The sequence below is a fragment of the Trichogramma pretiosum genome, unplaced genomic scaffold (assembly GCF_000599845.2).
Source record: "Trichogramma pretiosum strain Unisexual culture from Peru unplaced genomic scaffold, Tpre_2.0 scaffold4, whole genome shotgun sequence".
Taxonomy (NCBI): domain Eukaryota; kingdom Metazoa; phylum Arthropoda; class Insecta; order Hymenoptera; family Trichogrammatidae; genus Trichogramma; species Trichogramma pretiosum.
The window spans coordinates 2921416-3024888 of record NW_019641688.1 but is presented as its reverse complement, the minus strand read 5'-3'; the positions used below and the strand labels follow the sequence as shown (position 1 = coordinate 3024888).

The following is a 103473-nucleotide window of genomic DNA, read 5'->3' as shown; positions in this document are numbered from 1 at the left end:
GCGCTCTTAATTATCCATATGATCAACGCTTAGGCTATTTATCAAGACCATTTTTGAAAATAATTTAATCATCATAGTTCGAGTCTGATTACTGATAATGTATTCATCGAATCTCAAGTATTTTCCGTCTAACACTATTGAATGACCAACTGCCATTACATTTAGATATAGGCACTGTAGCTGTACGCTGCAACAGCTCAATGATCTCTCAGCGAAATACGAAGCAAACATTAATTAGCTCGATAAGCTAATATGAATAACATTGAATTTTTGTGAGAAGTTAACGCGTCGAGGAGTGATACTCTCGACGTGCCAACTGTAAGGTCGAGCATTTATCGCGCAAAGCCCTGCGACGACGTTGCTGAAAATCATCCTTGCAGATTTGATGCTGCTGAGGTGAATTCGGAGGCTGCTGTTGTTGCTGCTGCTGCTGCTGATGTTGTTGTTGAGTTTGTAACAACCAGCATCGCAAACGCGTCGGTGTACCATGACCAACGATCTCGCAGGCCTCTTCTAGGTCGTCACCAAGATCCATTCCTGGACCAGGTCGCTTTAGCCCCTATCAAACCTACGTTACAACATTATCGTTGTGAATCAAACGTATTCCCAACCAAATTTCTAAAATTTTTAAACACCTTCCAGAGCAGAAGATGATTGGTGGAGTCCTCGCGGCCCGCCTGCAGTTCCGCAGATGCCTGAGGTCCTCGGAAATCTTCGTAGCCATCGCCACCCGAGATGACCAGCAGCTTGCCGCGTTCGGTCGTGCTGCTGTTGCTGTTCGTTGCCGAGGCGTTGCTGTGCTGCGACGTCAGCGATTTGCTGCCCTTCAACGAGTAGCGATTTGCCTTGGGTCGAGGCTCGCTCTTAGGTGGACTGGGCATTTCCACGCAGGTCAAAAATCGCACGATTCCGGTGTGTCCGTGTGGAATGCCTGCAACATCGAGGGTGAAATGTGAAAAATAATTCCATCGCAAGTAGTGCGCGAACGACATCGGCATCGAGAATTCCTTCTTTACCTGTGACTACGGGTGCTTGAGACATTCTTTGAGTATTATCTTTGATGAGAGGAATCGGCAGCGTTAAAACTACGCCCGCGCTGGTGCCGATCCACAGGAGATCGTTACAGGCCAAAAGAGACGTTACCCTCAAACAAGCGGCCTTGTGTTGCCTAATTATGTCATCGCAATCTGCAACAAGAGGAATGTCATCGTTAAAATAAATCTCTAAGAACGATTGGGAGTAAGCTGGCGCCTCGCGTCCAATGCATACAAGTTTCTCGCCCGAGTCGATACTTACTAACTAACATACTAGTCACGGCCGGGGCGATATTGACGTCGGCCAGGCACTCGTGGCTCGTGGCGTGATACAGCTTGAGCGAGGCGCTGTTGTGCAGGGCTATCCAGACGCCGAGACTGCCGGAACTCGACATGCACGAGACGGTGCGGCTCGGGTCGTTGGACACGTTGAACGCGTGCTCGATCTCGAGGCTGTACGTATTCAGGATCTTGATGCTGACGTGAGTGGCGCACCACAGCTTGCCGGAGACCGGAAGCATCTTCGTGACGGGTGCGGCGACGCTGCCCACCGTCAGACTCACCGAGTCTGTCGTGTTCCAGCCACCCTCTGATCGTTCGTCATGAAAATTATAATCAAAATTTACAATTGCTTCCCACGTGATGCTCGTTAAGGAGTGGCCGAAGTCAGGTTAAAATGATCATTTTCCAATAAATTAGAAAAAATAAATAAAAAAATAAAAGAAAAAATCTCAGAAAATTTGTTTGAATATTTTAATTTTGGCCAGGCTTCGGTACTACTTCAATCAATGCAACTTACGTTGGTCTCTTGAATACACAATTATGTTACCGTTGGCTAACGAAACGAATACTTTGTTGTCCAAATAACTGAAACGAGATGAATCGAATTAAAATATTGATCAAAAGTTTAGATTGTAAGAATTAAAATGTCACCAACATTATGCAGTAAACGCTGCTGCCATGCTGCAGTTTGATTTTGTTTTTCTTAATTCGTATATTATCGCTGCAATTGTAAACATGAATGCAACCATCTTCGGTGCCGAGCCACATGGTTGGCTGGTTGAATTCTTCGTCGTTCGCTGCGGACGATGAATTTGAGGCATCGCGAGATGCGCTAGGATTGTCGGTGCTTGGAATGTCTTCCGAATCGGAGTCGTCACTACTGGAACTGATAGAAAAGTAAAATACAATTTCAACCAATAGCTTTTGTTTCGTGAAAAATGTTAGATACAAATGTTAATGATTTATTCGAAAATTAAAAAGTTATTACTATAGATTACATAACTAGAAGTTATTAGTATAGGACAAAATGTTAATCCACACACTTGGGTCGCTTTTTTTACATTTTATTCATATACCTGTCAATTTGAATATTTCCACTATTTGTTTTTCTAATAGATTTGCCACCACCACGTCTAATTTTTTTATTTAATAAGCCGCGATTCGTCGGAGCTTTGCGTTGCGATCTACAAATAATACATAAATCTCACAAATAGACCCTTTTTAGAAACTTTAGATCGAAGCTTTATAGAGTTGGCCAGATTCTTGTAGCGAATCGCGATAAAGTAGAGCGAGAAAACTTACACTGAGGTGCAGGCAGGGATACCGGCGACGCAGAGAATACGCGCGCTGCAGACGCCGTTGCACGAGGTCACTTGCGGTGGCTCCGGATTGAGACTCAGCACGCAAACTTGACCGACCAGGCCGTCGCTGTTGCAAACCCATACGTCACGAACACCTTGAGGATTAGCTAGAGTCGGAGCTGCACAAGTGAACTGTAAGCCGGCTCGAGTTTTTCTGATCGGCACTGGACCCACAAATTCTGGAACAGGTCGACGGTCTGTGGAAGCAGCTGCAAAACAATCACATACGTTTTAGGTGAGAAAAGATTACCAAACTTTTTTTTGTTTTTTGTTTTTTCTAATGATCTTACCCAATTTTTGTTTAGCTTCATTAAAGCTCTCTTCCCAGCTCGCTCGCTTATCTGGCCTGGCAAACACTACGGATATGTTTTCCATGCCGTTTCTAAACAAACAATTTTTCTCATTAATGAATAATTTTCGTTTTATTCAACGCGATGATAACTATTAATCGTAGTCGTTAAAATTGTTATACTCACTGCGTGTTGAGTGTTAACTCGAGACAAGCTAATTGCGAATGCGCTGCGTTACGCTCGGCCAATAGCTTTTGCGTCTGTGTCTGCATGTCTTTGATTAACTCCTCCAGTTGTGCTTTGGTACCGTGCAAGGTTGTCGCCAACTCTTGCAGTTGATTGAGCGTTGCACAATCGTCTCGCAAATGATCCACCTCTTGAGCCATGCGTCTCAAATTTTCATCCTTGGCTGCAGAGGGAAAACCGGAGCAAAATAAAAAACGAAGAAGAAAAAAGAAGGTGCGAAGCAAAACTCGAAAATTAATTAAATGAAATTCCGATAGCGCCGGCGATCGAAGGGCGAAGGGCGTTTATTTATACGCACATACCTTTCATAACTTCCAAGTCATCTAATGAAATTCTCATGAGCATCTTGTACTTGTTCGCCTCGAGCAATCCGACTATACTGTTTGGACAAGAGCTCCTATATCGAACGAAGATTAATCAATGTAATTCCATTAGAACGAAAGAAAAAAACGGCGATCGATCTCTATTTACAAGTTGATTAAAATAAAAGAGCATTTCACTTACGTAGATGGCTTTCGAATTGTTCCGCTTCTGCGCTTGATGCTCGTAATGACGAGGAAATCCGAAAAGAGAAAGAGACCCCGCTCCTTGCGCGTCCCTTGGTTCGAAGCGATGCTCACCAAGTCGTGGCGGATGAACGATCTGTCGAATATTTTTAAATATAAAACATACGAGCGATTGCGCGTCGAAGAGAGGAAACGAGTCAGTTACCTATCATTGGTAACGATACCGGCGAGACCCTCGACGAGCGCCTGAACGTCTCTGAGGGTCGACTGCTGCTGCTCCCACTCGAGGGACTCGCGCTCGGTGCAATTGATCTTGACGACGAGCTCGTGCACCTCCTTGAAGGCCGCCGTGAGCAGGTCGTGATCCGGATGCTGGGGCTCGGTGTGCTTCAGCAGGCGCTGTATCAGCAGCTCGTAGCGCGGAATCTTCTGCACGGGCTTGATGAGCAACTGGTCCAGGCCGAGTTTTCCTTTGTGCTCGCGCTCCATCGTCTGCCACCGAGGCGTTATAAATTTCATGATTTGTGTTTACATAATTGCATAGAGCCAAGCGCGGTGCACACATATAACGCGCGTGTGCGGTGGCGTGCGCGCTTGCAAAAACAAAAGCCGAACGGAAATCGGAAACTAAAAATAAAGTCAACTATCGCATAGAAATGATGTTACCTCGAGAAAGCGTTGAAAGCCAGACTTTGCCTGGCTGGCGGCTTTGATGGCCTTCTTAGCCGTCTTCCAATTGTCGAGGAACAGAGTATAAGTCTCGAGTACCTCTGGCTTGGTGAACTGCAACAACAAAGATAAGTTCGATTCATCGGGCGTCGCGGTGCAAAACAAAACGCGCGGCGGCCGTCGCGCTGCTGCAAGGCTCTCTTTACTCTATACGCGACATCGATCTTTCGACGGACTCGGCGAGAAACTTTTCAGCGCTTTGCGAGCAGAGGAAGCGGCAGCGCGAGATGCAGCTCTCGACTAATCGCGAAAGAGGCAAGGCAAAAAAGTTGGCGCGATATGTCTTACCACCTCGAGGAAAATGTCTCCGATTGTTTGCCGCAATTCCCAAGTCTCCAGACGCTTGCGTAATTCCTCCAGAAATACTTCATGGTGACTGAGTATCGCCGGTACCTACGTAGAATAGATAAAAGCAACTTTATATTTATAAATCCTGTACAGTTGCTTATGCAGCTCACGGTACTCTCGCTTCTGCGTTTTCTTTTTTTTTTTTTTCGTTTGTTTTTCGATTCCCTCTCGCGCACACAGCTGCTTTAAATTCGCGCGTTTATCCAAACTACCAAAACAGTCCAAGGGTATATATATCCCCAATCTTTTTCGCGTGTAAGTCGCACGTGTAAAATTTGTAAAAATAAAAACAAAATCGCGTCGTGGGTGGATTTAGTAGCGTAGCGCTCGCATCTTTTACAAATTATACCTCGCTTAAATAAACGGTTACCCCTCGAGCGAAGTTCATCTTGTCCGAATCCACGCAAATAATGTACAAAATCATAATAAACTTAGATGTTTTTGTTTTTATTTTTGTTTTAAATCTGTTAGTTACATGGACAGAATGAAAAAATTTCAACAATTTCACAAGACTCGCGAAATAAAATAAAAGTTTGACACATAAAAATATTATACCTGATAAAATATTTCGTCTACTGTGTTAGAATCCACCAAATTCGCATACTCTGGACTCTTGAGTGGCTGAAGGTATTTCTGAAACACACAATTAGAGCATCAGCGAGTGTATAATGCGCGCCTTTTGTAGTCGATCTATATGCACACAGACGCACCCGTACTTAACGCGTATTGAAGATAAGGAATTTCAAGTATATAGGAGGTGTATAGGCATTGGCCTAATCGCTGCACGTGCGAAGCAACTCAATGAATAGACCCCCGCAATAAGCTCGCGTATCTATTGTATACATATATAATGTATGCCCGCTAAATCATTTGAGAGTGAGAGAGAGAGAGAGAGAGAGATGGCAAAATCGGTGATGCGCTCGTTGGCAGCCTGCCGCATTATAAGAGTATATACAAACGAGCGAATGCCGATGTCAATTTATTTTCATCATCGTCTCGCGTGGACCTGCGCGAGTATACACAAACTTCTAGCGTGTTATAGATCTATATTCAAACGCTCGCGCTACACACTGGAAGCAGTTTATTCTCAAAAAATTACTTCAAGGTTACAACATTTTTTTGTGCATATTCTAGTGTTGAACCGATAAAGAATATATAATAATTAGACGTAAAAATTTTCAAAAATTGCATAAATCAAAACAAACTGGACAAAAGGAACTTTGCAAACACCAAGTGCGACAAAGGACCGAAAGCACAAAGACGCCGTTGGCTCGATACAGTTTCCACTACGTATATGTATACATAATGTACGATCCGCGGTGCATCGTGAGAGCTCAGGGAGCGTGAACGCGCGGGGATTTTTCAATGATTCATTCCCCAGCTATTTTTATACTTCGAATTTCTTCAATTCGATTATAAACGTATTATTGTTTTAGGGGTTAGACGCGATTTTATTTTATTTTTCAAGTCGCGCGATATTTAGCAAAAACATACGAGAAGTTTAGTACTGTTTGTGCTTTCAGATGGATGATCGCATATCTCAGAGAGAAATGCGAAAAACGAATAACTTTCATTGCATTAATGGCCCGGGTGTAAATTTCGGTCATATATCCATCGTAAATTAAGGGAGTCTAACGATGTTGTTATTTCAGTATAACGTTGCTGTTTGACTTTTAATGCTTGAAAAATGTTCCCGCAAATCAAGCTTACAGCTTTCAGTTTTAGCTAAGGTTTCGTTTGATTACAATAAAATAAAATAATATATGAAACATGGAAAAACTTTTCGAGGTGGAAGATTTTTGGTTTTTGAGTTGAAATTATAGACTCCAATCTGCTAAAATTAAAATTTCTTAAAGGGCATGGAACTGAGAGAGGAAAATTCAACGTTTCATCCAAAATCATAAGAAAACTGCTGCACAATTGGTCCAACTCCCTTTCATGCTATTCTTGAATTCGTTTGGCGCACTTGAATCTGACATCGTAAGATGAACGAACGATAAATACTTCGTTGATTCTGTTACATTTGCGTGAATTTATATTTTCCGCTTGCCGATCGGCTCAACTTTTGCTCTCTGGCTTCCCTTGTTGTCGAAAACATATAAAAGCCACAAAATCGTATGGACATAAAATTTATTCAGTTTTTTTTTTTGTTCACTCACGGTCGTTACAAATATGACATATTTGCGATATAAATAAAAAATATATGTACGAATCGGTTCAACTTTCTAACTCTCTGGTGCTTATAAATGCGAAATACCAAAAATCATGAGCTGATCGTGCATCAAATTGGAACACCGTGACCTCGAAATATTTTCTCGTGCACAATGTGTGTAGCGTACGTGTGAGCAATATGTGCAAAACGCGATTACCATCGCAACGTGCAAGGCACTGCTCTTATGCATCTTGAGCGATATAGAATTGTTAGCCATCCAAGTTTGCTTGTCGTCGAAAATCTAGTTTAAAAATCTCAACTCTCTTGTGTCGCAGACGGTAATGTCCGGTGTATCGTCGCCTTGATAAAAATAGAAAGAATCGTCTTTGATTAATCGAAAATACCCGAGACGCATTCTTTATTGCATTTCGCACGAGCCGTTATATACGTATATCCGTACATTTGCAAGCTCCGTGAGAAAGAGAGCAAAACTTTCACGGACTACAAATACAAAAAAAAGTTTTAAAAAATTATTTTCCGCAAGGATGGAGTATTTTCTGGAAGTTACTACTACCGCTATTGCAGCAACCTCGTAATTCGATACGGGCTTTTTTTACACATTACAGACAAACGCAGCAGCAACAGAGGCAAAAGCGTGCTATGCAGAACTGCATAGCCGAAGAGAAGCTGCGAACTTTCAATCGAGGTCTGGGCCACCACGCCTCAAGGCTAAACACGGCTAACGAAGTTTACGAATTTTTCTTCTTTTATTTTCTCATTGCTCTCTCGCTTAAATTAATCCTTTGCGTATTTGCTTGGTTTTTTTACGGACGGGCAAAAGCTTTTACTTTCATTATCTCAGCTATTGCATACACGGATCTCACTTGAAAAAAAACTCACGATCAATTTGGATAATGCAAAACTCGAAAAGTCGAGCAATTTCCACTTGCGAGTCGTGCACACTCGAGCCTGTTTACAAATAAAGGCGTGAGTGCTTATCTATGTACACAATTTGAATTACAGCAAGTATACACGTGTGTGTCGAAGAGACTCGCGCAGGGACATTATTCATAAAACGGTAATAACGTTTCATCGAACGGGTAAAGCGTTCAGCTGGAATCATTAAATTGCAGCTACAGTGTCATCACGTGCGCAGTAATGGATAAACAAGTCTCTCTCTCTCTCTCTTTCGCTTCTGCGTTCGAAAATCTTATTTACTTCACTCGCGTGATGCCTCCACTGCTACAACGCAGTTTTCCACAGTCGCGTATGTATAGGCAAGAGCTTGCTGTTAACCTGTGACGACGTAAAATTTCCGTTTGTTGATTCCAAGCGATACGCGCCGCGCAAATGTCATCTATTTCCTGATAAATAATTCATTTAAAGATACATCTGAAAGCTTTCACGATCATTCCTCGAGCTTATCGAAAATAATGAGGTATCGAACGAACGCACTTCAACTCGAAACTTACAGAGTATACTCTGCAAAGATCGAGTTACAGAGGAGCACAAATGTACTTGATATTTCTTCTTAAGTTTCCTTTTGAGCATATAAGTCAGCTATGATTTCTCCTTTACGTGGAAAATAATTGGCTAAAAAAAGCTCTCTCAAATCTGCCGTACGTAGATCTACAAGATCGTTGACTTTTATTTCTTTTGTCTCGTTTCAATTAAAGTATCCAATCTTAGTGCAATGAAACGTCGTCGAATCATTAATCAATTTTTGCAAATAACGGCTGCAGCGTTGTTTCGGCAGCATATCGTTTCGCAGCCAGCTTTATTCGAGTCTTTTATATATTTCAGCCGAGCCACGCGATAGCGTGTTGGCCGACGTTCAGTAAATCATGGGAATATTGTCGCTCGAGAAGAGCTCTTATTCGGCTGAATTGGGTTTTTAGTTTTAAACTGACTTTCATTGGTGCATGCATCCATTGTTTCTACGCGCGTGCCTCGAAATTTAACAATAAACTTCTTCTTTTCGTAACGTACAAAGTTTGAACTTTTACGAGCTTGCAGCTCTGGCAGAATCATTTTAATGGCCATTTCAAACCTTGTGTGTTGATAAGCAATGGAAAATTTGCTTGGATTACTTACATGGACCAATGTTTGTAGCGCTTCGACGTACGAACGTTCCGTTTCGTAAAGCTCAACGACGACGTGAGTTCGTGTATCCTGCAATGAAAAAAATCATGACATAAATCTAGAACTTAAAGCGCTATTTGATAGAAATAAAAATAATTTGGAAATTTTGGAGTTTTATATGATGTGTGAATATTAAACGTAATTTCATTAAATAATAATGGATAGTAGGAGCAACAATTAGTTGGTGGCATTACGTGTTGGACAAATAATAACCAAGTATGAACCAGCTATATACGCAAAAGAAAGTTTATGAAAAAAAGCATCGCCAATACATACACAGAGTCACAAAATACAATTGACGAAAATTTCTCATTCGAAAATTAACGATTTTCGTTGTCGTCGTCAACGTAGTTGTCGTAGACAGCCGCACGTTTGTATCGAATCCGCACGTTGTAGGCACGTAAATACGCTGTATACGCGAATAACGAGGGGAAGAGAGAAAGAGAGACGGACTGAGACACGTCAAGCCACGAGACACACGTGCACGCGCCACTACACACTTGCAAAATGAAGTGAGCTAGACGATTTTAACATGTAGCTGTGTGTATACGACGGAGAGGAAAACGTGACCACTCCACGTGCCTCAAAGTGCAGTACTACATTTTGTCGAGCGTCTCTCTCTCTCTCTCTCTCTCTCTCTATTTTACTATACTATTTCAGTCTGTGTTTGTGTGATTGTGCGTGAGCAGTTCTTGTCTGTATGTAATTTTGAAATTATTCCATGACGTTTTGCAGTTATTTAAAATAATGATTACAGTCAAATTACATAATTAAAAGTTCACGTTAACTTCAAAATATATAATATACAATAATTAATTGCAAAAAAGAATCGTGGATTCAAACGGAAACTGTGACCGACAGGTCCTAATGAATTCAAATGAATAAAAATAAACGTGATGTATACACGACATCGAAAAAAGAAACGGTGAATTAAAAGCAAATCAGTGATGTTTTTTTTACTACCCACCGAATCCTTCGACGACTGTCTGCCATCTTCGCTGTCTACGGATAGCTGACTCGTAAAAAATCGGTGCTCAACACTCATCATCTTTTCTATTTATTGCAGGGCTTTTGTATAGGTCTCAGAAAAGCCACTGAACTCACAATTCAACGAGTACTAAGTTTTACACACTTTGTTGATTAACTTGTTATGTTTAAAATCGCATTTTTATAATGTTCATGAGATATTTTAGAATTGATGATTTTTGTTTTAACTGATCAGTTATTTAGCTTGATCTGTAAAAGCAATCTCCGACTTCATAGTGCCCAAGTATATACATGTTTTCTGTCAAATCAAAATTTCAAATAACTTTCAATGAGTTTGATATCGTATTTGCTTTCATTATATAAGTAGCATAATAATTTTGAAAATTCAAGGAAAGAAATTTTTTGAAGTAAAATTTATTTGATTTAAATGAATAAATTTAAAACTATCCAATGTATGCACAATGCATGCAAATAAACGATTTTATAACGACATTCACAACATAATTAAAAAGATTCTACTAGAATTTTATTGTTAATTTTCGATCTTCTTATTGTATAAAAACGTTTGTACACAAGAAATATTGTTGTGTTTGTTATGTTTGTTACAGTAACAAATATTTTTGGTTAACGGTAAAATGAAAAGTAGATCCTACTTGAAAATGTTGATCCGAATGTCATGCCACATTTCGCAGTTGCATATTGATTGATTTCAACGGCATATAAATTATGCAAGTGTCGCATACGCATGATGATCTGAAAGACGTGCGTATGGCTTGTATAATCATATGCGAATCAAACCTTTTGTTCAATCGCACATAACAACAAGAGCACAACTTTTTCATCTCTCGCGGTCCGTGCAATATAAGAAAAAATGGCGAGATCCGCTTCATCGTCGCGCCGCGCGCTTTTATACATGAAACTCGCGTTATGCCACAAATTGCGCGTCGCGTAATAAATAAAAGTTTACGCGCTTATAGTATAGCACAGAAACTGTATACGCGGTATGCGGAAGCTCCCCCGTAAACACGAGGCTCGACCCCTGGCGCCTGCTTCCTCCTTCTCCTCCTCCTCCTTCCTCTTGCGCACTTTTCAAGTTCAAGACAAGGATATGCGAGCGAAAGATGCAGCGTGCGCTGCCACCGTACTAGTGCTGATGTACCATACTATCACCATCGAGTCTGTTCAGCAAGAAAATTACAACAAGCGCACGTGGAATGAAAGTTCGATTATTGTACACCCGAGTCAGCGAGACGTCGATAATATTTGTTGTGCAGCTTTCTCTCTTCTAATGCAAACGCAATGCTTTTATTTTATACAGAACGTGCAGTTTATCGAACAAAGACAAAAAAGCCCGCAAGACGGTGTTGATCGCACGAGGGCGAAAGAAAACTTTGTCACGGGCAGCTTGTAATGCGCGCGTGGAAGACAATTTCTCCACTCAAATAATATGTGCATATTTTTATTATGCATATCCAGAAATTGATTGAAAGGTACGTGCTCGTGATTGCTCATCATTGATACGGATAGCTGTAGCCTTTCGGACTTTTTTCGCCGGTCCGCGCTAAAATTTTTCGATATGCAAGCACTACACAATGAACTTTAAATGGAACTATAGATTCTGAAGGATGCAACGTGTATCTGACTCAAGGTCGATTAATGTCACTCTCGGTTAGCCAAAGCACTTAATGTTATATTTATGTCAACTCGATACATCGATCAACTATATAGATGTCTGTAATATATGACCGATTAGCGCATTTGTCGAGGAGAACGTCAAAATATAATTGTAATCTCGAAAATTCACGCAATTTAAATAAAAAAAATGTCGTTACTTTGATAGAGTATGACGACCAATCTCTCAAGCTCTGAAAAATGAGCTGTATACTTACAGTCATGCTTCTCTAATAGATTAATTCAGATTAAATGGGCTTAATCATATGACAAGTTTGAAAAGTTTAAAAAATATATATACTAATGTAGGTGTTCGTATTGTATTTTCAATTTTATCAAAATTGTTGTAAAACACCTTAAGTTTGGTTTACGTTTTCTCGTTAACATACTTTCTTAGTCTTCCTTTTTCACAAAGTCGTTTTAAATTTAGTCTCGTAAAGATTTAGCGTTAGGTCCAGCAATGTAAGGGAGCTTTTCCTCGCTTAGTATTTGGCGCTGATTACAAAGCCTCTGGCAAATTTTTCACCAACGCTATTTGCAGATCATTGTTAAATAAGATTATTGTTAATCCATATGTCTCGAAATATTACATAGTATAGACTTTTTGATGCTATTGCCTAAGTCATTTCTAAATTAAAACTCCACAAGGCAAAGATTATGTTGTACTTTTAATGTTAGATGAAAATAAACCACTGTTTACTTTTGGATAATGCAAAAAAATCTTGTCAGCTTTATTCAGTACAAAAGACAGAGAAACTCGCTGTTCGGTTGTCAATAAGCAAAAAGTTCTCGCACATTGTGTGAATTGATTTTCGCTCGAAGCCCATTGAATTTTCTCTCCAGGAAGCATATAAATACATCGTAACAGAGCGTAGGAGATTACTGAAAATCTGTAATGCTTATGCAACTTTTATTGAAATTCAAAGTGACTACTAGGCTCGCTCGCATCGCGCTTATATTATGAATAGTCATTACGTTCCGATCGTCCATTGCTAAGTTCATCGAGTTATAAATATAAGGCAGTTTATTCCCGATGAATATGTTTCTATCGTCGCTCTGCGTAAGTAAAATCGTCTGCGTTCGGGTTGCAACTACTACCCTATATATGTGTAGTGCATTTTATTACCATAATTAAAAATTATATAAATACATTACGCGAGCGCGCTCGACGCCTGGGCTTCGTTTGCTCGTTAGCAATAAAAATGCAAAGATGAATGTATAAAAAAGGAAAAATCCAAAGAGAAAACGCATCCTTGGATCGAGAGAGAGAGAGAGAGAGAAAATTATTCCAAACATGATCACGCTGCTCTTATAGCATCGTCTGCCGTCTGGTATGCATTACTCATACGTGTAAGTACGCACACGCGCTCTCACGTAAAAGCACAGGAAAGCAGCAGCTTCCTTCCGAGCTTCGACCTCGCGCGCGCTAGCTCGCTGCCTGGCTGCATATGTATCTTTGGACTTTTCTCCACTCTCTCTCTCTCTCTCTCTTTCTCTCTCATTCAGACTGTCCGTGAAAAAAAAATCAAGGAATCGTCCTTGGATTACGGATTAAGGGGCAAGGCTCTGCAAGGCCATTTCGCATTATTGCTGCGGTTTGTCTTCCGCATCTTCTCCTCGTTATATCGCACGCAAAGTCTAATAATTATCAAGGATTAAAAATATTGTGACTATTATCATGTAATTTTAGGAGACATCGTTATCGAAAAAAATTACATAAGTATATGGAAGTCAATTGATGAGCTGTCATGCAATGATCATTATAATATAATCCTATTTACTAAACACTGATCGACGAATTTTGTTATAATATTCTCAAGGCTGAATGAGAGAGTACAAAGAAAAATATAGCTTTTAATGTTTTTGAGTATCACGTGCTTATTCTGAATATGAAAATCATATATCTCGTAAAAAAATGCTTCTCAAGTTTACTGTAAAAATGTTTCAATCATCAGTTCCGTATGTACAACGCATTGTCGATTCAAAAATAAAAGCGCTTCGTGTTTATTGACACGGATTTCTTTATTGTAAAGCTATAATATCTATTTTCCTTCAAGCTCTACATATTGAGTTTTTTTTTTATACTTACAAGGCATAATGAAAAAACTATTCAAAAAGCCACACGACGAGATTACACGTCGGGTTCGCTTGACTATTAATAGATTACGCTAACTCTGCATTATACGATTTAGTGCAAAGTCTATCGGATTCGTTGACATGTGCGAGGTCTGAGCACTTTTATCATTATTTTCTCCCATTATACAAGTGAACAATCGGTGTTCAAGGCTATCATAATTGTACGCATTCAAAAGTAAATTAGCCCCAAAAAACGTAACGCTGCCCGAGTTATTTCGTAAAAAAAACCAACTCATGGCTGCAATAAGTGAAACCAAACAAAGTGAGAGATCTACTTATTTGAAACTCGCTTTCACTACATTTTATAATGCAGCGCTCGATATTTTGGTGCGTTAGCCAGGCAGATGTGCACTTCGCTGCTTTCAACGCTTGGAATAAACTCGTATTTTTCTTATAAATAAACATTTGATAAATAAGGATAACAAGTTTTCCGAGCCGCTTTTAATTTTATATCGGAAAATTCCTAGTTTAAGTGATTTTTTTATGTTTAACATTGTTTCGAAATTGAAGAAACTTGCATGAGAGTAAGTGATTTGGATAAAAATTTCGGAATGATTAATTACGAATGCACGATTCACCTTGTAGTAAAAACGTTTTTAATTTACTAAAAATAAATAATGAAAATTCACTGGAGCTTTGAAATAGGGAAAAATTCTTATAAAAGACAGAATAATGTTTTATAAAATACTCTTCACAAAAAACTCTAGAGATCAACATCATTTTGACGAAGTAAATCTAATTTAACAGAATTTTATATCAACAAGTGTCACGAATGAGGGTTTTTCTTGATAGTCATACCAACGTTTTAAAACGCAAACTAACAGATATGTTCCATTACTTTTTTTGAATTATTTACGCAAATGTACTTGTAACATGTAATTTTATACTTTCAATAATTGAAATACTAAAACTGTACAAAAATGAATAAAAAATTAATATCTAGAGGTCATTGCTCGATCAGAGTGAATTTTCTATATCCAATTCAAAGTCTAGTCAAATTCGTTTATTTTTAATTTAGAATAATTCACGAAACTTGATCGCTGCAAAAACACGAAACATCGAAACTGTTACATCTATTTTTTATGCAATAATTTGGTATGCGTTTGTAATCGTCTAACGGTTAATGACAGATAGAGCTTGTTTAAATTACTGAGATGAATTAATCATTTTCTTTCGTCTACCATGAGTAAACTCAACATTCAGAAGTCAAGCTTCGCTAATTACAGAACATTTTGACTTTTATTGAAAGGCAAAAGCAGAAAGAATTTGGATAATTGCTTCATCAACGAATACTTAACATTTTACGTTATAAAATAAGCTAAATATTTGATGATGACTAATCTCTTTTTTCGCATGAAAGAAAACTAAATAACCAGCTGATTTATGCATGATAAAACTCCATAGTAATTCGTAAAAAAGTTAACAATTAATCAAAAATGAAATCTTCTTTCTTTTACCCTTCAGATGAGTTCAGGCTTTGTTTTGCAACTATATCCTATTGCATGCTTACTATACAAGTGAGTTGATATTTTTTCCACTTGTAACTTTAATTAAAAATATTTTATGATGTTTGGAGGAAATGTTTTAGAATTTGTCTAGACCAAATTTTTTCGATTCTTAAAATATCGTCGATATCGGTAATTTTATAGAATAAGTATAATACGATCAAACTTACTGAAAGTCTTCCAAGACAAACAAACTTAACGCACGCATTATTTTTTTCTTCTTTCTCAAGCGAGATCTAGCCACGAGAAAATAACTTTCCCCTCTCGGCAATAATCACACAACGAAGAACAAAGCGTCGGAGGACTATGAAAAAAATAAAATAAAATTACAGGATTTGCACTGGAGCAACGTGTACGAACACTAAGGCGAGCTCGGCATCACTGGCACCGGCTGATAGGCGGCTGCGGCTGCTCCGGCTGCGGCGCCGCGAGCCGAGGCGAGGGTGGAAACAGCTCGGGCGCGCAGCAGAAAAGGAGGCAGGCTTGCGGCGGTGGCGGCGCGCGGGAGTCTCTCGTGTACGCGTGCACAGTACATACGCATATAATGTACAGATATACAATACAGGAGCTGGCGCAGAGCAGCATCAATCGTACGTTACAGCGGCGGCCGCGTCTCTCGCGCTGCTGGTGGCACAGTGATCGATTTCGCCTATATTACGCCGGCGCGCAATTTTCCACACGTAGATGCTGTGCGTATACATGTATACGCTCGTGCACCGGCGCCGCGCGATGAACTTACCCCGCCGCAGCAGCTGCTTTTGAAAATCAGCAACTGCAGCAGCAGCAGCAGCCTCCACCCCATCGGCAGCAGCAAGACCACCCGTCGCCACTGCTATTACGTGCGTGTATAGCAGATAACGATGTCGCGGCGCCTTATGTTTGTTTATGTGCTCGCGCAATATTCGGTATTTCATAATTGAAAATAACGCGCGATGCTTTTATATAAGTAAACTCTTGCCACCTTCGATTCGCGCATTAAAGTTTATTTAGAAAAATAAGATGTTTAGGATTCTTAATGAATACTTAGATAGAGCACGCGCAATTCCACTTATTTATCGAATTCGCGCAGCCTAACTGCTCCTGCCGCAAGGACAATAGACGACAATTGATTTTTCCCCCGTCTACGTACGTATGCGTACCCTTCGCTTGATATTCGGTCAATTAAACAAAATACGTGCTCCGAGATACGTACGTATGTTGCCCGCGGAACACATGTACACCGTGATTGTCGGAAGTCAGCTGTTGGCCAACTTTTTATTAAATAGGATAAAAATAATAGTCGCAAAATTTTTCGGGTACTCGAAGTTTTTCGAGTACTCGCAATATATTTAAGTTTTAAGTAAATAAATGATGAATTAACAGTCTCTAGACCGCTCCTTTTGTGTGTACGTGCTTATAAGCACAGCCCTAATATGCATACGGGAGTGATTTTATTCACGGAAGCTACCCGAGAGAAATACGTGTCGATGTACATGTCAGCGATACTATATATGGGTTCGAGGCTCTCACGCATCTTCGAGATCAGCCGGTTAATCAAGAAGCCGACGTATTATATCACACTTACGCTACGTGCGTAGATGCATATAATACACCGTAAGCCCCGCGTTGCGTCACATTTGCGAGGATCCATTCAATTATTCCGATTGCCGGCTCATGAGCTTATTTTTTGGCGGCGGCGGTGTAATCGACGACGCTACTCCCGATGACGCAGGAATAGATATTAATGATCGAGCCCCGAGCTTTGCGTGACTTTCACGTATTTCTCTTAAAGATCTCGGCGTCGTCCAACCATTTCAACGATGAATCTAATAGGGTTATTAATGTCACAAGTTCGATTGTTCTTTTCAAACGGATACACGGAGTAGCATCGAACATTACACTGACCTATTATATTTCACGAAGAAGATGCGGCTGGTATGATAACAACGAAAAGATGCCCATCTCGAAGGAATCTAAGCCGTAAACCGTTTCAAAGAGAGAACACGCAACGCACTCGTGTATACGGAACTTCTTACCCAGAATACAGAGCTGATTCCGCTTCATTTCTTCAATTTTTTTCTTCTTTTTTTCTTTCTTTTTTTTATTCTTTTCTTCTCGTTGCAGCAGAATGACGAGGATGCAATGCTTTTCTCAAACGCGCACCCACACCGGGTCAAAAGCCATAGCCATGCCCCCGAGATCACATACACTTCGACAATGGAATTTTTTTTCCTTTTCCGAGTACATGGAGATAAAGAAGCAAGGACGCTCGCGGAATTTTTTATGCGTACTTGCATATCAGAGTGTATGCGCGCGTGTGCGTGTGGGTTCACAAGCGAGGGTCCACGCGCAACGTGCATATAAAAACTTCTATCATTAGTTCAACGAGAAATCAAAGAAGCGAACGCGATAAAAGCTATGGACAAGGTTATGAAAAGATATCATCTTTTGCGCAAACCAAATAAGAAGAAGCGAGCGGAGGAGAGTTCAAAATCTGATTTTTCGTTCAAGAGCAAGTCAATTATAACTACATCCTATTGGTATACACGTAGTATAAGGTAAAAATAGATTTGCGATTATTGAATGAATATACGTATACATCGAAAAAATGAATCGGCGTTAAGAATACTTGAAGAAATGAGCGAGAGAAATTCGAAAGGATATGGCGAAGACACGTACATGAGTATATGTGAAGATAGCTTGGAGACCTATATAGCGCGTGACGCGTGTCGGAGCCGATGCAAACTATATGTGCGGGAGAGACGCCGAGCGTAGAGTAATTGTACATACACGCGTATATCGATTCCCATCCCTGAAAGCCGAGAATCTCTCTGTGTATATGAAAGATCCCGCCTGGGTGTCATCTGGCGCGCACGCAAATGTTTTACCATCGTCGCCCATGCAGTGCAACTTTTTTTTTTATTCATATAACGCGTAGTACGTACGCGTCAGAGATATGACGTACTTAGTTATGTTTTACGTGCTTCGAATTATTTTCCCCCGAGTTCATTGATTCGATGTAGTTTTTGTAATTCTATAAAATCCTTTGGATGACGTTGATTACGCCTAGCCACGCGATGAATTTCGCTCGCAAGATCTTTATGATTTCGATCGCGTCCCGTGTTCCGTCGCGATCGCCTCGGGTAAGGCAAAGCCACTGCCAAAATCTCGGCAACGCTTAGCGCGCGTCGATTTTCGGAAGTTCGAGCGCGCGGCCTAGCGGCCGAAGATTGCGTCGCGCGCTATTGAGAGCCGCTCGCGTTATACATACCGCACAGCAGCAGCAGCAGCAGCAGCACGATCTGCGTCAATGTGCACCGATTCTATTTCCGGATGTAAATTCAAGACTCTACGATTCGCGCGCGCATCTCTTATGTGCGGCTTTGCGAGCTATGTGTATGTTCTTTTTTTTTCATCTTTCTTACGTCCCGAGTCAGATACTCGTAGCAACCCGTGCGTGTAATAATTTTTTTCTCTCTCGTGACACGCATATATTTATGGCTCTATCGTCGATGCTGCGCGTATATTAAAATTCAATCGATCGATACATTTTCGCTTTTTTTGCTTGAGAAGGAAAAACGTGCACAAAAAAACTGCACATTACTTACAATTAAAATGTAAAGAAATATTTCTCTAATCCTAATTTTTGATGTAACAATTAAATAAAGTTCATAAAAGTGTAGAAATGAATAATAATATTTAACTGTACGTCGATATTATTTGCTTAAATAATTGATAGTATATGTTCAATTTTTTCTTTATCACTTTTATAAAAAGAATGTGAATTTATTGTGTATCCTTTTTTGATTTTTACCATTTATTTCTGCTGCACACTGTATTAAACTTTATATTATAAGATTTAATAATGTTTTATTAATGCTGGATGGAATTCAACACAATCGGAAAGCGAATAATCTCAAAATCATAAAATTTTCATCAGTTTACTTGAATGGTATACGATGAGAATGCTAATAATAGATCAAATGCATGAGAGTTATTGTACGAGTAAAATTTCTCGTCGATTTTTCCATTTTTTCTAAACGTCTCAATTCGTTTGGGTTAGAAACTACTGACTACTTGAGTATTTTTTTTTTTTTTTTATCGAACTTTACGAATAATTTACTAAAAATGCAGGATCGAGAAAAAAAGCATGTAAGGCTCGTAAGGAATTGTTGGGTATCGAGTGCAGTAATATGAAAAATAAAAGTAAAACTCACACTGGCATTGTGAAACACCGGCATTGGGGGAGCACGAGCCACGCGTTCCGAGGATCCCTTGAGGAGCTCGGCCAAGAGTTCCGGGCTGGGCCCAGGCAAGCCCTCGAGTTTGCTCGGACTCGAGGTCGTGCGGTGATGGCACGGGACGGGCGGCTGGTCCGCGCCGAAGCCCGCCGAGCTGCTGGCATTGAAGGACAGATTGGTCGAGACTTTGCGTCGCTGGCGCATCACACCGTTGCTGGCGTCCAACGAGACGAGGTCGGTCGCGCGTGGCTTGGCCATCTCGGCCTCGAGCATTTGGCCGTAAGGACCGCGCAATGGCCGTTTGCTGTATCTAAGGTTGGAGCGATTATGCGCTGAGCACCCAGTGGGGGAGAGAGATGATAAAAATTACTCACCTCCTGGGCGTCTGGCCCTCGCAGTCTGACAAGTCGCTCGGGGTCGCGGACGGTGGCAGCTCGTCCCTCTCATCGCTGCTCTGAGTCGAGAGCTTGTTCTTGAGTTCGTAAGATTCGTTGGTCGAGGCGGCGTTGGCTGCACTGGCCGCGTTGGTCGGCCACTGGGTTATGTAGACGCCTTTGCGGCGTTTGCTCGTGTCGCCGCGATAGCGACGCGGTAACTTGCCGGTCGGACCGGACGCCGCCTGAGCGGCCGCGGCTGTGACTGTCGTCGCTTCCTGACTAGCCGCAGCGCCGGAGCTCGCCGCCGACTCGCTCGGGGCTTCGCTCGCTTCGCTTGCCTGACTCAAGCGTCTGATGAATAGTTGAGGCTGCTGCTGCTGCTGCTGCTGTACTAGATTGTTAGAGTCGTGTTTCGCGCCGCTTAGCGACGTCGCGTCTTCTTGCGGGGGAGTGATTATCACCTCGTGCGGACAATCTGATGAGACACAAAGTCAGCTTATAAACTCATTTCTTTTGAAAACCTTCGGATTCCATCCCTAATTTTTGCGTGATATATTTCAAATTTACTCGTTACAAAAAAGCTTCGATGCGATTAACGATGAACGATGAATGAATAACAAACTATAAGCATATTAATAGAACACGTATATCTAAAGTTTATTTATGCGAATGAAAATATTAATTGAAGCCTTTTTTTTCTCACCAACATCAGTGCGAATGAAGAATAAATTTGGCCATAATATTGTTTGATATGGCAGCTGTTTTATTAACTTTATTATACGTGATTTGATTTATATACGCTGATTTATATATGTTACTATTAATAGACACTGCTACTGAATTTAGAACAGTTTCATAATTCTTATCAATTAATACTTAATCTCTTTAATATCATACACTTCATTCAAATGTTGAATATCATTTAGTAATAATTAAATATTAGTCTTACAATTCTCTGGCAAGATAAGTAAAACTGTGAGTGACTTTTGAGGGGAGCTACTAGTTTTAATTGAACCTCAATGTAGATTTATGCAAGTCACACAAAGACTGATCTTGCGAAAAGTAGGACGTTTTTGATGTTTAAATGGAAAATTACATTATAAAAGTTTAAACGTCTCACATTTCTTAAGCCAAGTCGATATGTACTACTGCGGTTACAGGAAGAAAATCTTCAAATGAATAAAGAAGTGACTCTTGCAAAAGTTCGGAAAAATGAATTTTATGACTGTAAACCTAAGAATATCTTTGAAATCGGATAATTTGCAAACTATTCGTTTTCGCTACCCAAAAAAGCTATCGTTCGTTGACACTGCTGACACTGTGCTGACGTGTTTGTTTATAACATAACTCTACACATGGACTTACATATATAGGGGCACTCGAACGTCATCACAGACGCTCGTTTTTATGACGTGCTCATTGCTCCGAACGAATTTAAAGTAAATCTCACTTTGTCCTGAAAATATCAATGTCGAAAACGCGGATATTTCACCTCTGCTTCGTCGCTTTGGTCTTTTTTTATTCTTTTCATCATTTCGGCAAGATTACTGATGTCAAATAAAATCTAATATGGTACGTTTAATCTGCCGATGGATACTTTAACCCATGAAACATAATATATTATCTAGTCACAAATCGAATAAATCCGATTTTTCGACATTTTATATAGTTTCGGTTAATTTGTCATCTCATATTGCGATGATATATTTACTTATAATTTATGTTGCTTTAGGCGCAAAATAGAATTTTCAACGAATCTTCTTTAATGGCTCAAAGTCACGTGACGATCTCGCATCCGCGTGAAACAATATTGCCACGATATATATTTCGGAACATATCGCAATGAATAATATATGTCACTATGAAATAATATGCATCACCATAGTGACTGGCATTATTTTGAATGCATTTCTTTGAAACGCAATCAGTGGTATGAGGTACCTATACTAACGAAAAAAAAAAAGATAAACAATAGTGGGGCCGGTTGCAAGTGACAATTTCGCAAGCCCGACATGTCCCAGCTCGTCGATCGATGAACTGCACAGCTGCTCATACCGATCGCGTTTTATTTATACATGGCGTAAAAGTTTGATAAAAATAAAATATCAGTTAGAATTGGAATTTGGGATGAATGAAAATAACGAATGTACTTCGATAAAGTGTTCAGCTATTAATAGAAATTAAAAAGCCAAATTGATCCAGGTCTGATGCTGCAGCCGTGTAAGGTCGCATGTGCACATTAGTTGGTAAACACTCGATAGAAATGGAGATATTAAAGAGATTCGTACGAATTGCGTATCGATAGATATTTTTGGAAATATTATTTAAGAAAATATTTGATCGCGCGCAAAATCAATACAAAACTGATCATAAAATCATCGTTCACAACGAACCTTTGCGCGCATCGCCGTTGGCCTTCGTCTCTGGCGTCTCCGTCGAGTCTCTGGGCTGTTGTTGCACCTGCTGCTGTTGCTGACGATCGACGAGCTCGGGACCCACGACTGCTGAGCTCGACGCGGTCATGGAGTCCGAGGCATCGCTTCTCGGGCGGAAAAGCAGGGCCTCGTCGATACTGCTGGAGGCAACCTCGGCCGACGAGCCAACGGCGCTGTCTACGAAACTCGGCGAGGTGGCGCGACGAGGCGACGGCGAACGACGCGCCGATCGCGGCAACGTCGAGGCTTTGTTGTGGCCGCTGCTGGCGACGTTACACAAGCCGGCCCCATTGCCACCCATGGCAGCGTAAACGGCTCGGCGATAATCCACCGATTGCGCCGCGACTTGGCGGTCGAGCTCTGCAAGGTCGAAGCGTGCAACTATGGCTAATTCAATTTTTGACTGATCCCGATTCACCCAACGAGCTATTTTTACATCGTAGGAGCAGAGAAAAATTCTCGCGAGAACCGTTTGTTAGATATTCGTCAATTGATATTTTCATATACTTTATTGAAAAAATGTGAAGGTTTTGCTCTCGTCGTTGGACAAACTAAAAAAAGTCTCGAGACACGCTGTTATGCAACGTCATCGATGGCTCGCTATTTCTATCGAAAAATACCTCGCAATATACACGACCCGAGCACGCCGCTTCATTTATACGGTATTCCGTCATTTGAGATAAGGTATTTGTCACCGTCATCGACACCGTAAAAATCAATTTTTTTCACACTGGAATTCGAATAATCCGAATTTTCGTAATTCAAACAAAAGTCCCTCAAAATAGTATCCCTCGCGAGCTTTAGCAACAGTTAAGCGTATCGATCAAGTGTACAACATTCGCGGTAATATATCAAAAATTTGCCATTCGTTGTTGGAATAAACGCAATGTTTATTTTGGCTTTAGACAGGAAAAGAAAGAAGGAGAAAAATCGAGCACTCTTGACCCGAGAATCTCGTTCGTCTCATATGCGCTCGTGTGTATACAGGTACTATATAGTATAGGTATAATATAGCCAATCTCGTAGAGTCCGCGGTGGGCAGGAAAACGTGCGAGCTTGGCTCGGGTCGCGAATTACGTTGGTTCGCGGATCGAGCGCCGCCCCGCGCGTTCATTTCGGCTGCAACTTTGGCTATATACTTCTATACACATGCCTCGAGTCGCACGGGCCACGCTTTATGCTTACTTTGCGCGAATCTGACGCAGGCGTAACGTTGGCAACATCATCGCCAATTTCTCGAGAAACTAAAAGCTCGAGCTGATTATATATACATAAACACTTATTTATGTCTGTATATGTTATAACGCTGGCAACTCGCATTAGTAATTTCAATTTTCTTCTGCACCGAACAGTTCCATTTTTTTGCGAGCAACGGCATCGAAATAAAAAATCGAAATAATTTTAAAAAGAACCGATTATCTGGGTGAGATCGATCGTCCTCGCAATATAACTCACCACAATTCGTATCGGCTTGTCCAAACGAAGCGCTGCGAAACTTGCCACCTGTCGGCACGTTTCCGAGCCACGGCGTCGAGGATCTCGTTGGCTGCGGCTCGCCGTCGCACGAGACGCTCTTCGCGTGATCGGTGCAGGCATCCTCGAAGCTGCTGCCCGCGGCCGAGTCGCTGTACTGGCGAGAATGACGAGGACTCTTGGCGCCGCCGGCGAGCACGTTCGTTTGAGGATCGAGCACGAAATAGTCGCGCTCCTCGTCGATGCTCGCGCTGCGGCACAATTGGCGTGGATGCGAGGAAGGAGTCGTCGTCGTGCTCGTCGGTGTCGTCGCCGACGATGGCCTGGAGCCTTGGGCGAGCGTCGGCACCGAGTTCGGACTGCCCTCGCTGAAGGTGTGGCTGCGGCTCGAAAAGCGACCCTCGTTCGGTGCCGGAGATTGTTGGGACTGAAATCGCAAAAAGTAATTATCAATCGATCATGTCCTCGCTGATTTTTCAAATCTTCTTTTTTTCTCTTTTCTTTTCGACTGCTCGGCGAGCCCTTAAAACGCTCGAAAGATTTATAATTCGAGTCTCGAGCCAACTGGCCGGTCGGGAGCTTGCAACGTTGCAAGCTCTTTGAGCGAGCGATACGCGTCAACGCAAATATGCTCGTTATAAATGCACGCGCGCGCGGCAACAGCATCGCGCGAGCTTATGTAATGATTTTCGACGAATATGTTTCGCGTATGGTCGAACGAGAATTTTCCGGAAAATCTACCCACGCTATGTATTGATTTCGAATAGTGTATAATATAGCAGGCAGTTTGGCAAGACCGGAAGGTACAGCGCGCGAGTTCGTGATTTCGTCCGGTTTGTAATTTTTCGTGCTCCGTCGGAAATAAACCGCATATGATTAACGACAGAAAAAATGGATTCCGATTCGTTCACCGCGAGCCATGACTGCGCGCGGCTGTTTCATTCAAGTATTCGAGCGCGTGCACGCAGAAGCATCGAAAAGTCGAGCGCGTGGCGCGCGCGCATGCAGGCAAGCAAGCAGCATCGATTGCTTTTGCAGTTTTAATGGATTTTCTAATTTCGACGCGTTGCTAAAAACATCGGACGCGTAGCAGAGCAAAATAAAATAACAGCGGATGCGTGTACAGCACATCCAAATGATTGGCTGATTTTAGATTATGTGCTTCGATGCGTGTGTTCCAGCATGTAACTACCTTATACACGCGGTATTACTCAGCAGACGCAAATTGCTCGCGAGCAAAGTATCGTTCAAAGAGATCGTTTAACTTAATATATACATATGTATTTACACGCGTGTGTGTCTGTGTGTGTATAGGCTCGATACGAAACGATGTTTGCGCGCGCCAAATTTTCGCTTAATGACTCGCTTAATGCAGCTCTTTTATTATTTTTTCGCTCTCTGCTTGCGCGACCGAGTCATGGACAGTCGTTGAATTTTGGCACGCGCATACGCATCTGCACTAGGAAATGAAAGTTATGATTTCTTTCGCGGCGGCGCGAGGGCGAGAACAGTTGACGGAAATGGCCGGATCATCCGGCGTTATATTTAAAAAGCTAATGATACGACAAATTGAGCCGATTGTTGTTCGAGTCGATGATCGAGTACAAGTGCACATAAAACTCCAAAAGAAAGAAGACCGAGCGACGAGAGTTGGACGATTTTAATACTGTCCCAAGCGACACCAAGGTCAACGGTTGATCGCGCGCGAAATTTGTCGACAAGACAATGTTATTTTCTGGAGAAAAAAAAACGATTCGATGATTGATGATTTGTACATAAACGTCTAAAAATAAAGCCACTGACGATCTGTTTCACACCCTTTTGTGAGGCAGACAATCTGTGTGTGTACACAAAAATATCATTCGCTACACGTGTATTATAGCGATCAGAAGTGTCGAAAAGTGAAAACTCAATGTTCAACAACCTCGAGGCAACCAGTGCAGTTGCGTTACGGTTAATAGCCTCCGGTAAAGTTAAAAGATTTCTTTGGTCGCGATCGACCAATAATAATTCCAAAAGAGATCGTAATTGGTATACCTGTTGCGAGCTAATACTGAAGGACGACGAGGATGAGTCCGGCGACGAGACGTAGCATCTCGATGGTCTTCGGGGAGGCGGTACAGGAGCCGAGGCAGGGGCCGATCCTTTCAGCTTCTCCGTCAGCTCGCGCAGCTTCACGGCTTTGGTGCCGGAATTATTTGATTTTTTTGCGTTTGCGCCACTGCCGTTGTTTCCACCGCTCCATCGGAACCGTTGAATGCGGTCCACCGCTACCGCCGCCGGTTCCTGTAAACAGCGTATGAAAAGAACCAATTTCATTGGCTATGAATTACGATCGCGATTGGAAGGATTGGTTGTTTTAATCGGTGCAAAGCATTGCGGCGTAAATCAATTAGTGACGATTATGCTGGCTTTGAACGATTGGGCCAAAATTGCTTATCTCTAGATATCGCAACGTTCGAGTCTATTGTAATAACTAAAATAATGAAACTGAACAGATTAAAAGATATGAAATGTATGATTCTCACGTTATTTTTAAAAATTAATTCAAACTATAGTTCTGGATAAATGATTGAAAAAAAAAGTGTAAGTTGTCGAGTATCGAATGAGAGAAGCTTGAAGCGCACACGGACACACTCGTTAATCGATCTCAGTCTTACAGTCCTTACAAAGAAGTTTGTAACAAAATCCATAGACACTCCGCTACGGAATTTCGCGCGCAACTCTGCCCAGCGGTTGTCCACGATGATCAACTAAACATAATTCTTCGGTCACGAATTTATCACAATGAACTCTCTTTATAGTCGAGCAGTCGATGTCACACTCGCACTCGGATCACGTATCACTTGTTATAACATCATGACTTTTGCAGCGTGCAGGGAAAATTTAACCGGAGGAAAATACGATGCGAGTCGCGCGAGAGTCGATCGGAGGAGGAGGAGGGGAGACAGGACGGGACTCGGACAGCAACAGACCTGCAGTCTCAAACTATGATGTTTGGTCCACTGAGCGATCTGCAGACGCGGCAGGGTGTGATGCTGCTGCGACGAGGCGGATATTATCGTCGGTTGCAGCGGCGAGCACGAGGAGGACGAGGAGCAGGACGAGTTTAACGGGGAATTGGCAGCGTTGTGATTTGCACAGGTAGTCGGGACGACGGAGACGGAGCTATTGGTGGTCGCGCCGTGCAGACCGCCCTGGCTGCCACTACTGACTGCTGCCTGCTCGATGCAGCCACCGCCGCCGCCGCCGCTGTTGCTGCTGCTGCTGCTGCTGCTATTCGGCCAACATCGGACGCTATTATTAGAATTCGGAGCTACAACCGTATGATAATGATGATGATGATGATGATGTTGACGCGATACCGCCGGTTGCTGCTGTGGCTGCTGCGGCTGCTTCGTCGCTTGAGCTCCAGAGGCGCTACAAGTGCTGCTGCTATTGCTGCTATTATTGCCGCTGGACCAAGACAGAGGAATACGAGAGTTCAGCGTCGTCAGCGAGCCGCGGGACGGCGAAGATCTCGGCCCGATGCAGCTCAGGCAGCAGTCCGTCGCGGCGAAGTCTAAGATTAGCGGCTTGCCGTTGTTGCTGGCGAGCTTGCCGTCGCTCAGGCGCTCGCGCGGCTCGCTCTCGTGCGAATTTCGTCGGTACTGCAGCTTACGATACAGCTGATTGTGCGGCGGCTCTTCCATGCTCTGCTGATGCAGCGGCTGCTGGTCGCTTTTCCCAACTTTTGCCGCTTGCACGATGCTGTCCTGAGGAATAATGATATTTTAATATTTTTCAGACTGTAGAAACATAATCCATTGAGCTCAAAGGCTTTCTTTCAAATCGATCAGAAAATATAGAGATCAACTAAGCGTAATTGCACGTAAAATGAAGATGAGCAATACTTTTGGCCAAACTAATGTCTTTTTTCAACTAGATTGAACTACTATTATAGTTTTTTGCCGAAGCTCATTTTTCAGGTAGGCCAAGTATGGTTAAATGTTAAAAAAAACACTACTGCGGATGAATGAGTGAATCGAACTGTCTATGAATGACCGGCAAACTAAAGAAGACCAAAATATACGTCACCGTGTCATTTCAAAAACGTACGAGCTGTAACGAGTGACGCGGTTGATAATATCACCGGTCACTTTGAAAAGAAACTAAAAAACAAAAAATTGTAAATTACCGTCGAAACGTACGCATACACTCACGCAACTTCATTCAATGTCGATGTCAAGTCATGTAGACAGTTTGGACTCATGACTCTCTTTCGGTTTCTCTCTCCCTCTCTCCCTCTCGCGTAAATATATCTTACATACGCGTCGCGCATGCACATGCCCGATTCGTAACGGAACACGCACACACGGGCCAGCGTATAGCCCGGAAGAAAGGAAGTCAGCGCAACAATCGCATGACGCAAGAGCAATCGCATACTATGCGTTTTCTCTATACGACTGCTGCTGCTGCACGTCTTCTACGAGTCCATCAGAAGCTTATTTTATTAAGCCACTGTAGATGGACGTATAGGCTGCGAGGCTATAGAAGGACGCTGACATTGAACGAGCGCTCTGAATGCGAGATGGAATTTTTCTATTACGCATGCTGGAGCGTTTGCAAGGAAATGGCCTGGCGCGTCGAATATGGTTCCTCATATCTTTGAGCTTGACACTGGACAATCGATCGACTCTTCGAAATTACTGAAATTTTCAAAAGATGAGGAGCACAGTCGTTCTGCACTCGAAGCGAAAAACGCATGCGATTTCGTGCGAAAGTCACTAATGAAAATCTCTTGTTATTTCGGGCGTTACTGTAATAAACCCAAAAATAAATTGTGAATCCAAAGCGAAGTTGTACGTGCACAAATTCACGGCAGCATATGGATCGAAGAATTAAGCGGACGCGGGAAAATGACTTCAATTTTCTACGCACTCTTTAAATCCACCTGTCGTTGTAAATACGAGTAAATATCGACGCGATAAAGGACAATTTAAGCTCGAGCACGCGAGCGCATCTCGCGGAAATAGATTCTCATTTCGTCATCGCGCGCGAAAAATCACTAAATTATCTCCTTCGCTATTCGTCACGTGTCGATGCGTGAAAAAAAGTGTAAACAAAATATGAACGTCAAAAAGAAAGTCTGTCACATTCAAAAGACTATAAGAAAAATATTTTTTACATCGACAACTTAGGTGGAGGTAAAAAAAATGAGCTATTCAAAAAAATCTAAAAATTTTAACCACCAAAGTAAGAACTTTAATTATTTCAGTTTAAATGTCAGAATAAGCTCACAATCGTATATGAAAAATGTAATCATCAACCTCAGCAGAGAACTGAAAAATGTGATACAATCTTTTTTTTTATCCTTCAGAACTTTTGTATAGTTTTATAGGAAAATAGAAACAGTAAAAGACTCAATCACGAAGTGACCTTTAATTTTTTATGAACGCGTATTTCCTTCATATATGAGTTCCCACAAGATCTTGATAATTTTCAAATAATTAGTGTGCAGTTATCGTAGCTTAAGTTCAATTTAATTTTTGATTCGCGTACATTTCTGGTTACGACTCTATTGTACGATAGAAAAAAATAAAGTACAAACCTATGTACCGTAAATTTAATCAGGCGACGAAATTAATAAACAGCTGATTGAGCGGAGCTGCGCGATTAAACGTAATCGCTTATCTTTGTTTTACGCACAAACGAGACACACTACATTATGCAAGGAGCAACAAACTTCTCGGAATTCATCTCCTGCCTCTCACGTACCGCACGTTCGTATATGAATTGTTACGGGGTGAATGTGCACCATGTCGTATCTCATCAGTTTAAATGAGTATACGTATTATAATACAGGCCTACGTGCATATTATACATATACACTCGGCAACAAAATTATCGCAACAAAAAAATTCATCGAAATTTTGTCGATTTTCAAATGCTTCTATCTTGGGCTAGATTTATCGTATCGACACGCTTTTTTTTTTAATTTCTTGGAAATTTTGTCCTCTTTAAATCCATATAAATTAAGATAAGATTTGAGTTAATGTTGAGTTACCAGTAGTATTTGAGCGTGACCCTAAAAATTACTGAAAAAAAATGACTGTTTGAACGTGTACCAGTACCACAGTGATTTTTTTATCGAAATCTAACATACACCATCGCAAAGTGCTCTTTTCAACGAGTAATTTAAAAAAAAAAAGACCTCTCTACGATTTTTTTAACGCCCTGTAGGTCGATTTGAAGATACCATTTAAAGTACGTAAAATTCCCCGTTTACCTGAAATCAAGACGATTTTCTGGGCATTATGCGTACATAAACCGTACCTTCAAATCGACCTACAGGGCGTTAAAAAAATCGTAGAGAGGTCTTTTTTTTTTTAAATTACTCGTTGAAAAGAGCACTTTGCGATGGTGTATGTTAGATTTCGATAAAAAAATCACTGTGGTACTGGTACACGTTCAAACAGTCATTTTTTTTCAGTAATTTTTAGGGTCACGCTCAAATACTACTGGTAACTCAACATTAACTCAAATCTTATCTTAATTTATATGGATTTAAAGAGGACAAAATTTCCAAGAAATTAAAAAAAAAAGCGTGTCGATACGATAAATCTAGCCCAAGATAGAAGCATTTGAAAATCGACAAAATTTCGATGAATTTTTTTGTTGCGATAATTTTGTTGCCGAGTGTAGTTGTGTCTTTCGCACGTCTCCCGCGCGGCGCAACTTTATATACGGCGGCTCGGCATCTTTATCCGGCGACTCAAACGTTCGAATGTCTAACTACGCGAGGCAGACGTTTGTGAGACAATAGCAAGTAAACTGCAGTCGTACAATATATATAGCACCCTAGCCTTGGCTTCTAGGAGAGATAGAGAGAGAAAGAAAGAGAGATATTACGGGCATTTTGGCGACGAAAAGAGAGTTAAATGTGCATTTAAGTGCTGTGGCGGCTTACTTGCGATAGTCGCAGTCCGTATCTGGTGCCGCCGAGAACAACGTAATTGTTGCCGGAACTGCTGGTAACGGGTCTCGCTGCTCCCATTGCCAACCAACCAGTGCCATATGCTGTTTTCTGTTGCTGCTGCTGCTGTCGTTGATGATCCGGCTGCAACGTTGCTGCTGCCGACGCTCTTGTACTTTCTGAATGTGCGAGACCTCCTCCAACGCCACCCGCGCCGTCTATTCCGACGTGGGGCATCCTTCATCCTTCTTTAACTAGCTCTGCAATCAGTTCGTCGACGTCATTTTAATATCGATCAAAATTCGAGAATATACGATCGTTGACAATGTATTTTCCGACGCAAAAATTGAATTCCCTCGAAAAAAAAAAATGCGATTCCGAGTCGAAACATTAATTTACAATATACGTATGTAGTATGCATTTGCGAACCGGCAATGTTTGCTGCGAACGCCGCGATGTGCATACGAAGCTTAAAAAGCTGTTGCTGCTGCTGACCGCACACGTGCAAGCTACGCAATCGCGCCGTCGTCGTCGGTAATACGATACGTTGCCAATGACCATTGAGAGAACGAGAGAGAGAGAGAGAGAGAGAAAAAGAGAGCGGATAACAAGATATTTTTACGCTTCGCTTTTATAACAATTCATTAACCAACTCAGAAATATCTGCTTTCGAATGATTTTTTTTGGCTTTTTATGTTTTCGACAAAAAGTTTTTCGCGCTCGACACGTGTACGGTTATATGGAATCGGAGCTCACGCGCGTGCAGTACATTTTCCATCCCCCGCGCGCGTCCGCGTGTGGTAAATATATTGCATCGTCGATACAACGGAGCTTACACGCGCGTACGAGGATACGTAACGCGTGTATCGGAGTAAAATCAATCCGCACATCGACACAATTAATTACGCTTTTTCAATGCTGCGCGCGTTGGGTGCGAATCGAGCCCACACTCGATCGGATTCGCGCGGTACATGTAACGGCGTTAGCTGTATCTACGCGAGGCGAACTTATGCGGCCGAGTTATGTCATTCTAATTCGGGGAACCAACTCGAAAGACGCATTATAATTGCACTCGCGCTGGGTGAAGTAGTGTTCAACTTGGCTCATTACGATTGTTGTTTCATTACGAGCTCTTCAAACTTTGTCACATTTGCAATTCCTCATAGTCCCGATGAACTTTTCAAACTATTTCTTAAATACAAGTTGCGTTAAATTTTTTCTTCCGTATTAGCCGTAATCGATGAGCATTGGCATTCTCGCAATGAATAAAATAGAGAAGAAGTTTTCTTTTATCGCTCACGCACCCCAAAAAATGAAATCGATCGGTTCATGGAAATTGAGCGACCGCAGTTCACTGTGTGCATCAACGACACATACTTGCTCTAATAAGAGCGAGAACTCGGAATAGCGCGTGGCGATCGCCAACGTCCAAAGCAACGAACTGCCCGTGCTGCACACGGGTCGTCGTCGTCGTCGTCGTCGTCGTCAGCATTGCAGTTGCAGCAAATAACGTCGGCTAAATACGCGACGGCGATTCTAGCTGCAGTTTCAAGAAGTGCAATAAGAAGAAGAAGAAGAAGAAGAAGGAAGAGTATGAGAACGAAAGAGGTAAAAACAGTGTGTGCGAAAGAGAGAGAGAGAAGGAGAGAGAGGGAAAATCAAGAATCTCTCGGTGTGCGAGGCATAAAATAAAAACAAAACGAATAATAGAAATGAGCAATAAAGACCGGCAGGGGCGAACAGTGCCGACGCTGTTTAGTTTTAGTATCAAGTGTAAGTAGGTGTGCGCTGTGTATATTTACACGCGCTGCAGCAACACCACAGACGAGACGCGGCAAAGCTCTGCTGCCGCCCGCCGAGAACTGCCAAGTGGCGATCGCTGCGAATCCTCTAAAACTACTGTGGATTTAATGCGATCCGCGCGTACACCTGGTCAGATCAAAGCTCGCCTAGCTACACTGCGGAGCTGGAAATTAACGCAACGTTAGCGCTGCGGTTATTACGTGACAGACGCGATGAGCACTCGAGGCTCCAACTGCTCGTAACACCATTTTCCCTTTTACATGTACATTCCGCAAGATATATACACCAATGTATAGATGTGTACAAATGCTCATAAAAGACGTGCCGCTCGCAGAGGATTTCGAACTTATTAATTGAAAAAATTGAAAAAAAAGTGTACCCACAAACGAATCCCATCCGTTCGAGAATTCGCCGTTTCACAAGCACTGCGCACTGTCGAATATTGAAGCAGCATCGGGTATTATTATCGCCCGAATAAGTGTCGCTGAATCGTCAAAACATTTTTGTTTTGAAGCGCTCGTTCGTCTTTTGACTTTTTTTGCATTTCAACAATCTGCATCGTTTGTAACGCGACGTTTCAAAATCAATGGCGATGCGGCATTATGCAGCAGTCATTTGACGTGCGATCGTGCATATTTTTATACATACAAGCGTCTTTATTTCTCGAATCGATCGGAGATCGAGGCCCTGCTTATTTATAACTACACAGACGAGAATAATGCCGCCCACGTGAAAGATGGTTATTGACAATTTATTCGCTCGCTCGATCAGTCCCCTCATCAATTTTTTTTTTTTCGATCAATCAACTTTTCACCAACAAGTGCCGTGAAGCAGCTTCACGGTGTAAAGAGAAAACGTCTTCGCCAAAATTACCTATGCATATGTACGCGTTGAAAGCTAAAATGTCTTGAAACTCGGGATTTTTTAACAAGGCGATGCCGATTTATTGCGATTATTTCCTCGATCTAGTCTGCCCCGTGTTTTCCATCCTCGATGAACGTAAAGTAACGAGTTAATCAAGTTTATGTTTTATGTCCACTTCACGAGTCAAAGCTTGAAAAATTGTGTCGAAAAAGTTCCCATCTCAAATCGAGCGTTCATTACGACAAAATGAGTTTGACTGCGCTGCATCACGGACTCGAGTAAGCGCTTCTATGATAATGCATATTACGAGCAAACGGTACAGACGAATTCACGATCCTCTAATTGTAAACTCGTGAGCCCACAGCAGTGTTACACACATGCCGTGAACATCGCGCGAGCTTTGATGCGTTTAACGGACGAGCTCGTTTTAGCATATAGTCGATCAATAACTGTATTGGTGAAAAGCTCCAAAAATGTATGAAAACATTTATCATTGTAAAAATTTTTTTTAAATTACTCACACTTGGGTTTTTCCTAATTATATTTTTAAGGGTAAAAAGTCAAACTCGTCTTTTTCATTTCAAGCGTTTGTCTTGTTTTCGGAACATTCGTGCACTCGGAAGTCGAATTACTCGCAGAGCGGTGCTCGACTGCCGCTGACTAATTTTATCCGAAGGTGTCTCTCGGCGCGGTCGAGTTCAAGGTTTGACGTGACAGTTTCTCTCGCTCATTTTCCGCCACAATTTTCAATATTACTCGTATTGAAACTTTACCTGTGAAATTTTACACTCTCGAGCGAAGCCCCATCGTAGGCATTCTACTTTGTCAAAATTCACAATACGATGAGCTATCGATAAGTCGAGCGAGTGACAATTTCATCAACAAAAGGTGGTCATACTTAGTGTAAAATATCCGAGATCTGCGTCGACTGCCCAGCGAATAAAAGTTGACGCGCAAGAGCGCGTAAGCCGCGCACGTATGCCGTGGAGTATGATGTAAATTTGGGTTCGAGCACGCTCGGCGCATGCAGACGCCTCACGATTGTACGGCGAATCCCAGTGCAAGGAAAAACCGGTTCTCTCGATCCGCTGCAAGTCGATTCCAACACACATGCACACACGACACACACGCGAGCGCGCGCGCCTATCCATATATACACGGTACACACACACTAATAGCCGTCGGAGAATAAATCATTTCGTTTTCAAGCGTTACGATTCACTGAAACTTTGGAAGCGAAGCAAAACAGACGTAGGCGCCCTAGCCAGCAAATGCGAGCGGCTCCAACCGTTCACGAGATGCCAGTGATTCTTCTCCGTAAATGTGTAGGATTCTGTCAGCTGTCAAAAAATGCCAATGTGCCGCCTCGAAAATAACGTCAGTTGGCGCTTGAATAAATGCAGATACGACAGCGAGTTCGATCGGCACGCCGAAATTATGCGACAAGCTCTCCATATAGGCTCGGAGCTCGCCGAGTCTCGTTTGATTTTCCTCCCACAAATTATTAGTATGAAATGGCACTTACATATATTTGTACTTTAACGCACAATAGACGAGCAGGCTAAGATCCATTGGGGCCAGAGATCGCGTACGTACGTACATATGCGGGCGCACAAGGAGCCAGATTCTTGGTGAGCCTCGCGACTCCGACAGCCGCAACACTGCACGAGAGTCGGCCTGTGGCAGCGCGCGCGAATACGTCGACTATGTTTGTGTACACATGTCGTATGTGTGTGTGTACAAGTGTGCAGGCTAAAAAATCAAGCTGACTCGGGAATGGCCTGGACTCTGGCAGCTTCAGCGCCGCCTGTGTCAGCTTGGGACCTACATAAAAGGCCGCAGGTACAACACATGCACGCGTCTCGCGCCGTACGAGCTTCACCCCTCTCCTTCGCACTTGTAAAGATTGTGTCTGTGAATAAATGAATACGGTTCCGCTATAGGCCAGTACCTACAAGTATCCAATTGCAATGTTGACGGCTGACAAAGTGCTTCAAAATAGCTGCACGCATGATACAAACAGCTTATAGTGTAGTGCACTATGCACTAGACCTTAACAAATACATGATTATATTTCATAGGGTAATTCGATAATTTATTATAATGATTATTACAGTTATTTTATCATTTTCGATGTTCGTAACTACTTCATTGACTCATTGTTCCTACCACTGCGGCTATGCTTTCATTTGCAACCAAAACATTAATAGATGAAAACTAGCAAACCGTTTATTTTTATCCTTTCAAAACAAAAGTATGTCTCCACCAGATCAATAAGTATAATAATTTGTTTATAAAAATTTTTTTAATAAACTGACGTTATAAATTTTTTTAATCCATCAACACTCTTACAACATAACTAAACCATTTTAAACAAAAAGGGTGGCGTGAAATTTTTCTTTTACGTCAAAAAATATTGTTTTCGAAATTAACCACTTTCGAGTTTGGAGACTGGAGAAAAAAATTCTAATAATTAATCAATTAATTAGTTAGTTGTATAATTAACTGTCCATCACCAGTCTATTGATTTTAGATTTTATTAAGGGGAGGTAGATCGCTTCACTGGGCTACCTGAAAAAGTAGTTCAGGCTGCCACAGGACGACCTGTTCCTCTTCAAAAATAGGTTCGCTTATAATTTAAACATTGCTAAGCGTTACCAAAGCCTCATATTTTCCTTACTCATTAGTTTAAGGCACGAATAGTCAGTGCGAGGTACGCTCTATTTATGTGAGAATTTTACTTTTTCTCTTGTGAATAACCAAAAGTATGCTGGAAGCCATCTAGAGGGTCCTTTTAGTACTACTTCCCTGTTTTCATTGACAAATATGAATTGCGCAATTTTCAAAACTATTTCTGTGGACTTGAACAATTATCCGTTAGCGCTTATCCTCTTGTAGGGGTTTATAATTTATGATGTGGAGAAAACTTTGATCTCGCTGTAATTTTTATTTTATTTCACAACAAATGTTTCGTCGATCAAGTCAATAACATCCTATCCACTCGAGTTCATATAATACATTATGTTTTGTATTTCAACTTTCTTATAATTTCGTGGAGCTGTTACAGTTAAAATTAACTATGGAAATGTATACGATTATTTTCGAAATTAACCGTACATACATATGTAAATACTAACGGTCTGCATCGGTCAACTTTAGCGCACTCCGTTGGGACTTGGGTTGGGAGACTGTCTTTTTCATTCTCGTGAGTCTCGTGTCACAGTCATAATAAACACATACACACGTATGTATACACCTGTTGGTTTTGGCGTCTGGTTGTGTGTTATTAAACTTCAGCCGCGCTTGATTCACTGGACGACGCCCAGTATTTATAACCTCGCAACTGCAAAACTAACATTGACCTGGCGCGCCCAGTAAAATATATTCACATGCATGGAATTTTGCTGCGTTTATTAATTAAAAAGTAATCAGTGCATAATTGTCAATCCATCAATATGAAAGTCGTCGATTCGTGCTGGTCGCCATGCATATGGACCAACAACATAAACACAGCTTGTAAAGCTATTGCTTTCTACACAGTGGTCAGTGTTAATTTTTTCTACAGAGCAATTATATTTTTATATTTTTCAAACTTTTTTTAAAATGTTTCACTTGATTCATATGATTAGTCGGCCAGCATTGTACTGATTACATTGATTGCATACCAAATGAATGGTGGCGACTCAACACAACTGTACAATCCTTTATTTGAAGCTGATGTCAGGGGTTGTAAGTAACATCATTAATTTAAATAAAATTTAAAGAAAAGCAGAGGCAAAGTTAGTCCAAAAATAACATTTTTAAACCTATTTTCTGAAACTCCATTTTTGGAAAAGACTTTATAGTAGGATTCAATTGTAAAAAGTTATTAGTAGGAGTTTTAGAAAAAAAAACAGAATACTTTATTTTTTGTCTAGCTATATGATTCCTTTCATAATAATACACTCATTATTAATTAAAATTTTATCACAGCGATGCAATACGTCGGAGGTTTCTTAATCTACTACTTCATATGTCTTATTATATTTGCAATCATGATGATACATGGCCTTCGTAGGGGAGTAAGAGGCTGGCTCTTACCCTGGCTAGTAGCTTGGTTTATCGTCTGTTTATTCCAGCTAGTTTTTGGATTATGGCTAATCGGTGGCTATTACATTTATGTAAGTTGATAATCACTCTCTGAAAAATATTTTTATCTATTTATAATTATCAAACTTTCATTTTTTATTTTAGCTGCAGTTAGTATATTCAACATTGATCAACTGGATTTGGATGGGATACAATGTAAGCATATGAAACTTGAAAAAATTTTTCTTTTAATTAATTGTTTCGAAATTAAATTGCAGATTTATTGTTGGCTTGTTGTACTCTCAATGTATAAGGTGCTTGAAGAATTACAGTCACCAAACATTGAACTTCTTTGGCCTTAAACGCTTGGTTTTTTGCATTAAAATAGCCAACAAGAATAACAATAAGAAATGTATGTTATCATTTAAGATAAAGTCAATTGAAATTGTTACTCATACAAAGCACAAATTCAACGAAAAATGTTTTAATGAGCTTTGACTCCAGTAGAGTAAAAACTATTGTATAGAATTTTCATTTAATTTGAAAAAAATCCAATTAGTATTGTTATTTTCTATAAATAACAATTTGGTTTAATGACTAAGACTGAAAATAACCTGCATTGAATCAGGATCTATCCGTCCAATATCAGCCTTGCAATATTATTATATTAAATGAAAAGTAAATTGCAAATACTATAATATTTAAGCTTTGCACATACTAATGAGTATTTTAGTTTATACATGTATGCAGGTGAAGATATTTGTTAGTGTTTTATTGCAAAAATCAAAACATAAGCTTTTTTATATATTCTGTACAAAAATATAATTAAACCTGTTGAATGTTTAGTATTTACAGAAATAATGTAAAATATTCAACATTATTCAAATGCTTTGAAGTTGCTTTTAACCAGTAATCTTTTATTTGAATAGAATGAACTATTAGATAAATTTTTGCACAATTTTTAATAAAATTAAAAATTTTGAAATATTGTCATATATATAATTTTATTACTTTACCAATGTTTTTTCTGTTTTTGTTATAGCATTCTCTCCTTGACAATAACATGAATAAAAACTAGAGTCAAATAACTATTTAACACTAAACATTATGGTTCAATTGAAAATGATTGACTTGAAACTATTGATGAAAAGAAACCATTTAATTATACCAAATTGAAATCATAAATAATAAAAGTTCATTGCTATAATTAAGTTTATTAGTAAATCAGTTTATCATTTGCACACAATGATAACAAGGTTTTATTGAAAATAAACTTATGCATAAAAATATTCAGGGCAAATTAGTTGACTACAGTTTCATATTTAATTAAACATTAAAACTATTAGGTAGATACACAAGTTAGAATATTCATATTTCAAACAGAATAGATTGAAAACTTAAATAATGATTTAAAATTTATTTACTGACAAGTAATTCAAACATTTTTTGTGCCTCATTTTAGTGCAGTATTAAGTTTTCATGCCTTTTATTTGGTTCAAAAAATTATCAAGGCTGCTTCAATCATGAACTTCAAAATTCATCCAACAGTGACTTTTAAAAAAGTACATGATACTTGTCAATAGATAAAAGATATTCAATTCTATTCTGTGGACCAAGATCTTGTTTTTATATAGGAAATTTGCTAAGATATTTTACGTTTACCTGTCTTGACTCACTTTAATGAGGTACAACTGATAAAAATATTAAAAAGTTGGCTTGACTATGCATTGAAGAGTTCTTAAACTATATGAAAATGCCCTTAGTTGAAACAACGATTGAAATAGATTTCAATTTTAAATTTTGTTTTTATGTCTTCACTATCAATTATTCGAATGAAAAAAAGCATTGAAATGAATAAAGAGTAGATCTCAATTACTCTAAAATTCAATTTCGCAATGAAAAGATAGATTTTAGATTGTCAAAAAATTCGGGCAACGATGCAGCTCAGTTGATTAGCAAGTTAATCAAACACAAAATAAAGGCAACAGCAAAAAACATTTGTAGAAGAAAAATCAATGCATTAGTCAATTTTTGATCAAATATGTTGAAAATTTCATAGAGCCCCAGTTGAAAAAAATTACGTAGATTTCTACGTGAATTATCCACGCAGATTCCGCGTGGGAAATACGTGGATTCTACAAGGAAAGTGTATTGATTCCATGTGGAATCTGCGTGGATCATTTATATTGTAAAAATCTGCAAAGATTTTTCGGTTATCACTTGAAAATTTAAATCCACGCTCGTATCATTCTTCAAGGAATAACCGAAAAATCTTGGCAGATTTTTACAAAGATGATCCACGCAGATTCTACATGGAATCAATGTACTTTCCACACGGAATCTGCGTGGATAATCCACGTAGAAATCCACGCAATTTTTTTCAACTGGAGCCTATATGTTGTACGTTCCCCGTAAAAGTTAGGCCACAAAATGGCAGATAAGTGAGCTAAGGCAAATATATCTTGGCTTCTGTATCCATGAGGAAATTAAAAAAACCATAGAATATTTTGCCCCAAAGGAGTAAAAAACTGGAAAGTCATAGAGTACGTAGAATTCGTCAGCCAAGGCGAAACCAGGTTTTTCATACCTGCAATCTGCATACATAGACAAAGAAAATTGAAAAAAAATTGTCGATAAAGCAGAAATTTTATGACGCTTTGATGGGTCTATTATTATGCGTTATTGATTGATTGGGGGTCCGGAACTGTGAATCTGGCAGTGAATTGTGTGCAGTGGAATTACACTACTTTTTTATATACCGCTGGATAGAGAACAAAAATCTCATTAAGAACAGATAAATTAAAAATTTGCTCGACTTTCTCTTTATTAGTTGTTTGAAAAACCGTCGAAAGCTACTTGGAACTTTAACATTAAATATCTAAGTTCTCATTGCTGTTAGCGCTTTAAAATATTCTTATAAAAACCTCATTAAATGTTCGACCGTGAGATACATGTGAGCATTTTGTAAAACAAATACATCGGTTAAAATAAATAACAGGTAATATTCATGTAATCGCAACGGTGGTTCGACACTTTAAATCGCTTATGCTGCGCGCGCATGTTGTAATATGACCAGTCACCGGTGGGCAGTGGCACTAGCAACAAGCAGACAATGTTTACAAAGTTAGTAAGCGGGTGTTTATTTTTAATTTTAAGGATTCAATTCAGGGCCACTATGTGGAAATTCATGACATTCATTTTCCAGTTTTGCAGCCTGCAGCAGTTCTCTTGGTTGTGCGCCATCTTGACCCCTAATTTGTGCTCCTCCATTCAAGCATCATCATATGTAAAATACAGTGGAGACCGTTTATAGCGAGGCCGGTTATAGCGAGAAACCGACTATAACGAGCAGATTTTGGTTGTTCAGTTGATTTCTGTGTAATAAATATAGGAAATTGTACCGATATAACGAGTACGATATAGCGAGTAGTCCGGGTATAACGAGGTATAATTTTGAAAATTTTTGAAAAAATTGACGTTTATAACGAGAAATTGGGTGTCAACATTCTGCTATTTTTGTATTATTAAATTTTATTTATATTAAACAAAGCAATTAACACAGGAATAACAACATATATATGTAAACAAAGCTTGTAACTGAGCACGTTCAATGATCAGTCGTACAGTTGCCTTTGCGAAGAGTATTATTAATTTAAAATAAAAATTATTTTGAAAATGGAAATTGCAATTTTGAAGAAACGAAAAACCTTATCAATAAATGATAAATTCTTGATAATCCAAGATCTGCAAAATCAAAAATCGCATACACAAGTTTGTAATGCTTATCAACTATCATCCTCAACTGTATCGACGATTTGGAAAAATCGCGAAAGTATCATCAAATCCTTTGAGGAATGTAGAGGATCTATCAAAAAAAGGCGCACTTGTAAAAACCCGGACATCGATAAGGCTCTCTACAAATGGTTTCTCCAGAAAAGAAACCAGAATGTGCCCATCAATGGACCAATTTTACAAGTGCAAGCTGATAAATTTGCAGCGATTATCGGTGATACCGACTTTAGTTGTAACCATAGTTGGATTTCAAGATTTATCAAGAGGCATGATATTTCTTTTGGTAAAATATGCGGAGAAGCAAATAGTGTCGATTTTTCCAAAATAGATACGTGGAAAACAGAGCGGTGGGATAAAATTAAAGATCAATACGCGGAGGATGATATTTTTAACGTCGATGAAGCAGGTTTGTTACGTAGTAATTGTACAATTATTTTTAAATTGTAAATTAATTTAAATATTAAATTCAGGAGTTTTTTACAACCTCATGCCGGATAAAACTTTCCGCACAAAAGGAGAAACTTGTGCTGGTGGAAAGTTATCGAAATTGAGGGTAACAGTTCTGATCGGAGCAAATATGACAGGAAAAGAAAAAAGAAAATTGTTCGTCATTGGAAAGTCAAAAAATCCTCTGTGCTTTAGAGGTGTCAAGCAATTGCCAGTAAAGTATAACGCAAATACTAAATCATGTATGACTGCCGAGCTTTTCGCCTCAGTATTAGCCGAATGGGATACCGAATTGAGAAAAAAAAATAATAGAAAAATATTACTTGTTGTTGACAATTGTGCGGCACATAACAAGATACCGAGTTTTCCAAATATAAGTTTAATTTATTTTCCTCCGAACGTAACGTCGGTGTTACAACCAATGGACCAAGGCGTTATAAAATGTTTTAAGGGCATCTACAGAAGAAAACTAGTATTAGAGTACATCGACAACTTAAATCGAGGAATTACAAACTGTAATGTTTCTCTGCTACAAGCAATTCGTTTCATGGCTGAAGCGTGGAATGAAGTAACAGAGAAGACAATTCGAAATTGCTTCATAAAATCTGGTTTATGTAGGGGAAACTTAGTAGAAAAAGACGATGACAATGAAATGAGATTATCTGATTGGCTGAGCTGTAATCAAATACATCACAGTATACCTACAGAATTCATCGACAACTACGATGAGGATGACATGGAACTTCCAGTAGAGGCTTCTTATTCTGATGCGGAAATTTTGAATGATGTGCTCGCACAAGAGAATATAAATGACGAAGCAGAAATTGAAAATGAAGAACATACTGAAGAAATCGAGTTCGCATCAAGTTCTGAAGCTTTATCAGCATTAAAAGTACTATCGAGGTTTCATGAGACTAATGAACTTAACAACGATAATTTTTTTACGTATTGGTCTAAAATGAAAACAATTGTCACTAATTTCCATTTGAAAAAAAAAGCTCCAAAGCAAATACAACCCACAATTTTATGTTAGATGAAGGAAAAAATTGGAAAAATATTGTATGATATTATTTTATCATTATTATTCATGTAAAGGAAATGAATAATGCATATAATAGTGATCCGATCAATAAATAATCGTTTTTTCTGCGTAAATGCCAAAAAAATCGTTTCATTAACCTATGTCGGATATAGCGAGGTCCGGATATAACGAGAGCTTTTCAGTACCCTTATGAAAATTTTCTATAGGATCCCGCAAAATTCCTACAGGTGTCCTATAGGATTCCAGTAGGAATTTTGCGGGATCCTACAGAAAATTTTTATAAGGGTGGTTTTTTGAATCTCGTTATAAACGGTCTCCACTGTACAAAGTTAACAATAGTCTAGTATTTATATTTAATAAAAATTGTCTCTTAATGTTCAAAATTATGCGTATGGGGCAAGCCGTAACTTCAACATAGTCATAAGGACTGAGTTGAGGACTGATTTGAGTTTTTGAACAAGATTCTGAATATTTCTGAATCCATTATATCAAACCTTAGTAAATCTTTTTCCAGAGTAGCTTCTTGAAAATCTGGATTTCTAAGTGGCTTGAGCTCTAATTTAGCATTTGTTAAATGGAATAAATTATTTGCAGCATATTCAAATATGAAATTTGCATATCCTCTTGAATTAGAGCCGTTATGACCCAATAAAATAGTATTATTTTCTTGATCCTGTTCTTGGAAAGGTTTATCTTTTTCAGCTACATCAAAATCGTTTAATTCTTTTCTTTGTTGAGTCAACATTTGCTCAATTTCAACTACAATAAATCATTATAAATTAATTTTTTATTTCTCAATAAATATTTTTTTACTTTGATCAACCAAGCTGCAGTTATAACGCAGTCTACATCTCTGGTTTCCTTCAAACTATTATAAAAATCCTGTCTTGAAGCTTCTAGCTTTTTGTCATAACAAGGCATGAGAGTAATACGATACAATTGCTCAGGAGACAATCCTTTTAAATCAGCAAAGTGATATTTTACCAGTGATCTCATAATCTGTTGAGATGATTTCGTAACACCAATGTATGGAAGTATAAAATTTTCATGAGTTTTTTCAGCATGGCAAACCAATCCTGAGATTAAGAGTAACTAGCTGCTAACTTGGGGCATTTTTTAGTATTGATTCACGATGTTGCTGTGTTAGCATCTGCTGTCAACAGTAGCTGCTGTAATGTTGAATAATTTTTAGTATAAATAATAAATTAAATTAAATGTAATCAATAGTTTAACACACAATTAGTCTGTAATGACAATAAACTTACTCCAATGAATACCTGAATAGATGTGTTTTGTAGAGTGTAGCTGTTGTGGAGTAAATGTGATTTGTAGCTTAACGAGCTGATGCAGCGTACCTTGGAACAAGAACGCAGCATATTGGTTCCTTCCAGTTCATAATTTCAGGACAATAGTAACAGAGTTTACCCATGTTCAAACGGCCCTTTTAGAGAGTTGGTACTGGATGAGGTGCCTATACACACCTGGAAGTAATATTTTTAATAAATATAAACAATTTATAAAGAAATTTATTGTAATTAACCTTCATGTCAACTTACTTGTTTGCAAAGAAACATGGTTATTTTGCAGCCTTTAAGACAGCGATTGACGGTTCTCATAAAAATTTTTGAAAGTCTTTACTAACTTTGTAAACATTGTCTGGTCGTTGCCAGTGCCACTGCCCACCGGTGACCGGCCATATTACAACATGCGCGCGCAGCATAAGCGATTTAAAGTGTCGAACCACCGTTGCGATTACATGAATATTACCTGTTATTTATTTTAACCGATGTATTTGTTTTACAAAATTCTCACGTGTATCTCACGGTTAAACATTTAATGAGGTTTTTATAAGAATTTTTTTAAAGCGCTAACAGCAATGAGAACTTAGATGTTTAATGTTAAAGTTCCAAGTAGCTTTCGACAGTTTTTCAAACAACTAATAAAGAGAAAGTCGAGCAAATTTTTACTTTATCTATTCTTAATGAGATTTTTGTTCTCTATCCAGCGGTATATATAAAAGTAGTGTGCTTTCAATTCCACCGCAAGCTTCACAAAGCTTGCGTTGCCCTCTGCATACCTGCCATTTTGGCCGTTCGTTTTTTAGTGCTAGTTTACCGAGCGCGCACTAACAACGTCAACGCACAGTCAAGCACACTGGCCTTGAGCCTGGAAAAAAATGATTTTTGATCGTTTTTAATGGTTCTTTGTCGATTTATGATTTTTTTTAACTCTATGTGCCTATTGATTTACTGCGTGAGCATTTGAACTTATTTTTCCTATAAGAATCATAGAAAATTTTCACAAATCATCGTTTTGTGTTCTGAGGTCGAGAATAAATTTTTTTTTATTCTTTATGTTGTTTCGACTTTTTGAATAATTTTCATTTTCACTTGACTGTTTAGCTAAAGCACCAGAAGGTTTTTGATTTTATCAAGAAAAAAACTAAGAGAAAAAGATTGGAAAAAAAATTGTCGATAGAGCAGAAATTTTATGCCGTTTTGATGGACGGTTTATTATTGTGCTTCATTGATCGATTGAGCGAATAGCCGCTACCCTCTTTAAAGCTGCCATCTCTAGACTTGTTAAGTTAGCAAAACTTTTTCTAAATGTTAATATTTTCGATCGGAGGTGGGCTTAAAAAATTTCTCTTCACTTGCAGATTATGTCTCCACTCTTATTTTTACTTTTGGAGGTAGCGTTAATTAGTTATAAACAATTAAAAATCAGAGATTTTTTCGCTGCGTTGGATTCACTAAGAGTATTAAAAATTTCTCCATACTTGCGAATTATGAACGAAAAAGAAAATGTATAATAAATTCATTAATAATAAGACGCAAGTATATAAAATATCCATAAAAGTACAGGTTTTGACAGGTCTTGGGCCTTGATGCGAGCGCAGCTTTGAGACCGTTGTCAGTAGTAGTTGTATACGATTATAGACTGTTGCCAATTTATTGGCAGAAAGCGTTCTCGTAAAAAGTTATATGAAGAAAAGGGTTTGGTTATTAAAAGAAAAATTCATATTTCATTGTTCGATTTTGAATTCCGGTTCATATTTGTATACGAAACTCCAAAAATAATTACAGATTTCTTTAATTTCGTGTAAGATTCCCTTGTTTCTATGTTAGCCAACATGCATAGAAGGCAAATATACATACAGAGACATTTGTAATCTCTCCCATCTTTGCCAGTACACAGACGAGCCGACGATCTGAGCCTTTGAGATACTTTCATCTTAGCCAGTACCCAGACAGGAGAATGATCTAATCATTTGACATACTCCCATCTTAGCCAGTGCACTAACAGGACGATGATCTGAACCTTTGACACAGTATCGTTATATAATATTTGCGATCATTTGCGAATTCCATATGTGCATTGTACATTGTACATGTAAATGTGAAACATAGTTTGAGTAAGTAAGAGGGAGAGTAATGAGATAGAATAAGCTATATAAAAAGAAAGTAGGTAATTTCAATGTTTTTACTCCGTGGAATCAATATAATATTGAATAGTTTAATTTAATTTTTTTTACACGATTATAAAATTGGAAAATTTTTTAATTTTAGTTGGAAGGAAATTTTAGATGGCGTGTACTCACTTTTACGCATTAGATGAACGCATGCATTTATTGAAAATGAAAATTTAACTTTGCATGCGAATGATAAGTTTCTTAGCCTAATGACATATAATCATACATCGTAACATGTAGGTTGTTTATCTATGTCATTGGTTCAAACCGGGTGTTATAGAGTACGGATCGTCTGCTGGAAATGATGATATTGGACTTACATAGCTGGAAAGGACATTGTATTCTATCGTACAAATCACGATGCAAATTCAGAAAAATTATTTTTGATAGATATCGGAAGAAATATCACGAGTGCGAGGGACAAAAAATGCAACTTTTAATAACACGCAGCATCCATGGTTTTATCTTGATTTATTCGCACTCGCACACAGTCACAGAAATACAATGGTTTAATTAAAATTGCGACGTGATTGCACGCATGGTGCAATTATCATTGAAAAGCGCACCTCGGACAAAAAATAAGTATTCTTCGATTCGACGTTAAGGTCAAGCCGCGCTATGTAACGAATTCCAGTTGAATAACTTACAGGCTTTTTATATGAACAGAGACGCACTGTTTGTATTGTCAGGCACGCGGAGGCAACACAGCTGGACTCGACCTTCTATGCTCCAAGCGGAGGCTCGACGCATGTAATTATTTCGGATCATCGACTACCTGTTATACGCATCGAAGAAATGAATTTTCACTTCCGACACCGACTCTTGAGGATATAAATCATTGTCAATGATATAATATCAATCTAAAAATAGAAACACAATATTATAACTTATCGTGAAACGGCGATCGCTTTATAAATATTTATCATCACATGTCTTTTTTGTTTTTCACACATTTATTATCTATCGTAGTCGAATAACACATTGACTTCATCGAGACGCATTAAAACTCGTCACGTATAGATGCGAATGACGTAGACGTAATCTTTGTTAATTACCGATTTACTCGTAGCACCAAAGCAAAATAAAAAAAAAATATTCGCAACTAATTGCTGGAGGGGGATCGAGAGATGTAATGTGACAATTTTTATGTTACATGCACATTGTACATTGTTTGTAAAGCATTATTGCGTCGACACGAATTAATTCTTGTACAAGTAGAAATTTGTTTATTAAAAGTGACGCGTTGCAAGTGAGCAGCAGAGTCACGTTATGAGTGATGGCGAACGTCGGATCGCTCACGTGCCATACATATCGTCGGCCGTCTGCATTTCGTCGTGATAATTAATTTCTTAAAATTTTCTATATTAATTCTACGAAATTATTACCATAATAGTTGCTACTATTATAAACTCGTTGGATTGGTACAGTTTCGCACGAGTTAATGACGACTTATCTGATTGATTAATCAGATGCTAAACCACTTTGATTTTTTTTAAATTATTTAAAAAGAAATACCTGTTCGCTTAATTGCTTAATTAAATATCTCAGATGTCGTTTACGAAAACCAGTATAAAATAATCTGGTATCTAGTTAATTTCATTCATTTTCATAAATTCTTTATGTAAATTAACACATTGGGTCATCGACGAAAATTACATTAAACCGACTCGCGATGCAGTTGTTTGCTCAGTGCACTTCTATCTGCGGATAGCAGGGTGAGCATACCATCGATAAATAAATTTTCTTGGCACACCGATAGATAAGAATTTATGTGTGGAAACAAAGATTAAGCGCTATTAGTGCGAGAATAAAAAAGGGGTTGGGCCGTGTACGACGCGTACAAGTGGCGAGGCTTGATTCACCGTTATTGACTTCGTTTTGCGCTTGTATAATATATCTCTTTGTCACTCGAGCGCGGAATATTACCCAGCATAAAACGACACCGCGATCGGTAAATGTTTTTTTTTACTTTTATTTTCGTCCCTTTCTCATACGTGTGTAAATTCATTCAAGATATATCAAAGGCTTAGCGGTATTTTGTCAATCGAAATACTCAAGCTAAAAATAGATCGCCCCCTTCGCTAGCACAGGCGAATAATAAAGACAATAATGCGATATTATTGTATTGAGTGCGGAGTCGGTGGTGATTCAGGTCATTTCACCGCTTGACAAAACTATATACACGCCGAGTGGCCACGAAGAATTGCTAAATTATGCCTATTTCATGAATCTGTCCCCCTCTTTTTTTGCTCTAATATGCCACACTGAAAATAGCCGAGCCGCTTTCGAGTTAAAGATTTTACATATCGAATGCAGAAACACAGCACATGTGCAGAATATGATTTTTTTTTATTATTTTTTCCTCCAAATATTAAGGGCTAAATTATTGCCGGCATCATCCGTTACATACGTCAATAAGTGATGTTTCCCGCACCGCATATATTACACAGATGATCTACTCTATATACAGCGAATTATCTACAAGTATTTCAGACCTCGTCATAAGTATGCAATATAGAATAGGCAGGCGACGCTGAGAGAAGAGGGAGGAAAATAGAATGAACGTTAGACCAGCAGCAGCAGCAGCGTGTGCCAAATCCCAAATATTTTATGCATGGGCTTTTGATAATCCAAGGGGAGAAAGAGAGAGAGTATAAGAGCAAGCCACGAAACGAGCTATATTCATTATGTTTCTTGCGCGAGTTGTATATTATAACCACACACCGCATAAAATTGCCACCTAATTATTTCAGTGACTCGTTGCGATCGTGAAATTATAATAATACGATGCATACGGGTTGTTCTATATGGAGTACAAACAATTTTTAACATTTAGCGACTTTTACATACAATCTCCACTTTGATACAAGACGTGTGCCGAACATTATTTTCCGTTGTTTTTTTATGAAAAAGTAGCACGTAAACTAGGTTTGTTACGGTACTCCATCATGTGATTAATGACTTGTTAAATTGCTTGATACCGAAACAAATGAAATTACAGTTTTCGTACATCGGTATCTTTCTACACAACAGACCCTTCATCATACTTCAACCCTGATTTAGGGTCAATTATGAAGTAGCCGCATGGCTCGTCGTTATTGAAAATGGCGTAAAATATAGGGTCAAGATTTTTTTTCTAATAGAAAAATTATATCTTTTTTTTCAATGTACAGCTCCTCCTTCATTGAACTTTTATGTTGGCTATAAATTACATACGCTCGTTATCCGAAACAACGAGTCAACTTTATAAGAAGAACAGTGTGCCGTCGAACACCTTTGTCAGCGCGTTCAACTCAAATACTTTTATTTATATCGCAAACAAAAGAAGCTAAAGTTTAAAACTGGCAATTAGATCGATACCGCAAGAAATAACGCCAAGGCTCGATAGTTCCGCGCGTATGTAGAGCTTAACGAACTTCATCATCATCATCATCATCATTATCAGAGGGCTTGCATGAAAATCCATCAACGCCAAAAGTCCACCTGCGGCGCAGCCATTGTGCTCCACTTTCAGCGGTATAACGCAGACCTGCACACATACGTATATATACGAGCTCTACAAAGTTTTACAAACGACTCGCAGGGCTCAACTCTCGTAAGTGAAAACTAACGAAAAAAAAAATCTCCCCACAGGTCGTAAGTCATAGAGACGTATATTTCATAGCATATAGAAAAGAGGAAAGAAAAAGTATCGTATATAAATAAGAAAAACAATATTTTTGTCATCGCGAACTCAGGTGGCCAAAAACAAGAGACAAAACAAAAACAAAACAACAACAACAACGAGAATATGAGTCGCAGGAGATCGAGGAGTCGTGCGCGGCAAGCATCGCCACTGCCATAAATATCCGCGTTAATAGCCATCGAGCATGCGAACGCCTACATTCATACATATATATATATCGCGTATAATACGCGCGGGAATTTACTTCGCTTGGATAAACGCAAAAGGGAGCAACAGTAGGCATTATACCCGATGATGGCTGGCAAACGTAGCAGGTGTATCTCACCTGAATTCGAATCTATACGAGTGTGTGTAATATACGTGTGTATGAGTTAGCGAAGGGTGCACGTCGTGTCGTGCAACACACGAAGGTTATCATCGCACGAGCACGTGTATCGGTGTACGTGTGTCTGTGCATCAGGTCGCGTAGTAGCATTAGTCGCTGCTGCTGCTGCTCTGTTGCATCGCAAGTTTTTGCCTAGGCTCGGCTCTCTCGCATTCATACCGATCGATGATCCGGTGTTCTTGACCCGACTCCAGCCTACGTGTACGATAAATATTACACATGCATGCGAGCACCCACAACCATCGTACCATGGGTGGTTGTGCAGCAGTAGCAGCTCCAGCCCCCGACACACATACGGACAAACACATCACGTGTTTGTTATATGTATGCCACGATATATGTAGGGTAATATAGAAAAGGCGCGCGACGTATATACGAGAGAATATCGATCGATCTCGCGGGAGCATATAAGGCCGCCAACAAGTGCTCGCTCGCGAGTACACAACTATTTTGCTCGTGCGATCGAGAAAAATCGTTTTCGCTTGCCAAGCCCTCCTTCCAAACCCTCGCGCGGATGCACGAGGATAACTGTTATACATGTACCTCTCGCCCTCTTTCCTCTTATATGAGAAAGTGTATCATACCGCTTGCATCGCGAGCCAAAGTTCGTATTATATACGTTGGAGCTTGCAATATGCCATAAAGAAGCTTCTGTGTTTAAGGTTCAGGTGTATTTACCTCGAAAGGACGAACAATCCGATCAATTTTTTCTTCTTTTCTTGCTCGTTTGCTTCCGAGGGCTAGTATTGTCTTATTACGAGAATGAACGGCATTTTTCTTACTCCTAGTTCGAGCTTTTCTGCAGCATTATTATATTCAATTATTTAACGTGGCAAATGAATCTTTTCCACCAGGGGGTGGAGCGTGCAGCAGTATAGTTTCCATACGGTATAATAATGCACGCGAGCGAGCGCGCGATGAAAAAGTTTCGCATAGACAGCTTTTTACTCTCGCTACATCCTTCTTCTTTTTCTCTCTCTTGAGAATCCCGGCGAGCCAAACTATTTTTGCCCTTATGTATTATTATACATATCTTGCAAAAGAAAGGGGATAAACGGAGATCTTGAGGGAAAAAAAACTTCCTCTCTCTCTCTCTCTCTCTCTCTCTCTCTCTCTCTCTCTCTTCTTTTCTTCCCCCGTCTTTAGTTAGATTATAAAAAACGACGACGTTGAAATAAAAACGAGCCTCCCGTTATTATTACTTTATTTCTCTTTTTTTATGTATGTATTGTATACTACCCCATGCACTGATGGAAATTGAAAGTTTCGCGATGGAGTTTCGTCGCAGCATCGAACGCGACACAGTCTCTCATTCTGTATAGTATATATACGACTCTTGACTTACAGCGCGCTGCAAGTCGTAAAAAAAAGAAAAAAGAAAGAGAGCAAGAAAAAAATGAGAGAGGTACCGGCTTTTCACCGAGTCAGCCAGCTGTAATGGGATTAAAGTTTACGATATGTAAATTTTCTTAATTTTTTACGAGCTTATTACGTGCTCTGTGCGAGTATAACGAAACGAGCCATTTTTCTTTTCTTCGCCAATAGTCGGGCTACATTGTTCAACGCGAAATTTTCTGCAGCGCTATTTACGTAACAATAATCATAATACTGAGTCGATCTCGCGCAAATCGAAAACGAAAAATTTTGCAATCTGATTAATGCAAATACGATGGAGAATTGATGGCACGTTTGTTTGTGCATTTATGTCGGCGCGCATTACGCGTCATCCATTAACGCGCCTGATTAGTGCTTTGCCGCTGCCCGCACTATTGCATTGTTGACTTATCTTGCTAACAGCACGAGAGCAACAGCAGAAGCTCGTAAAAGTCATTATAACAATTGTAATAGCTGCTGCTTATGCTACTATACTATACTCCGACTGTTCTCCCTCTTGTTTCCGCATGTCTGCGTTCGTTCACGTAGTTGAGCTTATATAGCCGCATGTGTGTGTATGGCGATATGGCTTGAAGTTGCGTGTCGACACGCAGATATTAGCAACCATATTTTCGCATCGATCCTTTATGGAATTTAGATTTCTTCTTCACATTCCTTCACGTGTGTGTCCGATTCTTTCAGAAATTCATATAAATGAAGACTAAAATCGCGATTGAAATTTTAGTTGCTTGATATGGGTAATGGACGTTAATTATTGTTCATTGAGGGCTCAGAAACATGTCGAAATGCGTAAATAATGGAAACTTTAACTTTTTTACTAGTTGTTTTTGTACTTCAAATGGACTTCAGTAGTAGTGCTCATCTCGTGTTTGACATTGCCAAAAAATTTGATACTGTTTTCTTGCTATTTTATTTTACAACGGGTGGGTTTTTGAATTCTTTACAGCACTTGCCTTCAGCTCGTGCTATAATCTCTCGTTTTGCTAAGAAACCATACTTGTACTCGTTCAAAATACTCCTTTCTCACGAAAGCCGAAAATTAGCTTCAAAATTGTGTTTGCTGGCTTAGAGTGAGAAGAAAACAATTCATGAGAAAAAGTAAACACAAAGAAAAATACGTATTTGACCTAGCAGGACACTTTAATTGTTTCAAAAATTTAGATCAGTTATAGACCACTTTGGATACGATAATATTATTTCAAGTTTCCACCACCAGATTGCGAAAGCCTGTATCTGTAAATCCGCAAGTAGCAAAGTCCAAGTAATTGTATAATACATTCAATGTATAATACATTTAATTATGAATGGTTCTCGAGGGCTTTTCTAACGTAATACCAAGTCAGATCCCACACTTTTACTGTTTACTATACGAATTTGTGCCAAATGTGTAACCGTAGCTTTCTGTTCATGAGCTAATTGAAGCGCCATCGCTATAAAGCACGAAGAAAAATAAAATATAGAAATTGACGCTGAGCTTCAAACAGTATTAAAACTCAAATAACAGTGTCATGTCAAATCTCTGAAACTGCTAGCAATTTTTTAGTCGGAGCTTACATCGACATAAAACCCATGATTACAGCTTGAGTGTGTAGAACCATATTTTGTCATTGATTCAATAGATAATACAGCCAGACAGATTTATAATATATTGAAGTAGAACGGGTAAGGGCAGCCGCACGCTCGCTTGCTCGCTCACAAAATGCCATCCGCGAGTTTATGCATACATGATAGTTTATCGTTGCACATCGCGTATCCAATGATTATAATGTATTGACAGTAATACAATTTCTATATTCGCGCGCGTGTCGGGAAATCCTTCGATTTCGAGGTCTCGCAGGGTCGCGAGCGGTCGATGGAAAAATCTAGACGTGATATATATTTCTCTCCGCCTCCGTCTCTTCCACCTATGCTCGAGTAACCCAATTCAAAGAGGGAGAAAGAGAGAGAGAGACTGATAGCGACGTGACGATTGATTACCGACTGCATGAGCGGCAAATGTAGGCTTTGCATAGTTGTAGGCAAATAAGCAAGTTGCTGCATTAGATTCAGCCGATTCGTTGACGCTTGACTAATATCTACTCACATAAGGGTGATTCTATTTTAGAAAATATCTGAGAAACGTTTTATCAAGCAGATTCGTGTTTCGCTAAAAGCTCAAGAGTAAAATTTGATTTTCTAAAAATTCAAAAAATTTACTGAATCGTATGTTTTTCCACGGTTCCGTGTTAATTTTTATTCAAAAAGTATTTTTTAATTATATGGGAAAAGACTTGACAAATAAATAATAAAAATAATCCTAGAATTTGTTCGTTTACGCCTCGGTTAAATACTAAAATACATTTTTTCAAAAATCTAAATTTTCGAATTTATATAGCCAAACCGATAAACTACTTATTTACTAAAAACAGGCACTGATTTTTGAGCGTTGAAGAAAAACTTCAATACTTAGTAGACTGATCGTGTTCCAATCGCTTTTTCATCTTTTTAAACGTACAGTTCACTTACGAACCTCACCTACGCTTTAGCAGTACCACCAGAAGCTACAAAGTCGATCAAACTTCATGAATTTTCTGGGCAAAAGGTGAAAAATTGGTCATATTGTCAGAGTCACTCAATATAGCTACAAAACAAACATGTAATTTAATCAATATTGTAGATTTTCATATCCTTCCATTACTAATATTGAAATAAAAAATTATGTTTTCATTCGGGAAATTTTGGCGTCGACTGTTAGTTTTACAATAAATAATATAACAATTGAAATCATCCAAAGAAAATAAAAATTAGGACCTGCGGTTGAAAATTATGAAATCCATTTAAGCTGGAAAAAGCTTGCTCTTGAAAGCGAATTTTAAGCCGAATATTAAATAACCAAAGAAAGCAAAGATACAATTCAAGACATCGGTAATCTTTGCTTAGAAAAAAAAGCAATAATTTTCCACTTCGACGTTGTTACTCGCACGCGTTGAAAGATGAGATGTCAACTCGGATTTACTCTCTTCTTATCCTGGAATGTAAAATAAGTAAGCACTCATGTATTTACAATAACATCATTTAAAAATACGATGAAGCTATCAGGAGCAGAACCACTTGAGATGTGCCGAATACACAATAGAAAATCGTATCGTTTGTTCTAATTGATTCTCACGATTGAGCATTTGTTTACGAAATCAAGCAGACGATGGAAGACACTCGATTTTTCAACTCAGTTGTTGTCGTCGCGCGGGCAAGCACAGTACGAGTACACCGTCAATCGAAAATTGTCAATAAGCATTTTTACGAGTCGATTCTTGCGTTCGCCGTAGTGAAGGAAAAAAATGAAAAAGTCCAAGACAGGTTCTTCGGCAAGGTTTCCATTTTGGAACGATCAGATTCATCGATTCGAGTCGGATTACGCGAAACTGCCGAAGGTGGTTCGCGATGAAATGAACTCGGCGATGGAGCTGATGGAACGGATAACGGAGAAGAGCACCGAGGTTACGATGATCTGCCGGGGCTTCGTCAAGATGAAGAATCCCCTGTACCAGGAGGTGGTTCACGACTCCATGTTCCACGGCATCTGCTTCGCATGGGCGGGCCGCTGTCTGGCATACGCCCAGCCCCGCTCGCTCGAGTACGTCCAGGGCCTGCAGGCGCGCGCCAATCTGCACTATCACGTCGGCAACTGGGACGAGTGTCTGCTGGACGCTCGCGAGGCCTTGGACCAGATGAAGCGCTACAAGCTCACCGACCTGCTGGGCACGGCCAAGAGGCTGGGCGAGCTGCTGGCCAAGGCCGAGGCCAAAGCCATCGAACACCGCCCGGGGCCACACCCGAGCATGAATAATTACGAGCCCCTGGACCTCGAGAACCAGAAGCCTCCGAATGATGGATGTCTGTTCGACGGGGTCGAGCCGGCCTACAACGAGGAGTGGGGTCGTCACCTGGTGGCCAAGCGCGACATCAAAGTAGGCGAGATGATTCTCGTCGAGGACATGGACTGCTGCGTCCTGACCGAAGAAAAGATCCACACGAATTGCTCGCACTGCGCGGCCCAAGCCTGGTGCGGAGTGGCCTGCGAAAAGTGCGTGTACGCCCTCTACTGCTCTGTGGAGTGCAAAGACGCGGCCTGGAGCGAGTATCACGAGATCGAGTGTCAGATCTTCGAGGAGGTGAATCGGCGAAAGAATCGGATGGAGTGTCAGGCCGCCCTGAGGCTGCTTATAAAGTTCATCAAGATGGAGGGATTGGAACAAGTCATCAGAAACACCAACATTTATGACATTTATGCAGGTTTGCGTTCTATTCGTCAGCTTCAAACTTACGAGTTGATTTTCACATTTTTTTTTCTCGATACTCGTATGCACTCAATACAGAACTGTTTCGCAAGTGTTCTTTGGACAACTTGAACATCTTAATTTCCTCCACATACCGTTGGTATTACAGTTTGCTGGATCGAGCCGGCAACGACAAGGACACAGAAATGATCCGCGAGGCGCGTATCATCGACGAGTACGCGGACGCCGAAGAATCCTCTGATAACGATGTCGAGGCTGACGACGCCGTACTCAGCGTCGTGTTGGGGCATTTAAAGCCCGACGATGTCGACGAAGACAACTGCGACTACTGGATGCGGACGGTCAGGAAGATTTTCAAAAGGCTTCAGAGGATTTTCCGAGTCAATTCTCATTGGGTACGAGTGCGCGAGCGAGGTGCATTCTCTGCGTACAATTCAATTATTTTCCATTTACAGTTCGGGTTGTTGCCCCGAAGAAATTCGCCCATCCCTTATACCGCAGAGGTCAAATGTTTCGCTTTCTCTTTTTATTCCTCCTTGATCAATCACGATTGCTTCAATAATTCTGCCCTGGCCATTGGAAAAGGCGGAAAATTGATGGCTTATGCGGTGGCTCCGATAAAGAAAAACGAGCAGGTACTCTACCATGACCATGATTTCTTTCTTATTTCTCGGACCTGCAGTTGAGTACACGCGCATCGATCGATCGTGGCATTTTTTGTTCGTAATTTTTAGGTAACAATTAGCTACTCGCACATGGTACACTTCAAGCTGGATGCGATTACGAGGAGGCTCAACTTAGTTCAGGAGAGAAAGTTTATCTGCAACTGCCGGGGTTGCGTCGACGAGTGGGTGCCAAGGCCACCAAGGGTGAGTTTCAATTCGACGTGGTTTTAGAAGGCGTGGTTCTGCGCCGCTAATTTTTTTTTTTTTTACAATGATTCGACTCGTGATTTTGATTTTTATGCATTTAACCCGTGACAGACTCCTACCAAAACATTGAAGACCAACATTTTTCATACCGCCTTGATGCACCACACGTCAAGCAACAACAATTGGTACTTGACCATGCAGCAAATAATCAGTAATAAAGTCATTGTCGAATTCATCTACAAACAGATATATGAATCCTCGCCAGCGGCGGCCTTCCGCGATACAGGTCATTATCGGCGGTTTATAAATCTGGCTTACCATATGATGTATGGAGTCGAATGGAAAGTACCAGAGCAGTGTCATTTCGATTGAGCTTGAACTGTACAAAACTTCTTACAAAAAAAATATAATTTTGGTAACAATATTTACAAGAAATTTTAAATTTATGACACGTTTTTAATTTGTATACAACGTCTGTACTTTTTTAATCATTACAAATATCATTTTGTAAACTTTTAAGAACTGTATTTTTATTGTACTTGTTTGTGGGATCCAAACTTTTTCATATTTATCATTGTGATCCGTTTTCAATTCTTGCAACATAGATCGACAGTAGCGCAGACTCTGCAGAAAAATCAACTAGCTCGACTGGATGCTGAGTTGAAAAAGTATAAAGATTAAATGGACAAGCCAAAAATCTTGTAAACTCCGATGCTCTTCGCGTGCTCAAACAGAGAAAAATTTATGAAAAGTCACACCAGTTACAGTTGTTGCTATGAAAGATGATGTAAAAGAGATGAAAAAAAATTTTACACAACATAGACATCTTCTACGAGAGTACAATATTCAGATCGTGCACTATTTTTTGACCAATCGCACTTCGCGCACGATGCAACCCGCGTACGTTCGCAATACGTCGCGCACGTGGTCGTAATATTTTGTCGCGCGCCTGAAAAAGTTTCCTATTGGCACGCGTCGAATTTCATATTGCAAGAGTTAGGCGATTTATCGCGATAGTTTTTAATCTTTTTTCTTGTCCTCTCGCTCATGCGAACGAGGATGCAGAAGCGATCGTTCGGTAAATGCGCGCGCGAGGGCGATATCGATCGAAATTGGCGTGTATAAATCAGTCGAAACGTTATCATTACCCGAATAGTTTTCCGAGGCTGCTGCACGGCAGCAGCGCAACTCGCGCGCAAACGTGTATATAGAAAACCGCTTATACGCGAGAGATAGAGAAAGGCAATACGATCCGTTTTTGAACTCGAAACGAAGAAAATATTTCATATCGTTCCTGCGTTATAGCGATCGTAAATCGAGGACGATTCCGGATGAACAAAAAGTATTTATTTACTGCCGCTTTATATCCCGACACATATGTATTTGTATTATCATATACCTTAAAATCTTATGACAAAATCCGCAATAACTTGGTACTTAAACGACGAAGCTCGCGTGTACGTCGTTAAATCTATGAATGCGTTCGTGGGCCTTTGTTACTACACATATAAACGCGGCGACATATCGTATCGGCCGGGAGGCGCGAATATTATCGCTTTATGGAGCGAGACCTGAAGGCTCGCGGATTGTCGATATACGTACGTGGTTATGTAGCATAAACACAATCGACACGCTGCCCGATTATATAGACGACGTGTCATCAAAAATACATTATACGTCCGATCGGTGAATTCGTTCGGATAATTTATACGTAATACGTACGCGTATACTTCCGTCGAAATCCGTTCGTCCGCTGGGCTATTAATCTCGACGAATCAATATTTAAGCTCGATATTCTTTCTGGCAATCTCTGCTGTCGGATGTGAGCGATCCTTCTTTTTCCATCGCGTACTCCCACGACACTTGTACCAGAGGTCATAAATATACATTCGACCTTTGATCTAGATTAATATAACGTATGTAGACTGGAGCACGTTTGATACTCGAGGCTGTCCTAAAATTAATTTTTCTTTTCTTTTTTTTTCATTTTCTTCGGCAAGATCGTTTAATTGTATCGGAAATGAGGACGCACGTCAACAAAAATTTTAATCTTGCGCTAAACGGACCGCTCTAGCTTATTGAAAATTAGTGAAAATGATGTGTATTTCAATTTTATCGTTTCTTCTTATGATGTAAAATGATAGGAATTCAAAATTGTTTTTCTCGAGCAGAATGAACTTTTGAAAATGTTGGTAAAAATAAAAGGTTCAGGATTGCGGAAACAGAAGATTTTCTCAATTATTTCGCATCGAAAGATTTGTGGGTAGGATCAGATAACTGCGCTCGGTGTGTAAGTGAGAAGAATGAAAAATTTCACTTCAACGGTGACGGAAAATAGAAGAATGTGAATCGAACGTGTATTGAATCAGCCAAAGACAACTGCAGACATGAAAATCAAGAATACTTCCCATTCAAGATACTTTCTATATTTTTGTACGCGTTGTTGTGGATAATTATGATAATAAAGGAAAGGTTTTTACTTTCATACTCTAAAGGACGAACTGAATACAAAATATTGTTAATATTTCAGTTTATGTATAAAATATAAGTGAAAGGTTTTCAAAATTACATATCTTATGTGATTTTAGAAGTCTTTATTGCGTACAAATTTCTCCAGACGAGTCTCACGCTCCTAGAATCTGCTAAAATCATGTACTGTATTTTTATGAACTTTGAGAGTATCCTTGCGACTATATGATTTGTGACAAATCTCACACTCGAACCGTTTACTCCGACCATGTAATGTATTTATGTACTTTTTGAGGCTTGTATCCAAATGACTTGTGACAAATATTGCATTCGGAGGGTTTACTACGATCATCTACTCCATTTATGTGTTTTTTGAGGTCGCCTTTGTATCCAAATGATTTGTAACAAATCCCACATTCAAAAGGTTTGCTCCGATTATGTACTGTATTTACGTGAGATCCAAGATGGTGTTTTAGTCCAAACAACTTTTGACAAATCTCACATTCGAAGGGTTTGCTACCATCGTGTACTACACTTATGTGATTCTTGAGGGTACTGTTGTATCCAAATGATTTGTGACATATATCACATTCGTAAGGTTTGAGAAGATTATGTACCGCATTTATGTGTAAGCTGAGGTTACCTTTCCGTCCAAATGATTTGTGACAAATATCGCACTCGAATGCTTTGCTACGATCATGTACTAACATAAGGTGACTTTTGAGTAGAATCTGGTATCCAAATGATTTGTGGCAAATGTCACACTCGAAGGGTTTGATTCGACGATGTACTGCGTTCACATGACGTTCAAGGTTTGGTTTGCGACCAAATGATTTGTGACATATATCACATTCGAAGGGTTTGATACGATTGTGTACTAAACGTATGTGTACATTGAGATCAGTTTTTAATCTAAATGATTTATGACAGATTTTACATTCTAAAAGATTGCTGCAAATATGCACTACTTTTAAGTGTTTTTTGAGGCTACCCTCGTAGCTATATGACTTATGACATATAACACATTCTAAGCGTTGGCTAATATCATGTTCTTCTTGCATGTGAGATTTAAGGTGAATTTTTCGGGCGTATGATTTTAGGCAAATTTTACATTCGAAGGGTTTTATTTGATTATGTACTGCTAAATCAATCAATGAATTTTCAATCATATTACTGTTCTGGTGTCCGTTTTCTAATTTCTTAACTGGTAGATAGTTGTGATACTCAGATTTGCAAATAGTGGCCGATAGAGACTTCAACTTAGGCTTAACCTCACTGCATTCAAAATCTATGAATATTTGTTTATGCTTGTCGTCTGCCTCGTTTTCGTTTTCTATTTTTATAATTGGTGCATAACTTTGATACTCAGATTTGCATGTGTTTATCGCTACAGACTTCAGTTCAAGTTTAACATCTTTGCTCTCGAAATCTGCGGCTACACTTTCATCTACCATTTCCTGGAATGGCAATACCTTATTCATATGATTTGCCTAAAATTAAAACTGTGAAATAGTTTTTGATAGTGCAAAAACAAAGCATGATTAAAAGTCTTAAACTCACTGGTGATTGATAAAAATTAAAGTTTTTCGCTTCGCAAGAGTTTTTTGAATCAAAAATATTAGCATCTGTCCAAGAATCGTCCAATTCTTCCTTTACCCTAAAGAACGATAATGTTTGATCAAGCGATTTCTTTAAACATCATCATGGCATGCAAAAAATGTTATACCTAACGTTGTTCTGTCTACTTTCCATTATTCGCTTGATTATATGTATGCTCACTGTGAATTTTCACTGAGAAAATATTTGAGGTTATATTGCCTCGAGTAGCCAACACTGTATACAATTGTAGCCACTGCAGATAGACTTATGCTCTGTTACTGATGTATATTGATTGAAAATACTTTCCTACCGTGGAATTCAGCTCTTCGCTATCGACTGAACGTACTATATACTCTTAAGTATAAGCAATCGTATACACTTCTGTGAAATTAGATTTATTTGTCAGGCGGAGGCTAGTATTGTGATCGTCGCTCGCGCGCCTCAAAAATATAAACGTAGCGAAAACGGGGCTCTGCCTGTGCTAGACTATGTAATAGTATCATTACTGCCGCATACACATACACATGAGCTAATTAGCTATGTTCAAATTTTTTCCGCATATCAGATTGTCACACAAGTTTTACATAGTATATTTACTTACTTTAATACACAGAGGTGTTCGTATGTCATTAAAACTAAACCTAAATTGACCGAAACTAAACATGAAGTGCTTCGCGCAAATTTACAATTGCGGTACTTAACTTCAAGTTCGAGTATAATTTGCATTTTTCATGAAAAAATCTATTAGGTCTACAATGTTAATTTCCGAATATCACTAGACACTTTTTTTATTGTTTTTTAATCAACCAATTATTTACGAAGGTACGACATTTTAAAATGAGCTTGACATCAAGCTCCTTGTTTAAATATCACTGTCATGGATATGAGGTTCAGGCGAACGATATGTTCGAAGCTTATTTCGCAATTGTCGAAAGAAAATTTCTTTGCATGCAAGTATATCGTAGATGAATATATCATTTGACCTCTCTCTCTTTCTTGGAAAAAAGAAGGCCTAGTATATATAAGCATCTTCATATTTATATTGCCTTCTTTATGTGTGCCAGTGGATACACTCGTCCTGTAACGAAAAAAAGGGAAATATGTTTAGCAATGAGGAGTCTTTATCCCTGAAAAGCATCGAAATATTAAATTCTCGAGGGCTCCGACAAATAAATCAATACGTCACGAGACTATTCATAGGTTTTTTAAACTTTGCGAGAAAAAAACTTCATTCATTGTGGCTATATTTCTGTATTTATTAAAAAAAGCCGAGAAGTAAATTTTTGTATGATGAGCTTTTTTTCCGTTTGCAGCTATATCCTTACAATATAATGTACAGACAAACTCATTCAGTCTCATTAAGGCATATCGAATTTTATGCGCCTCAAAGTCAATTAGCGCAGACGTGCGCGCAAATAATTAGACTTGGCCGTAAAATTTCTAATGGTGATAATTTTCAACAGTCACGTATTCCCATGAGTTGCGCAAACACGATGGTAGTGCCGCTTTTGATATACGTAATGCAATGTACATTTCTGGACGAAATAGATCGATACGTATTATGCTGTTCAATGCGATTTGAGGCGCGCAAGGAATAAGCCGATTGATTAAAATTATACGTCTGTACGGGTGGTGCTTGCACAGAAACAGCAAACAGTATACACAGCTGAAGTTTTTCCTTGATTTCGTTCAAGGATTCGTAGACTCATGACGAATATTCGAATGTAATTTTATTTCTGAAAATTAACGTCGACGTGGCAACTTCGTACGTGTCAATTATATTAATGTATCGTAGAGTCATTTAAAAAATATATATTTTCAAAACGCTCTACAGAAATTATCACAATTATCACAGCACAGAATGCCGTAAACCCGAATAAAACTTTATACAAACTGTAAAAGTAGTTATGGAACTTTATAATTTTCGATCTCTGTCGCCTTAACTATTTATGCAGGATTCTTCATACTCATTTTTCGAGTTTTTTCTTTAAACTGTCCCTTGACCAGCGCCTTGGTGATACATCCTTTCAAATAAATTCCAATGTAAGGAAAATTCGTCTTAAAGTTATCGTAATCTTCGAGCACGGACTCATAGTTGGAAATTTTCAACTTCTCGTAAGCTGCCTCGGAACTGTGCCGACAAACGTCGAGAAGCGTCGCTGTTTCGCTGATCTGCGTCACCTCGGCTCTCCTCAGCTCTTCGTCGATGCTCCTCTGCTCGATCACGTACGAGCGAAACTCGTCATCGGTCGTCGCGTCGATGTAACTCAAATTATACTTGTTTATCAATTCGCGCCCGGTGTGCTCGAGAACGCTGATCATTTTGGCGCTTACGGGTAGCCTGAGTTCATTAAAAACGTTGAGATAATTGTCGATCTCTATGATGGCGATCATTGCGTGTCGCACTTTCTCGCTTCTCCGGGTATACTCCTCGTCGAGCTCCTCGTTGTCTTCTATTATATTGGGAATATAATCGAAATATTTGCGGATCCTCTCGGGATCTTCGACTGCGGATGAAAAGTTACGATGGAGCGTGAATATTTTTGTCGCGCTACGATTCGCTGCGTGCATCGTTTCTTACCGTAGGCCAGCACGTATCTTGCTTCGTAGTATTTCTGGCTGGGCAGGAATCCCATCAAAAAGTGGAGCCACGTCATCGTGCTCGATATTCGAATCGTGAAGCCTCTGCTCTCGAGCAGCTTCAGGATCGCGATCGCGTTCTGGGTCATCTCGAGATTGCGCAGGAAGCCGTTGGACGGCTCCATGTAGCCGCCGGAGAAGTTGACACCCCCGAGGTTGGCACCGTGCCCCAGCAGCAGCTCGACCGCGTCCAGATTGCAGTAGACCACGGCGATTAGCAGGGGTGTCTGGCCGTCGTGGTTTCGCGCGTTGATAACGGCGCCACGCTCGAGCAGCAGCTTGAGCACCCTGAGGCACGGCTCGTTCCTGCGGCGCGGATCGTGGCTCGGGCCGTGGTACTCCTCGAGGTGCCAGACGCGCAGCACCACGTGCAGTATCGTCTCGCCGTTTTCATCGCATCGATTGACTTCGGCCCCGTTGTCCAGCAGAAGTCGCGCGATATCTAGCTGCTTGTCGACCTCGGTGATGCCCGAGTTAAACAGCACCATCAGGGGCGTTCGACCGTTGGCGTCCGTACTATTGACGTTGGCGCCGTACTGGACGAGCAGCCGAATCGCTGCCACGTCGTCACCGGGTTCAGGCGTCGTGCCGTAGTAGTATCGGTGCTCGGAGATGCGGCGGCAAAGATGACTCAGCGGCGTCCTTCGTTTTTCGTTGACGTACTCGTCCGATTTGAAGCCCGTTTGCAGCAAAACTTCCAGAGTCTCACGGCCGTCGTACTTGATCAAATAGCTGAAATTCTTCTTGAATTCCTCGAAGGCAATCTCACTCGTCTCCCACTTCAATAGATTGGCCACCGCAGCGGCGCATTTTTCCTTCACGGCCACGTGCAGATGACTGATCGTGCAGCCCTCTTCGTCCAAGGCCGAGTAATTCACGTGGCCGTAGATTTTCGACAGAGCATCGATCGGTGGTTGGACTTTGGCTTTCAACGAGTCGTGCAGCGCAGTTCTTATGTTATATGTAACGAGAAGGCGAATTGTGATGTCGATGTTCGCGATGCACTCGATGATCTTGGTCGATCCTATGTTCACCAATTTTTTGAGCAGTTCGTTCATTCTTTCAGGCGTGACGCGTTCCAGGCGGTCACGTAAAAACAGACTCATTTCTTGCTCCCGGTCTTCGCGCAAGTTTCCACTTCCGTCACTGCATTCGGAGAACTTCTGCAGTATCGAATTCAAGAGGTTTTCCATTTGTACATCTCTTTGAGCCATGATAACGTCAATCCACGCACTTCAAGCCCAATAATTGCGTTGACTGCGAGATACGATTTTGATCGGCATGTCTCATTGAGAAAAATAAAAATATTTGCGTGTGTGCTTCGTTCCCCAGCCGCTTCGTCAAGAGGCGCGCGCTTTTGTACAATTTCTCTCTGATCACTCAACGGGATACGGAAAATTTAAATACCAATTCCTTCGACTTCGAATAACAACAAAATTTAACCATCAGCATAAATTTAACCATGATAGCAAGAAAGTATACTGTTGTTGATTCAGCTAACATAATTAATAGGAACAATTTGTTTTTAAATATGTTTTCGTAAAGATATTATGTAATAAGTTCTGATTTAGCTTAATTACTACATATGATAAATCTAAAATGTTTTTCGAACTGGCTTTTAAAGATAAAAAAAACTTCAGAGTTCAACAGTGATATCCTTGCAAATGCCGCGTGCTGGCAAGAATGAACTTTTCAAATTTATATTTCTTTCTTACCCTCCCACACACGCGCGTGTTTTCTTTAATTACTCCAAATGCACTTGGGTCGGAGCGACTTTTTCATATCGAACAAAAGTCTGGCTAGTATACATCCTCTCACTGTGTACGAGTGACCAATGAAATCCTTGGGCAAGATTATATTGACCCCCGAGCCTTAATTGACGTTATATACTTTGAGTTACTTTTTCGCCGCCCTTTTCCAACTTGGCCTTTTTCATTCGGTTGAAAAACTTTGCCTTTTTTCTCTGCGTCTGACCGACGAAATGACTCGCTTGCATCCTGCGCGCGAGTTCCTTCCAATTACATACCAGCTGCACGCTGAAAAAAGAATGATTTTTCAAGCGAGAGCTTTCAACGAAGAAAGTTAAGTTTCTGATACGCACAAACAAATCGTGGAAATAGCTCGAACAGTCCTAAATAAGCGTATGCGAGTGTCGAGATGGAAGAACCACTTTAAATTTATTCGCTTTTGCAGGATACATATTAATAACGCTAGACAGAGTAATTTAATTCGATATAAATAAAAATAATTAGCTCGCTCACTATACGCATAATTTAATATCCCGCCTATCTAAAGATGCTTAAATGCACGTATATAATAAGCGCTGACGTACACACACACCTACGCACCCACACATGCGAGTAATTAATGAAATTATCGTTACATCTCGTTATCGCGAGGCGCCCTTTTAGAGGTAGCGTGATGATCAATTACAGCTCCAGTATAGAATAACGTGTATGCTTGCGCTCGCAGTATCATGTGCTTCGTATGTGTGCAAGTAATACCTCGTCGCTCACACACATATGATGCAGCCCACAGACATATCATAACGCTTTGTCAGTATCCTCGTTCAATGGGGGGATTGGCGCGCGCGATGGAACTTCGCGTGCGGCTGGCCTTATTTCGAATCCATATTATCTACCTCGGAGCGGTGCGATATTATTTCGATCGTTGGGCGAGCGGGTATAAAAAAGCTCGCAGGGTGTGTGTGTGGAAGATTGTAAAAGCAGCAGGCGCGCGTGGAGGGATTGATTTTGGGCTGCGCTATCCTACATTCATGCACCATACGAAACGAGTTCGGTGTAGTGGAAATTCCTATTTTGTTTTCTTCCAGTTCTCGACGATCCAACTTTATGGAATTAAATCGAACCGTATGTGCAGCGGCACGATCGTATTGTAACTCGGTGTAATGCACAAAAATCCAACCCATCTCGCGTTCGCTATATAAATCGATTTACCCGTGAACTGCCTTCATAAACCCAGGCACATAACAAACGATCGTTACATCGAGTGAAATTCTCGATAAATTGACGATAAAACGTGGATAAACAGATCGTGAACGATACAAAACATAAAAAATCGAAAGCTTGAAAAATAATGTTGCTGTGGAGAACGAAAAAAAATGAAGCCAAACTGTCGAGTGAAATATCGATGCATCGTTCGTCTCGCGCACTCTGCTCTCGTTATATTTGTAATGCGAAAGAGATCGTGAGGCGCATGTTAATATACGCCAGAGCGAAGCTCGATCCACGCGGCCAACGTTTTATACCTCGAAGTTGCGGTGTTACAGTAGTCGTAGTGGTAGTAGTAGTAAACTTATAAGCGATTCTGCGCAGCTCGACGTGGTGGAGGTGGATAGCAATCCTTAAAATTGAAAACGATCGGCGAAGTATAATCAACGGTGGAGCGCGTGCTGTATAAGAAAAATCATGCCGATGCAATGCATTCTGCTCTCTCACTCTGTATACTCCACGCGAGCAGCAGCAGAAGCAGAGGGGCATATAGCGCCGAAACGTACGTGCGTTGAAAGCTCGATTCGTAGCTCAAGTTCGCCCAACTTTTTCGGATTTACTTTCTTTTTTTTTTTTTTTTTTCATTCCTTCGTTGGACAATTCGATATTTCCGTACATTGCACCAACAGATTGACTAAAAAATTAACACTAATCGTATACATTACACGATAATATCTGTCAATGTGACAGTATAAGCGACAGATTTGATTAAGTATAAGCTATGCAAATGCAGCGATGCTATTCATACGAGTATATAATACATCGTAGCTGTAATGTTTAGACTGAAAAGGACACGTGTGCAATCTGCATAAATGACAACAGGGACTGGATTATCGAATTGCGAGGGATTACAACGTCGAAGGGATGAGAGAATCATGTCAAGGAGAATATGCATTATACACGATTTACTAATCCAATCCAAAGTTCTTATTATGCTCGATGCATAATTAAGCCATCGCGAGCTTTATTATAATACGTAATCGCAGATTTAGGCGATGATCGTAGCAATCCACGCTTCAAATTCATCGTACAAGCTCATTCGCGTATAAAAAAGAAAAAGGGTACACGAAACGTAGGGTATATACACGATATATCGTTGTTGGAACAACATATAGTTTTAGAAAGCAGTCGAGGCGGAATCGATCAATCCTCACGGACGTTTTACTCCGCTTTCGTGCATAAATGCCACGAGCATAAAAGTGCGCGCATACAGGGCTCGCGCACCCGAGCTTTTCGGCCTACATAAAACTGCCCGAGACGAGACGAAAGAGAGAAAGAGAGAGAGAGAGACCCGGTAAGCGACGTGTGCACGTATAACACGTAAAGCATTGCACACTTGTAATACCCACGTAGCACACATGCACACATACACACAGACGAACGAGGACGTCATGATTCAAGCGTACAAGCGTAGATCGGACGAAAGAAAGAATGAAAGAATGAAAAAGGAAGAGAAATAAAAAGAAGGAGGGAATAAAAATTTCGACACTCTGCACTGAGCCCTCTTGGATGTACTCGTGTGTGTATGTATGAACTAGGAACACTGCATGCGCAGCTTTACGTCACTGACCGTGACTCTCGCACTGCGGACTTTTATCCTCGCCTGCGCGCGAATAGTATACATGTATACAGCGAGCAACATTATATACATGTATTCGCACGCGGTTGGTGTTGATCTCGTCGCGCGTACTGCACTTAGATATCTTTACTTAGGCGCTGAAATGTACTCGCTCGAGCTTATATTGTAAGACGTAAAATCGATAAGAAGCGATCCATGACGAGCCCGACGCGTTGAATGACAATTGCACGAGCTGCTGCTAAGTGATATCCTGTCCCCAGCGGCCACAGAAAAAGAAAAAAGATTTTCTTCGTCATTCGTGCATATAGGATAATAATATCGTTTATGCTCGGCCGTTCAAACGAGGAATTTTCATTTGGGGCCTCGTTCGATCTCTTCATTATCGAGGACGAGATTTTTTTATCGCGTTAGAGAAAATATATAATAGAATTTTCGTCGATCCTCGAGGCATCGTCGCGTCGTATAAGTATATAGTCACCGCCACCACGCGCGTCTATGTTTAACGAGTTTAGAATTTAACCAAGGCATATCCTTGGCCGAAGAAATTATTCATCGCGTCGAGGCAAGGAAAAGAGCGAGAGAAAAAGAGAGAGAAAGATAGAGGACTCAAGTATATTATACAGCTGGAAAGGAAGACATCAAATTTTCAAAGGAACGTCACTCCTTTGAGAGAGAGAGAGAAAGAGCAGAGATCGTTCCGTCCTGCTCTCTTCGTGCGCGCACACCGCTTTGCTGATGACCTCAGTCTCTGTTTAGGCCAGTAAACCGCAAAGCACTCGTGATTAATGCATGGATGCGAGGAGGCGCGCGAACATCTTCTGCAAAATTTAAACAGAAAGCCAGAGTTGCTCTCTCGGAGACTTCGGCATTACGTATTCCCATTGATTTTTCACGCGCGGTCGGACGTACTTATCAAATTTACTTCTCTCTTTTTTTCAATTTGTTTTTTCTTCAAAAATTCGATTTTATTGTCGAAGTAAAAGAAAATAAAAAGAAAACAAATAATAATAATGACGACAATGATGATATCTATCAAGGACGCGACGAGCCGTGCAAACGTGTGGGTGAGGCGAGCGATTAGACGCACACATTGTATAGTTGTGTATCGCAAAAGCACACGACGGCGAGTATATACAGTTGGCTGCTCGCGACGACAACAGATGTTGTTCGCAATCAATCGTTCGATAAGGTATATAGTATATAACCTCGAGGAGACTTTTCCGATCGTATACGTGTAATTGGAAGAGTCCCGAGCGCGCGATTTCCACTCACGTCTATACCGAGTATGTTGCCTGCAGCTCGTTGTGATTTTTACTTTCATTTCTATTTTTCATTTCAATGTCACGATGACAGATTGACCCGTGACGTCGTCGCCTCGTTGTCTCGATCGGCTGGCGGCCGTTTATACGCCAACTTCCTGACATTACTTTCTGGCAATTGCCAGAAGAAATGAATTAAAAAAAAAAGAGTAGCTAAGAAGTATAACGTTTAGCTCGAGAAAAGAGCCATTATTTGAACGACTAGGCAATTTCGCTAATTTACTCGCGCACTTCGTTACTCACGTGTAACTTTACCTTAGTCTTATATATTGCGAAAAACCCTAAAAACGCACGAGTTTCCCTGAAATTGCTCATCTAAAAATACATACGTCACGCGCATTTCAGTCTCGATTGTGTATCCGCATACTGTTTACATAAATAAAAAATAGGTGCAGGCGCGAGAGAGTCGCTTGTAATTTATTTTTTACCCGATGAGGAAGTTTTAACGAGCCCCCGCGCAAAGCTCCCGCACCACACACCTCCAATTTTCATCGAGCAACGCATTAGCTCCTCCCTTTCGTCCTTCTCCCACTTTTCTGCTTTCCTTGAACACTTTCGACGCCAAAAAGTGTGCGGGCTGCGGATAACATAACGTGTGCAAGCTCGGTGATAATTACTCAGCGCGGTGCAATGCGCGGGCTGCACCACACAATACATCGTACGAAGTAAAGCTCTACTACACATGTATTGGACGAACCGGAAAATTGTTGATATCACTGTTTGAAAAAACCACAAATTAAATGCAGGCTTCATGTAAAATCAGACATAAAAATTTTAGTATGCAATGTTGAATTTGTTCTGATTAATTTTTCCCCCCTATACTTTCATTTAAAAATTTTGATTGGCAAGTCGTAACACTGATTTTTTGCTTTAGTTGCTCAAAGAATGTATGTAAATTCAATCTTAATTAGTGCGATCCTCCGCCGCTAGATGGAAAGGCCTCTGTCTATAAATCTGCAAGTAGCAAAGTCAATATAATTGTTTAAGTACAACATTACCACATTTATTTACCTATGGTTGCTCTGTAAGAAGCCCGTGGTCTTTTCTACAAACAAAAGTGAACCTTCTTTTTTTTGTACTAGAATGCCCATTAAGCCTGGCCTGGTATGAATAGTTGAAAAAGGAGTTAATTTTATTATGATAAGATAAAAGCATACAAATATTTATACATTTTTCTAAATGTACACAAAGCACCGGGAGCTCTGGACACTTAAAGTTTCACAAAAATGGTTTTCGACCATACTAAGTCGGCTGTGATGCAGATCTTCGGGTTGGTCAACTATCTGTTTTCCGCAGCTCGTTGAATATTGCAAGTGGCCCCACTGTATTTTATTCCCCCCCTACGAACGACACCCGGACGACAATTACAAGCGTAGGTACGAATTTATATCGCGTCACAGCTGCTTTTGGTGTCTCTCTCTTACTCTCTCTTCCTCTCGGGTTATTTTCACCTAACAAATTGGCCACGCGCGACTGATACCCATACATTTTGAAAGAAATCATGGGATCTAGAGCGATTTTGGATATGCGGCGATTATATACTCCGGTATTTTATCTGCCGTTCGAGTCGTGCACGGATCGCATCTACACGTGTACATTTTTCATTATTTAGCACGCTTTTATCAGCGCACACTATACACTGCAGCTCGACGATAATTAAACGTCCGCATTGCGTCGCATCGGCTGCGAGGCATTCACACACACATACATGTATACAGATAAGCGCGTTGCACTCGATACTCGCGGGGATTTTTTCTCTCCCCTTCCCACTTCGCGGAAAATACACGATTCATCGCTGAATGAAAGTTCCCGAATCGTCGTACAGCGATGATTCAGTTTTTCTTTGCACTTATATATATACACGACGCATGAATCGGCGGGATTTATTTATTTTTATCTCGTAACAATACTCTATGACGAAGCGGCTCGAGTTTAATTCTACGAATGTGTATTATATGTGTGCGGCTTGTATCGCAGGTGGATGAAATTTTCAACTCGCGCGGCATTTGTGGCTACACCAACTATTTAAACCTACGTGACGCGCATTTACACAGTACACGCGTGGGTATATGCTCTTGCGATCCGTTGTCGTTGATGCCTTTTATTTTTGGTCAGGACTAGGCGTGCATACATAAAAGTCGCGCGGCACAGTACAGCGCGTATCTGCGAGCGTAGGCGCGGTAGCACCACTGCGCTATGCACCGTGCACAGCTATATGAACGCGCTTATATAGGGTACAATAGATTTTTTGAATTGCAACTAGCTGGCAACGCGCTCGCGAGTATGCGACTGCTGAGCAGCGACGGCGAAAATCAATGCTCGATGTACGCCTTTATTTCGCAGTTGCGTCGCGCACGTTTTTTTTCGAAAATTCAATTTAATCCTTCGTTTTGCTACAAGTGTATACAAGCGCGTATACAAATTTTACCTCGGAGAAAAAACATTTTAAATCAACGAACTCGACTTGTTCTTTTGTTTCTCTCTCTGCTCTTCCACTCTCTCAATTTTGCTCGCCGCGAGAAGATAAAAAAAGCCTAAAAAAAAATCACGCACTCGCTGTGACGTATTCATTCCGCGTTTCGTATTCGTGGACGACGCTCAAAATTTGCATAAATATAAATAAATGCATAAGGAAGGGTGCACATATATACGTCTAGATAAGTAAAAAATGATAGTATCGATTTTATATGCAGTGTATATGAAACATTGTATATGCGCAGGGCACACATAATTTTGATACACGGCCGATATGTATTACGCCAAGTGCGGTAGCATACCTTGCCACGCGCGTATGTGCACGAGCTGCAACAAACAATAATGTTTAATACCGACGCGCGCGGCCCATTTGGTCGCATGTCATAAATAAATCGAGCTCGTCGCCCATTTACTACACACTCGCGATTGTAAATAATCGATTGCATATACTTGTGTGTGTATTTTTTCTATTAAACGCGCTGTACTATGAGCCTCGCGTACACATACACACAGAACAGAGCTATATGCAACGATGCCACTTGCACGAGTGCACAATGTAAATAAATCAATCAATCACGTGGAAAAAAAAGTCCGAGAGACAGAGGCAAAATAATAAATAATAAAAAATAAAACGAAACGGAACGAGCGCAAAACATCAATCGCACCGCGCGCTACGTTCGGCCAGCATTTATTCGTCGTAAGTGCGACTACAGCTGATTATCGTGACTGTTTAATTCGAAGTTATCGATTGGTCCCAGTCGAGTAAAAATGTTTAAAAAATGTACTTGGTTCAAAGAAAATTTCGTAATCCATCGTTTTCCAAAAATTTTCGAATTTTGAGATAATCAATTTCAATTTTAACACTTAAAAATGTTTGATTGTTATGACTTAGAGGTCTAGATATACACTTCATACTTTTCCTTAAAAGTCTTCTCTGAGACGTCGGTTAAGCCTCGTTCTTGTCTAGTGAAAGATCAAGTGGTATTGTTGTCACCTCTAGATGACGCGTGCTCAAATTCTCAAAAATCACAAAAGAAAAAGAAAAGTTCTAGAAATAAGTTTGAACCAATCCTTGGGTGGATATTATTCCTCGAGCCAACGAAGATACTTCATCTGACCTGTTTCGTCAAGCGTCGCTGCCTAATTTTGTATAATACTTTTATTTTTTCTGGCTCAGTAATCCATTTGAGATTTGGTGCTCTTTTCATAGGGCGTCCTAATCCTAACTCTGCAACGCATATCTCCACATCGGCCTGTTCTTTTTGGAACTCCCTCAGTGCACTGTATAAGTCTGGATGGTGTTTGCCGACAATTAATCGAAAGCGATTGTGCCATCCATTTTGTAATGTATTTGTTTTATGAGTCTCTGCTAGCACAGAATCATACTGATTCCATAACTGTATAGGATAACGTGGAGGTGTAGCTTTCTTAGGGCGTATATACAGTAAAATATTTACATTATGTACAATATCTACACGTATACGACTGACAGATGTTTACAGTATAGTTAACAATCTAACACTAATCTACTTACTGTACGGTTCATTCAATGGTTATCGTGAAAGCGGATTCGGGAAAGCGGGGGAACCTTATCACATGCCTTGTAAACACCTCGCAATCTTATCACAGCGAGGGCACTTGAAAATTTTGGTCGTAAAATAAATTAAAAAATTATAATTCGCTAATTGTCTCTGTACTACTGTGCTAGAAGCGGCAACGAAAACGAGATCATTCATTGCGATCGATCTAATTTCTCGAACGATTGACGCTATAAGTACTAGATCTTGGAGCTATCGACATTTTATATATTGTGTATATAGTTAGTTCACGACTGTGCAGCAGATTGAAAATTATCAAATCTATTTTAAAGACATCGTTGCAGCTGCTGCTTAGGAATGCGTGACTTGTTCCCGAAAAGATATACGAAACCAAAGCCAAAGAATTCCTCGAGGTTCTCGCTCTTTGATATAAATTATAATAGTACGGTTTCGACAAGCGCTATATGCCTATATGTCACTTCGACTACAAGGCGTTGCTTTTTAGTATTTCCTCGGATTTTCATCACACTCGCATCTCTTCGATTAAACAGGGACCGATTCAACGTTTTTCGGCATTCCAAGCCGTTATTTTCAGTAGATTCTCTTGTAGATAGAATAAATTCGGCTAGGGTCAAGAACCCGAGCAGCGAGTAAATCGACGCTCGTCTTTCGATACTGCACATGTATAATAAGAGCCAGCACGATCAGACCCTGTTTCTCGACGAGAGCCTCGAGACGACATATTTTCGCAATGATCGTGCGGCTAAAGTGCAGACTCATACACGCGCACGTATGTGTATATATATACACGAGCTCGAATGTATACAAAAACTCGTTAATTACATGCAAATGCATCGGAGCTTTTAATAGTCTCGCCTCTTATGTATAGCTATATCACGTGCTGCAGCTATATATACGTATACACAAGGCGTGAGATGACTCGCGAGAGAGAAAGACGACGAGCCGCGAGAATATTCACCTTTGTTCTCGTGCATTGTCTACAATCTCGGCTTTGTCGAGAGCTTCTTCTGATACAAAAATGGACTCTACTAATCGTGTCCCTCGTTGAGCATATAAGCGTGCGCATTGTGTATAAAAAAGACTGGCTATATGAGAGTGTATACGTAATTTTTCGTTGAACAGGCCAATGAATTTATCATGGCTGTTCGCGTCCAGAATAATTTAAGAAATCACAGCTTGGCCATGGCCATCACGCACATAAAAACATACACACATACATTTTTACAATCTACTAATCGTGAATACGCACATTGCAGCTATCATGATTCATCAGAAAAAGGTCAGTGAATTATACGCACATGTCTTCTGATAATTGCGCCAGACAGAAGGAAACGTAAATGGCACGCGTGATGATATGATGTAGTTTGTGTCGTATATGTAAAGTTGAAAAATTGCAATGTGTCATCCGACGGTAAAGCCATCCGATTGAAAATTCCCCGACTCTCATTCTTGCCCAGAAACTACGATACATACGGAAATATGCCAGATAAAGCGAGCGAGACAGAGAGAAAAAAGAGTGAGAGTCGGAGTAAAAGAGTCGTGTATGTAAATGATACGAGATTAATTTCATCTCACTCGCTTACGGAATAGTGAAATTAAGGGGATAAAACGGGAGAGTATTTTTATCATATCAGATATATATTACATAGCGTAATATACTTCTAAACGACTAAATTGATCATCTCAACTTAAAATCGAATATCCTCTCTTCTCTTCTCTTTTTGTTTCGAGCTTTCATGCGTATTCTCTACTGCAACTGCCACTGTCTGCATATCATATACGCGTATGCAACCACATAAATGCGCGCTGTAGTGGGAGCCAAAGATTAAAAGAGAAAGATGTAAAAAACGAGACCCTATTGTATTCGCGTGAAAAAGTACGCCGCATATAGCACAACTTACTGGTTCTGTATATGATGGACTATGCATGAAGAAACCATCATTTGGACTACACCAAGGCTTTCGACACAGCCCTTAGGATCGTAGAAAATTATTTGGCTGACATAACTCAAGTGGTAAAAGTAAATGGTGTGAGAAGTACTCCAGCCAATACAAATATTGGTGTACTTCAAGGGTCTATAATTGGACCATTATTGTTTCTGCTGTTCATAAATGACCTATTGCATCATCATACTGACGTGATTGCATATGCGGATAACACGGCGATTTTCATGAGTGCAGGTACTTGGCCTCAATTAAGTGATAAAATATCAAGGAAGCTGGATCAAATTTATGCTTGACTTTATGAGAATCGGCTTATAATAAACATGGATAAATCGGTATATATTGCTTTTGGAAGAACTCATCAAGCGCTGCCACCAAATTTTGATGTTTACATATTGTGCTGTCAAGTGCTATAATGAACTACCATTGGATAGCTAAACTTTGAGCAAGCATCTCAACATAAAGCTAAAGAAAGAGATTCGAAAGCAAGTTATATGGTTATAATATGTAAAATAATAATTCACCCTACAAATATTTTGTTATATTATAATTATTTTAAGTTCGATAAAATGTTTTATATTTTTTATTGTTTGTTTTAGTTGTAAGTACTTGATGTTGTTACATAGACGTTGATCGCATAAGCCCGCATGCTGGCGTCTTAATTGAAACTGACTCATTTGCATTATCTAGCGCGTATTTTCACGATCTTAATAACGCTTCTCTCTTCCTGAAGAATGTGTGATATAAGCGACCAGTTCGTACAAGTTTAAGAATACTTATCGGTGCAGATTCGGCGCGCTGCTATATACATAAAAATAAGCAAGATTAAGATTATTATTTTTTTTTTAAGAAAAGGACACAACCATCACTCAGCAGTAAAGATAACAAATTTTAGAGAAGAATTAGCACTAGACTAGAAGAGCGATGACATTTATATGTATTACATACTACTACAAGAACTTGAAAGAGCCTTTTATCTCGACCTTTTTATCTGCATTGGAAGCGCCAATGAAGGTACGCGCTAAAAAATAATCATCTAAACAGTAATTTGTATATCGGTATCGGGGCTATCACTTGTGATAAAAATAAGCTAAAAAGCTCGTCTTCGACATTATAGTCGCGCGCGTTGTGTTTACATGCCTATGACAGCGGCCGGGAATATCGTTCTTTTGCACAGTCGAGATTTGCTTTCCATACAATAGACGCGATAAACTTTTTTTTTCTTTGCTAAAAACCAATTCGAGCTCTCCGTTATGTACATCTGTGTATCGTGTATCAGTGGGATATCGCGCAATATATAACGCACTCATGTGCTCGCGCGCGGAGAATTTTATGATTATTATAAAGTAAAGCATCGCGGTATACCATCGAGCAAAGAGCTTTTTAGGTGCAGCACCGTTTGCTCGCTCGCTTTCGCGTACTACCGCAGCTCGAGTTTCCCTATGTGAGTGTGAGAACGTTCGCGTGTGTGTGTGTCTGTGCAATGCGGGACTTTCTCTATGGGCGTTACTTGCTGAAAAGTATTCGAAAATAGCTTGTGTGCTTTTGAGGAATGCGTGTACACATAGTCATGTTGGAGCTTCCTTTACTCGGGCTCTTTGGCATGAAAAAGGCAGAGAGAGAATGAGTATGAGCGAGTGAACTGCTACTGTGCACTTGGAATGTATGCACATATTTGCCCGGCCATGCGCATTTTAGAAAAGTCACGCGTATTATACAGAGCTTTGCGAGCTCTGTCGTCACTACTACTATGCGCAGTGAGCTTGCAGCTTTACGCACATAATCTCTCAGCCGAACTCAGCGGAAGAATAATATGTATGTGATGTGCAAGATGGAATCAGTAAACTTTAAAGCTCGCGTGAAAAGTTGCAAGCACCTTCTCAGGTCCATACATGTAAAGGGAAAATCAATCCTACGTATTGTGTGGTATAACCGATCGGCAATTCTCCGAGCAAAAATTTCCATGTACGCTGTAAATTATAGTGCATAAGCTTGCGGGTCGCCGCAAGTACGCGTTCATGTGTCTGTGTCAGCATTGTAGGACATGGACACGTATGAGCTCGAACTTATGTGTATTCATGCAATAAGTGCAGAGCACGTTAATGAATGCAGCCACTGTGCAGTATACCTGTGGTACTAGAGCTGCAACGTCTATTGCCGTGTATACGTGGACATATGTACACATTCGCTTATGCAGACACATACGTACGATTCGCGGTACGGTTAACGCATACTCGTGCACTCGCTCGACCTTGAACTATCTCCCCGGCCGTATAGGCAGTAAATCGCATACTGTTTTTCTTTTCTTTGAGCCGCTACTCTATAATAAGATACGTTCGCAGCGATATGTACACACCAAATTAAATTGCGAGCTGTACAAGCATGTGTAAATGCATATAATTTAATATGCACGTGTTAGTATTTATGTGTCATGTTAAAAATATGTATTTGAGGGTTCGTTATTTTTAAAATTGCTTTAAAACACTGTAATTCGCCTTTTTTTCTTCATCTTTTTACTCATAACAAACGGGAATTACTAGCAGATCTCGATACATAACGCAAGCCGTTCTTTTTATTTTTTTTTCACCCCGTGTATTTTCAAGGTATTAGTTGATAATGAAAGGAGGCTTTATGAATTTTTGGTGAAAATCCTCATCCAACTTGATTACCTCTTCACTTGTATGTTTTTGATAGTATTAATATGCTCCCAAAATGATTAAATTTTTTCGGAATATCTTTTTTGTGTACAAATTTGAACAATAACTATGGAAAAAAGTTGATAAAACCTTGTATCAATTAAGTATATTTAACATGAAATATGAAAATATGATATTTAATTTTTAATTTAGGGAAAAATTGCGACTCCACACCTCATAATAACGTCTTGAGTAAATTACTGGCATGAAAAACGATACTATTCGAGACCAAAAGCAGCCAAGTGCTTGTATATAAAGCTCAGTTGAATTGTAAATCGAGCGTAAAATGAATTTCTGCGCAGCTACATTAATGTTTGAGTAACGGCTTGCACAAGTCGCACCAACCTGTGTATCAAGTGCCCACTAATCCGAAGCTGTCGAGTAAAAGCTTCTTTGTCGGCGCACTCGTGCTTTATATAGGGGAGGGAGGATGAGAGAGCGGAAAAAAAGAGAAAGAAAAGTGCACAACTACTTTCCAACGGGCTCGAGAGGTGTGCGCGACACACATGGTCAATTGGTTAATGAAAGGTTCTGGCTTCTGCTTAACACTCACTCGACTCCACGTATAATATACGTGCAAACACGCACACATACACAGACACGTTTAACATAAGCACTTGCTTCAAACGATCTCTTCGTTCTAGAAATGAAGTTCAAGCACGCGCCCGCGTCATTAATCGATGCATTAAAAAGCATATACATATACAAAGTTCTCGAGAATCTATTGAAAAGCTCCAGGTGCTTATAGCGGCTGCAGGCACCTCAAAGAAAAACTCGTTAAAAAATTTCCATGAGAAATTCCGCGCTCCTCGTCGCTGTATAGTATATACGAGCTGCTGCTGCTGCTGCTGCTGAATCGGGCAAAATGTCATTACCGATTTTCCCTTGATATTAATAGCGCACAGAAGGGCCTTGACTTTAGAAATACCTGAAAATATCTATACAGATAACACTACTCTCTCTGCCTTTATACGTTATATATATTTATACAAGCGGCTACCGAATGTATAGTTAACGTTAACTTTGATTCCCGTGGGCGTGCCATTTTCCAGCATTACTCGAGGCTCGAAGTTTAATTAAATCTGCGCCGGAGATTCATCCGATCGCATCGTCTGGCACAGAGCCTCTACGGTGTTTTAACGTCCTCCTCGCAAGCTCTCTTGTTTATCAAATTTTCATTTTTATCGCGGCTGAGATGGAAATATCGAGAAGAAATGCGAGTTAAGATACAGTATTTATCGAAATCACGATTATTGAGTACGTGCACTCGAGCTCTTAAAGGAGCGAGTTGCCAACGAGGCACGAGATTTTATATAAAAATAAGCTTTTAAGCCTAAACGTATAAGCGGGCCACGTGCACTTTATCGAGCAGAAAGAAGAAAATAAATGTTTATACGGCATACTTATTTCTGTGTCGTCCAAAGTGCACATGTGCTACGTGTATATATTTATACATTACGAGTGCGTTTACGATACGAACGAGGAACGCACGTATGTACCACGGCGCGATAGTAGCAGAGCGTAGGTAAGACATCTGACACACTGCTGGTGCACTCGAGCCCCGTTGTGCATCAACGTACCCCCGAGTAAATGACAATTATTCGGTTGAATGTGAACTAATTTTTCGCCATAGTCGTATCTATTTGATTAAGAAACGTCGATTCTCCTATGCACGCGTAACGCCATACTTGCACTTGCAATTATACCTTACGCATTTTGGTACAAAAAAAAAGAAACTTTTGAAATTCATCGAGCTGAAAATTTTGTGACGTACTCTGTTAAATAAACCTTTTACGTTGATGCAGATTGCACTTGTATGCATCTCATTTTATAAGGTTGCAAATGCATCGAGTATTACTAACTTGTGGCAATTGAATATTACCGATGTTTCCCCTTTTACAGTTTGATAAGAATATCTCAGAATTTAATTTTTTTTCGTATTACAATTTTGGACATCCATTTATTTTTATTGATAAAATTATAATTTTCATGTGAAAATTTTAGAAATTTATATCTCTTTTATGCGCGAATATTCACATTATATATCACAGAAATGTGTAGGGAAATTATGCCCCTGAATGGTGGCATTTTCACAGCATTTTTTGAGTAGTTTTAATGATATTCTAGTGCATCCAAATGTATCGCAGTACTGCTTATGGCTAGTTGACAGTGGAAGGAGAAAATAAGCTTCGCGGGGTCAACTCGCTTTATGTACGAGTAAGTGCGTACAATTGCTAGTACATCGTAAAGAGCTAAATTTCTGCAGTAAGAGTGTTTACAAATTGGTAAATTTGAGATAAAGTCTTGGCTATTCGAGGCACATAACCTTGAATATTTTTTACAAATGTAGTGATAACATATAATTAAGCGAGTGATGGAAAGCAGAAAGAGCGGAATTAGGTATTAAGTTTTTATGGATGTCGTAGTATTTTTTGAAGGGATCGTTTAATTAAACTTTTATATTATCTAGGGTCAAAAAAGAACCAAAAGATGCTTGGTCAGATGCAGACCACAATAATATTTTCGATTCAGAAAATTCTAACGAAGCCAAAAACTTTGAAACAATGCCGTTCAATAAATTACCAGTAAGTTCAATGATTTTAATTATATTCTGTTAAACTACTATCAAAAACTGTTAAATAATTTTAATTTGAGGTAAATCACACGAATGAGGTTATGTAATTACAGGAAAAGTTGGGTGATAATATAACAGTAGATTTTGAGTGCAAATATGTTAAACCTGAACTATCGACAAACATCTGCAAAACCGAGTATCAGAATTTTCAACCGATTTTAAAAATGGAAAAACAAATACTGACTGATTATTTAAATGATAAAAATCAGATAATTTTGATTAAAAAAGGATTCGATTACGAAAATAACTGTCAATTAGAAAAAAAGTCCCAATTAAATCTAGAAAAATCCGAGGAGATGAGATATTTATGAACGGAACTCAAAACAAATTATCTCATGAATATGAATTGGAGCGAAACACTTATGAAAGGGAAGCGAATCTAAAAGAGCGTGTCAGCACGACACACGAAAGAATTAAACAAAATATGAATGTGAAATTTGTCATAACTCATTTAAATATCGAAGATACCTCAGGAAACACATAATTGAAGTTCATGACCAGAACAAACCCTTTGAATGTGACATTTGCCATACATCATTTAGACAGAAAGGTTACCTCAACTTACATATAAATTCAATATTTAATCGAAGCAAACCTTTTGGATGTGAGATTTGTTGCAAATCATTTGGACAAAAAAGTAATCTTGCATCTCACATCAATGTAGTACATAATCGTAGTAAATCCTTTGAATGTGAGATTTGTCACAAATCATTTGGACGAAAAGGTGACCTCAGCTTACACATAAATGCAGTACATAATCTTCTCAAACCTTACGAATGTTATATATGTCACAAGTCATTTGGATACAACAGTACCCTCAAGAATCACATAAGTGAAGTACACGATGGTAGCAAACCCTTCGAATGTGATATATGTCACAAATGATTCGGATACAAAAATGTGCTAAAAAATCACATAAACTCAGTACACGATCGCAGCAAACCTTTCGAGTGTGATATTTGTCGAAAATCATTTGGATCCCAGGGTAATCTTCAAAGGCACATAATGACAGCACATAATCGGAGCAAACCCTTTAAATGTGAGATTTGTTACAAATCATTTTCAGATAGAAGTAATCTCAAGAGGCACATAAATACAGTACATGATTGTAGGAAACCATATGAATGTGACATTTGTCAAAAATCATTTGGACAAAATGGTCACCTCAAACGTCACATAAATATAGTACATGATTTTAGCAGATTCTAGGAGCGTGAGACTCGTCTTGAGAAATTTGGACGCAATAAAGACTTCTAATATCACTTGAATACGCTACCAAATTTTAAAAAATTTTTCATATAAGTATCCTTCAATTTATTGATAAATAATAAAGTATTTCAAAATGTTATTGAATATTTTCTTCATCATTATCGTACATTATAACGTATTTTTCATAATTATTAATTATTCTGGATTGTGAAAAATTGTTTACTTATCCTCCTCAAATCATTTTTCCTCAAATCCAGGTGCAATGTACTCCCAGCATATTGCAAAAGAAAAATTATAATGTATGTATCTTTTTCTTGTCTGAAAATCATATCTGAACTTTTTTTAATAAAGGGATTCATTTTTTGTATTAGCATTTGGAAATATGCAGAAGCATATTTTTTTTAGAGGAAACTCTTTGGCAATGAATTAACAACGGCTTTTAAAAATTTTTGGCTTTAATTTCTCAAGTTCTTAATAAAAATTCAATTGTTATCAAAATCAGCCTCCATTTTTAGATAGCGAGTACTTTTTTTGTAAATCTGCAAGTGTCAAAGTAAAAAATGATTATATAAGAAGTTTTGAGACGTTCTCACACTAACTTTCATAGACAAAAACTTCGTCCCGCTTTTACAATTAATTTTAATGTAAATATTTTGTAGCAGCATAGTTTAACTAGAAAAAGCGTCGTTACGATACGCGTTTTCATTTCACACACGATGATAAATAAAACGCGCGACGAGCCTCTATACATGCATCAGCTGTTACTAGAGTACACGAGTACTCTTAACGATCCGCGTGCCCGCACGTGTGCGTGTATTCGTTAATATCGCTGAAAGTACATTTTCCAAAATTACACTCGTCATTTTTTACCTTCGAGTGTATACGTACGCGACACGAAACATTAGCTAGTTAAATAATATATTAAACATCGCGTGAACCGACCGAGAGAGAGAGAGAGAGAGAGAGAGAGAGAGAGAGAAAGGTAAAAAAGTTGGCAATCGCAGAGAGATTCGGAGTCGAAAGAGAGAAAGAAAATAATTGGATTCTAATGATACATCGTGCAAATCGCAACTTCGTGTATATAAATGTCGACTTTATTAAAGAGAAAAGTAATATATTTATTGTATCGCAGCCGCGCTTATACATGCTTTTGCAGCCTATGTATATTAGGTACACATCGAACACACGATACCTGGTTCAAATCGTCGCACGATTATTGTTGCTGCCTCGTCCGGCTGGTAAATAAGTGTGTGTGAGTACGCGCGTGTCCGTGTAAATTCACACATAAAAACGAGCGAGAGATTTAATCGTTACGACGGAAAACAAGGACGCGTACACTGCTGCTGCTGCTGCAGCACAGGACTGTAATAATAAACTGCATAGCATAGCGCAAAAGTGCTCTACATAATTATTTCGTAATTAGTTTATGCATGCAAAGGATATTTGAGTGTACGCGTTATAGTGTGCGCTATAGCTAACGTCTGTGAGTGTGTGTGAGTATAAATACTTGCAAGCATGGTATATGTATAAGCTCCTACTAATCCGAGTGAAAAAGGAGAAAAATGATCGCTGCACTTAGACTTAAAACACGTTAAAAGGCTGAATGTTTACTACTACACTAATATAATATAACCGCTATACGCGTTGATAGACCTTGAAAGTTTAGAATTCGGTTGGATTGAGTTGGGTAAAATAAACGAAAAAAAAGTTGCATTCATGTGTACGTAGACACGCGCGCGCGCGACTCGAAGCAAGTAGGAGCTTCGACAGACTGTTAACGTGCATACTGCACCGAATGTATGTACGCGCGGCGCGCGTTTGGCCACACGCATATGCAACGACTTGCATCGGTGTGTCAGTATGTTCGTATGTATGGATATATAATTAGACCTCGATCTCTTGCGTAATCATGTCGAATAGCTGTATGCGCTCGCTTAGAGTGACCAAAGCCGGGAATAAAAAAAAAACACAGAAAAGAAAAAACTAAAATGCCGGACGTTGTGGGAGGCCACTGGCACCAGGCGAGATCGCTCCTCTACTCTGTACGTGTCGTATGCTGCAGCAACACATATTATATTTTGTATATACAGCACAGGCTACAGCAGCAGCAACAGAAACGGCTGCAATTGTAATGGACACAAAGAACTGCCGCTTGAATTATAAAACTCTCGTTGTTTTCGTCCGCGTCAGCTTGCGCAGTTCAGTCCTCCTGTGTGCGTTATTGTCTCTGTTCGTTGCAATGTGTGTCCGTCTTGAAGCGCGCCTCTCGTCGTGCTCGTTCGTGCGTAGATTCGTTCTCTCTGTCTCTCTCGTGCCTATGCACTATCAGGCATAGTATGTATATTGTAATACCTGGCACGGATATGCGCGCCGTTCCGATCGTACACTCGCCAAGCGCCAATAACGAATGTAAAACGAATGAAAAATAATACAAAAACAAAATAAAAAATAGGGGAAAAGTAAACTATTTTATCGGGGGCACGAATTCGCGTGGCTAGTTTCCGTCGAAAACACATCAAAGCCGATACTATATTACTCGCTCGGCTGCGCGCGTGTCCTAAAGCATGCATTATGCACATTTGGTAATTGGAAAAGGAATCGCTGAATCCATTCTGAGTTAAAGCTCGACGTAGTCGTCGTCGTCGATGTACTTAGTCGTCGCGGTCGATTTGCATAAATTATTGCCCACGCGTTACGGACAATTAGATAAATCAATATTATCAATGCAACGATAAATCATAAATTGAACTGTCTTTCGTGAATCGTAAATGTGTGTGTGTGTGTGTGTGTGTGTGTGTGTGTGTGTGTGTGTGTGTGCTTCGAACTTCTACGTGCCATTACTCGTTGAACGATTGATTGCGAATCCTGACGTTCGTACAATGGCATACTGTACGTATTATGGATCTGTATACACATAATTTGAAATCAATGTCTTGGACTGATAAAAAGAATAATTGTTCAAAATTCGGTAGCAAAATGACATTGAATATTTCGACGTGAAGAACATTCTTAATTAAACAAGTCATTAACTATTTCGTTAATTCTAATGTTCATTCAACGTAGAAGTTCAATGGACATGTTAAGGTTTATAACGCCAGTGATAAGCAATCAAAGCTAAAAATTGTACACTGAATTACGTGTTATACAACACATTAATATAAAAAAATTCCAATTATGATTCTGCTGATTTCTCTCTTTCTTATTTCTCTTTATTTTCTTTTGTAATGCGTAACATAAAGTATGTGAGCAAGTCTGTAAAAAATCGTCGAAATTCAAAATTCAATCGTGATTAAAATTTTTGTCAAAATATGAAAAAATACTTGAAAAATTAAAGTTTTGTTTAGTATTTCGTCTCTAATTCGCACATACATTTCTGAGACCTACATAAACAATGATTAATGCCCCTTTACGTGTCAAGTGACAAAAGTTTCCATCATAAATTTAGTCTTTAATTTTAAGGATTTTTTATAGAATTGCCAATATACTACAATTATGCATTTGATCAGGCGGCGCATTATTACAAGATCCGATTTCACTCGAGCCGCGCTGTGCGACGCGCTTATTATGCAGTGTATAGGATAAGCATTATTTTATATATATACGCGTCATAGCTATAGTATATATAAGTGCGCAAAGACCGTGTATATACATATTTGACTATCTGTGTGTGTGTGTGTGTGTGTGTGTGTGTGTGTGTGTGTGTGTGTGTGTGTGTGTACGCATGTATGTCTGTGTCGCCGCTCACTGGAGCAATGACATTATTGTGCAAATATTAGCTAAAGGATTCCTGCGGTGTAGTGCATGTGCGTGCGCATATATCTACGATTTGCTGCAAAGAGACGAGCGCCATACAGCGAAACGACGCAGTGGTGCGCCGCAGGAGCGATTTGCATCATTGTCACCCTCGTCGTTCCCTTTTTTTTCACCCTATTTATAATGCCGCGAGGAATGGATAATTTCACGCTCTTCAACGTTCAGATCGCCGCTCACGTTTTCGCTTTCTCTATCTGCAGTTACGTGCTCAACATCGGAGGATCGGGATCAGTGATGAGTGAGAGAAAATAAATGAGAATTCACTGCTTGTTTTCGTCTTATGCCAGAAAATTCAATTTTAATCTTGTAACTTTTGGCTCATTCATATTTATGAATAAATTATATAGAAAAACATTTTTTCCTACAAATAATATATAAAAAAAATACGGCATTGTTTCTTCGCAGTCACACATTGCTCATATTGCACACTTGCGCGCACACACACACCTCTGTAATCATTTCGCTCTGATTTCGTATTTGTACACTTCACATATTGACTTGATTTTGTTCTCTCGATAAACACGAAGACATTATTGATATGCATAAACGCGGGTGTGTGTGTGTGCGCATCGCTCGTTGAAGAGAAAAGAAAAACAATGGAGTCGTTATTGATTTTGCTTAATTCGTACGTATATTTTTGCCTTCATTTCACTATATAAGTTATTAAATCATTACTAATATTACTGCCTTTACAAATATTATCGTTTATTAATTTTAATAATATTTACTTTTTTCGTAATTATGCGTAAAAAAATTATACATCTATCATAATGAGCTAAACGCCGCCAAACGGACTACACAAATATTATAATTAGTATTACACAGTACGATACAATGTCAAAAAAGCTCAGAGAAAAGGAGACGATATTGTTATAATAATATAATGAATGCGCATTACGTATTTATTATGCATTTTATCAATCATTTAAGCCTACAATTTTTTCCATAGTAAATCATTTTTCGAGTTTTCGTAGTAAAAAAATCACGGATGCTTGCGTGTGTACTCGTTTTGAGACACGTCACAGCGAAGCACTGCAGTAAACACATTTGCACAATACACACTTGTACGTTCACATTTTACTTTCTGCTCTTCATTTTTATTTTCATTTTTTTTTCTTTTTATAAAAAAATACATTTAGCCCATTCATGCTCCAACGTATGTTTACATTCATGCATCTACTATCACGCATACTACTGCTATATGCATACGTATTTCGTTACAATCGCGTACAGGTAACTCAACTATGTGTGTCTCTGTCTTGGATATTTGCGTGATTTTTTATATACACTCGTCAACTTTTATGAAAAAAATCGAGAAAATACGAGACGATGTCACCGCGTTCTCTTTTTTATCAACTTCTTGGAACTAATTGCTCGTTACTTTAGTGACTTTTTTATTTGTGTCTACCTAGCCAAGAAAATCGAAACTCGAGTATATGTATAGGCGCAAACTTTCAACACACGAGAACGCAGGTAAAATATAAGAACAAGTTGTCGGTATATCTTAGATTTGAGAACAAAAGCAAAATAATGAAAAAAAGAAGGAACAATTTGCACATGCAATTGTAAATGAACAATTGAACGTATTGTTTTTTGCGTGTCGTTTTGCTCGTTTTTGGATTTCCTTTGTAAGATACTTCACGCGGATACGTAATAAATATGCAATAATTATGTACAAAGTTCGCTAAATGCCTAGATTTTTTTACATCATTTCCACGAATACTCAATGGGCTTTAATCATTTGTGACTATGCTATTGTAATATAATTTTCAATTGAAGATATCGTTTTCAAAAAGATGATAATTTTTTATCATAAGATCATGGTTATACATTAGAGAGACTTGGTGAAAAAATTCGTCCTGAACACTTGATTTATCATTCTTCTGGTAGTCGCACGGCACACCTTTTTTGGAGTATACATAATTTTTGTATAATTACATGATTTTGTACTAAAATATTTTTTTTCTTACTTTTCATTCGACAGAAATTGTGCACCATTATATTCTAAATAATGCACAACCAGAGTTTTTAATAAATAATGAAATATCCTTATCTTATCGTCTGTTAATACACAAGCGATTAAATACTTATTTTTTTAAATTCTTTTTTGGTCTATCACGTCGGTTTGGTGTGATTCTTTTTTTTTTTTTTTAATTGCACTACTATTCTGATTAAAAATGTTCAGCTTAGATGACTAATGATTGGATTTAAACGATTAATGGATTTTTGATGCTTCATTCGTACAGAAGGTACCGTCAACTGCACTTGTTAAATATTTTCCTAATGATCTTGTTTTTCTTGTACTAGTAACGTTACGGTACCTCCTTAAACATAAAAATTTTGTTTCGTCACATGATTATGCGTTCATCTGTAATGACAACACTTATCGATAAAAATTCTTTTTAAAAGAAAAAAATGTGGTCATCAAACGTAGAAGCAAGTTTATAAATCTCTCTTATTTAAGTTTCTGTAATTTACAGCAGATGATTTTTATAGTAGTATAAAATTCGTAAGTTTCTTACTTTTAAAGGCTTAAGCGATAGAAATTGGTACTATTATTATATGTACAAGTTTCGTTCTTTCATGAAAAAGGCAATGTTGCGTTCTTAATAGCAAAAAGTCGTTTATTTATCGCATTTCGGAATATTTAAATTCATTTTCAAATAAAAAAAGGAAATTATCCTTCAATTACGACGAGTAATTCGAACTATGCGCACGTGATCATTCATACGTACACAGAGGCATCCCACATGCACACTTTCTGGATCGAGCAACAACACTTGCGTCAATGATTAAATAAAGAATCGCCAAAAATAAATGTAGAGCCTCTACCGCAAAACGATCGTCGAATTAATGGATAAAACTAAAAAAAATATTCCGCGCACAGATAAGGCCAGATAGTAACAAATACGTATCGCATTATCGATTGTTAACATCGCTCGCGCGCGTGCCTGTCCTCGCGCTTGTGCAGCAAAAATTACGCACGATGCGTCGTCGTGCGTCCTCGCTCGTTCGCGTACTTTTTTGGCCGTATGTGGGCTTGCACTTTTCATTACATCGAATATGTCTGTGCGTGTGTGTGCATAAATGTTGAATTTTATTTGACGCAAAATCATCGTACTTCATTTTATTCCTGTACACAGCCTGTCAAGTTCGACGATCGCGCTGAAAATAATTGAGGCAAATTTAATGGTCGAAAAATTGCCTACCGCAGAAACTAAGTTTGTTCTCTCTCTTTTGTTTTTTGTTGTGTTTTGTGTTATATACAGTAGTTCTCTCTCACATACATAACAAAAACATAATCAAATGGCTCTTTGTTCTCCAGGCCTCGCGTTATTATATTATCTGGTGTCCGTAATGTTCTTCTTTTAACATAATAAATATGTACTAATCGCACTCATCCGGCCGCGTGATCGAAAAGCACACGAGATATTACATACACCTATATATCCAGTGTATATACCTGCAACTACCATACCGCAACATGTAAACGTTATTTTATATACGTCTTAGCGCGAGTTGGCCAAGATCTTACGTAAGCACGTGTGCGTTCGGTTCAGTTATTTTTTTTTTTTGCGCCGCTCGTGCGAGATTTCAGGTATTAATTTTCACATGTTCGCGCCGCGTGTGTGTATTTACGTATGTGCACACTGCACATAGACGATGCTGAAAAATCGTCGTGTTATATACGCGTTATCGCGGTAAATATAACGCTCTCGGCGAGTCTCGCTCGTATAGCGAAGAACCCGATAAAAAGGATGTCGAATCGAGTCGTTATAAGGCTAAGTCGTACCGAGGGCTATATATACTGTATAAATGCTGTATCTACGAACAAAAATATATATAATATATATCCGAAGGTTTTTAAGCGCGATAAAACGTATATACGACATGCGTCGATTGATCCATTATCGCTCGTTAAGAAGTATGCAAAAAAAAAATTAGAGGAAACGAGGAAAAAAGGAGAATTTACGTAGTCAAATGACGACAAAGTGTCGCGCGCGAACAAAACGACGCGACGACGACGACCGATCGCCCGCCGACGGAGAACTCCGTACTTATAGATTAAATATAATATTTATATACCGCACTGGCGCAGTGGAAAAAAAGTTGAACTCGAAGCAATAGCTGCTGTTTGTGCATGAGCGAGCTCGCAAGCTAAACCGCTGCTCGACGAATCGACGAAATCGCCTATACTTTTTTAACGATTCACTTTTAACCTTAATGTCGGACAAGGCTGTATGTCATAAAAGCGTGACAATATTTTTTGCTTCTCTTCTTTTTTTGTCTTTACACTGATATATTTAATGAAAAAAAGTGTATCGCGCAAGTCTCGCGCCCCCGTCACGGTTCGACCTGTGAGAGTGCAGTGCTGCAGCTTACAACGGTACTCGCACACACAGACACACATTCAAACATAGAGATTGTGTGCAAATAATCGTCGTCATAGTCGTTGTGTCGTTGCAGATTTCGTTTCGAGGGCTTCGACCCGCGCCTCGGTTTATTTTTCATCCTACTGCGTATATATATCCTATTCCCAGTCCACTCTCGACTATTGTATAACCGCGTACATCCGCTCGTGTGTATACGCACTACGCAGGCATACGTATAGTTGATTTGAAATAAAGATACAAATTATGAAACTTCATCTACGCACGAAATAACGATGTTACATCACAGATAGGAGAGAGAGAGAGAGAGAGAGAGAGAGAGAGCACACGACGCTGTATAGGCCATTCAAGGAATGTCGCGCGAGTTTATCTAATTAATATATGTTGGAATTGTACCCGGTTAAATGACCAAGGCCATTCCGAAATTAAAAAAAATATATTCGGGTTGCGCTTTGTAATCGATGGAGCGTAAAAAAAATTATAATGATAATGATAATAATAATAGTAATAATCCAACGTGTTTTCTCTTGGCGAGCGTGTATATAAGACGCGATCATGAATCATGCAGGCTATATTGCATTTTCACCACATTTATCGATCACTCGTTATGTAAGGTGAGCACGCATTCGTGTGTGGATATGTGTGAGAACTAAATACGTACGCATCAATGTTTCATCCCTTTTTTATTTTTTATTATTTACATTTTTGTTTGTTTGTTACATGCACGAACAAAACTCAAAAGTTTAGAAAAATAATCTTTTCAAGACGCTGCTTATTTATACGCGAGTTAGCGGGCGCGTGAATGTGTCTGTGCGCGAGAATACGCGTGTGAAAATTATACAGGTATTTAATTTATTTATAAATATGTACGAGCGCATCTCTGTTTGCGCGTGAAAGTAAAAGGGCGAAGAGCTGCTTACGTACGCACTTAAGCACACACACACACTCAGCCAGTGTCATGAGTCAATAATAATAGTATATATAATACGCTCTACTAATCTTCATCAAATATCGTAATAAATATAATAAATATAGTAGCTTTCGAAACGAAATACCGTGATCCAATTTATAAACCGCAATAGAAATCGATCGTCATCTCGATAGAAATCGAAAGAAAAGAGAGAGAGAGAGATAGATATGGAAAAAAAGAAGGATAAAAGATCTCGACGCGCGTGTATTAAATTTATCGTAATATTCCAGTACGTAGCTCCAGTACGAAAGTCGAACGTAAAAAACATTTATTATTGCACAAGTAGACAAGCACACCCTGAATTCCCTTTTTTTTTTCGTCGCTACTTGGCTGTAGTGTGTAATATGCTGCAAGCGCATTGTATATGTCACGTCGAACGCGAAAAGGACGCGCGAGTCGCGCGGAAAAATATCGATCGCGGGGGCTGCTCGACGACGACGCTGCTCTCGCGGTGTATAATACGCGACGAAATAATAATTGCTCGCGAGACTCTCGACGCGCGTATAATATGCTCCAGCTCGAGAGAGCAGTGCTGCATTAGCAGCATCGATGGCAGTAACGTAATATATAAACTTAAATAAATGAAATGAGAGCTTGTTGTGAGTGTATAACAGAGTGACTCGAGAGCTGCAACTAGACTTTTCGCGTGTGCGATACTCTTAGCTTTGAATTATCCGTTAATCCGTGCGCGAGTGTTTGGCAACTACCCTTTTTTCGAGCTTTTCTCTCTTTTTTGTTGTTACTTCCTCTATCTCTCCCTCTTTCTATATCTTTGGCTTTCATGCACGATCCAATTGGCGCGTAAACGTCGTTGCAATAATCGCTAAGTCGGTGTTATTCGCGTCATTTATAGAGCATGTATATCGTTGGCAGATATACATACTGTAACATGTTCTTGTTTACATACACACAGTCGCTTCACATGCACACATACACACACACCCACGTGTTCAAAGGACGCAGACCCTCTATATATGTATAATATGTACACATGCTCGCACGCGGCACACAATATCGTGCTGCGATCGTGTCGTCGAAATCGACGAGCGAAAAAAATAATAATAATAACAACAAAACTCGCCGCGCACCGTATAGTTATGGAGCACATACACACGCGCTCTATTATAATCTATGATAGGTATCGAACGAACTTCTGAATTGTACATAAATATTTTATGTATTTGCTAATTCAACTATTTATGATTAAATCGACGTAATCGTTTGTTCTTTTCTTCTTCTTCTTCTTTCTTTGTTCTCTCTTCATTTTTTTCACAAGTATTCATGTTTCTCTCGTCGTTGTAGTTTTTTTTGTTCTTTCACAAAGTTAACTCTCGCGGGGCATTGAACATTGAACATCACCAGCACCAACAACAGTGTAGTAACAACAACAACAACAACAACAACAATAACGACAACAACAGCACACTGCTGCACCTGCACTTCAGCAGCACTGCTACTAATGCTACGAGAGCACAAATGAGCAACAACACAGATAATATTTATAAAGAGAGAAAAACTAATTGGTCACTGCGCGCGCAAGACTTACAGAAGTAGATAATTAGAGATATACAATACGAAGAATATACGTGTACATATATCTTACAGAATATAATTAGTATTATAAGCGGCTGCTTTTTGTCCGTTAGTTGCGTTGCGCGCAATATCACACGAAGAGCTGCGTTGATGCTTTGTCGTCGTAATTGTCGTCGTCTTCATCGTCGTCGTTGATCGTTGTCGTTGTCGTTGTCATTGATGCTGCAAAGCTGTTCTCAATACTTGACTTTGGCCTTGACTTCCTCGGCCAAGCCGCCCCACTTGAGCCTGTAGACCCTCGATCGCCACTGTATGAGCGGATCCAGTACCGCCTGGACGAAGAGATAGGGCCGCGTGGCCTCGCACAGTATCCAGCCGATGAGGAACTCCAGGGCGTTGAAAGGCAGCGGCCCGTTCTGCACCAGACACAGCAACGTCCAATCGAACACGAACCACAGAAACACGTGCACCACGTAGAACAGCAACGAGTCCCAGTCGAAGAGCAGGGCCGCGGCCCAGGAGGCGCAGGCGCCCAGCACCAGGCACTCGCTGAGCGGCTCGAACACGATGATGCTGGGCAGCATGGCGACCCTCAGCTTGGCCCAGCGCCGCAGCCTGGCCTGGAAGCTCTGCATCTCGCAGTGTCCGCTGTTCTGCATGGCGGGCTGCGAGCTCACCGTGATCTTCCAGCCTCGATCCGTGAGGGATTTGGCGTAGAAGAAGTCCTCGGCCAGATAGACGCCGAAGGTCTTGAGGCCGCCCACCTCGTCGAGCAGGGCCTTCTTGATCAAGGCCGACATGCCCGTGTGACAATTGATGCGCAGCAGATCCGCGGCGAGATACATGCGCGACTGCACCGTGCCGAAGAAGATCTTCTCGTAGCAGGCGGCGAAGCCCGATCGGTCGCAGGTGAACGGCATCTGGTGCACCAGGCCGACGCGCTCGCCCATATAATTGACCATGTCGAGCAGAGTGTCCTCGTTCATTCTGATGCCCGAGTCGCTGATGAGGATGAGCTCGTGTTTCGCCGCCTCGTAGGCCGGCTGCATGTTGTTGATCTTGGGATTGACTCCGACCCCCTTGCCACCGACGAAGAGTTGCGCGTCCACGCCCGGATACTTGTCCATGAGCTTGGTGACGAGCTGGAGCACCGGATCCTTGGGGTCCTCGACGCAGAACAGCAGCTCGTACAGCGGATAGTCCAGATGGAAGAAGGTCTCGAGATTGGAAAAGAGATTGGAGTCGACGCCGACCAAAGGCTTGATGATCGATACACCGGGCAGGGGCGTCTCGCGGATCGGCAGCTTGAGGAACTTTTGCCGATGGAGCTTCCAGCGACCGGCCACAAGGGCGATCACGTGGACGAGCCACATGCCGGCCCAGAACACCATGAAGAACGCGGCGAAGCCGTAGAGCGTGTAGAGCGCCGCCTCCGAGCCCCTCACGCTCAGCATATTGTTCGGCTATTGGATTTTTGCTATATGTATACTATTTACACATACACACTCGTTGCGCGGAAGTGACCGCACACTCACACAGACACTCCGACCGTTGGTGTATATATCTTTTACTATTATTATACACCTGCACGACACTTTGCACTTGACACTTTGCACTCTCTGTGCTGCTCGCTGGGCACGACGATGACTATAGACAATTTTTGTTTCACATGTTACTCGCACAGAGACACACGCGCGCTATTCTCGTATTCTCTTGGTTCTATTTTTTTTTCTACATAGGAGCACACACACGCACACACACAGAGCTGTAGTCGTTACGGGCTCGCGTAAAATTTTCCAATGTACAATTTAATTGCGTTAATTGTATCGAAACGTAGATATACGTATTACGTTATATACCAGATGTATATATTTTATTTAGGTGTTGCGTAGCGTAGAGAGTAGCGTTGTATGTATCGGAGTCATCGAGGCGCTCGGAGAGTCCTTTTATCAGCACGATGAGCTTGAGCAATGATGAGCGGCCGAAGCGCGTCTGCAGTCGCGATCAGGAGCCTCGGGAAAGTGTCGCGCGCTATTGTTACTACTGATAAGGTAATTGCCCGCCTCGCGGTACGATGACGGCGATGAGATCAGCGGCCTGAGTTGTGGTGGTAGTATCGGTAGGGCAGAGGTAGTATCCGGCAACCGGGGATAACGATGACAGTTGTTATTGTTTTTGTAACGATTCTCATCGATACGATTGCGACGATAACGATGGCGATTCGTATTGCGGGCCCAACGTCGCCGGCAATGGCGTATCAGTATAATTAGCAGCAACGACGACGACGACGACGACGACGACCTCGAAGACGATGACGACGTCGACGACGACGATGGATGCGACAAGGGCAGCAGCTGCTCTCCTCGGTACCTTGGCCTGATCATCGAGCCGCCGTCGCAGCAGCAGGTGTCAAGGGACGATACCGATTCCAACTGCTACTACGACAATTACTACTACTGCTGCTGCTGCTGCTGAATGACAACGACCTCGCCGTCGTCGTCTCTGTTGTTGTCTGTTTTTTTCTACCACAGCACGCTCGTCTCGCGTCGCCGCTCAGACGGATACTGTGCTGACACTGTGTTTTTTCGGAGTCGTCGTCGTCGTCGTCGTCGTCGTCGTCGTCGTCGCTGCTGCTGCTGCGAGCCAAGACGAGGACACCTCGAGCCGTTGTCGCTGTCTGTCGTGCGACGGACGACTCGCTACAGCTACAACTGCTGTAGCTTATGCTTCTGTGACTGGGACTGCGGCTGTTGCTGCTTGTTGTGTCCTCGGCACTCGTGGGTTCGGCGATAACAGTATCAGCGGCGGCACGACCACCACTGCTGCTTAATATACTTATTAGACCGCTACTGTCGTCTGCGCGACTAGTAATGAAATGACTACAACTATCGCACTGGCACTGGGTTTTACGCTCGCACAGGCTCATCATGCTTCGACGCTGCGGCTCGCTAAACTTTTTCTTCGACTGCTGCTGTTCTTGCTGCTGCTGGCGCTACCGTAGCTGCTGCTAGAAGCCGACAACACCGATGATGAGCTCGTGAGCGCGACGAGCTTCATCGTCGCCGAGCTCTTGCCTGTTAATCTTGCAGTTTTGTTTTTGATTTAGCTTGCGCGCGCTCAAGCTGTACAAATAAAAAGTGCAGGCGTGTACACGATGATTGACTCACTCGGTGTAACGCGCAACACTTGTCGGGGGCACTTGTCGGTGAACTTGAAAATTCATAAAAAATGCACTTTTGATATTATTATTTAAATTCACTTTGGCCTTCTCTTTTTCAATTACTGCGGGCCACGGTATGGTGTGTCGAGCGGCGGATGATAAGGCGCTCGCGCGCTCACGAACTCGCGCAAACTTTTTATACGTATATGCAGGCACGCACACTTGCTCGAGCTTCGCAAGCACTGCACACACGGAGAGCTGGAGCCGCGAGACGAATTTCCGTCTGACGCAGTCTCGATTTTTTTACTGCTGTTGCTGCTGTTGCTGCTCCGTCTGCCTGTCTCTCGTGTCTTCTTCGCTGCTGCTGCAGTACTATACGTATAGCTCGCAAAGTAAGAGCGAGAGTTGCGCTCGAGAGCTCGATGCACTGTGTTATACTGTTGCTGCTGCACAGGCTAATGTGCAACGGCGGCGACGGCGATACACCACTTATATGTATGTAACGCGCGCACACATAATCTGCACACTCGGTCTCGCTGTTGCGGCGTGGTAGTCGGTGCTTGTGCTCACGTTCCTCACGTCCCTTTTGGCGTTTGCCTCGTTATGGTAGTAGCCGATTATAATATAGTCGTCGTCGTCGTCGTCCTCTACGTTCTCTTGCGTTTTAGAATTTATAATCGAAAAAACGCTCTCATGCACAGCACAAGTGGTGGTATATAGTAGCGTGGGAAGCGTGTGCTTGCTCGGTGGCTGTTGCCGCTACTGTTGCAACGCACAGCGCGGCGATTGGCGGCTGTGTAGCGGCGCGACTGCCACGGCAGGGGACTCCGAAAAAAGTAAAGGGAAAAAAGAACCCCGCAGACGTGAGAGAGTTGAGACAGAGCCCGTCGTCGTCGTAGTCTCGCGCACTCGAAACTATATAATGTATTATGTACACGTATACGAACTGCACTTGGGTGATGTGATCGAGCTGTACGGTGCGTTGCTCCGTTTTTTGTTTTATAATTTTTTTACGTATTCATTTAAATTAAAGGTAATGCAGTAAGGGGTTTGCGTCTCGATCGTCGGCACTCGGCGCACATCTATACGTTGCTATTAGCGCACGTAGTATCAGTACACGTATACGTTTTTTTTTTCATATGCTGCCCTTACTGCGAGTGGCAGGCTTCGCACTGTACTGTTTTGTACCGTGCAGTGTGTAGTGCACGACGACGACGCACCACCACCCTATATTAACTTATGCAAATGCGTGTACTATACGTGCGTACGTACTACATACGCGTATGTATTATTTTTAATGTACAACTATAGGTACTCGTCTAACGTTATAATACGGTATAGGGTACGTTGCTCTGCGGCAACTGCACTGCAACTAACGCGCGCGCGGACTATTGTGCCACCGGCAGCAGCAGCAGCAGCAGGAGGCTCTCCGACTGTCTCTCTCTATCGCGTTTACTATATAGTACCTGACACACACGGACGTACACCCCTTCCTCCCGTCGACGCCGCCACCACCACCAACTACCACCACTACTACCAGTACCAGTATGTATACGCGAGACGCCGCAGTCGCGGATACCTCTATATATGTATACAAAATGCACACACGCGAACTTGACAACCGGTCGATTTCTCTTGACGCTTTATGTGTGTATATTTATATACGTAGCTATTTTATGCACACAGACTCGCGCATACACACTTTGCGAGAGTGTGTGTACGTTAACGTATGTATATAAACGGACAGACTGTAGAGCTCCGCGTTTCCCACCAAGAGTTAGATGCTTTTCCACCGCTCATGCCAAGATAAGCCGCATTCGCGCTTATATATGCAGCACATACACAGGCAGACATATACAGACACAGACATGGGCATAGACAGACAGACAGACACTGCTGCGGGCTCTATACAGATATGATACATACAGGTATGTGCTATACATAACGGCCCGCGCTGCTGCTCCTGCTGTCTGTGTGTACATATCATCGAGGTAGCATAGTCTGTTCGAGCGCAGATACGCATAAGCTTTCTTACCCCGTTTCATGACGAGTCAATATAATAATGTAACGCGCCGCGAATGCCTCGCACAGCAGGTGCACATCAGGTGGAAAAAGCTCCGGCTCTTACGTGCGTGCGTGACTGCGTACCTTTGAATACATAGACGCGCGCTCGTGTTTACATTGGAACACGATCGACGGGGAGACGTTTGACAGCTGTCAGTGCGCGGCCACCTGTACATGCCTGTGCTTATGGACGCGAGAGACTTATAAATGTCCCTTTAAATGTCGTTTGATATACAGGACTGTAATTTGGGAAATGTTGAAAGAGATACTTTCATCGATAGAAAAGTTATGAGGTTTATGACATTTTATTTGGACCAAACTGATGTCGAATATTTAGGGGTCAATGACCTTGCGCAACATGGCATGTCCCGAATCCTTTAAAGGTTAAAGGGCATCGACCCGTGTATAAGCGATGATATTCGCGATTTAAACTTCTGAGAATTCCGGAATATATGTAGGAAAGCGATGCAATGTAACTTACCAAGCATGGTGAAACTGTAGGCGCGCCGCTCAAATGTCAAAGCGATCTGATGCACTAGTAGGTGAGGTAAAGAAGTAATAACTTGTACTGCGCTGAATTTTAATTTTGTTTAGCGAGTCGTTGAATTTTATTTACATCTTGTAACATACACATCTCGTTATTTTTGGACTCTTTTCATTTTCATTTTCTTAATTGTTTCATGAAAAAAAAGTCGTTAAGGCGTCACCTTAAAATGCGACATAAGGGCTATCTATAATAATAATGAACGAATAAACAAAAAAAAACGATGATTCACATACAAATGACAAGTCTAGGCTCGGAATTTTTTGAAAAGAGGATGCTTGCAGCCCATGCTGGATGAAGCTCCTGGTCTTTTGTACTCGTAGTAGACGGCGTCGTCGGCTCCCGATAGCGATGCCATGTTTCCAGCCTTTCGTACCATCTGCAAAAACAAACAGAAAATGTTTGTAAAAAAAATAGCATGCTTATCAGGTGCGAGAACGAGAAAGGGCAGATATAAAACACTTGGGTCGAAACTCAAGCTGAGTAAGCGATTTCGAATATCGGTGCGGCGTACGAGCTAAGTATTTAATACGGAACTGCGCGACATTTCGTTCCGCAAATCCGAAGCCTTATGAACAGCGTGGCGCAAGTATATTTGTATGGGTGTGCGTGTAAATGTGCGCGTGCGATAAATAAACGCCGCGGTAATACGAGAACCGGCGTCGGCTTGTAATGTCTTACAAAGGCGCACTCGGCTGCACTTATTAATGAAGCGTGTTTAATCAGCACGTCGAATGATTTATAAACAAAAGTCCGGTGTTTTGTCAAACATTCATGTATACGAGCGGCGAAAGTGATTGAGCGATCTATAGCTTGGACGAAAGAGTCAAGATTGACTTTTAAGATCGTATTAAATTGATTGACGTAATGTTTTCGCTACTCACCCCTCCTCGTCCTGCAGGTCCTTCGCCAACAACTCTTTCTTCGTCGGCATCTGCGTCACTGGCCGAGAGAACCTTTTGCAGAAGCGTTCCTTGCTCCTCGCGCGACTTGTACATCATATCTGGCTCCTGTTGACGAGAAGAAACGATTTTTATGGGTTATTATTTTTGGTTGAACTATTTGCAACGAAAAGAGCGTGAATGAACTTACCTCGGCCATGCCGGCTAATTTTGTGATGACTTTGTACGCGTAACCTTGATCGACAAGGAAACGCTGCCTTTTTCTCGAATAAACCATTTCTGTTGTATCCTGCGACACGAGTGTATAAAAGAATGCATTATACTCTTCGGCGATGGCTCCTGCAAAATTTATTTGCCAATTTATAGAGGATATAAATATATCGATTGGAGCTGAGTCACGACCCACCGAGGCCGATGAACTCACCTTTTTTAGCTCGAAGGATACGACCCAATCGCTGTGCCTCTTGACGTCGAGAACCGCCATGAGATGAAATCTGAATCAATACATTGGCTTCGGGCAAATCGAACGATGTATCAGCGACTTTACTCACGAATATGGTATTGACCTTCATATTGAATTTAAAATTCTGCAAAATTTGGATTCTCTCGCTCTGAAAAAAAACACGAAAGTTTGAGTAAAGTTCATAAATAAATTGTTTTTGATAAATATATCGATGGAGGCTACAAAAACTACGCCCTTATCAAATGCAACGAAAAATAAACATTCACGAAATGCAACGAAAAAAATTACTCAATGAAATGAATAAAAATAAAATCTTGAAAAACCCATTGAAAAATTCCCCAACGAAATTCCATATCTAGAATCATTTGATCGCGTGTTTTTTTTCATTGCCCAGCATATATAGTTTTTGAAGACCCCGTCAACAAGTTGAGTATAACTTACTTGACTAGTAGGTCCATAAATGTAAGGTTTGTTCATTGCAATGGCATAGTGTTTTAATGCAAAAACATTATCCGAGAAAACTATAGTTTTATCTCCACGTCTTTCGTGATAGCGTATAAGATATTGGCATGCTCGGAATTTATTAGGATTCATCACGTACAATAGCTGCAAAAAACAGATTATTTTAAACACTTATATTGAGAAAGCTCTTGATTAGTGCAGGGAATAATTAACCATAGAACTTACAAGTCTCTTTGACATTTTACTAGTTAAGTATTCTCTATAAAATTCTGGAGTCATTGGACACCAAACTTCGGCACATTGCACTCTAGCAATGTGGCCTTGTTTTTGTAGTTCCAACCAATTAGCTTCGTAAAGTTTTGGTCCAATCAAGAAGTTCAAGTCAGCAATCTTATCGTCCTCTCTCAATAAAGTAGCTGTCAAACCCAACTTACAGTGTGATTGAACAAGCGTTAATACTCTTCTGAACATTTTAGCAGGGATAGTATGTACCTCTAAAAAGTTTAAACAAATATTAATTTATAATTCCACGAAAAAAAATTCAAAAGCCAAAAATTTTATGAATTACCCACCATCTAAAACCATAATACCCCATTCTTGTTCTTGCAACGATTTCATTGTTTGCTCAGCTTCCCAGGATCTTTTTTGTTGATGCGTTATCATGGAATATGTGGTTATCATTATTCCACAACCCATTGGTTTATCTTTGGCATCACTTGTAAATCTACAAATCATAGAGTCATCAGCAGTGGACCACATTTTGAACTGTTGCTTCCACTGCTCTACAGATACACCAGAATTACATAATACTAAGGCACGCTTTCTTACTGTACAACATGCTGTTACACCAACTAAACTTTTACCGGCACCTAAAATGGAAAAACATTTGTATATATTTTTAAATTCCTGAAATTTATTGGATATTTAATTCCGGGACAAGTGAAGCACAAAGAAAAATATATCAGTTGATAACACATGATACGAGACATGCTTTTACACCTCATGTGATGTGTTATAACTTTTTTTTAGGTCCCCATGGAAATTTTTGTTTTAGAGAGTCAAGATTGTTACTTTCAGTTGGGGTCCTTAGAAAAAATTATATTTTACTTACCACAAGGTAAGACAATAACGCCAGAGCGAGCTCTACCATTTCCAAACATCTTTCTTAAACTTTTTTCTTGATAAGGTCTTAATACTGTTGATGGTTTTAAATCAATACTAAAAGGAGTAGGAACAATCAATATATTTAGGGTGAAAAATATCAATCTCATTTCTGGATTTTATACTTACTTTATGTCTGGATTTACTGTATCATTACGGAAATCATACTCAGCCAGAAGTGGGTGTTCTAATTCAATACACCTTTTCTGAATTACTTCAATTTTATCTTGATAAACTTCAAAACTTACAGTTTTCATTTCTACTTCTTCTTCATCTTCATCTTCTTTATCCATTTTTTTATAAAATGTAGTGATATCTTCAGGAACTGGAACATCTGTTTCAGCATTTGTTTGATTGTTAGCTGCATCATCAGTTGATGCTACTGTTGGTTGTGGAGCATTTATAGCAATTTTTGCTCCAAACTATAGTAATTTGATATTTTAATTGAGTTAAAATATATTAAATTGAGATATATTGCAAAATTTTGTTACTCACTTGAGGAACATTAGTTTTCATTAGAGTATCTGTAATGAAACCATCTTTGTCGTTTGATTCATCTGAAACTTTCTTTCTTAATCTACATTCTTGAATAACAGGGTCTTTCAACAATTTTTGCAAAACTTCAGGGAACGGAGATTCAATAAAATACTTATTATGTTTCAAGACAAGTTTTACCTATAAAACAGATAACATTAATAATGATACTCATTTGTATACATTATTTGAATTTAAAACAAAAACTTACTTTTCCATATGATAAAGTACATAACTTGATAAATTCAACAATACCATCAGGTATCGTCGTTTTACTCAGTCTTTTTAGATATTCAATTATATCATTAGTTTGAAGTCCCACACTTACAGCAGCATACAAAGAATAAGCTGTCAGTTTGTACTATTGCAAAAATTTTATTACAAATATTATTGAAGGATTTTTTTACTCAAAAATTTATTTATGCTTAGATTATTAACCTCGTGTATGTGTTCTGGCCTACAAACTGGTTCAGCAATAGCGATAAGGAAGTCATGAGCATGTTTATAAACTGGTGAAAAAGACTCTAAGAAAATATGACCATTTGGAGCCTAAAAGTTATAATAAATCCTTGTCACAATAGCAGGGTAATATTAAAATTAAAATAGACCACTTACAACCCAGAGAGGCCTAGAACTATTATCAGGCTTTAATATCATTTGTTTACGATAATCTTTGGCTCCATACTGGTCTTCGACTGTGCCATCGTCTTGCTTTTCTACATCTGTTTTGGCTGCATCCGGAATACCTTCATTTTCATTTAAATCATCTTCATCCAAATCGAGGTCATAATTCAGATCATCTTTTCTCTTTTTTGATTTATTACGATCTGAAATGAGTTTTATGAATAAAGAAAAGGGAAAATTCACGATGCCATCATGAGGTTTGTCATTTTTATTTGAAAAACATAATATCAACAAGTTGTGAAAGAGGCTATTTACCAGATTCTTTTTTTGTACGTTTTGGTGCCATGATTTAGAATACAAGTTTTTCACCTACTGCGCTAGTAAAAGAATAATTCAAAGTTGACCTTCTTTAATTGGGCAATAGCATTGGCATAAATATTTATAATAACAGTGTCAAAGGAAACAATTTATCTCTGAAACCTAATCGAACGCAGCAGTACGTGTTTCTCTTGTTACAACTCGCTACTACTGCAGCATGTAGCATTGCCGGCCTCGGAGTTACTTATGTCGAGAAAAAACGTAATGTGACATTGCGCAAGTCAGCTTCGTCCCCCTCCACGTTCACTGAGAAGGCGCTTCAAATTTGAAAAAATATGCATTCTGAAAAGGGCGGGTAAATGAATAAAAACGTATTTTTGAAGTTTTTATGCTAAAATGTATTTTTCAGAAAATTAATTGCTAATTCAGTGAGAATTTATAATATACAA

General features: G+C 40.0%; 9 protein-coding genes, 1 long non-coding RNA gene and 1 other non-coding gene across 18 annotated transcripts; 4 read left to right on the top strand and 7 right to left on the bottom strand.

The window, feature by feature from the left end:
- Positions 1-477: 477 nt before the first annotated feature.
- On the bottom strand, positions 478-35145 carry LOC106650230 (rho guanine nucleotide exchange factor 17). 8 transcript variants are annotated; one of them, XM_023461570.1, is made up of 25 exons: positions 35042-35145; positions 30844-31109; positions 26870-27649; positions 25932-26180; positions 23877-24321; positions 22380-22781; positions 19984-20461; positions 19586-19919; positions 9043-9120; positions 5352-5429; positions 4737-4841; positions 4386-4502; positions 3925-4211; positions 3718-3855; positions 3516-3610; positions 3154-3376; positions 2968-3059; positions 2619-2886; positions 2393-2500; positions 1972-2202; positions 1834-1901; positions 1297-1623; positions 1017-1190; positions 636-931; positions 478-568 (listed from the first exon to the last, which is right to left on the bottom strand). In XM_023461570.1, exons 2-25 carry the CDS (start codon positions 31084-31086, stop codon positions 563-565), a joined length of 5622 nt encoding a protein of 1873 aa, XP_023317338.1. In that variant the 5' UTR covers positions 31087-31109; positions 35042-35145; the 3' UTR covers positions 478-562. The 8 variants fall into 8 exon arrangements, with proteins under 8 accessions (XP_023317338.1, XP_023317340.1, XP_014223638.2 ...); XM_023461572.1 differs by having other exon boundaries at positions 1017-1187; XM_014368152.2 differs by lacking the exon at positions 35042-35145 and adding an exon at positions 32154-32269.
- A 917-nt stretch (positions 35146-36062) lies between these two features.
- LOC111694262 lies at positions 36063-36213 on the bottom strand. Its single transcript, XR_002763586.1, has one exon. It is a non-coding gene; the product is annotated as a U12 minor spliceosomal RNA (small nuclear RNA).
- A 548-nt stretch (positions 36214-36761) lies between these two features.
- On the top strand, positions 36762-38550 carry LOC106650432. The gene is made up of 5 exons (XM_014368419.2): positions 36762-37058; positions 37146-37245; positions 37489-37676; positions 37750-37800; positions 37863-38550. The coding sequence occupies exons 1-5, from the start codon at positions 36972-36974 to the stop codon at positions 37944-37946; spliced, it is 510 nt and encodes a 169-aa protein (XP_014223905.1). The 5' UTR covers positions 36762-36971; the 3' UTR covers positions 37947-38550.
- Positions 38551-41259: 2709 nt separating this feature from the next.
- Positions 41260-42856, top strand: LOC106650229 (tigger transposable element-derived protein 4-like). The gene is made up of 2 exons (XM_023461607.1): positions 41260-41782; positions 41847-42856. The coding sequence occupies exons 1-2, from the start codon at positions 41260-41262 to the stop codon at positions 42854-42856; spliced, it is 1533 nt and encodes a 510-aa protein (XP_023317375.1).
- A 763-nt stretch (positions 42857-43619) lies between these two features.
- Positions 43620-44513, bottom strand: LOC106650438. The gene is made up of 3 exons (XR_001339322.2): positions 44422-44513; positions 44131-44346; positions 43620-44034 (listed from the first exon to the last, which is right to left on the bottom strand). It is a non-coding gene; the product is annotated as an uncharacterized LOC106650438 (long non-coding RNA).
- Positions 44514-54984: 10471 nt separating this feature from the next.
- LOC106650416 (SET and MYND domain-containing protein DDB_G0273589-like) lies at positions 54985-57414 on the top strand. The gene is made up of 5 exons (XM_014368398.2): positions 54985-56074; positions 56158-56474; positions 56535-56714; positions 56814-56948; positions 57063-57414. Exons 1-5 carry the CDS (start codon positions 55120-55122, stop codon positions 57321-57323), a joined length of 1848 nt encoding a protein of 615 aa, XP_014223884.1. The 5' UTR covers positions 54985-55119; the 3' UTR covers positions 57324-57414.
- A 2221-nt stretch (positions 57415-59635) lies between these two features.
- Positions 59636-61438, bottom strand: LOC106650436 (zinc finger protein OZF-like). Its single transcript, XM_014368424.2, has 3 exons — positions 61147-61438; positions 60981-61077; positions 59636-60910 (listed from the first exon to the last, which is right to left on the bottom strand). Exons 1-3 carry the CDS (start codon positions 61170-61172, stop codon positions 59678-59680), a joined length of 1356 nt encoding a protein of 451 aa, XP_014223910.1. The 5' UTR covers positions 61173-61438; the 3' UTR covers positions 59636-59677.
- A 1378-nt stretch (positions 61439-62816) lies between these two features.
- LOC106650404 lies at positions 62817-65031 on the bottom strand. Its single transcript, XM_014368379.2, has 2 exons — positions 63601-65031; positions 62817-63526 (listed from the first exon to the last, which is right to left on the bottom strand). The coding sequence occupies exons 1-2, from the start codon at positions 64871-64873 to the stop codon at positions 62967-62969; spliced, it is 1833 nt and encodes a 610-aa protein (XP_014223865.1). The 5' UTR covers positions 64874-65031; the 3' UTR covers positions 62817-62966.
- Positions 65032-80493: 15462 nt separating this feature from the next.
- LOC106650490 lies at positions 80494-81567 on the top strand. The gene is made up of 3 exons (XM_014368517.1): positions 80494-80641; positions 80712-80826; positions 80930-81567. The coding sequence occupies exons 1-3, from the start codon at positions 80616-80618 to the stop codon at positions 81185-81187; spliced, it is 399 nt and encodes a 132-aa protein (XP_014224003.1). The 5' UTR covers positions 80494-80615; the 3' UTR covers positions 81188-81567.
- A 4601-nt stretch (positions 81568-86168) lies between these two features.
- On the bottom strand, positions 86169-95240 carry LOC106650488 (ceramide glucosyltransferase). The gene has a single exon (XM_014368515.2). It carries the CDS (start codon positions 94244-94246, stop codon positions 93029-93031), a length of 1218 nt encoding a protein of 405 aa, XP_014224001.1. The 5' UTR covers positions 94247-95240; the 3' UTR covers positions 86169-93028.
- A 3360-nt stretch (positions 95241-98600) lies between these two features.
- LOC106650487 (DNA excision repair protein haywire) lies at positions 98601-103249 on the bottom strand. The gene is made up of 14 exons (XM_014368514.2): positions 103022-103249; positions 102698-102909; positions 102521-102631; positions 102294-102443; positions 102044-102223; positions 101678-101970; positions 101499-101605; positions 100960-101256; positions 100613-100881; positions 100367-100531; positions 99887-100073; positions 99653-99801; positions 99445-99570; positions 98601-98939 (listed from the first exon to the last, which is right to left on the bottom strand). The coding sequence occupies exons 1-14, from the start codon at positions 103050-103052 to the stop codon at positions 98808-98810; spliced, it is 2409 nt and encodes an 802-aa protein (XP_014224000.1). The 5' UTR covers positions 103053-103249; the 3' UTR covers positions 98601-98807.
- Between the last annotated feature and the right edge of the window lie 224 nt (positions 103250-103473).

Bases quoted from the DNA above. Each gene is read 5' to 3' on its own strand.
- LOC106650230 (XM_023461570.1), bottom strand. From the start codon at position 31,086: ATGCCCCACGTCGGAATAGACGGCGCGGGTGGCGTTGGAGGAGGTCTC. The intron at 19,920-19,983 runs GTGAGTAATTTT...CTCCAACCTTAG, and splicing joins GAGGGCCAGACGCCCAGGAG to ATACAGCAAACGGCCATTGC. The intron at 2,501-2,618 runs GTAAGTTTTCTC...TATTATTTGTAG, and splicing joins ATCCCTGCCTGCACCTCAGT to ATCGCAACGCAAAGCTCCGA.
- LOC106650432 (XM_014368419.2), top strand. From the start codon at position 36,972: ATGAAAGTCGTCGATTCGTGCTGGTCGCCATGCATATGGACCAACAAC. The intron at 37,246-37,488 runs GTAAGTAACATC...ATTTTATCACAG, and splicing joins TGAAGCTGATGTCAGGGGTT to CGATGCAATACGTCGGAGGT. The intron at 37,677-37,749 runs GTAAGTTGATAA...TTTTTATTTTAG, and splicing joins TCGGTGGCTATTACATTTAT to CTGCAGTTAGTATATTCAAC.
- LOC106650229 (XM_023461607.1), top strand. From the start codon at position 41,260: ATGGAAATTGCAATTTTGAAGAAACGAAAAACCTTATCAATAAATGAT. The intron at 41,783-41,846 runs GTTTGTTACGTA...TATTAAATTCAG, and splicing joins TTTTAACGTCGATGAAGCAG to GAGTTTTTTACAACCTCATG.
- LOC106650416 (XM_014368398.2), top strand. From the start codon at position 55,120: ATGAAAAAGTCCAAGACAGGTTCTTCGGCAAGGTTTCCATTTTGGAAC. The intron at 56,715-56,813 runs GTACTCTACCAT...CGTAATTTTTAG, and splicing joins CGATAAAGAAAAACGAGCAG to GTAACAATTAGCTACTCGCA. The intron at 56,949-57,062 runs GTGAGTTTCAAT...AACCCGTGACAG, and splicing joins GGGTGCCAAGGCCACCAAGG to ACTCCTACCAAAACATTGAA.
- LOC106650436 (XM_014368424.2), bottom strand. From the start codon at position 61,172: ATGGAAAGTAGACAGAACAACGTTAG. The intron at 61,078-61,146 runs GTATAACATTTT...ATCGTTCTTTAG, and splicing joins AGTAGACAGAACAACGTTAG to GGTAAAGGAAGAATTGGACG. The intron at 60,911-60,980 runs GTGAGTTTAAGA...TTTTAATTTTAG, and splicing joins TTAATTTTTATCAATCACCA to GCAAATCATATGAATAAGGT.
- LOC106650404 (XM_014368379.2), bottom strand. From the start codon at position 64,873: ATGGCTCAAAGAGATGTACAAATGGAAAACCTCTTGAATTCGATACTG. The intron at 63,527-63,600 runs GTAAGAAACGAT...TTTCATCCGCAG, and splicing joins AAGATACGTGCTGGCCTACG to TCGAAGATCCCGAGAGGATC.
- LOC106650490 (XM_014368517.1), top strand. From the start codon at position 80,616: ATGGAAAGCAGAAAGAGCGGAATTAG. The intron at 80,642-80,711 runs GTATTAAGTTTT...TATATTATCTAG, and splicing joins AGCAGAAAGAGCGGAATTAG to GGTCAAAAAAGAACCAAAAG. The intron at 80,827-80,929 runs GTAAGTTCAATG...ATGTAATTACAG, and splicing joins TGCCGTTCAATAAATTACCA to GAAAAGTTGGGTGATAATAT.
- LOC106650488 (XM_014368515.2), bottom strand. From the start codon at position 94,246: ATGCTGAGCGTGAGGGGCTCGGAGGCGGCGCTCTACACGCTCTACGGC.
- LOC106650487 (XM_014368514.2), bottom strand. From the start codon at position 103,052: ATGGCACCAAAACGTACAAAAAAAGAATCTG. The intron at 101,606-101,677 runs GTAAGTATAAAA...TACTCCTTTTAG, and splicing joins ACAGTAAATCCAGACATAAA to TATTGATTTAAAACCATCAA. The intron at 100,074-100,366 runs GTAAGTTATACT...GTTTTTTTTCAG, and splicing joins TTTATGGACCTACTAGTCAA to AGCGAGAGAATCCAAATTTT.